Genomic DNA, 144,179 nt, shown 5'->3' with positions numbered 1-144,179 from the left:
CGTACCCCACACTGCTTGCATGCAAGCTGCCGCACCAGGAAAAAAGTGTTGAATTCGCCCAAACTTGCGCGAAACATGCATGTTTTAACATTGTCATTTTCACCCACTTCCGTAAGTCCCCGCGCTTTCGGGTCTTCAGAGCTTTTGTTCGTCTCGACCAGACGCAACTTTTCTTCTTTGACACCAACTCTCCAGGACCTTCATTTCACCCCGAAAAATCGACCCAAAGTTTTGGGGTGGTCGAGTTTGCAACGCCAAATGACTCGTTATACCCCCTAGAACAATCCCCTAGAACATCATACCCACCTCAGAAGTCGATTTCCTACCTCAAAATTCACCCCCAAAACTTACCCCAAAAACTCCGAAAAACCCCCGGAAAATGATCGCCTCACTAAAATCCGACCCCCCCAACACCACCCAAGTGACCCCCCACCCGTACCCCACACTGCTTGCATGCAAGCTGCCGCACCAGGAAAAAAGTGTTGAATTCGCCCAAACTTGCGCGAAACATGCATGTTTTAACATTGTCATTTTTCACCCACTTCCGTAAGTCCCCGCGCTTTCGGGTCTTCAGAGCTTTTGTTCGTCTCGACCAGACGCAACTTTTCTTCTTTGACACCAACTCTCCAGGACCTTCATTTCACCCCGAAAAATCGACCCAAAGTTTTGGGGGTGGTCGAGTTTGCAACGCCAAATGACTCGTTATACCCCCTAGAACAATCCCCTAGAACATCATACCCACCTCAGAAGTCGATTTCCTACCTCAAAATTCACCCCCAAAACTTACCCCAAAAACTCCGAAAAACCCCCGGAAAATGATCGCCTCACTAAAATCCGACCCCCCCAACACCACCCAAGTGACCCCCCACCCGTACCCCACACTGCTTGCATGCAAGCTGCCGCACCCAGGAAAAAAAAGTGTTGAATTCGCCCAAACTTGCGCGAAACATGCATGTTTTAACATTGTCATTTTTCACCCACTTCCGTAAGTCCCCGCGCTTTCGGGTCTTCAGAGCTTTTGTTCGTCTCGACCAGACGCAACTTTTCTTCTTTGACACCAACTCTCCAGGACCTTCATTTCACCCCGAAAAATCGACCCAAAGTTTTGGGGGTGGTCGAGTTTGCAACGCCAAATGACTCGTTATACCCCCTAGAACAATCCCCTAGAACATCATACCCACCTCAGAAGTCGATTTCCTACCTCAAAATTCACCCCCAAAACTTACCCCAAAAACTCCGAAAAACCCCCGGAAAATGATCGCCTCACTAAAATCCGACCCCCCCAACACCACCCAAGTGACCCCCCACCCGTACCCCACACTGCTTGCATGCAAGCTGCCGCACCAGGAAAAAAGTGTTGAATTCGCCCAAACTTGCGCGAAACATGCATGTTTTAACATTGTCATTTTCACCCACTTCCGTAAGTCCCCGCGCTTTCGGGTCTTCAGAGCTTTTGTTCGTCTCGACCAGACGCAACTTTTCTTCTTTGACACCAACTCTCCAGGACCTTCATTTCACCCCGAAAAATCGACCCAAAGTTTTGGGGTGGTCGAGTTTGCAACGCCAAATGACTCGTTATACCCCCTAGAACAATCCCCTAGAACATCATACCCACCTCAGAAGTCGATTTCCTACCTCAAAATTCACCCCCAAAACTTACCCCAAAAACTCCGAAAAACCCCCGGAAAATGATCGCCTCACTAAAATCCGACCCCCCCAACACCACCCAAGTGACCCCCCACCCGTACCCCACACTGCTTGCATGCAAGCTGCCGCACCCAGGAAAAAAAAGTGTTGAATTCGCCCAAACTTGCGCGAAACATGCATGTTTTAACATTGTCATTTTTCACCCACTTCCGTAAGTCCCCGCGCTTTCGGGTCTTCAGAGCTTTTGTTCGTCTCGACCAGACGCAACTTTTCTTCTTTGACACCAACTCTCCAGGACCTTCATTTCACCCCGAAAAATCGACCCAAAGTTTTGGGGGTGGTCGAGTTTGCAACGCCAAATGACTCGTTATACCCCCTAGAACAATCCCCTAGAACATCATACCCACCTCAGAAGTCGATTTCCTACCTCAAAATTCACCCCCAAAACTTACCCCAAAAACTCCGAAAAACCCCCGGAAAATGATCGCCTCACTAAAATCCGACCCCCCCAACACCACCCAAGTGACCCCCCACCCGTACCCCACACTGCTTGCATGCAAGCTGCCGCACCCAGGAAAAAAAAGTGTTGAATTCGCCCAAACTTGCGCGAAACATGCATGTTTTAACATTGTCATTTTTCACCCACTTCCGTAAGTCCCCGCGCTTTCGGGTCTTCAGAGCTTTTGTTCGTCTCGACCAGACGCAACTTTTCTTCTTTGACACCAACTCTCCAGGACCTTCATTTCACCCCGAAAAATCGACCCAAAGTTTTGGGGGTGGTCGAGTTTGCAACGCCAAATGACTCGTTATACCCCCTAGAACAATCCCCTAGAACATCATACCCACCTCAGAAGTCGATTTCCTACCTCAAAATTCACCCCCAAAACTTACCCCAAAAACTCCGAAAAACCCCCGGAAAATGATCGCCTCACTAAAATCCGACCCCCCCAACACCACCCAAGTGACCCCCCACCCGTACCCCACACTGCTTGCATGCAAGCTGCCGCACCCAGGAAAAAAAAGTGTTGAATTCGCCCAAACTTGCGCGAAACATGCATGTTTTAACATTGTCATTTTTCACCCACTTCCGTAAGTCCCCGCGCTTTCGGGTCTTCAGAGCTTTTGTTCGTCTCGACCAGACGCAACTTTTCTTCTTTGACACCAACTCTCCAGGACCTTCATTTCACCCCGAAAAATCGACCCAAAGTTTTGGGGGTGGTCGAGTTTGCAACGCCAAACTACTCGTTAGTCGATTTCCTACCCCAAAAAGTCCGAAAATCGATCACTACTCTCTCAGAACTCGATTTTCTTATTGACCCCTCTCTCCATTCCTCTTCCCAGGTGCGAGGTACAGAGAGAAAAAAAGGACAACTTTAACAAGTTGCAAGTTGGCAAGTTGAGCGCAAATGCTAGCGCATTGGGAAAAATGGTCCTATTTAATTATCACACGACATGGTGGACTAGCATTCCATATTCAATGCATTCAAATAATTTGATAATACATATGAGATTAGCGTTGCTTTCAACACATACATATACAATAATGGTCAAATCGCAATTTATAGCAAGGATACCTGAAAAGTTTCTTAAACTGTTCTATGCTGGAGCATTTTAGTATAACACTTTCAACCGCGCGAGCAGGGAGAAAGCAAAGTTCAAAGAGGAGAGAGAAAACTGCATTTTTTGTTTTCTCCCTTGTCGCGAGCGAGGCGCGTGCTTTTATGGCGGCTCTGAACTCTCACAATTCTTGCATGAAGAAACCCAACAAAACAATAAACTTAGTTAAACATATGAATCCAAACAGTGACTTGGTAATAAACTGAAGGTCAAAAATATGGAATGCATGAAAAATATAAATGCTTTAATACTTGTAGCCCCAACGGGGTAAACAAAGTTGGAAATACATTTTCACTGGCTCTTTGAACACTTGGAAAAGAAGTTGGAAATGCCTTTTACATTGTAACTTAGAGTAGACGCGTATGTTTTGGATCTACCTTGTTGTAGGTGATTCTTGACATCCTTCCGGATCGAATGCATAAAGAATAATCCAAATCGGTTGAATTTTCGCCGAGAGATAGCCGGATGAAGTTGCATTTCCAACTTTTTTGACCCCCTTAGTGCTTCGCGTAAGTTTTGACCCCGTTGCACTATGGGGTTTCAGGCGGCCATAAATCGAAAAACCGACATACTCTAATTATTTTTTTGGTATTTTTTTTCGAAAATAAACATTCTAACTAAGAAAAATCCGGAGTTTGAAAGTTGTAGGTTCAAAATTCACTGAATTGCAGACCTTCAAAGGCAAAAATGGTAAGAAAAAACATGTTTTTTGACAAAAAAATGATTATTTTTCATAGTTGTACTGTGTAGCTGTTATTGTATTTTTTCCTGCATCATTATATATATTCAGAAAGGTAATTGATTCAACTTTTCAATAACATTTTACAAAACACACTTTTACAGGCTAAAAAAATAATAAAAATCAAAAAGTTGGATTTTATTCAAAATTTAGTTTTTTTCAACTTTGTTAATGGAGTACTTTTTTTGTGTGCATTTGTGCGATCTGAAAATTTTGCAGCTTAAAATTTGAACCATGTCCTAACTTGTCTCCAAATTTTAAAGTGCACTTATGTGCACTTTTTGAGTTATGCCATTTTGAACATTTTGATTCTTGCAAGAAAAGTAATGATTTCGCGTATACGCTTGGTTCAAATCGCATTATTTACCTGCGGAGGCAGAAATGACGTACCTGCTATGTATGTTTTGAAATTGATTTGATATTCATGACTTTGTTGGTACTTAGGTACGTTTAATAAAATTAGAAATTTCTATTCAAAGTATTTTACAGTAACGATTCGTCAAATATTCATATCAGTTCGTTGTTGTGTTCTTTTGAAAGTATGGATAATAATACCGTAGTGTCCCTATACGATATAACGAAGCACTATTCTGAAAACGTGAGAACTGCTTTCGAGTATATTTGTAAGAATTACAACATTGCAGAAGTTCATATTTTAAGTAATCTAACGACAATCGCTTACGTAGTGATTTTGATTCAGAAGAATTTATCGTGGAAAACGTGAATTTTGCAAGTGGATCAACCAAAAACGTGGACGAGAATCCATACAATGTTCCATAAAATAAACCGTCTAAAATTCTAAAATACCGCAAAAATCAAATTTTAATTAGAGAGGAAGGGGGAGGGTCTTCAAAGAGAGGTGGATTTTAACTCAAGAAAAAGGGAGGGAGATTGAACGTAAATCAGAAACTTTAACATAGCATAAACCGCCATTCCGTGCATTAAATAGACAGAGCAAGAATATTAAAATTCACCACTTTAATGCATGTGGCCTCAAATATATGAAAAAATCGAAAATTAAACTTTTTTTTTGGAAAAATATCAAAATTCATTTGTTTTCATTATACTAAGTACAAAAAACACAAAAAAGTCACAAAAAAGCAAAAAAATATTTTTGGCCGCTCGTTTATATGGAAATACCCCATAGTGCGTTGGTGCTACAAGTGTTAAGAACTAAAGCTCCTTTGTTATGTAAACAGCATTTCTGATTTAATTAATTTGTTTCATTAAATCGAACCAATCTATCGAATTAAAATTATTATTATTTAACAGATTGTCCATTGCTTCCTTGTTTCCAAAAAAGTCGAGTTTAATCATTTGTTTCTCCATTGCTCCACTCTATATGTACATAGGGGGACAGCGTCTGATTCCAACGTGCCTCAATTAGTCAATTAGTCAATTAGTTGTTGAAATTGGTTGAAATAGTGAAAATCAGCTAATTGGATCGAGTTAGGAGCGAGCGCTCAACCTGCCAAACATACTAGAATTTCCTCTATATGCACTATGGTACATTGGGCGGCCAAGTTTCAAAAAAGTGACCTTCTCCAAATATTTTTTGGTATTTTTTTCTCGAAAGTAAACATTCTAACTAAGAAAAATCCAAATTTTCAAAGCTCTAAGTTTGTTCATTACGGAGATACGCTAGCTGAAAGTCAAAAAATTGAGTAAAAAACAAGCGTTTTTCGTAAAAAAAGGCTGATTGTTTAATTTTAACATAGCTCAGCCATTTTAAATATTTTATTAGGACAATTATACATCGTTGGAAAGGTAATGAGATAAGCTTTGAAACTATTAACAGATAAAATGTTGTTTCCAAACCAAAAACTGAAGTTTTCATCGAATAACTGGAGCATTTTTTTGACAAAACTTATTTTTTTGTGTTTGTTAATCGAGTACTTTTTTTGCTAACCGATGCTAAACATGAAACTAAGATACATGAAAGATTGGATCATAATCTAACATTGCTGAAATTTCAAGCCTGCGATTTTTTGCGTTTTTGGAGATATGCCATTTTGAACTTTTACGTTTTATCAAAATTTGCTGCAATCTACATATGCGCCCGTTTATTTCACTTGCTTTGCTACCTACTTCGTGGGTTCGCTTCAAAAATCAATACCTGGTTTCAAGAAGTTCGAAATGACTTTATTGGAATTTTCTGTTGCCTACATTTAAAATTGAGTACCTTAGTCAAAATAAGGTATTCGTACCGAAGTTTCTCAAGCGAAGCTGGAGAATCTCAGTTTGATACCGAAAAAAGTATTCAGCAAAATATTGGCTTAGCATGATGAATTTTTGCGATCAATCCATGAAACTGATCCACATTTAAGTTCTATGTTGGTTAGTACAAAACATCATAAAAGTACCTTTAACATATCCTGAAGCCGTCAGAAACTCTATAATCAAATGAATTTTCATGAACAAGAACATTAGGATTAGTAAGAATATGTTTTGTATTTTATCGTTTTAATTCATAATTAATATTTTAAATGAAATTAATTTTTCTGTTATTTGATTTAACAATTAAAATTTTCGCAATTTATGCCCGTAAGGGTGGAGGCGGTGGGTCTCAAGTTATATGGCATGGACTCACAAAAAGAAACACACAGCAGTAAATAATAAATATTTGACTTAAAATGGATTTATTACGCTTAACAAAATTTTGTTGGAGGGGAGGAGGGGAGGGGGGAGGGGGGTGTGAAAGAAAGTGGAGGGAGGGGTTGTGTCCTTAAAGTGGGGATGTATTAGCTTATCCATAATTTATTAATATAAACTTGCAATAAAATATAAACGCAATTCTTTTGCACTTGCAAATGTTTGAAAAGACTATTATAAACAATCCACTATTGAAAAACATGAAAAGTCATAAAAATCGACGTATTTCAATACCATACAATTACCCAAATTTGTATGAAAAACATTTAAAAAGCAAAAAAATAATTTGGCCGCCTGTTTGTATGGAGATGGCCCATAGTGATATGTAGGCAACGCTCTCTAAACTCTAACTCTAACTCTAAAAAATTGTTTAACGTTTGATTTAAAATTATAAAAAAACTCTTTTCTAACATTAAAGGCTTCATCCATAAAGTACGTCACGCTAAAATCAGCCAAAATTTACCCCCCCTCCCCCCCCCCTTTTCACGCTTTCCCTATATTTATAACACGCAATGTCACACTTACTCAGACCCCCCCTCCCTCCCTAGAGCGTGACATACTTTATAGATGACGCCAAATTGAATTTGCTATCGAAACATAGCTTTGATAAGTTTTAAAAAAGATAAAGTTATAAATTTGCAAATGATTTTTTTTTGTTATAGTAAAATTAAATCAGGAAATTATCTATGATTTTAAACTTCTGATCCTACTTTTGGTTGCTAAGATATTGCTTTCAAATATTGAAAAAAAAAAAATAAAATAAAATATCACATATAAGTTATTTTTCCAATCAACGATATCTTTGAAATTATTAACACTGGAACGTCCAACGCATGTCCAACGTGTGAACAGTATGTGAAAAAAGTATTTACACCCCTTGGGTACTATGCACATTTTGTGATGAAACATGTAACAATTTAAAGTTTGACAGAAACCTAGTGCTACGTTTTGTTCAGAAACTCAAACCAAACATTTTGCTACAAAAAGCTCATGAAAAAATGTTTTCTATAAAAAGTTATGTAACAATTCTATTACAAAAATAAAAAAAGGTGCAAAAAAGTACATCTTTCGAAAAATTAACATAAATAATGTTATTTGTTGACAAATCACCATGACGTCCAAGCCTTCCTAAAAACGTTACTTAATCCACCTTTAGGTGGTTGGTGCCTTCCTCTCATTTATAGAATGATTACAATCCCCTAAAGTGTCCACATGGTTTATGGATCTCCCCTAACGTGATCGCAGCACCTAAGAGGTCCTAATAAAAATAAGTGACGAGTAAAAAAATAGACTTCCTACAGACTTTTTGTCAAGATTATACAGACACCGCCTTTCAGGAAAATGGCATCCCTCAATAAGGCTTTTTACGTGGCGATCAGACGGGACCATTTGAGGTTATGTAAATTCAGACCATTTTTTAAACTGCTTGTTATTTAAGATAGGTAAGTCAGATCTTGAAAATTCTTACTCCACCTAAAAGGTCTTCTCATATGCTTTCTAAAAATATATAACATGTGAGGGTTTCATGAAAAAAAAACACCCTTTTTACCATAATTTAAATTTAATATGAAACAGTTTTTTTAACATAACTTTTTAAATACATGATTAAACTGCATGAATTTAAATAGCAACGTTAAGACGGATCGATTAAATCCATGTGTGTGTGTGTGTGTGTGCAACCAACCAAACGGGACCACGCGGTCGCTTCTTACAAATTGAGTTGTTTCCATGTATTTTTAGATCAACATTCTATACATGCAAATAACTCGCATAGGCATTTGGAAGGTGGTAGCTCTGCCGAGCTTCGGTGACCCATTTCTACGCTGGCTAGCCGAGCGCGAGGTACTTCAGCTTTTGTCGACAAGCCCCGCCCTGAAGAACGTTTGCACCAATCGGATTCAAACGTTATTTAGAACTTCCGAACCCTTGTCAAATGGACAAGGACCCAGCGCGTATATAGTTAGTTGATGGTGGTAACAGTATTCCTAATTCCAGTCATAGCTCACCAAGTCGCGATGGCCTAGTGGTTAGCATTTTTGCTTATCAACTCAAAGGACGGGGGATCGAACCCCGACTCGAGCGACTTTTGATTTTTCGTACATGTTCAGAGTTTTTCAAGATTTATATTTCCTATACTTTCTCGTTGGGAGCAGATGGGAATCGAACCCAGAACCCTTCGCTTACAAAGCGAACACCGTAACCAGTCAGCCACGTCCGCTCCTAAGACGGATCGATTAAATCCATCCCGGCCAAAATCGGTTAAGCCTGTGACAAGTTATTCCAGTGACATTGATTTGGTACACATGTCTACATACAGCCAAACACACAGACATTTGCTCAGCTGGTGATTCTGAGTCGATATGTACAAATGAAGGTAGGTCTAGGAGTAGAGCGTCCAATTTCCCGGGGTTACGAAATTCCCGGGAAACGGGAAATTTTCAACAAATTTCCCGGGAAATCCCGGGAATTCCCGGGAAATTTGAAATTATTTTAATCTTGTTTCTGATTAATCTTTTGCGACGAAATTATATAGCACATCAACTTTATTGGTCAAAATGAGTGTGAGGATCATTTAATGGCTTGATTGCTTGTAAAAAATCCAGCAACTTTGAGAAAATATATTTACTTTCTAATTTTTAAATCTTTCATATCGTCCCAAATGAAAGAAAATATTATTAGTATTTTTGTTGAAAAGGATTTTTTTTAATCAAAGTGTTTGGACAGTGAAAATCTATGCTCCACAACCATAAAATTGCATTTAAATTTGTCTCAGTGACCATAAAGTTAAAATAAAAAAACCAAAAAAAATCAACTTGTGAATAAATTAATAATCATTGAATTTACCTTAAAAATCTAATTTAATCTAGCGCTTTTTAACATGAAACACTATTTTTTAACTTGAAAATTTGATACGAAGTTGTTTTTTAATGGTTTTTCATGGTTTTATGATATGATTTAAGTTATATGGTATTCAGCCTAATAAATCAATTAGATTGAAATAATTTTGAATATTTAAAAGTGGCTGAAATTCAACGATATTTTTTCATATATAACCCTCTTACGCTTTTGGTAGCTCACGTGCTTCATAAATTTATAACTTCAATCTGTAATTTCTCGAGTACTTAGAAACAAATTCTTCTCACACAAACTTTTTTTACAAATTTAATTATATAAGTTCAATTTCCATCCATGTTCAAGGTAAAAAAAAGTCAAACAAATATCAATGTTGATCTTGGCCGGAAGATGTAAATATTTTATTTTTAAATGATATTACAAAAAGAAAACATTAAAAAAGGTTTTCAAAAATTAAATAGCTTATATTCATTCCATAACAACGTAAGTTTTGTTGTCCAACATTTAAGCAAACAATATTCCTAGTGGTGAATGCTTCAGAAATAAATATTACCTGAATTAAGGTAAAGCCGTTGATCATTTTCGAAGAAAATTGATCATCACTATAAAATATTTTGATTAAATTTCAATTCAACGAATATCTGCACCAAAATGAATCAGCAAGTGCCGGTTGAAGCCACTGAAGGAATTTTTGCTCTAAATCAAATGTGTTTCAAAATTTATTTAATTTTGTGGAACAATCATTGACGCCCAAGTTCGCAATCATTGAATAATGACGATTTCCATAACTTTACAAGGAATGGGATAATCGTTACCAAAATGAATCAGCATGTGTAGGGCACTATTCTAAACAACTTGTTGAAGGAATTTGGTCAAAATATTGAAAGCGACGCAAAATTTATATCTTTGAACGAAATATCATGACAATGATGGAAATCTTCACGTTAAACCTTGACAAGAAATTTGCAGACAAGCTGATTAGTTCAATATGAACAGTAGATAAAAATAAATAAAATCAAATCAGGTTCCCCGGGAAATATTTTTTTCCGGGAAATCCCGGGAATTCCCGGGAATTTTTTTCCCGGGACGGGAAATTGGACGCTCTATCTAGGAGGTCTAATTAAAAAGTTCATTTTCCGAGTGATTTTATAGGCTTTCCTCAGTAAAGTGAGGAAGGCAAAAATGAAACGGTAACTGCAACACGTAGGTTTTCGGGCTTGTCTTCGCGTAATTTTGAGCGTTTTTTTTACACGCACAAAAGAAAGTTGGATCGACGTCATGATCATCTAGTTATCTTTGCAATTCACTCAAAAAAAATGTCCCGATTGGTTAAGTTATTACCGTTCCAACTTTTTTGGGGGTTGGTAGTTGGAATCAAGTTGGAATGATAATTTATGTTGATCTTTAACGGCATTGTTTTGAAATTAGTTTCACAAATTCATAACGGCATTTGAAAATTAAATAACACTTTTACACACACATGTATTATTTTTATGTGGGTTTATATTTAAGTGGTTTTGTCTCAGGTTTGAAGTTGAAGCTATGGGACATTTTCTCAACTTAACGAAAAACTAATATTTTCAGAAAAAGGCACCTTTGGCCGCTATTTTTTTAATCTTATAATTAATTAAGAAACAATAAACTATTTTTGCTTGAAGTACGATTTATTTCAAACAATCATAAATCGGCCATGTTTCTCTTTGGCTCAAGAGATTGTATCTTCGAACATATATATAAAAAAAAAAAAAACAAAAAAATACCTACAACTTTGCCGATGGTACAAGTTTACGAGTATATACACATACAGCAAAAAGGTAGTGAGACTACTACGTGTATTTTATGTATGTTATGAAATATAACACCCCGAATTATGTAACCCATTATGTTTTTTTCATAACGTTTTTCTCTAATTTGAGTGGGAGAGAAAGCATGGACCAACGAGCCTATCTCGATTTATGCTACGTAAAGATAAATGTCTTTTCTTTTTCATGGTTTGGTTTGTTTTTATAAGGCGAGAAACTAGGGCCTCGTAGCGCGGTAGTTAGCGGCTTCGGCTGCCGATCCATATGTTGCTATTGGGCGCGGGTTCGATTCTCGCCTTATCCTCCTGGCCTTCTATCGGATGGGGAAGCCATACTATTTCAATAAATTACCAGGTAGTGAATGAAGCTGATGTAGGTAATCTCAAATACTAAAAACTTTAAAATTCGATATCTCTGGAACGAAACATTTTCATTTCTATCGATAAATGATTCTTATGTAAAATAAGCTTAAACCGATAAACTTCGTTCTGACTTTTTTCGTTTTTTGACGTTTCAGCCATTTTGCATATTCAGCCTCCTGTGATCAAAATTTGTTTTTACGTAACTTTTTCCAATTAGTTAGCGTATATACCTTTTTTTAATAAACTTCATCATCCCGTTACGAGAATGGAACTCACGACCTCTGGATTGGAAATCCAGCACGCCGCTAGTCGAAACCCATCCCCTACCGGCAGGGTTGCGAATGAGCGAGCGCTCACTCCAGCTGGAGCGTGAGTTTTTATCAGGTAGCTCGTGCTCGCTCACGTGAGCCGGTGAGCCAAAGTAGGTAGTTGTTTTTTCCTGTTGAAGCATCTGCCTGTTTGAAACAAAGTTTCTAGAACTATCTCAGCACAGGCAGCAAAAACAAACAAGAAAGTGGTCGAACAAACAAAAGTAGGCAATAAAACGGATTTGATCGATGAACCGAAATTTACGTTCTATTTAAAATCTAGACATTTTTCGAACAAGGAACAAAAAACTAAATTCATAATGTAAACATTCATTTACGTGAAGAGATGCACTGTTTGTTCACAAATCAAATCCATATTGGACCATATTGTATTGTTGTTATGTACAAAAATATTGACAATAAAATATACATAAATTTATTTTTAAATAATCTTTTAAACAGTTACAATCATCCATGTTCAAAAAATCATAAATAACTTGTAATTGAATATATACTTGTTGGAAGAAGTTTGTTTCGTGGTGAAAAATATTGACAATTTATTTGATTTGAGTCAAAAGGGTTATTTCAACTCTTAGGAATTTTGAGGCATATATTTAAAAATAGAACTGTTTCGAAAATGTTACCCTTTTTTCTAAAATGTTTGCCAAATAAAGACTAACCTTATAGAAATGATTAGCCGTTTCTAATCACTGAATCACTGAAAGATTTAATAAACGGAATAACTTTTTTTAATGGTAGCTCATTCTGACCCGCAATCTTGAAATGTAGTCAAAACACTGATTAGGTACATAAAAACAGTTTAATGTTATATTTTAATCAACCAAGCATTTATCCTTGAATCGAACTTACCAAAGCATAAATCTTCTTGAATCCATTCATTGTTTTGTAAGTTTTTCTAAGGTTTCAAAAAAAATCAAATTATTCGCTCTACAGCATTGTCTTGGCGTTCTCGATTACGAGATTCCAACTCCTACTCTAAGGTTAACAGGCCCTTTTATTTAGGCGTCTATACCCCTCCGCCCCTCTCTGCTACAATAAGGCCTTTATTTAAAAACATGATTGATGAAAATAAGCTATTCCAATTCATATATCATAAAATTTGTTCACAAAGTCATATTTCCACAGCCCTACTGCACCTTACGCAAAAAATCCATCTAGAATTAAAAAAAAAACTTTCTCAAAAACGTTAAATGATTAGCGACACGTCCAAAATGAGCGCTCCGTGAGCGAAATATGAGCGCGAGCGCGAGCGTAGAGCAAACGCGAGCTGAAAAAATCGGAGCAAACGTGAGCGCGGGCAAACGTGAGCTTGCTCGCGCAGCGCTCCTCCTCACGAATGAGTGAAAAGTGAGCGCTCATGAGCGCGTGAGCGCGTGAGGAACGCAACACTGCCTACAGGTCTGTATTCCCAGTGAGCATATTTACTCTTTGAAGGGATCTGAGCCCATCACAGGAATTGAACCCATCACCTTCCGCTTACAAGGCGAAACCGGTACCCTCTCGGCCAAGGTAGCTCGGCACCTTTCTTAAGTATTGAACTGATTCGCGTTCGAACAAAACCATCGAAATTTTTAATATATAGATTGGCTGGGGAATACGATGGTGAGGTCAAATAAAAAAAATAGTTGAGGTGTTTTGAGATACGGCCATTTAAAGATTTCAATTGCGCAAAAGGAAAAATGGCATTTTGATAAAATGAGCTTAAAAATGAGCCATAAGTCTTATTTTCGGCTTTCCAAATGTTATGAGAAAACCAGGGGGTGCTAAAGGTAGCCATCTTAAGGGTTGAGATTGATATCGCTCACAAACTGCGCACAGTAAAAACTAAAATATTTTTCTATTTATATATATATATAAATACGATTTTCAAAAAGTTCTCCGATCAAATTTTAATATGGTTCCCGGTGTAGGGCATGCCCATAGGGGCTCTCATGCCAAATATCAGCGCATTTGGTTGTAAACTGGCTGCGCGCATCAGTGTTGAAGTCCTACAGGTCTGGTAAAATCAAGCGCCAACTTCTGGTATGGTCAGGCCTAAGGGGAATGATCTGGAGAACACTTTTCTCGAATATTGGATTGGAAAACATCAAAGATATGCAACAACAAAAAAAATTAAAATGAAAAGATATAGTTTCAAACATATGAAACTAACGATTGCAAAATGAGATCAAAATTGATAACACATAACAAAAAAGGCAAAATAACAGCAACATCGAAAAGAGTCTTCAAAAAAAGTTGGTCTAGACCCCCCGACGAAATATTTCGCCGGACCCCGCAAAATGTCGAGATAGAGCCCTTCTTTCATGGTGCCAAATAAGACTTGCCGAATTTTTTATCTTAATGTTCTCCGAAAAATACAGCGTGACTGAAGTTGAGATCATTAAGAACAAATGTGGCCGGCGACCTAATTCAAGTCACATGGAACGTTTACCTTAGCTACCAATTTGACTTTTAACTACAGTTCTGGAGTTTTTTTTTGAAAAGGTCCAATAAACCAAATTTTCAGTTTTTGCTTTTTGGGTGTTTTTGAAACCGCCTTGAGTTAGGGGTATTAAAAATCACTCAAAAAGCAAAAACTGAAAATTTGGTTTATTGGACCTTTTCAAAATAATCTCAACCTCCAAGATGGCTGCCTTTAGCATCCCCCTGTTCCAAACATTGGATTGAGAATTTACCTGCGTGTCAGATAGGGAGCTGAATCATGCTGTTTCATATCCCTTGGTATGGCATTTCAAAACATCAGATATGGTGAACATTCCCATGTAAGTGATTTTGGCGTTATATTTTTTAAAAGAATAATAAAATTTTCGTGTTTGAAGCCATTACAAAACGTAATTTCATCTCAATTTAAGTATTTGTATAGTCACAAAGTATACATTTTACAATAAATGTATATCACTATGCTTTGGCATACCTTGAATGTTCAAAAGCAGAGTGCCATCAATTGACATTATTTGTAGCTGTCATCAAGTTTGATGAAAATACCATTAGTGTTGAGTTGAAAATTGTATTTTCGTTTTATAATTCATGAAAAATATATTTGGAGATTTTGGAAAGGCTTCGTCACAACACATAGAAAACGAATAAAAATTGGGAATCGTAAAATGCGTAAAGGCATTCACGTTGCGTTAGTATTTCATTACGTTCTCTGGAATTACCACCGTTCTCAAGTGAAACCTCCATTTATGTGCAAGAATAATGCGTTTTTATATGGTGTTGACGATTCTGGACTTCCGAACATTTTATGCAATAAAATTAAAAAGTTTTCTGATTTTAATAGCATCAATATGAAGGATGGTTCATTTTTGAACTTTTCTACAAATATTTTATCTAGAAGATTAATAATTTTATTTAACAGTCATTTGTCGTATTTGTTTGTCCAACTGAACTTTTCCTAATTATTTCTTTCCACAGATCCACTTAAAATGGCATCAAGCGAAAACAATAGCGATGAAGGGGGAAGTTATGATCATATGATTCAGGTTGACCAATTTAAATATCTCAAAGATAAGTATAGAGACGTGGTAGCACAGCTAAAGACAATTTCCAACGAAAAGCAAAGGTAAATAAACATAAAGCTCGAAACAAAATGTATGTTGTTTTGATAAAAGTTATCGAATTTTATTTCTGTTTTTGGATTATTTGAGCGTTTTTTGCAGAATGCATTGCTGAATTGCAAAGAGACGAGTTGTTCCTTTTAGTTCCGCTTTATATTTTAAAATATCTAGACAGATACGTATTTCGTTTACTAGTCGAGAACAGTACATTTAAGAAGTCTGAGAGTAGTAGAGGAAATGCGTGTCTGTCAAGATATTTTGAAATATAAAGTCGAACTAAAAGAATCAAATCGTCTCTTTGTATTCACAACATTATTGAAATTGGGATAGAATAATTTTGTATGCAGAATTATCAATGTTTACGGTTAAATTGTTTTGTTACAGTTTTGTTATGCATACAGACAAAATAGTTAGTTGCATAAACGTTAAAAACTATCCAGGTTTAAAAATAATACTAAAATTCACTTTCAAACTGCATAAGCAGGACAATTACACTTTCCATAGCTATTAACCATTTCAAATCCAAAAGTATGGCATATGTTGAATGAATTATTTATCCACCTTTTTTTTATTTTTTAGACTGGAACGTGATTTTCAATTGCTGAAAAAGGAATTAGAGAGTGGAAAGGGCGAATTTTTCAATACCTATCATGAATACAATATTTTAAAGCAGAAGTATGATAACCTTCGTTTGCGTTACGATGAATTTGTTAACGATCCAACACACTGCATAAAGTTGTGTGAAGAGTTAAAAAAAGAGCGAAACAAATATAAAGAGCTGTTGAAAGCAACAGAACTAGAAGTAGAAACGGTTTTATCTGAAAGAGGAACAGTTCTTAAAGAAAACCAGAAACTTTACGATAAAAATGAAAGTTTAGAACGCGAGCTTCAATCAGCTTTGCGTTGTCGGGATGAATCAATAAAAGAGTGCGTTTCATTACAAGAAAAAATAGAAACGATAAAAAGCAGAGATTTTCACCAACTTGCTTCTGAAACAAGTTGGAACCGTGAACGTACTGAGAGTAAAGATAAATTTGACATGGTTTCGGAAAATTTAGACTCTGCCAACCGAGAAATTGAAAGGCTAAAGAAGGCACTAGATAAAGCGAAAGCTGAAATAACAAAATCGGTTCAAGAGACCGAAATCGCTAAAGGACGCAGAGATTGGGCAATATCTGAACGTGAAAAAATAGTTCAAGAACGAGACAGTGTGCGCAACCTGTGTGATGAAATAAGAAAGGAAAGAGATACGGCAACATCTAAACTTTTAGCAGCTATTCGAGATAAAGATGAAGCGTTTAAGGAAATTGAGCAGCTCACAGAACGTTTAGAAGCTCAAAGTGTTTTGAAGGATAATATGAACAATAATGTAAACTCTGGCGATCTTTCTAATAACTCAGTAGAGAGCAGTTTTAGAAGTTCACATTATAGCGCTTTCAGTATGGAGTCAATATATGATATGGATGCTTTACAACAGTTTCGATTAGCCGTTGTTGAAATAGACACAACATTATTACAAAATAATGTTTCCGAATGGGGCCTGGAGATAAGTGACGATTTGGAAGATTACACGGAAAATAACACGTCGTCACATAATATTGGACCCTACGTGTTAACAGTGGAGCACGATTCAATGTTTGCTGGCCACCTGGTACCAAATGATATAATCTGTCAAATAAATAACATTGATTGCACAACATTTTCTAAACGAAAGATTTACAAAGCAATCAAAAGTAGTCTTCCAATATGTACATTAACCATTCGGCGACCAGAGAAACGGCTATTACCTGTGCAAATAAGTTTTCTTAATGGGAACAAAAATCATGGATTGCACTTGGAAATGGGAATTTACATTTCAAAAATTGATAACGGATCCTTAGGTGCGAAGGATGGAAGATTGAAACATGGAGACCGAATAATTTCTATAAATGGGAAACCTACAACTCATGTAAAAAATTTAAGTGAAACAAACACTATAATCAACGATATGAGAAACAACTGTCTAAGTCTTGTCTTAGTAAAAGATCTACTTGACTTCAGTCATGGCTTGCGATATCTAGATTCTAGAGTAAAGCATTTACACAGCACGAATAGTTGTACACAAACTGACAATATTTTAAGCAACTTTGATGCTGTTCAGCGAGATAACATCAACCGATTGAGTCTGGATCTCGACAGCAATACACATTTTCTTCCATCAGCAATGCCGTTCAGTATAACAACCTCAAGCACGCCAAACTCAATCGTTGCAAGTACTCCATCGTCATCAAAATCAACAAACTCCAAGTTTACTGGAATATTTCAAAAAATTAAGCAAAGCATTAGCAACCACAAAGACTGCCAGGAAAATGATGCGATCGCAGCACTTGATTCAGTACTCGACAGTGATGATCAAGAATTACCTAGCGTATCTGTGTATTCTAAAACACGCGATAAAAAATCAAAAAGAAAAACAAAAGATACCCAAGAAGTACCACGAGGGACATGGCCACGAGTGACGATGACAGTGCATACTGGAGATAGCCATGTTGGAACAATTGTTCATCGTCCTAAAAAAGAACGCCCAAAATTAAGTATCCCGGTTGATAATAGTGAAAGCACAAGCTATTTTAAAAGTCCTTCTCCAATTGATACCAAAACAGCCTCCTTGCAAGCTGGAACAATCAGTCAAGGTATGAACATGCCGGCATTCACGACCAACAACAAACGAAATTCAAACCCAGTAGTGCAGAAAGATGTTAATCGTGTTTTACAATCTACAAAACATAATTATGAGTACAGTGTTCCCAAATCAAATTTGTTTTCTACGATGGATAATAAAGGTTCGCAATCGAGAACTTCTACGTTCGATACTCGCGCTAATAGCAATTTAGTTAATTTAAACCGTCACAGCTTGAATTTGTCTTCGCTCAACAGACAACAACTTCAGCCGCAGCTTACACAACAGCAAAATTCTATAGACTTTTTATCATTGAAAAGCAACAATTCAATTGATTCCTGCAAAAGCCCGGTGGGGTATTTTCCAGCAAAAGCATCAAATAAAGATCGTAGTGACAGCTATGTACCATCCAAAATAAAACATCAATCAAAATATTGCAGTGATAATGAAAGCATTGATATTGACAACGCATCAATAACGATTATGAACAATATGAATACACTGCCCCATTCCCACACGAGAAAGCAGTCGATCGGTAATGCAAGTAATTCATCATCAACAAACCGAGCGACTGTAACCTCTGGCACTGGAACTTTGAGCTATCCATTGAGTTTTACATCTTCTGCGTTTCCTGGAATTTCAATGATCCAACAGAGCTCTGGTACGATGAGGCCATCGAGTAACATTTTACCTTCAGGAGAGTTTCTGAGTGTCCAGCAGGCTGCACATCATTCACATGGATCATCTATTGATTACTCGTTCAATCGATACAGTCAGATTCAGTCTTCTAAAGAGGAGGTTCCATCCGGTTTCATAGGGCACAGCTATGAGGGAGGTACTTTTCCTCGTAATAAAGTTCATCAAGGGTATCGTATACCATCTAATCAAAGTGTTACGAGCCGAGGAAGTGGAATAAAAATCAGCAATGGTTCGATTGATTACTGTAGCTCTGAAAGAGCGTCCCCAATCCCAACTTTTCGAGTACAAGTGTTGGAACCTGGAATGGTATCGGCGACAAACAAACGAAATTCATTGCAAGACTATAACATGCGAACCAAACCAAATATCGGCGAGCTCCGATACGTTCATATTGACAAAAGTGAATCAGCAATGTCTCTTGGCATTAAAATATTTTGCAGAGGAAATGGTGGTGGAGTTTTCGTTTCTAATGTTGGTGAAAATAGTCTTGCAAGTAAAGTCGGCCTACACATTGGTGACCAACTGCTTGAAGTTTGTGGAATCAATTTAAGGAAGGCAACCTACGAGCTGGCAGCGCACGTGTTACGGCAATGTGGAAACTCGATTACAATGCTCGTATTGTACAATCCAGAAGTTTACAATAATCTAACTACCAGTGAGGACAATATAGGCCATTCGAATTCTCCAACACCGCAAAATTCTCCACGAGCAATGGGAAGGTCAATCATTTCAGCCGTCAATACAACAACTGTGAATGCAATTTCGACTATTGTTCCAAGTGTGCTTTCCAGTAACGATGGCCAACAATCTCAACTAGCAAACACTTCCCAGGGTGTTCATTATAAAGAACAACCCCGACTTATCATCATGGAGACAAGAAAAAGCTCTAATCTGGGGATCAGTTTGGTCGGAGGAAACGCTCATGGAATATTTGTACATGGAGTTCAAAAAGATTCGTTAGCTGACAATGCAGGCCTAAGAATAGGAGATCAAATCTTAGAATTTAATGGTGCAGATCTGACAAGATCGACCGCTGAACACGCTGCATTAGAGATAGCGAAACCTGCTGACAATGTTGCTGTATTGGTTTTGTACAACATTCAAAGTATTTGTGCAGTGTGTTTTTTTCATTGATCAAATCATTAATAGTTTCATATTTATTGTAGAATTCAATCAAATCAAAGATAAACCAGGTGATGCATTATACATACGAGTTGGATTTGACAGAAATTGTGATCTTGGAGATTCGGAATTATCATTCAACAAGGAGGAGGTACTGTATGTGGACAATACAATGTTTGGCGGTGTTCCGGGAAGGTGGCGTGCTTGGAAACTGGACGAATACGGGCATAAATTGCAGTGTGGAATAATTCCCAATAAGCTCAAGTATTAACGCAATAAGGCAGGTTTAATGAAACGTACTCGCTAGTGAAATTTTATTTTAATTTCAGAGTCGAAGAAGAATTGAGAATGCTGGGTGATTTACAAGATGTTGAGACTACAGCACGTAGGGGATCCACATCTGCCAGGCGGTCATTTTTCAAGAGAATAAAACCTCAACGCAGCTCGTCTCGTGATTCAAAAGAGCTGGCTAGCTTCAGCAATACGCATCTCAGCTTGTACATTGACGCGGTTTCTTTGAACGATGTTGGACTATGCAGCTACCAGCGAGTTGAAAGATTGGAATGTTAGTAAATTTCAAGTAACAAATGTAATACATTCTCTAATCGTTACCTACATTGTAGATAAGTTTCGGCCCGTATTGGTGCTTGGACCTTTATCGGAATGTGTTATCGAAAAGTTGTGTATCGATTTCCCGGAACAATTTCATCGCTGTCAGCCAAGTCAAATGCGATGTACGAAAGAAGACATGGAAAATGGCGTTCAAAATAATGCAATTGCAGATTACAGACGACGTGGTAGCTTATTTGAATACACAACTATTCAGTCAATCCTTGACAATAAGGTGAGAAGTGATAACATAATTATATATTTCATTGTACCTCAAACGTATCAGCACGCGGATTCCATATTTTAAAATCAAGCTCAAATTTGGTGGGGCTGTTGGTATCATCAAACAGGCAAGAATCTCAATTTCGCAATTGTGAAAGGCCTTACAAAGTTTTAGCTCTGTGCTCTCTTGTACTAAGCTTGCTGGTTTTCCTATCTAGTTAGCATAAGGGAACACAGAGGTAGCATAATGGTGGTTTCAATTTTGTACTTTTTTGCGAAAAATAACAAAATTTGTGCTAGAACCTGGCCATTGATCTTGAAAATAATTTAAAAAAAAAAAACTATTTCTACTGGTAGAATTTTACTTAAAAAATCCATATATTTGGGATTCAGGCTCAGTTAGCCCACCGGATCAAGCCGCTGAATTTAGCAAAAAGTCAATTTTAACACATTCTAGTATGCATCTCTGTATGTACAGTAAAAAAATTAAAATGTTAATGGTGTAACTTTGGAAGGTTGAATATTATCACTTTTGTCAATTTACACTGAAAAAGTGACATTACACCAGAAAAGTGGTGAAGATACACATTTTTTACAGGTAAAATTACACATTTTGTCTGACATAAAAGATGTAGCTCTTCCCAGATGTAAAATTATAATAGATTTTTTACTGTCTGGTTGAAAAGGATATTTAAGCTGAATAAAATTGCCTTTATTTGTTTATTATTTTAAAGCAAAAGTCATGTTTCTATTTGTTTCTTTCAGCAACATCACTGCATATTGGACGTTTGTATATCAGCGGTTGAAAGGCTTCAACGTAATCAAATATACCCAATTGTTTTGTTACTTCGTTTCAAGTCTTCCAAGCAAATCAAAGAGATAAAAGACTCACGTTATTCCTCTGATAAAATCTCAGCTAAAGCGGCAAAAGAAATGTATGAGCATGCATTGAAATTGGAATCAGACTACCGACAATTCATATCAGGTGCTTATAAATTTTCTTTTATACATGCATCATAACAAAACCATAATTTTAATTGTTTTTTTTTCAGTTGTTATTTCCGGAGTAAATATTGCTCACATGTGTACTCAAATAAAGGCTGCCGTTGATAGTGAGCAGAAAAAAATACTGTGGGTTCCGGTGTCAACAAATCTCTAAAAGATGGTTTCTACGAACGTTGGCAAACGGAGACTTTTATTTAATACAGTGGCAATCGAGTTATGAACTTATAAGTTGGTGTAGTTTATTAATGATTTATTCATATTCTGTGGTTTAGTTGAAAATATATATATATACATGCATATTGCGATTAAGATGAGTATTACTTACAATAGTTTATTCGCCGGGACCCGTGGTGTAGGGGTAAGTGTGATTGCCTCTCACCCAATCGGCCTGGATTCGATCCCAAACGGTCCCGGTGGCATTTTTCGAGACGAGATTTGTCTGATCACGCCTTCCGTCGGACGGGGAAGTAAATGTTGACCCCGGTCTAACCTAGAGGTTAGGTAATCAGCTCCATCCAGGTGTAGGAGTTGTCTCCCTGGGTTCTGTCTCGGTGGAGTCATTGGTAGGCAGTTGGACTAACAATCCAAAGGTCGTCAGTTCGAAAACCGGGGTGGATGGAAGCTAAGGTGTAAAAAGAGGTTTGCAATTGCGTCAAAAATCAAGCCTTCGGACACCTAGTTTCGAGTAGGAATCTCGCAATTGAGAACGCCAAGGCAATGCTGGAGAGCGAATAATTAGATTTTTTTAGTTTATTTGGCGAAACTCTAATTAAACAACTTTAAACGTTTAAAGTTGATGTCAATTAACGCATCAGTTTTGTCAAGGTATGATAGATTTGGGCTCCCTGAACGCGCTCCAATCGACAGTTTAGAATTCTAGTAAATTCCCTGCCAATGAATAACATTGTAAATTTCAGTATTAATTTTAATAAATCATCTGAAGCAACCATGTGCACCCTCTCTGGAAGTAATATTTAAAAAAAACCGTGGGTGCGTCTAACCCTAACCGTGGGTGCGTCTCGTTGCTTAAGATGATTCCATAATAATTATACCCGAAATTAACAAAATTGCACTTAATGCACTGGAAATGTACTAAATTTAAATTTTGTCTATTGGACGTGTTCAGGGAAAAAATCTATCCTACCAGAATCGTGATGCGTTTACTGACATCAACTTCACCATTATCGAGTTGTGTTATCATGACAATGTTCTTGTAAACAAGGTTCCTGATATCCCCAAAAAGACTCATTCAATCGCCAAATGCTGAAATTTGGATGACCCAATCTCACCCCCAGACCCAATGTCACCCCTGATGACGTTACTGAACACTTTCTCCTTGCCCTCGCTCTCACTCCAAGTGGGTAGTACAGCGAATAGATTTTGAGTAGTTTTACGGATTTGGCTCAGTTAAAAGTTGATTACAATGACCAACAAAATTTCTGCGCAGACTCAACTCCAGACGAAAGTTTTAGGTCCCTAGAAACATGTGCACTAGGGTGACAAGAAAAAATGAAAATCGTAAGAGATACCCCATGGCTCTAATTTTTAGGTAAAATAAGTAACTGTGCCAATTTTGAGCCAAATCGTTGCAGTTTGTATGGCAAAAATAAAAAAATAAGGGAAAAAGCAAACATTTGAAATAAGACCAAAAGGTGGCGTTAAACGTGTCGGATCATTGTCAAGTGTAAGATTCTTATGTAAAATTTTATAATTAACAACTTTGTCGAAGACCGCAAAATGATCCGAATTAACCCTGAGAATTTATTAACGATTTAAAGAAGACGTTATTGTATGAAACGATTTTTTTTACCAACTTCAACGATAAAAAGCGACCCTCAACCCCTACCGATTTCGCTCAAAATTTTCACAGTTACTTATTTTTGCCTAAGGAATCGAATTAGGGGTATCGTTAATGTCCATTTTTTTTATTTTCACTCTACTGCGTAGTCATTTTTGTCAACTTTTGTTGGTCAGTCTTATCAACTGTTCTTTTTTAAATTACTTACAAAACAAATTAATCCAATAAAAAAGCCTTCTGGATCATCAAGAGCAAGGTCAAAGTAAGGTCATTTTGAGTTCATAGCCTCATAGTACTTCGTATTACATAAATGATGACAAATTAATGAATTTAAAACTTTTCAATTAGCCGAAAAAGTATCTGTGCGTTATTAATAAAAAAATATGAGTAAAGACAACAGTTCTCAGATAAGAAAAAATATTATTAAATAAGTGCAGTTTGAGTTCAAAATGACTGTATTTCATAATTATAAATTTACATCAAATGCATAGAAAGATTTCAGATATGATCATCGTCTTTCGGTCGATACCAATCATCAGTAGCATGACCGTAAATTGCATTTTGCAATTCATCTTCTGCATACTGTATTGTCTCTCTTGCTATTGTTCTCGGGCTTCGCGAAGTTACGCGAAAATCATACGGCAGATCGTAGCATTTACAAATGCAACATGAAGGAAACCTAAACCAATCTGAAAATATTCCTCGGCATTCATTGTGGGGATCATAAGCCAGCAAACGGTGTAATCTATACTGTTGCTCACAGCGACATCCTTCTCGGCAGTACATTTGTTTGAACTCATAAGAACACTTTTCCCAATGAACATATTGTTCAAATGGATACAGATTTAGTAAAGCCAACACTTCACCTCTTGTGTTGTTTGCCCAGAAGGGAGCGACGACTTCTTCTTTAACAGGACATGCGTTCCTAGAGTCAAAGAGACAAACATATTGAAAAGTTAATGGAACGTGGCTTTAAATGACTTTTTTGTGTAAAGTACCATCAGCAAGAGTGACATTGGGTCTAACAAATTAGCTGAAATTTGTATGACCAATCTCAACCCCCCTACCCAGTGTTACGCCTGCTGACGGTATATGCTAATTAAAATTGTAATTCACTTACACTCCTCGCATGTTTATTGTCGGTGGATCTTTTTGTGCAGCATCTTGGAAAAGCAGCCCTTCTGGAGATTTAGAAGCGTTAACTTCTGTTTTATTTTGCTCTATTTGATTAGATTTATCATCTAATTTGTCCGTGGAAATCTCGGGGATGTTATGTTCTTGTGGCTGTATCTTTTCCTCACCATCGGTTGTAGTTGTCGATATTGTACTTGCATCAATGCTGGTTTGTGCATTGATTTCTTCTTCAGCTTCTTTTGCTACCGGGATTGCCGAGCTGCCTGTTACGCCGATGGTGTAATCAATAGTTTTGACTGTTGTGGTAGAAACATTTTCAACCAACTCTATATTTGTCTCCAGATTCGCAATTGTAGATAACTTTTCAATGTCGATCTTTTCTCCTTCAACTTTAGTGGTGGTGTTGCTATTTTTATGTTGATCTTTTTTTTCTTGACCAATTTCTGTGGTAGGTTGAGAGATGTTCAAAAAATCTGGTCTTATGGTGCTCAAAGTTGTTGATTCCATATTAGCGTTGATTATGGTTGGATTTGTAGTTGAGGATGTTTTCAATTTTGACTTAAAAGCTGAGCTTTTCTGAGTGGGTCTGAAATGGGGTTCAGTTATTACATCGTTATTTTTTTCCCTTACGTATTCAAACTGTGTTGAATGCACGTGTTTCATCTTTTTGCCAGCCTTTTTCCTTGAATATCTCTCTGCAGTTCGATGAATATCTTCAATGTCGATATCGTTATTGTCGATTTCTGCTTGTAAAATTGATATGTGTCGCACATCTCCATACATTCTACGCATCAATCCTTGATTTTCATGAACGAATCTCCTTACTGCATGCCATGGATACGCAGATCCTGGTAGATTACAATATGCCTGTACGCTTAGATCGCAAGGAATGGATTGTAGTAATTGTGCGGACCTTCCTTTCCGAGAAGCATTTGGATCACATGATGAAGCTGAGTCGTACCCATAACCACCAGAAGTCAACACAGGTATAATAGTAATTAGAACTAATGGGTGAATCAGGCCCTAAAAAATAGGAATTATTATTATTCTTTTCAAAATAAAAAAGCATGTTATTTTTATTTAAAAAAAAACTTATAATTGAACAAATAGCGGCCTCGTAACCGGTGGATGCGGAGTTCAATCCCACGTTTGATCCAATACAAGTAGTGATCGTTTCCCTTCTGGAATCTATTGCTTAGAAAAGGAAAAGTAGTATATTGTCACAAACTGGACCTTATCAAGACACCTCATCATCATTAACATGCTAATCTTAGTTAATAATAAAAACGATACTTAATCCACCTTTAGGTGGTTGGTGCCTTCCTCACATTCATAAAGTCAATACATTCAGTAAAAATAGCAACATTCCCTTAACATGTTTAACAAATCAATTTTATTACTGATTTCTTTTGATAGGGTTCGCAGACCTTCAATTTTTCTGGCTCATCGGCAAGGTCTGATAAAAAAAACCTATTCAACGAAATTTCACATGGAAGATTCAGACAATATTTTTATCACAATATCTTAGATCCGGCTCCAGAAAGTATATAAATAACACTTAAGTGCCAATAACTTTTGATAGGGTTGTCAGATCCTTGATGTTTTAGGCTCATTTGAAAGGTCTTTTGATTATCTAACTAACGATGGGTCGCATGATGGACCCGGACATAAGTTTTACTGAAATATCTGAGATCCGGCCTCCAAAAAGTGTATAAATAACACTTAAGTGCTAATAACTTTTGATAGGGTTGTCAAATCCTTGATGTTTTAGGCTCATTTGAAAGGTCTTTTGATTATCTAACTAACGATGGTTTGCATGATGGACCCGGACATAATTTTTACTGAAACATCTGAGATCCGGCCTCCAAAAAGTTTATAAATAACACTTAAGTGCTAATAACTTTTGATAGGGTTGTCAGATCTTCAATGTTTTGAGCTCATTGGAAAGGTCTTTTTAATATCATCTTTCTCTGTTTTAATGTATAACATGATAGGGTTTCTTGCAAAAACCACCCTTTTTACAATCTTCCGGACATACGCCAAAATCGTTTTTTAGCATAACTTTTGAAGTACTTAACTAAACTTGCTGATTTTAAATAGAGACCTATGGAACCCCAAGACGGATCGAATGAGACTAATACGGTCAAAATCCGCTCATCCAGTCCGGAGATAATCGAGTGACAATTTTTTTGTCCACCCACCTACACACATCCACACAGACATTTGCTCAGAACATGATTCTGAGTCGATAGGTATACGGTGAGGGTGAGTCTACGAGGTCGAATTAAGAAGTTCATTTTTCGAGTGATTTTATAGCCTTTCCTCAGTAAGGTGAGGAAGGCAAAACCACAGAGTAACCCAGAGCGAACAGTCCGAAGAAATGTCTTTTTATTTTTTTGTTTCCATAAGGTTTGCTGGTTGCAGGCTTCCAATGTTCCTGCGATGTACCACAAAGTGGAACCAAAAATCAAGTGACAGTAATAACTCTGGCTTACTCTGTGTAAAACTGTCACTATATCTGCTTTGTAAATGGCCCCGATACTCTTCAAGGGTGTTCTTCCCTCAGGAAAAGAAAAGTTTTATTTTACATTTTTAAAATTTTTATAGCTGGCCTTTGAAAATTTTCATATTTAAAATAATTTATTTATTTAATCAGTGTAGTTCAAACTTTCAATATTTTCAATTTTAAGGGGGGTTTCGCTTAACCGAATCCATTGCAACGAAATAAGGACGTTTTTGTATTGTTAGCACTTAGTTAGTTTAGGAGTGCGATGCCTGTGTGGACGCTCAGTCCTGTTTTTTCGTGTTATTTTCCGTCTCTTTTGTGTCGCTGTTCGAGTGCATGGGGTGATTGGTCATTATAATTAAATAATGGCATCAGTAGTGCGATGCCTGTGTGGACGCGCAGTCCTGTTTTTTCGTGTTATTTTCCGTCTCTTTTGTGTCGCTGTTCGAGTGCATGGGGTGATTGGTCATTATAATTAAATAATGACATCAGTAGTGGTGCCTGTGTGGACGCGCAGTCCTGTTTTTCGTGTTATTTTCCGTCTCTTTTGTGTCGCTGTTCGAGTGCATGGGGTGATTGGTCATTAAAATTAAATAATGGCATCAGTAGTGCGGTGCTTGTGTGGACGCGCAGTCCTGTTTTTCGTGTTATTTTCCATCTCTTTTGTGTCGCTATTTGTGTACATGGGGTGATTGGATTTCTTCTGATTCGTGTTGTTTTCATCTCTTTTGTGTCGTTGTTTGTGTGCATGGGGTGATTGGTCTTCTTCTTCTTCTTTTTCTTTATTTTTAGTTCGCGCGTTCGTTGGCCAATGAGTTTATTTTTGTCCTCTTTACATAGTTTTCGATAGAAACGATCCGAATTCTTTTTTTCGAGACAAGCAAATCGTATTGCTGGATTAAGTCCTTTCTATATCATCGATGATCGGAAGGCACGCCGACGAATATGTTTTAAGGCTTATGCTATAAAATCATTTTAATGAATAAAGCCCTTCTTACATCACCGTTGATCGGAAGGCACGCCGACGAAGAATTTCTGGAGGATCGCGGTCGAATTAATACTATATTTAAAATTCTAGATAGCTATCTTTCGGATTCGATTGTGAGTAGCGGGACTTCGCGGTTACTATGCAACGTATTTTTGGAGTCTTTTTATATTTTAAATTTATAAGTCCTTTATTTATAAATCATCGTTGATAGGAAGGCACGCCGCCGGTTAAGTTCGTTTAAGTTATTGTTTTAATTTCATTACAATCGGTTACGTGGTGTCCTGTTTTCTTTTCGTTTATATTCGTTGATCGTAATAATTTATTCCAACTGGCAGCTTTAGTATTAACTCATCTACTATTTTTGACATTTGCTCGCGTTATCTTAATTGTACCAACAGTAAAAATATACTGATAAGTCCAGCCCATAGCACTACCGCTCGGTTGGCACGCGTTCGATTAAAACAAACTTTTTAAATAATCAATTATTTATCTTTCCGCAGCCGGCTGCCTAAGATTTAAAATTTCAACCGATAAACAAAATGCTCATGGTCACATCACTGCCACTCGTGAATCCTGACCTCATACCCATCTACTAACCCCCTCAAAACTCATGTGATACTTTGTCGGAGAAGCAGTCGATTGGGCGGTCTCTATCACTCAAGTATCGGACTAACATTCCCATCCACTTCCCCGTGACCCTACCACTGGTCGTGGCCGGCGCCGGTATTGATCAGCATGATAGGGGCCTTTGAGAAGTTGCGAAGCGAGGAAAGATAGCACCCACTTATCTTCCACGGCTCGTGGATGTAACTTCTGGAGGTCCTGGTCAATAACGGAGTAGCAACTGCGGGTGGGCACCTATGCTTATGCTTATGCTTATGCTTATGTTAGCACTTAGTTAGTTTAGATAAGCTTAGCACGACTTATTAGTCCTCTTATTATTACGACCAGGCAAGCATCGGCACTAAGAGCTCTTGTATTGGACTTATCCATATTTTTATGTGACTGTGCTTAACAGCACTCAGCTTGTTCTAGATGGCATATTCGTTAAAAGTAATATTATGCTTGTTACCCATTGTAAAAGACTTGTTTTTATCATGAATAATGTGTAGAAAACATTGGTTCTTTGGATGTATGTTTGTCATATTTTTACGCAACTGTGGTCATAAGCTCTTAAGATAAACTTCTTAAAAGTTCTTTGAGTGCACCTAACATTCTTTTCCCTATATCTCTTTTGGATTTCAATATAATCTTTCCGTGTCCTTGGAGCTCGTGGCGCAGGGGTAGCGGCTTCGGCTGCCGATCCCGATGATGCTATGAGACGCGGGTTCGATTCCCGCCTTATCCACTGAGCTTCTATCGGATGGTGAAGTAAAACGTCGGTCCCGGTTTCTCCTGTCTCGTCAGAGGCGCTGGAGCAGAAATCCCACGTTAGAGGAAGGCCATGCCCCGGGGGGCGTAGTGCCAATAGTTTCGTTTTCGTCCTTGGAGCTAAGGAGTAATTAGTCTAGTTGAATTACTGACACAACATGCTGGGAATCATCTACGCAAAATGTCAAACAAGATCTCTTAAGGCCGCAGAAGGTGTCCATTACTTTTGGGGCAATGACTGTCAATAATGGTTCTGAATTGAGGATCCACAAATAGTAAATTGAAATGAAAATATATACACTCAATCCCCGGTGGTTGGTCACTTTTTCGTTTTACACTTTTTTAGTTTATTGGTTGGTCAAAGTCAAACTAAAAAGTGACGAACTGTCACTTTTGACACGGCGCTCACGCACACCATCAAAACAAACGTTTGGTAGTGTGTGTGTGAACTCCGTGTAAAAGGGGTGTCAAACTAAAACGTGACCCCGTTAGTTTGACAACAGTTGGTGTCAAACCATCGGGGTTTGAGTGTATTTAAAAGAGGTGTTAGAGCGGATGCATGTCTGATTACCACCAATCAATGTTTATTCAGCTTATATTTGCGCAACGCATTTGATAAAAAAAAAACTAATCTTGCGATTATTGAATTAGACCCGGAGTTTCAGATTCCTCTAGATGTCCATACCATACACTTGAAAAAAAAGAATGGTCCAGGTTGGTTGGGTTATGGTCGAGAACCAGCGAGAAAAAGTTTCAATTTTTTTTTGAAGTCTCAATAATCTGTATCGATTACAAATCTTCTTTAATTTGAAATGGAATAAAAAATTGTTCAGAAATGGCCAATATTACACTCTAAAGGGAGATTGTCTTGACGAAGATTTGGTGAAGAAACTCTTTCTCGGAGTAGGGGAGCTGGGGGTAAGACGGCCAGGCGGGGTAAGACGGCCACCCCACTGTTTTAATAAGTATACTAATGAATATTACTAAAATGTTTAGCAATACTGTTCCTCATGCTAAATAATGCATATGGAGTCACCTTTGCCAGAAATATTGCTTGAAACAGTATAAAAATAGCTCAAAATAAACAAATAATTTTTGAGCTCGAAACTGGATGTAATTTTGATGAATTACAACTTAGGCATTTTTGTTAAATAACAATATGTTTTCCTGTCTTCAAATATTTTTTCACGTTAAATTGAAGTTTTCCCTAGATTATGTCCCTCGAAAAAGTTCAAAAAATGCGATGAACTGTTTACAAAACATGTTTAAAAAAATATTTTTTTTGGGGGCAAGACGGCCATCTCCTCCGGGGGTAAGACGGCCACCCATAATTTGTAGATTTTATTTGATATAGGTTATTAGGATGTAACAAAAATTACTTTTTGGCGAGCATTCAAGGGTTTGTTCCGGTGGGCATACTAAGCCTAAATCCAAAATATGAGCTTGATTGGACGTAACAGGAGCTGGCGCTCCGCCTTTCAATTTTAAATGGGATTTAACCCGTAAAAAAAGATTTTTTCAAAAATGTCACTTTTTGAGGCATTTTGGCCACTGAAGCGTTTATTTTCAACATCATTGGCGTGTAGGCCAGATCCTTGCGCATCTTTTGGTATATATAACATTGGTATATATAACATTGAAATTTGGAGCACCCTGGAGCTCGGTACAGACCTTCAAAGTTTGGCATTTTTTCGAAAAATCGGCCCCGGCAAAATCAAATAGCGTCTAGGGCGTCGCGAGGCGCGACGCATATCTTTTTTGCCGGGACCGATTTTTCGAAAAAATGCCAAACTTTGAAGGCCTGTACCGAGCTCCAGGATGCTCCAAATGTCAATGTTATATATACTAAAGATGCGCAAGGATCTGGCCTACACGCCAATGATGTTGAAAATAAACGCTTCAGTGGCCAAAATGCCTCAAAAAGTGACATTTTTGAAAAAATCTTTTATTACGGGTTAAATCCCATTTAAAATTGAAAGGCGGAGCGCCAGCTCCTGTTACGTCCAATCAAGCTCATATTTTGGATTTAGGCTTAGTATGCCCACCGGAACAAACCCTTGAATGCCCGCCAAAAAGTCATTTTTGTTACACTCTAATAGGTTATATTTTTGACGGTTTTTGACTATTAAGACATATTTGTAGATAAAGGAAAAGCATTTTCAATAAAACTATCAATTTTTAATCAAAATGCTGTTAGTTACCGTTTCGACAACATTCTTTACTGTGATATAGCAAAACTCATTGAATAGTATGACATCCTATCAAACTTTTCATAAAAATCGCTTATTTAATATTGTTTACATAATTTTGATTTACTTATTCTAATCGAAATACACAGACTAATTTTTTTGTATCACATTGTGTTTGTTTTGTAGTAAAAATTCATAGTTTTTCATAAAATGTGGTCGCAATAATAGGAAATTCACTGAGCCAAAATATGAAATCTTTTAAACAGCATTTTTCTTCACATTTGAAACCTGATTTTTTCAACCAAAATAGTTATGATGTTCAGAGAAGTCTGTTGAACCAACCATGTAGGTGTTTGGGTGGATTTAGCAAAGTTATCAAGTTAATTTATAGCACTGGTCGTCTTACCCCACATGGGTGGCCGTCTTACCCCGCGTATTTCATATATATATACGATTTCAATTATTTTTTTAAAATTGCTGAATAGTTTTGAAAATTGGTTTTTAGACCAGCTAATTTATGTCATTTCTATAATGGACTAGTAGTAGAACAATATGTACGTAATTTGAGATCAAAATAATCTGTTGTGTAAATTTTATTAGACTTCTCTCTTAGGGTGGCCGTCTTACCCCCATCTCCCCTACTTGATTACATTATAGCTGAATTTGCAAATAATTTTTGAAACAGGACCATAGCGTATGTTTATTTGTTCCTTCTAAATGATAGGCTACTGTGCGGTAAAAGTTACCTTCAGATGCATGTCAAACTTTTTGTATTCATTGTTCATCGATATTTCAAGCACGTGGTTTATCGGTTATATGCAAACAAACCTCATGAGCAAGTACATGTTAAATATACCGGGACTTAACGACACTAATTGTTTTTTCTTAAAGAAGGATTAACTTACCAAATCGTTACGAGGCTGACTTTTCATATCCTTACTAGTTTGTCTTAATCATGAGAAAAAGGGCTTCAGTTGTAAAATATGACATTCATTTCATAATAAATGCACCTGTAACCAAAGGTACACTTAGTTCACGTATAGTTCACTTTAGCAAAGGCATTAATTTACCAAAATAAGTCAGATTCGTAAGCCAAACTACTGCATCTCCCATATGAAACTGTTTACCATAAAGATGCACACTTTCAACTTTCTCCTTTTCATTTCATTTCATAAACTGCTCGCATAGCGTTGCTTTCTATTCACACCTTTTCAGTCCAATCATTTGGACGTAGAGCACAAGTATATATAGTGATTGCACAAGCGTGGGCACGTGTAGTTCTGCAATAATGATTTTGATAACAACAAATATTTTAATTCTAATATTAATGACTTGTAAATGAATAATCGGTGCATCTGTTAGATGTGTAGAAACGTTTTGCAATCTAGACACTTTGACACTAATTGATTTTTAAATCTCTACAGCATTTATATAAAATATTAACGTGTAAAATAAAACTCTACTGTAAGTAAACGTATGCTCCCCTTGGACGTTCAAAATTAACTGTTGTACAAGACAAAATGTTGATACTGACAACTTGGAACTGTGTGAGGCGGGAGAAAGACGATATACTGGAGAAGTTTTTTAGTAGGTCAGTAGTAGCGCTCTCGCTTTGCCGTCAATCTGTCGGAGCTGATCGTTGCTCGCTGCACTTTGCGAACGTAATCGCTATTTGGCGTGCGTGCTCGAATGATAGGTAGAAAAGTGAAAACGTCTGATCAATTCAGCTAGCAGCAGCTTAGAGACGAAACAATATTAATCTGTTTCAAATTAAAATAGTTTTGTTGATCGGAAGGCACGCCACCGGGTGAGTTCGCTGAGGTTTTTTTTTATTGATATTTTTTATTTTGGACAAAACAAGCCAAAATTAATCCCTCCTTCTCACTTAGTAACTCGAGCTGCAAACCAAATCGGACAGTACATCACGTTTTGTCGCATTGCTTTTGTAGCCGTACTTCTAGGTATATCATTATTATTATTATTATTTACATTTAAACATCTGCTTGTAAAAAACGAAATTTCCTGCTGCATTAAATAGAGAAAAAAATGGTCAAACCAACTCTTATATGACAGTGTTGGAATTCGAGCGAGAAGAAGGGAAGCTAGGCTCGCTCGTGAGCGAGGGAAAGAGCTTGTAGTACTTTCCTCTCCTTGTTCGCTCTCGCGTTTTCGTTTGCGTTTTCGCTCTCGCTGCGAGCGCTCGCGAGCGCCTCATGCTAGCTGTTCAATCCAAGCTAGCAATTTGTTTATCCGATTGACGCGATAATATAGAGGTGTAAATTCAATCGATGGGTTGTTTTTTTCGTTGTAAAACATACATGTAAAACATACACCTATTTTCGAGTACCGTAAACTGGGGTGGTGTTCGTGGGGGAGATCGGTTGAAAAAACGACGCGCGGGAATCCGCGAGAAAGTGCTAGAAGATTCTGAAATTCATTGAAGGAATGTGTCGCGTTGTGGCCTTGGGAGTTTGGCCCTCAGTCGTGTGGTGTTCGTAGGGGGAGATTGGTTGGAAAATCGACGCGCGAGAATCCGCGAGAAAGTAATGAAGTTTCTTGAATTTATTGATAGAAGGCTTCGCGTCGTCGTGACTTAAAACAGAGATCTTCAGGGGTTATACAGTGAGGATGATTAGCTCCCACTACTCATCTGTTGGTTCATTGTGTAACTTCAGCTGATCCGTCAATAACGGAGTAGCAGCTAATTGGCAGTCAACCATGCTCATGCTCATGCCCGTAAACTGGGGTGAGATTGATAGCCCGGGTTACATTGATAGAAATTTGATTTGGCCACTAAATTGGATACATCCAATATAACAGTCACATTTTTGCATATGAGCAATTCTCTACGAAATCGGTCTTTTTTCTTCAATTTTAATTTTTGTATTTTTTAATCCGGCTGAAACTTTTTTGGTGCCTTCGGTATGCCCAAAGAAGCCATTTTGCATCATTAGTTTGTCCATATAATTTTCCATACAAATTCGGCAGCTGTCCATACAAAAATGATGTATGAAAATTCAAAATCTGTATCTTTTGAAGGAATTTTTGATCGATTTGGTGTCTTCGGCAAAGTTGTAGGTATGGATACGGACTACACTGGAAAAATAATACACGGTAAAAAAATTTGGTGATTTTTTATTTAACTTTTATCACTAAAACTTGATTTACAAAAAACACTATTTTAATTTTTTATTTTTGATATGTTTTAGAAGACATAAAATGCCAACTTTTCAGAAATTTCAGGTTGTGCAAAAATCACTGACCGAGTTATGAATTTTTTAATCAATACTGATTTTTCAAAAATCGAAATTTTGGTCGTAAAAATTTTCAATTTCATTTTTCGATGTAAAATCAAATTTGCAATCAAAAGTACTTTACTAAAATTTTGATAAAGTGCACCGTTTTCAAGTTATAGCCATATTTAAGTGACTTTTTGAAAATAGTCGCAGTTTTCATTTTTAAATTAGTGCACATGTTTGCCCAGTTTTGAAAAATATTTTTGAAAAGCTGAGAAAATTCTCTATATTTTGCTTATTCGGACTATGTTGATACGACCTTTAGTTGCTGAGATATTGCAATGCAAAGGTTTAAAAACAGGAAAATTGATGTTTTCTAAGTTTCACCCAAACAACCCACCATTTTCTATCGTCAATATCTCAGCAACTAATGGTCCGATTTTCAATGTTAATATATGAAACAATTGTGAAATTTTCCGATCTTTTCGAAAAAAATATTTTTGGAATTTTCAAATCAAGACAAACATTTTAAAAGGGCGTAATATTGAATGTTTGGCCTTTGTGAAATGTTAGTCTTGATTTGAAAATTCCAAAAATATTTTTTTCGAAGAGATCGAAAAATTTCACAAATGTTTCATATATTAACATTGAAAATCGGACCATTAGTTGCTGAGATATTGACGATAGAAAATGGTGGGTTGTTTGGGTGAAACTTAGAAAACATCAATTTTCCTGTTTTTAAACCTTTGCATTGCAATATCTCAGCAACTAAAGGTCGTATCAACAAAGTCCAAATAAGCAAAATATAGAGAATTTTCTCAGCTTTTCAAAATATTTTTTCAAAACTGGGCAAACATGTGCACTAATTTAAAAATGAAAACTGCGACTATTTTCAAAAAGTCACTTAAATATGGCTATAACTTAAAAACGGTGCACTTTATCAAAATTTCAGTAAAGTACTTTTTGATTGCAAATTTGATTTTACATCGAAAATGAAGTTGAAAATTTTTACGACCAAAATTTCGATTTTTGAAAAATCAGTATTGATTAAAAATTCATAACTCGGTCAGTGATTTTGCACAACCTGAAATTTCTGAAAGTTGGCATTTTATGCCTTCTAAAACATATCAAAAATAAAAAAATTAAAAATAGTGTTTTTTGTAAATCAAGTTTTAGTGATAAAAGTTAAATAAAAATCACCAAATTTTTTTACCGTATTATTTTTTTCCAGTGTAGTCCGTATCCATACCTACAACTTTGCCGAAGACACCAAATCGATCAAAAATTCCTTCAAAAGATACAGATTTTTGAATTTTCATACATCATTTTTGTATGGACAGCTGCCGAATTTGTATGGAAAATTATATGGACAAACTAATGATGCAAAATGGCTTCTTTGGGCATACCGAAGGCACCAAAAAAGTTTCAGTCGGATTAAAAAATACAAAAAAAATCGAATGACCGAAATCCTAGAGAACTGCTCATATATGTTCGATAATAAGGTAGCCCTCAGTGCTAATACACTCAAAATTCTCAAAAATTTTGAGCTATGAATTTGACGAGCATTTGAAAAACCTATCAAAGTCACCTGGGGCTATCAATGTTACCCCAGTTTACGGTAGTAATCTCTCAATAGAGAACGCCAAGGTAAGGCTGTAGCGCGAACAGTTTGATTTGATGTTTCTGGGTATTAAAAATATTCTTTGCGATCCAAAAACCATACTCACATGCATTACTTATGGTTAAAACTTTATAAATTTCCATATCCGAGTTAGGGAAGCGCTTTTTCAGTTGCCAATTTTATGCATTCTGGATACTAGACCTTCCCGTTAAAATTTTTTTTAACACTTTTGAAAGTTTAATGGGTTACATATCTTCGTTTGTCGCTCTTTGACGTTTCGAGAAAAAAAAACGCATTTTAATGTTTGACCTAGAATAAACAAAAACAAGAGCACGCAATGTAGGGTACGTTATCCATTAGTGGACATTTTTACTATAGTGGACTCTCTGAAGGGTTTTTGATGAAAAATTCAATAAAATCGCAATTTCAAGCGTGTTGTTGTCTACAAATCTTTTATTTGGCATGTTCAGCATCATTTAAAACAATGTTGGCTGACATTGTCGTGTCCTTTCAGCCAAAATAAGTGTTTTGAGTTCGACATCTGAAATCAGCCATGGCCACTAGCATTTTCACAACAAAACTGCATTTATATTTTATGATTAAATCAACTATCTAATCATTTTTTGACTGATTATTCAGCTTCAGCAGGTCGAAATAATGTAAGTTTAAGGAACTTTACTAAAATAAAGCGAAGAACTGCTAATTTTCGAGCAAAAAATAGAGGGGTCCAATATAGGACAACGAAAATCCAAACTTTTCCAAAAGTGGACTCCTGTTAATTTTAATTACAAAAATAAATAAAAATGTGTATTAAAGCAAAAGTTTCTCTGAAACATACAATAAATGCTTGTTGTAATCAACATAAACGCATATTTTTTTCAATTATGAGTATAAATATAGCTGTTTTCATGTTAAAACTACAAAATATGCTGAAGCCGAAAGAATTTATAATTAATCAAAACTTTAGTTAATGGTACTTAACTGAAGCATAATAGTTGCAGTTTGGAATGATATTTTAGAATAATAAATCAATAACGAAACATTATTTTTAAATAAACATGCGTGGTTTTATCAGCAACTGTAAACAAATCTTTTGTTTAGTTTCGGTCAATCATTTATGTAATTAATATGGAAAAAAAATGCATCAAGATTACTTTTTTCGAATTATTTGTATGTTTACAGTGTTTTTTGAAACGTTTTCTCTGAACTTTTTCGGAAATAAATGTGTTTAAATGTCTGTTAGGTTGTTTTGTTGCTTGAAGCCAAATTTGTTTACAACACATATTTGTTCATGATGAAAAGTGACCAAAATCCATCCTTTATTCATTATATCTATCATTAGACCTACACCATGCATCAAAACATCAAATATCGGTTAAATTTGGTATAAAAATAACAGTTTGCCTAAAGTGGACCCAGGTCCACAATCGGATTATGGACCCGGGTCCACTATAGGAAAAGGGGGTCCATAATAGGCAAAAAATCTTTTTTTTTAAATGGCTATTTTTCAGCTCAAAAACAAAAAACTGATGAAACAAATACTCAAAATTGTTCAAAACACTCCAGATTCCATTATTTGTACAAAGGGTTATGAAAAAGTGCTTAAAATATTGAATATTTGTGAAAAATGTGCTTCGGCTCACCTAGGGGGTCCACTAATGGTTAAAATACCCTAAACAATAACAAACACGTTTTGTTTGGTTGGCCATTCTGTGCATTTTCCCAGTTTACGGTAGTCGAGCTTGTACCTGTGTCAAACGCGTTCGGACCTGAAATCCCTTGGGCCAGTTGTTGCACTTTCATCAATTTTCAGGGTGTGTCAAGTTAGGACGACACGATTGAAACTTCGTTCTTAGAAGAGCGACAACAATGCTCGGAGTTTTTGCGGTTGTTGTTAAATATCTCAGGATTGAAATCGAATTTTGGGGATCTAAGAAGGTCAACAGGTGAGGCTGCACAAAAAGCAATTTGACCCAAAATGCATGTTCGACAAGTGAGTACGACAGCGACGATACATGAGTAGTTCTTAACGTTTTTTTCCAAATCGACTTTTCATTGTTTTTTGTCTTATTTGGATGAAACTATGTCCATACAATTTTGCGGGCCGGTCATTAGAGCTCGAAAATGTGTATCTCTGAAGGGATTTATTAGCAATAAAATATATTAGTTTACTTGTTGCTGTGCCGGTTATGCCCTTTACATACAGAGCTGGGGCTCTGTTTTACCTTACAGTGCAGATGAAGAGTTTTTTAGAGGTAGTCCCGAGCACTCTGTTTCACAGATCTTATTAGGACGTTTGCTTTCTTCCATTCTATGCTACTTTGAAGTATTTTCATACAGGCAGGCATCTACAATATTTGGGTGTTTGGATCAGGTAAAATGTTGGCAGAAAATCTAAGCATTGCGTCTGTTTGTTAGACAAAGTCGCAATATTGAAAAACGCCTAGCCTTAAAGAACCCTAGATGAGTCAATATCAGATGCCTGATGGAAAAACACGCTTTTCCCCAAATTGAGAAGGTCAGTTTTCCGATTTTCAATCCCGTTGTGGGGCCTTCCCGGCAAACCGTGTCTTGAATATTACAACACCGTACAGTTATTTAGCACATAACGAAGGTTCAAGCGAGTTTTTCCCCAAACAAAATATTATTTTTACTGACTGACCATGTTTAAAGTAGAAAAATACAAATCTACATTTTGGCTGAAACTGAAACCTTTCACGACTTACAAAAAAAAATCATACGAAAACACATCATTTGAACTTTGAATCTGTGCTATCACGTTTTTGACCACGCTGGTGCCGTGTTATGGTTGTCTTGCTAAAGCCAGGGTTAATTTAAAAAATAAAGGTAAGGAGGATTATGACTTATGATGACTTATGATCCAGTTTTGCATGCCTACACATTTTCATAGGAAAATACGACGACATCTGCCTGGGAACTGGGCAGATGTAACTATTTTTTTTAAGCTGAATAATCCATGTTACCTAATACTATCGATATAAGGTGATCCAAACAAGGCTGTTCATGGCACACTACGAAAACAGCACCACAAATGCAATGTGATGTGACAGCGTGGTGAACCGAACATGCACCGGAAAAAACGAAGCTTGATCTCTTCTTTCAATTAGCTGAAAATATAGGGATTTTTTATCAGAATTTGTCAAATTGTATAGACTAACTGCTTCAACATGTTTGATCTAATATTTTTTTGTATTTTATCCTGTGTTTTATATTATAGTAAGTACATGGCAGTGCTTTTGAAGAAGGTTTTACTTAATAATTTAAAATAATGTATACATTGCCATACCAAAATGAGAGGGCATCGTAATTTAAATATTCTTTAAATATTTGTCAACTCTCAGAAGGTTGGAAATTTACTTTCCAACAAACCGCGTGGTCCATGTGCGTTGCAGTTTCAACTGTAAACAATTAAATGTCCTTTTTACCTGCAATAGTATGCCCAGCATGTTTTGCCGCCAAATTTGTAGTGAGCATCATTTACGCTTGCTTTCAGCTTTACCTCCATTTTTGTTGAAGACCTTGAAAGCGTTGATCGCAAAGGTGTCTTTTATACATTGCATGCGATTTTATGTTTACCGTGTACTGATAACAAATTTAGTTTTTTGTTCCACAACACCGGAAGAAGTTTTCGTGATAATTAACACGTATCCTTGTGGGTGGGACAAATTTGCCTATCATTTTTTATTCTCAGCTAGCTGTTTTTGCATTTTTGAAAACTGGCAACATTGCACAAGGGGTTTACCGTTTCGTTGAACATCTTAGGATTGGAATTAAGAAATTTGTGAAGGTTTTTATCGTTTTTAACACGAACAGAATCAAGGAAATTTCAGCTTTAATCATTAACATGGAAGCATACTATTCCATATTTAGGTAAATGGGACTTACATGCGATTTTACGTCCTTTTGCTTGTCTGCTTTGAACGACGCCTTCCTCTACCTGAGGGTGGTTAAACATGTTTTTGCCTTATATTAGAGTGCAACAAAACATCAATAATAATTTTGTTGATAGAATCTTTATCGGTACCGATTTCTCGAAAATTTTGCGCCTCGATTCGAGTCATGTGGAAAAATGACGAAAAAGGATTTTTTTTCCCTTGAAAATGAAATATAGCAGCACTGTACAGACGTTTTAATAGAGAATTAGTATTGTTAAGAGTCCTCTGTCCAATGCTAAAGCACCTACATTTAGTTCCGTAGACCTTTAACCTCGTGCTTCAATGAAACTTTTAACACATTTTAATGCACGGTGTTGAATGTTACACCAAAATGGTTTTGCGTTTGGTTTAGACTAGGTGACTCTACTTTATCATTGAAAGTACGCTATGAAACAGTGGGCCCTATGCATATATGACGCCCATTTTGCTGTTATTTCCTGGGCTCTTCTTTTGATGATCTAAATTTAGTGCTCAGAATGAATAAAAGTAATAAATATTACTTACAGCAAATTTGTTCGATAGAGCATACACATTTTGAGATACGAGAAAATAAGTGTTGTTACGTATTTTCCGCCAAGACTTTTACAAAAATCAGGTGTGCCATAACAGTGCGCTGACTGTTTGATGTTGCCATTTTGGAATACATCTCGATTTTGAGAAGGATTGTGCCAAACGTTATTTCAAAAGAGAGACGTTGATTCAAATTTTCTGTTATTTTGGATGCTTTAATGATTAAAATCTCTTTTTTGTTAAAAGGTATGTTATTCTCGTTTACAGAAAACGATATAATTTTATCTAATTCTACTTAAAGTATGTTAAAATTTCCTAATGATAAGATAACATTCCTAAAAAGTCAATGATCTTTTTAATAGAATTCAGAAAAATTTAACGTCAGTAACATCAAATTATTTTTGAAAAATAATCGAATCAGTTTTAAATTTATCTAACGACAGTTTACAAGCTAGTTTGAATTCAAACTATCGTGACAAAAAGTTACACAATCCAAAGAGCTTATCTTAGCATTATTTTTACTAATACACTATTTATAAAAAATCATAGTATTCAATGCAATTAGTTAATCCAATAAATACATTATAAGGAGTATTAATAACCAAAGTAATACTCATCATCAGAGTTGTATCAGTTTCATAGGCATACGGTCTTACAAACTGAAGCATGCTGAACCCTTAGCAAAAACTCATGACGGCAAATCAATTCCTAGCATCCTCATACTCATGCATCCCTCTTTTTAGGTAAACAAATCCATAACACTCATTTAAAATGATTCTAGAATTTACATGCCAACGAACAATGAATTATGGTACAGATATAAGAAATTTTTCAAATAAACTACCTAAAAATTGACGGTAGTTTCAATATTTTACCTGGCTACCAGATATAAGTGACGCCTCTTGCGAAGCCATCACCATGCTACGTTCTCTTCCCCAAAGCGAAGCAGCAGCACAGTCGTGTTCAAGAGTTCGCCGTGATCGCATCGTTGCTCCCGAGCAAAACCTGTGGATTGGCTTTTCAGCAAAGTTGCCTCTCAAATTCTTTTTAAAACAGTTTTACTTATAAGGAAATAGTTTCCTCATACAAAAATCTAATCAAGATGAGTTCGGATAACCAAAAAAGTGAAGTCGAGGTTGAGAATGTTGCCGCCGCCGACGAGAAAGCAGAGACCAAGGAAATCAAGGGAGTTAAGCGGCCCGCTGATGTAAGTATAATTCGAAAAAAATAATGAAACACATGCAAAATAGTTTATAACTGTGGGATAAATATAGTCTATAGAGCCATTTATTTTTTTTCTGTATAAAGACAAGTTTTTTTTTTCTAAACTAGTGAATGTAGAATTTACCGGCCGGTGGTTTACTTTTTTGGTCATTTATATCTATGTGTATTTAAACCAGTTTAAAAAATACGCGGTAAAATTTTCCTTCCAAGCAATCGATTGTTTCTGCAAACATTTTTAACATAGTCATTTGAACTACCACTTTTGGTGGTTAAATAATTTGCTGTAATTTTAGTTTAAAAACATAATTTAACATGGCGGACGAAAGCACGTTTTCCCCTGGCACAATTCTTTTCAAACGATTTTCTTGACAGATTGTTGTTCGTGTTTGTAGAAATAATTATGTTTTTTTTTTCATCATCGCAGATGTCTTGTTTGTAATACTTGGATATTTATGAAATATCGAAAAATCGTTTTTTTCCTGGCTTGGCGTCCTTTTCAGTAATTTCGTTTTGAGAGGAGAGTAGCGTGGTATTGGTGAAAAGATATAAGCCCTCGATATAAGTGTTAGTGAGATAGAACTTTAACACCAATACAAATGTGAAATTAGCACATGTGAGAAATCTAAGTATGATAGATCATTGGGTTGTTTATATAGGCTAATGTGAAATGAAGCAAAAACACCGGCTTCTTGTATCATTGTATTAGTTGAGCAATGAACTTTTATATTTGTGTTACACAAACACGTTTATGGCATTTTAATATTGTATTCTTTTATGAAGGGTAATTTTATGAGGCGTTTGTTCATTAACATTGTGTTTAATTTTGTGCTTATATTTTTCATTGTAAACTAAATATTCTCATTTGTTTCCTCCCAACAGGAAAAAACCACAGAATCCAAAAAGGTGAAGAAGGATGAAAATGGCGCGGGAGAAGAAGAAGAAGACGTTGATGATGAAGGCGAGGAAGTGGAAGGAGAAGATGAAGAGTACGACCTTCCCTATGGTGAAGAGGAGGATATAGAAGCTGAAGGTTAGTTTTTGAATCTGCTTTATTAATCAACCTTATTTGTCGCCGTTTTCGAAATATCCGTTGAATTGTTACTAATAATTCCAAATTTTCTTTTCTTTATTTTTCAGATGAAGAGGAAGAAGAAGGGGATGAAGTTGATGGAGAAGAGGAGGATGAAGACGCGTAATGATGAGATACTAAGTAAGAGTGAGACTAAGTAAAATAGAAATAGGTGATTTATTATTTCGATTTGCGTTAAATCTGCAAATAATAAGTATATGCAACCATGAACATTGTAAAATTTGTTTGTGTATATATTTTAAAACAACAAAGGAAATCCTACCATAGACAGCAAACATCCAGGTTTAAGTTTTCGGTTTAAATTATCAAACTTAAGGTCCCAGGTTGTCTTAAATTAGCGATATAGTCAACAGTTGCATGTGTTCCATGCGCTGTTAGGAAAAGCTAAAACCACCATCAATGTCGTCAATGGACCTGATATTCAGTTGAAAAACATTGATTTTCAGATTGCTTACTTCCACTTAATCTGTTTAATCACGTGGTTATAAATACGTTGCAACGGTCAAGCAATTCATACAAAAATCAATCTGACGGTACCGTGTTTATTGTAATGCATTCACACATTTTGGTAAGTGTTAGCATAAATATCTGCAAAACATGTATTAGCTCATAACGATAGAGAATTTTGAGCGTCAAATAAAAAGTCTAATTAGGAATCTTTGAAACTACTATGATTAATTTATTTTATTGAAGTGCTCCTTATGGGAGAGTCCATCAAGCTTCTCTATTTATTTTAGTTCTTTATTTACATCTAAATATAAAATGTGTAAAGTAACTGATAGCATAAACAAGTCATACAACATTTCATTTGCAAACAAAAATAAACATAATCAAAGCAAATATACCTGGCCATTTGTAGTGATTAAATATGCAATAATATACGGTACAAGATCCCAAACATGAATGCTTTACTGGTTTATTGCAGCGGCATACGGTTGCAAAAATGGCCAAATTTAAACCACAGAGTGCATTTCCCGTCAGCTTTTTTCAATTCAACAGAACATCCATACATTTAAGTTTCCATGTCTGTGTAGTAGATTTGTTATATTCCCAACAAAATTACAAATTACAATACATAATAGTAAGTTACAATAAACAATTGGTTTGAGACTACAGAAGAACGAATTATAAAACACAGGCGATCAATAGTAAGCATACTTTCATGTATTACAGAAATAAACAACATGTGTTTTTAAGTCTTGTTTTATTTTAACACTGCGTATATCTACTGAATATAAAAAATCTCTACAAGATCGGTTGAAAACAAGATGTTAAATTGGTATCGACTACGTTGTTTGAGACATTAATTGCCCAGAGAGTAATTCCAACTCAAAACAGGACATTTTCAGGTACTACACCATATCATTTTTGAGTATATGGAGCCAGTTGCACTCGACCTTAGAAAAGGTTGTAAGTATCTCGTAATCATTAAATTGACCTCAGGAATATATTCGCCTGATAAGGTCCAGTTTGTGACGATAAACTACTATCCCTGTACTAAGCAATCGAAGCCAGAAGGGAAAAGATCACCAGTTGTGTTGGTCCGAGCCGGGTTTTACGAGGCGGAAGCGTTAACGCTCGTGGCTACGTGACTCGGTCAAACTAGCAACAGCATAAAGTGACGCCGTTTATCGTTTTCAAGAAATTTTCAATATAAAAAAAAAAGGTTTCTGTAGCGTAGCAAGTTTGAAAATGTCATCTCATATAACGATACATTAGCTGCTGATTTACATAATTTTATTTGTTCATCATTGTGTTTGTTCAAAGTATGGCACACGTTAAATGATTATTATTTCCCTTTTCTTGCCAATTATCTTTTCCTTGAACTGCACTTGATGATCGGTGTGCACCTTTTTTCCTTTGATAGTCAAATTTTTGATCAATATTTAATCCTCCATTTGTATTTTTGAAAACTGTCTGTTCTCGCTGTAGCCTGTGGATCATTATTCGATATATTCCTATAATATCACTGCGTGGACCGTTAATGACTGATTTGTCAATCATTTCTGAAGTTATTCCAAGACTTTCTAATATTTTGCGAGTTTCATGTTCAAGAGGATGCATTATATTAAGCGTAGCGGTAGGATACATGACATGTTTTCCATGTTCTTCATCAATTATTCGTTGCAGGTGGTCTCTGAAATCTCCGGTCGATGTTTCATCACTGTTTTCTTGTTTGTTTGCAAAATCTAGTGGACTAATTCTCTTTTTTACTAAACGACTAATGGAAAACCTACGATTTCTATTGCTGTCTTTTTGGCTATAGGTATTATTATTCGAGTTATCATTGGAAAAACATGATTTTTTAAGGTGGTTTGTGCAAGATAATTCTATCTCTATTGGATGTAAAAAGTTGTCTTCTAAAACACTACCTGCGCGTTTGGTGCAACATTTAATAGTGCGTAACGATGGTTCATTTGTTTCATTTTGATTGGCAGCACTATTATTTCTGCGACTGGATGATTTAGCTGGAGAATATTGTCGACGTTGGCCTCTAGTAGAAAAAATCCAAAAATACTTTCTACGCGTCTTAGGAACTTCACTTGTATTATCATCCTCGTTTAACATTTTGGGATTCATACTTGAATCTGTTTTTCTATTGGTAACATTTTTGAATGTTTCTGCATACTCAAACCATTGGCATTTCAGTAGCTGTTCGATTGTTGGTCGACGGGAAGGTGCCATTACTAAGATGCGTTCTGAGGATGGAATGTAACAAATAAAATTTTGGTTTGTATTTATTGTTTAAAATAAAGGAGGATCGCATCAACAACAATGCATTTTTTAAAATCTATTACTACGGTGTGATTTGTGCGTTGTTCAATGTTTATAATTTTAAATGATTTTGGCGAAAGGTAGAACAAATATTAGTTTTCACAATTTGGCAACACTAAATTTGCATATGTTGAAAAACTGTCGCATTGCGCTGTTAAGCACATTAATAAAATTGGGAATCACGAAGAAATCAGTTGAATCCAATGTTACGCTATAATTAGGGGCCATCCAAAACAAAAAAAAAACACTATTTTAAACTACTATCACCATACGTAATTGACAAATTTCTTGTAAATCCCAGCTTCATGAACGCTTGTTAAATATTTTTGAATGGTCATTTAATTTTACAAAGTATTGAATACTTACGTATTACTCTACAGCAAGGAAGGCTTAAGGTAGAAGAAATTTCAAACTCTCCTCTTAGAACGGCTGTTCGGAGTAACGGCACAGTTGACGCTTTAAATGGCATTTTTGCGTGAAGCATAAAATATACCAAAACACCTAATGCCCAGATGTCAACCTAAAATTATGTTTATTTTTTCAAATAAAATGATGCAAAATAGGATCAGTACACATATTCTAGCAATACTTACTGGACCACCTATGTAATGGTCGTCACTAAACAGCTCGGGAGCGGCATATGGTGGTGAACCACAGAATGTATCCAAATGTTGCCATGGACCGTTGATGAGCTGAGTACTGAAACCAAAATCAGCTAATTTGACTCGATCATCGCTAACCATAAGGACATTTTCTGCCTTTATATCACGGTGAACATATCCCAAATTATGCTGAAAAAGTAATATTATCATATCCTCGATTAGTATAATAATCGAACTGTTACGTACTAGATGTTTCACAGCCAGTAATAATTGATGGAATATTACTGCAGCATGATACTCTTCCAACGGTCCTTCTTCAGCAATTCTGTTATATAGTTCTCCACCCTGTACCCACTCACTTATAAGATGTATCTTTCCGAGAGTTTCAATAACTTCGAATAGTCTGAAATTAACAAGAACTGGTTAACATTGAATAGGACAGCAAAAAACCAATGGAACGAAGCATATATACAACTTTTAAGCACTGAATCGCAATCGCAATTAATTTCAGCTAGAATATGACGTTAAACAACAGAAAGAAAATAAGTTAGACTATTCTAGATAGCAATGTTAGTGAAGTTTATGGAAATATTCTCTGAATGTTTTGATTGATTTTAAAAGGTAAAACTATGCGGAATTCTAAATGGCTTATTGCATCATTAACCGTACCTGAGTATAAAAGGGTGAAATACTGATTCTAGCGTTGTAACTTCCCTTGAAAGCATTCGAAGCGCTTTAGCATCTAAGCGACTGGTATCCACTACTTTAATTGCAACTTTATCTGAATTTATAATATATATATATTGATCAGTGTACATTTAAGCAATTAAAATTAAAAAAAAATGTGACTTACCTTTGGTTAATTGATGAACGGCAAGTTTGACACGTGAAAAATTACCTCTTCCGATGTCTCCACAAAACCGATAAAGTCCTATCCTCCGTCCGAGTGCCACCTGGAATGAGAATGTCCAATTACCGAAGAACATGGTTACGGCTTATAAGCAATGCCATTCGAAATAGGGAATCGGCTGTACCCAACCCTCTCTTAGATCAATGAAACTTTGTAGACATGTTATCCATGGCTCATATAAACCATTCTTGTGTAGCCATTTGCACTCGATGATGACATTTGAGAAGGGCGTATGTTATCGTATCAAAAAGTTGTCAAAGACAAACTTGTAAGAAATTTGCCGAGCTTTCTGAAAAGATTAAACTGACACCATTTATATGACATTTTAAAATTTTGGAGAATTTCTCAACTTTGAAGCTAAACGCACTTTTTTTCCGCACAGATTATTTAAAAAAATCCTAAAATGTTGAATAAATATATTTTTCTCTTAAGATTTACTCTGTAAAGTTACAAAAAACATGCTTATTTAAAAAAATGAAAATGTTGTTCTAATCTCTCTGTGTCATCGCATATTTGAAAATTGCATTAAATTTTTTATAACATGACATGTCTCTTTTTTAACAATTGCGTAACCCTTTGTGCAAAGTTTCACGCAAATCAAAGAGGGGTCGAGGCAACTTTTTCCGATTTCGTGTGAGTTGGCAGAGAATGACCCGTATATGTATCATTCTTACATAAACCACTATAATTAATTGAACTTTCATTATACCTCTTGTGAGCATCTTGGATCACTCTGCAGGGCAGCGGTAAACCTTTGGTAAATAGGTGTTTTTGGACGTGCAACAGCTTGAATTGCCAGGTTCGGTTCCACTTGAAAAAAATAAATATAAAAAATCACGTAATGATTTTTATCGACGAAAATTTAACTTACTTATTCATTATTCTGTTGAATAAAACTGAATATTTGCACTGATGAGTGTATTACGGTGGTTCATATTGATTGTCAATCACTGAAATATAAAACAGGTAAATCTTAACATATATTATTCTGATCCTGAAAAAACAATATCTAATTTGAAAAAAGTTATTGATTATTCTACAAAACAATGTCATGCAACTTGAAAAATATTTAACAGTGCTTCCCGCGAAATGAAAATGTAGCGTAAATTAGACTTTTTCAATACACTCATAAATAAATAATTTAGACATAATACAAATATTGAAACTTTATATAAGTATTGTTGTTGTTTTTTTTTTTCATTTCTAAAGTGAAGCATAATCCCGCTATGAATCGGTCAGTGTGTTTAAAACAAACCGTGACAATAGCGCAGGGGCTGTTTATTTCTTCAATGCTCTGCATATCATTAAGCTTAGGGGCAACGTTTTGTATACAACCCCGCGACCACATTGATTGACCGTGCCACAGAGGAATAAGAATACCCTCGAGAACCATTTTCTGTTCCGTTTTTGTTCAAAATCGATAATTATTCTTTGCATTGGTTCTTGGAATATAAAGAGGATACATGAAAATGAAAATGTTACAGCATGCGAGGGTTAATTATTTCATCTGTTTACTGCTGTAAAACTATTTCAATGTTTAACATTGTTTCAATTGAACAATTTGAGTACAAACCGGTTAGATATTTTGAAAAAAAAATCTTAGCTACAATTTAAGTTTTTGTTAATCGATATAAATCATACCGGATTAATAACGTCTCACAGAAAATCAAAATTTTGCTAGATTGGGTCAAATGTTTGAAATGAAATTGAAGTTTAATGTTTCACGATTGATCGCGCGATATATCAAATTCTATATTCAGATTCAATTACGCTTAATGCAATATAGGAAACATGCTGAAGTCATATGAATTCCACTCTGAATTTTTTTAAAATCGTATTGAAAATATTAAAATCTGCTCAATTAAAAAAAAAAACACTCTTTCACATAGCCTTTATCAAAGCAATTATTTTAATCCATTTTCATAATACTTCAATATATTCTTGCAGTCTCAGTCATCTCAGTTACATTTACGAAACATTATGATGAATGCTTATCAAAAAATATAACATTGAAATTAAGTACGTCTCGGACCATAACAAAAAACTTCAAATGACATTAAATTGGGTGAAAAGAAGTAACATACAGCTCCACTAAATATTTGTTTTGAGATTAACATTTTCATTCGAAACAGGTTAAGCGTATCAGAAATTTAGCTGACATTTGTGAATCACGAGTAGTTGTTTGTTGTAATAATAACTTTTCCTTCCGAATGTGTTCTCTTTGTATTGATGTGTTTAACTAATATGTCACTGACACCAGCACCGTCATCAATTTTATACACAGCTTTGCACTAGAACTCATTTTCTTCATTTCCATTGTGAAAAATGTGGTATCACTTGTTGTTTAAACCTTTAAAATAAATTTGCCCAAAAAGTTTTTATACCTTTTTGCTTAGCTAGTGAGAGAATGTTTATCTCTCACACGGGACTGACGGTGGAATGAAAACCCAGAATTTTGTGTACATAAGCCAGCCTTACTAGTGAGATTTGCGAGAATCCAACAGTGGTGCCAATGCCTGTACTAGTTTCTGTTTTACATGGCATGGCAAACATGGTATTATTTTTATGGACATAGTTATTCTCGGGTGATATTTAATTTGACGATGTGTAAATAGTTATTGTTTTATTTGAATGTTCATACAAGTGGAAAGTAGGGTTCTAAGGCATACTTTATGTGTACAGAAATAGAGCACGATTGTATTTTCAATTCTTGGCCACACACTAGCCACACTGTAAACAGCTTCTCTCCTCTCATGTTCTAGAGAAAGTATCAATCTTATTCTCTCGATTTCTCTGTTGTGATATAATGATGTTCCCGTGTTGAAATGATCAAATAAAACTTGAGTGTGGCATTTTACTTAATTTGCCATTGTGCTCTAATCATGAAAAAATGAAAAAAAAAAAAAGTGTATTCGCAAAATGTTTGCAGTCAAGTGAAAGAAATTTCCAAACAGCTAGAGCATTGTGCTTGAATCTCGATTGATGGAGAAATTTGAACTTAGAATGTGTGTATTACATATGTTTGACAGAAAGTAGACAAGGTTGTTCGTTCCGAATTGGTGATTTAATTTCTCGAAAGAACATCATAGTTTTCGGATTGGTTAACGATCGCTGTTACTGCACCAAGGGACCATCCATAAACCACGTGGACACTTTTTTGGGTATCCCCCCCCCCCTCGTGGTCTATTGTCCATACAAAAAAAAACTTTTTGTATGGATCATGGACAATCGCCATACTCCCCCTCTGAAGTGTCCACGTGGTTAATGGATGGTGGAACACATAAGATTTGGGAAAAAACGAATGTTCTACCTTCAATCAGTGTTAACTGTTTTTTCCTGGCTGAGATGTTCCGTTTCAGTAAAAGTGGACTTTGCAAAAAGATTTGCTTCAAAGGGAAACAAAATATAATTGCGAATACTAAAGAAAAGGTTTTTTTTTTTCAAAAGAGAAAGTCGATAATTTGAGTGAGTAGAATTATATATTTTGCCAAAAATATCACCACAACTTAATAATTAACATTGTTTATCAACAGCTGCAGTGGAATTTTCTTCATCATTTTGTATGTCTGGCTTCTGTCTCTGCCTAATACGTTCAAGTAAATCTTCTTTCCATTGTTCTTCTGGAACTCCAATTGCCCAATCCGGAACTGATGTTACTGGAAGCTTAAAATTAGCCATGACATCTTTTATCTAGAAATTTATTTATAAAAATTGGAAAATATATGAAAAACATTAGAATACGATAACACAACAAATTAATAAATTTAACATGATCGTGCTATTTCGTTGTTTCGCTTTTTGTTTCGTTTTAATATTTGGACTACAATCAACATAAACGCAATGTAAACAATTAAAAATCGTGTTTTTGACTGAACGTTCTGTACATTGTCTCAAAATTATAATCAAAAATGTAAACAGTAGACGTAACATGTAAAAGTGACAAAACGAAATCTGACCGAAATACTTAATAATTGAAAGCCGCACAAAATGGCGTTATTCAATCAATCGATATGTTGATAAACCCGATTCTTTAATTTTAACAGTTCTGTTACGTTAACACTTATTTTCCCAGTCTTACATTTCAACACTAGGTAAACCAAGTTGGACGAATGTTCGACTTGTGTTGAAAAAAAAAATCATATTTAAAATATTTGAAAATAGTTGTTACTTAAATCAAACATAAATTAAGAATCGTGTGTTAGTATATGTTTTATAGGGTTTACCTACCTGAGCTACTTTTGATTGATCTATTTCAATACTAAGAGCTTCTGGTCTAGGAGTGTTCCAAACATCTAAATTGAGAAACTCTTGATTGTTATATAACACATTACTAGAAATTGATCTTTCTGATCGATCCACCGTCATTTCATTTACACGAGATTCATCGTGTGAGTCTTCATTCAAGTCATGTATGCTTAATGGCTGATATCCCATATATTCATTTTCTTCTGTCGACTCATTATCACTGTCTTCGGACGTTATTTCCAAATTTATTATATTGTCCTGCTCCATACAAAAGTTTTCTTCATTTTCTGTTTGTTCGGGCAAATCAGGCAATCCCATTTTCAACAAATAATGGAAAGATCTTTAAAATCAGATACCTGAAAAAAAATTATTTGTGTTTTGATAGCATGCATGTTTGTTAAAATCACCACAGAAATACCTGTCAAACTCCTTCGAACCACAACAACTGTTTGTTGGGTGGCAACCAAACGGGAAATTGTTTATGATAACCTTTATTAATTCGTCATCAGAGTTGATTCTGAAAATGTTGAAAGACGAGAAAACTGGTATTAAAACAGGTAATTTTACATAGTTTTATTGTATGAATGGTCCTATATACTCATATTTATTTTCAAAAATTAGCAAGTACCTATATATGGAAACCAATATCAGAAAGCACGAAACAGTTTAAAGAAAAAGTAAGTTTTTTGTCAACACTTTAGAGTGTAACTGAGTACTGACATTTTTCTTATTACAGATTCCCTTAATTTTCGAGAAATCCAATCTGATTCATGCATCGAATCGAGTGCATTTTATTAAACAATCGCCATCTTTACAAAAACAAACTTTTAAAAGGCAGATTAGTAAACCTCATATATATGATGCGCTCAGTGAACATTCGTCTAAAAATAATGCGCTGTTCAGTTTCCAATGTAATGGAATTGTTTCTCCAGGAAACATTATTTCAACAAATCAATCTGGATTTTCACCACACATTGATCCATACGTCAGTATAACTACAAAAAGCTACAAACCGTGGAACTGTCCAAAGGAGCAAACCATCACATTCTGGAATTGGAATTCAACTGAAGGGAATAACTTGGTGAATCAGAAGAAACACATTCCACAAGCTGTACTTTGCATGAGAAAACAAAGTTTAACATCACAGTTTCAAAGTGAAATGTCCTCTAACTATAATCATAAATCTCTGATTGATTTGGACAAAGGTGCAAGCTTGCTCAAATCAGTTGTACTTCAACCTACGTGTAACATCGACTACAGTACTGAATATTCAAGCTATAAAAACAAATTTGACTGTTCGCGATTGTTTAAACAACGCAAATATTGAAAAAAAATCACGATAAAAAATACCTCAGGTATAAACATACGTCTTGATTCTTTGAATTTGTTGTGTAGTGGCTTCGATCTAAAAAATATACTGTCAAATAGGTATAGTCTGGTAGACTCAAACATGGGATATTTGGTTAAAGCTTTTATTTAAATTTAATTTTTCGCTTTTTAACGTGTTTTTTAAATCGCCTTAAGTAAGGGGCAATAAAAAAACCCCAGGTCAAAAAAATGGTTTGTTGGACCTATATAAAAACTGTAGACTAACCATATTCTAATTTCATAAGCACTTTTCTGCCAAACACATAGCTAGATGAGCGAATTCCGAGTGTAAGTGTTGAGTCTACCAGACTATCAACTTTGTGTCTTATTTCAGAGGGGTGATTCTTGAGTTCTTTGCAATTGTCAACTGAACGCAAGGTTTTGTAGACAACAGGTAATCATAATTGTGCTACGCTTTCTTATGATTAGAACATTCTATTTGAAACAGAAATTATCGATCCAAAAAGTGTATAGTTTCCTTGAATGCATTTCTTTGACCGATTTTAGTTTGGACTGATATAAAACTGATAAGCTTAAAAAGTGGAGTGATATTTAGAGGCTAATAATTATTAGTTACATTTTCCTCGGCCTTTGAAAGGGAAAACCTCTTTCAATTAAATCACCAAAGATGTTTTCACTTAATACATTTATTTTTATTTTTTTTAAGAATAAATCTTTTCTCTTCACATATTTGTTTATTTCGATATAATTTTCTTTTTTTTTTCTTTTTTTATTATATCTTCGAGTGGCGACTTTTTTTTAAGAATCTCTCAGTGAAATAAATATATGTAAATACAAAAAAAAATCACTTACTTGAAAACATTAACACAACAATTAACAATAATTAACGTCAATATAACTAAATACGAGGTAGGGTACTACCCTGGTCGTTCGCTGTGAGTGTTCGATTGCTGGCACTCTAATGAAGGTTCGAATATGGGTAGTATGCTTATTAACTTTTTCGACATCTCATATCCTCAATGTCGTGACGGTTAAACAAGGGAGTCTGTGTGATGTGTCACTACACCTGTTACAAATTTCCTTTGCTTTGGGGAATGGGAAATTTCTTTTAATATAAGCACTGGTATTTGTAACAACAAAATTCGTACAAAATAAAAACATATGTACGTGGGTGTACAGATTACTGAACATAAGATGACGATCTGTTTCATCAAGCGAACACCTGTGAACTGGACCAAGCTGCCGGCGGGAATGAGAATTATTCATCTTACAATAGAGACTGTCAAGAGAAGAAGCAAAGGCCAGCGATCGAAAAACGGCTTTGTTGACAACTGGCGCTTAGGACCTATTGAAAACAATCTTGAGATATTAACATTAGATGATTAAGAATGGCCACTGAATCCATCTTATAAATGAATGGTATTGAAGCACTTCAAATTGTGTCATAGACATCCCGGATTGGTTTGACTTTTTCTCTTAGCTTTCGCAAATTACTGTTAAAAATGGATTTTTTTAAAACCTTGATATCTTTTTGCAATAGCCTTCAACACCCATACTCCTATAGGTCAAAAGATAGTTAATTTTATGGACTATAAGCCTACAGTTTTATCTTTTTGGCCAATCCCAGTTTTTCTCATAGTTTTTCAATTTTTCTATAAGAAACATTTTACATCGTTAATTTTTGCCCTGTAGGAAAAGAAGACGGCACTTTTTGGTCTCAATTTTGTCATATTTAGAATCCTCGGACAATTTCACGTAAGTTAGAAGTATTGGAGTTGTAACTTTGATTTAAAAAATAATTAAATAAAGCATTTTTGAAAAAAATAAAAAGATCTTACCTTATGATCAATACGTCAAATACTGTATCAAGTAGGCGAAAACCTGTTTTACCCCTAATCCAACAAATTGTTAAAAATATTTTAATTCATTCTAAATGGAAATTTTTCCAATCAAATCTACAACTCCAATACTTTAAACTTACATAAAATTGTCCGAAGATTCCGAATATGACAAAATTGAGACCAACAAGTGCCGCTATGGCGGCTTACAGGGTAAAAACTAACGCTGTAAAATGTTTGTTATAGAAAAATCAAAAAACTATGAGAAAAACTGCAATTGGCCAAAAAGTTAATACCATAGGCTTATAGTCCATGAAATGACCTTCCTTTGACCTATAGGAATATGGATGTTGGAGGCTGTTGCAAAAAGATATTAAGGTTTAAAAAAATCCATTTTTAACAGAAATTTGCAGAAGCTATGAGAAAAATTCAAACCAATCCTGGATGTCTGTGGCACATTTTGAAGTGCTTCGAAAGCCCTTTCGAATGCACCTAAGAGAGTTGGAATTGACGAAGTTTTACGAAAATGTGAGCAATTTTAACATTTTTTAGGTTTTTTGGACCTCAAACTTCGAAGCCCGTTTTACCCCACTTCCCTTTGTCATAGAGGGCTCCTATTTGGCATGAGCTCATCTCATGTACACTGAAAGCCCGACCATGGTAGTTTTAAGAAAATTTGCTAAAAATGCTGCTTATTAAATTAACTGTGGCTTTTTGGTGAAAGTAAACGCAAATATGGTAAAATGTACCATGCTTCCACAAAATTGCATGGTAGCAAATACGAAATCATTATCATTCTCTCCATAATCGAGGGTTAAAATTACCATACCGCTCTCGACATAGTAAATCGTTAATCAGTCAATCCAAGCACGGAATGTTTTTAGCAAAAATACGTCGGTGCGTGTTCTCAATTTAACCCTACAATATGGTAGCAACTACCATGGTTGGGTTTTCAGTGTATAGACAAACAAACGCTGAAAGTTTCATCCAAATCGGAACACCTCGATACGACCTGGAGTCTGTGATTAACAGAGCAGCAAGTCAGACGTGCGTCCCTCACACACAAAAAAAAGTGCTAAAAAGTGCAAAAAATGCCTCACGGCGAGAAAAAGAGGCAGTCCTCACCAGAAGGATCCGCAGATTTGAAGAAGCTAAAGAATGCCGAAGCGCTACCTGCAAAGCCAGGCAGTTTGAGCAAGGACGCTCAAAATTCGTCTGGAAACCAGTTCGCTACCTCCCTGTGGACGTAAGCGAGAAGGAAGAATTTGAACGACGGGAAAAGGTGCCACCCATTTTTGTGAAAACATCGTCATAAAACTTGGTGCGAAAGTGGTTGACCGGATTTATCAAATCTGGAGCTTTACGAGCTTCCATTCGCTTGTGTGCTGATGGACTCAAAATTCTGCTACCTGGCAGAAAGGATTACAACTACGTTCGGGATTTCCTGAACAACACAAAGATTGAATACTACAGCCATGACGATCCAGGTAAACGCCCCATGAAACAGGTCCTCCGTGGCTTGTACGACATGGATGTGAGTATGCTGAAAGAAGAGCTCAAAACTCTTAAGTTGAATGTGATCGAAGTCTTCAAGATGACGAGACACAACAAGGACATCAAGTTTCGTGATCAACAGTACCTGGTTCGTCTCGAAAAAGGATCAACAACGCCGACTGAGCTGAAAGCAGTTCGGGCAATTTTCAACATCATCGTGACTTGAGAACGTTATCGTCCAGTGCACCGTGACGTGACACAATGTTCGAACTGATGTCAGCAAGCGACGACGAGGCACCAACCAAATCGTCGTAAGACACCACCAACTTTCATGGACGTGGATTTTCCTGCTTTGGCGTCACCAGGAGTGGTTCCAAATCTGCAGCCATTGCCGTTGAATCAGCGGCAAAAAGTTGCAGAGAATACAACACCTCCAAGCTTCAGTCATCAACCGAGGGAAAACCAACCAGCATCAATGGATGAAGGCAGTAGTGACCTGTTTTCACCACAAGAACTTCTGAATTTTTTCATCGAGATGACAACAACACTGCGTGGTTGCAAAACTCGTGCAGAACAAGTAAGAACGCTTGGAGGATTTATCTTGAAATACAGTTCGTAGTTTACTCGTTCTATTGATTTTGAATAATTCAAAGAATGTTTTATTTTAGTTTTAAGTTAGGATTAGTTGTTAAAATATTTTTTTCTTTTTTACCCAAATGTCTTCGATTCAATGCAAAAATGTAAAACAATTTGAAGTTAATAAATGAATGTGAACAGTTGATAATAAAACGAAAAATACAACAAAGATGAAGAGCATTGAGCCATACTACTTAGCATGTAAAAGAAATGTAAGGAAGTTCAATAAAGACATATTTAATTTCCAAAATTCGATACGATCTGTTACACATTGGTGAAAAACTCGCTCTTAAGGGTATTTCCCGTAGGGGAAATGGAAATACTACTTTAAAAAACATAATCTAATTGGATTCGAGTACAAAAAAAATAGATTTTTTTTTATATAATTTTATTAAAAATAGATTTTTGTTTGTGATGGTGTTTTGATTACAGGTTCAAACCTCTGTTGTAATAATATTTAAACGCGCTTTCAGTTCATCTGGCACATCTACATAAATATGATCAGTTCCAATTTCATACATGAAATTTCGAAGTTTTTCCACATCAACAGCATCATCCGAACTGGACCAAATCGTAAATGTTACATCATTAGTCGTTTTTAATGCTTCGTAAAGCTTTTTTAGCTGCGTAAAACTATTTGCTGCTATTCCAGCACGGATCGGGAATGTAATAGGTGCGCCTAGCATATCTATTTTATTTGACTTGATGGTATCGATCATGCACTGAATGTTCGTTTCCGAATAAAATCCTTCGGTAGAATGTTGGTCCCACTTAGTAGTCCATCCAATGGATAATACAACAGGCCCAAGTTGTTTTGCACACTTGAAAAATCTATCATGGTCCACTGGAATCGTTGACGTGTTGTTAACTGGGCCGGCCAATATATCTGCATTTATCCAAGTAGGGTATTCTACCGTATCGTACAATGTTTTAATCAAGTCAATCGAACTTTCTAAAGCTTCAATTGATTTGAAGTCCAATTTTATTCCTTTTACATCAGCTTTTTTTGCCTGTTGATTAAATTGGAGACATTTTTCCAGAAATTCTTTCAAAGATAGATTTGACTGTGTGGCTGGCGGATGAGCCATAATCGGAATTTTCTCTTGAGGATTCCCGTTTTCTAAATGTCCAATAAGAATATCAGCTTCTATAAAATTTGTATTCCCTGAATGAAAAAATAAATAAACAAAAAAATGTTATCTAATTGAAATAAAAACAACACTACAATTGTGTGAATGATTGCAAACAAATTTCAGTTGTGAATTGTGAAATGTTGAAAATTCTACTGCACACAATTTACAACCTATCAGTATTCGAATGCAGCTAATATAAACTTACCATTTAGCACATTTACGAGGTAATCTTTGTTGTTCACCGCATGTGCCCATGTAACATCAGTCAATTTTGAGCTATTTACATAATCCTGCATTGATAATTTCCCTGAGGTAAAAATATCGCTTGTTGACGCCATTGTTTGTGTTTAAAGTAATCAGTTGTATATTTAATTACCAGTTGAAATTAGGAGAAACAATAGGCTAAGAAAAAATACCATTTCACTTGTTCAGCCCTGATGCTTCAGAATCAGAATTTAAACTAATTCACTTATCTGTCAATGTTCAAAATATACCATCGTATAAAATGCTTTCCGAGACAAATACTTACGAAGGAGTGTCGTCAAAATTGAACACATACATGCATAGGCAAGACAAAATGGCAACGTGTATGTGATGTGTTATGGAACGTTATAAGTATCTAAATTTTGGGTTACGGTTGAATATAATAGTTTTCAACTTAATTAAACTCAATAGTTAGTATTCACTATTGACCTTAGCATTTTTATAAACTTTTTGGTAAAACGCCGACTCGAAAAATCATGAAAACATCAAATTGAGTGCGTAACGTAACGAAGCTGTGTTGACCTGCGCGCGCATTGTGACGTATTTTTACGCACAGAAGAAGTAAACTTGAAGGCAGTATCACCAACCCAACGTGCCAGTTGGTTTTAGGTTCTCGTCGGGTTAAGTCGAAAAAAGTCAGAAAGTCGTGAGTAACCGAGTGAGCGATGTGTTCTAAAAATATAATGTGCTATTTAAAGTGAAATGTGTGCTGCAGAATAAGATGAATATCTGTTGCAAAAAGCCTCCAGAGCCTAACCAAATTGAGCAATGGTTGGTAACACTGTGATTCCTACAGAAAAATGCAACTGCAACTGTAGAATAAATTGAAAGTTGAAGACGACAACGTGATTCACTTTGAAAAATGTGCTGCAGTGAAAAAATAATGTGTGGCTTTCGAGGTTATGTAATGAAAAAAGATCTACGCACGTTTATCTTCACTTTTGTTTCGTTCGAAAAGTTTTAGTGGTTAAAGAGCAGTTTTTTAGTGAAGTTGATAAATTGAAGAGTCAATTTTGAAATGATTACCAGTCAGAAGATCTGCAAAAATGGTGTATAAAACGGAATGATTGTACGAAATGTCGAAGAAAAGAAAGTTTATTTATACATCAGACCGTTCAGAACGGCATGAAACAGAAAGATACATTGCGGTCTGCTGCTGTTCCGATTTTGCGGCGCTTGTGGCACTCTTTAGATTTGGTTTGAAGTAAATATGTTCCATATTTAGAACCATGACGTATTGGTGACAACTCTTGGACAGCTGAGAAGTGATGAAATCTGAAAACGGTCTTAAATTAAACATGAAACAAAGTGTGATGAAATTTTAAAATATTCAAAGGTGTGGTGTTGGAGAAAAGAAGATCTATATAAAGAATCATAAATTGAAAACCAAGTGTGAAGATTACCGTTTATTTTATGGAAAGTTGAGGTAGAATAAGATGTGACAGTGATGTTTTTTTGTGTTATGTCATTGGAAAAGTTTCTATTTATAAATTGTGCATCATAGCTAATTGAGCTCATTTCCAGCGCATTTTGTGTTTACAAGTTGTAGTCTTATTTTTAGAACCACATTTTAGGATGTTTCTTCTTTTTTAGCCACTGGAAGCTTATAACCATTTGTAATCTATTTCTAGTGTTGAGCGTTAAAAATCAGATGTTTTCTTGAATTTGGGTAATGAGTGAGCACACAATTTGGAAAAAGGAAAATTATTAAAAGTGATTAATCAAAATGTCTGGCCCGCCGAACATCAATAAAAGTCACAATAGTGGAAGTGGTCGTGGTTGGTTACGAACTCCCCCACCCACGTACTTTCGTTCACCGTCACCATGGGTTCCACCTGGATCAACTCCAACAGCAATGCAAACATCTCCAGTTACCTTCAGTGGAAATTCGCAAATGAATCCAAACCACATCGTATCATCGATCAATGAGCAGCAATCCGCAATAAGTTCTTTAGGCACGACACGAACCGAAATTCAATACTCGCGCAGTAATGTTCGTGGAGATGGATATGAAAAACAGCAATTGTTTAACATTGCCCCTGGATCTGAGTATCAATTCAATAGACCACCATCTGTAGTATCGCAAGTCCAATCAAGCACACCTATCAACTATGGTTATGCAAACTTGAGACCAATATCTCCCGCAATTCAACGGCCTTATGGGATGAGTACTGGATTCGAAAAACCGGTACATGTGGCAATACATAGTATGGCAATGGAAGGTGCCGTTGGAGGAGCTTCTTTGAATGCCGGTACTTCGTCTCAATATATTATTTACGACTATTCCGGAGAATATGGGCCATCCACGGCGGAGATAATAGCAAACCAATCACAAGATTACGTAGATGAAAAGTTGGCTGAATATCAAGCAACCATACATTTGCTACAAGGTAAGTTTAAATCATAATACCTAGTCTAAAACACCGAAATCATCCATTCAAGCATTTTGGGCTCACATCTCCATCATCAAGTTTAAATCGTTCAACAATCGTAAAACACAAGTTGTCAAAAGTTTTGCGAACACTATTGCGCCTTGCAGCAATTTCTAGAGTTTTGTGTCAATCGTGCTAGGCCTGGATTTTTTCATCACACTGCTTTGCAGGACTGAGAACTGTCAACTTTGCGCACTTTGCACCTCAGTAGAGTGCTGCGGGAAAATTTTCATCACAGTTGGCAAACTGATTTTCCATCACACCATTAAAAAAAACAAGTGTAATGCATCGACTTCTGACCACAATCTAGTCACCATGCTGTGGTAGCCGAGGCAGTTAAGTCATTGAGATGGTTTGTTAAAGGTTCCTGGTTCGATTCTTGTTGCGAATACTTTTAGGTTTTTTTGACGCGTTAATTTTTTTAAGAGCTCGAGGGCATAATTCTTACGCCCATCTCGACCTGTGTATGCAAAGTCCGTAAGCGGTACCATTCAAACCTCTTCGGCGGCAAAGTTACGGCAGTGGATCGCTCGACACACTTGCTCATCAATAGTGTGTGTGTGACCCATTTCCCCACCTAACAGATGAAGCCTTTGTGATTCTATTAATAGAGTCGCATGTCCGCAATAGATCTAATTCCTGGTCGCAGTGGATAGTGGCATCAAACAAAAAAAAAAAAAAACAGTACCACAGACACTGTCTGGTGGAGGTACCATGGATTGGCTTATAATTTAATAGAATTCTGGCTGAACCGGAAAGAAAATATTTAAAAAAAAACTTAATTAGAAAAGACTACATGTTATTGGTACATCGGGCAATGGCATTGGTACATCGGACAAGCTCCAGGGTAGCGAAGGGTATCGACCTCTCCATCGGCGAAACTCCGAGGATCAGTCCATCTTGTATTGATCTGCATGGCTGGCAGAATCTCGGGCAGCTTTTCTCCACCGCTGTCTGTCGCATCCCCATATGAGGACCGTAAAGGACGATAACCCCCAGGCCACTGGCCTTAATCGCCATGAAGGGCCCCCTCTCGGCAGCGCAGGATCAGCGGGTTGAAGACGCCTGTCCGAAACGTAGCCAGCAACGCCCGCTGGTTGTCCACCATCCGTCCGGCAAAAAGCCAAAGATCCTTCGTTAGCCAAGATGCCTCCGCAAAACCATCCCGACACCATCCCGAGACCACGATTCCGGAACAAGCCGTCGTCTCTTGAATCACATAGCCGGTCCGTAAAACTTTCTCTGGGCTGGACGAGTTTCTGAACTTCCAAAAATAAATAAATAACATAAACAGCCTGCCATAGCAACGGATATCTTCGTCATCACTGTGAAGAAAAATCACTGTGATGAAAAAATACTGTGATGAAAATAATTGCGCAAGACTCTAGTAAAGTGCAAAATGCGCAATAAAATCAGCTGAAACATTCACTGCTTACAATTTCGAATCAAAAAACTTACGACTTACACGCAATAAAAACATGTTTATTAAACCTGCGATTTACTTTACTGAATCAGCTCTTGTGATGCCTTCATCTTTTCATCAACTCAAGGCACAAAAGTAACAAGTTGTCTTATATCATTGTGAGTGTGAAAATTCGTTGATTTAGATTTCCAAAAGCTACTGATAAGCAATGCAAACCTCTCAAACTACAGCACATACCGTGGCGGGAACAAAATATTAAAAATCGAGATTTATACGAAGAAATTTGTGTTTCACCATACTGATTAGGAATATGTTCGTTTTACCATATGAAGTACCATGCGAGGAGGCGCTTGGTGGCTCAAGTAAATTTTAACCTATACAACCCCACCCCGCCTCTAAGCGGGCTTCGATTTAAAAAATTGACAAAAATCAATTTTCAAACAATTTTTGATGCTTAAAAAGCATTGGAAATAAGAACTCATTAAAATTAACGAGATTTGAGGGTTTGAAGTTTCACTCGTGATTTTTTCTGGTGTCAACTTATTCAATGTTTTTCATTAACATTTCCTATATGTGTTGTTAAAATACGTACGCAGTAGTTTTGGTAAGACTATGCCTCTACTAATTTTCCTACCATTTAAATGACAATGGTATCGTTAGTAGGCTTAGCCGAATGGTTACACGGAAAAAAAAGTGTTCCGGAAATCATGCAAATCGTACCATGAAATCGTGAATATCGCGATTTTTGCTTTACGAATTTTTGAACTATGCATAATGGGCACGAATTATCCAGGAATCGTGAATAAATATGCATGACTTTCCATGACCGATTTCACTCGTAAACGTGAATAATGTTCATGATTTCATGAAATAGATGCATGCAGTCGTGAAAAATATTCACGATTTCATGATTAAAAATTCATGATTACGGTCAAAAAAATATACCTCGTGAATAAAAAATCATGATTTCATGCATAAAATTCATGAAATCATGAATTTTTATGCATGAATTCGTGCACAAAATTCATGAGTTCTGGAATATTTTTTATGATTATTTTTGGCAAGCGTAAATAAAATTCGTGATATCATGTATAAACTTCATGAAATCATGCATAAATTTCATGAATTCGTGATTTTTTTTTTATGAAATCATGAATTTAATTCACGTTTACGAGTGCATTCGGGCATGTCTAATCATGCATATTTATTCACGGATCCTGGTTTATTCGTGCCCAATATGCATAGTTCAAAAAATCGTAAAGTAAAAATCGTAATATTCACGATTTCATGGTACGATTTTCACAATTTCCGGATTACTTTTTCTGTACATTTACCATATCGTGCCACTGGGGGCACATATCGGAATTGACAAGGGAGCCTGTTTTGTTAAAAAAAAAACGGAGGACATTTTATGTGATGCCAATGTACTCTGGCCCCACCTGGCCACTTTGGAACCGGTCACCGGTTACCGGTGGTCACTGGGGACATTTCGGAATGTGCAAGGAACCCTGTCATGTGACGTATCAAAATTCATGAAATTCAAATCTTTGGCCATTTTATGTGATGCCAATGAAATCTGGCCCCACCTGGCCACTTTGGAACCGGTCACCGGTTACCGGTGGTCACTGGGGACATTTCGGAATGTGCAAGGAACCCTGTCTTGTGACATATCACAATTCATGAAATTTAAAACTGTGGCCATTTAATGTGATGCCAATGTAATCTGGCCCCACCTGGCCACTTTGGAACCGGTCACCGGTTACCGGTGGTCACTGGGGACATTTCGGAATGTGCAGGGAACCCTGTCATGCGACATTTCAAAATTCATGAAATTCAAATCTTTGGCCATTTTATGTGATGCCAATGAAATCTGGCCCCACCTGGCCACTTTGGAACCGGTCACCGGTTACCGGTGGTCACTGGGGACATTTCGGAGTGTGCAAGGAACCCTGTCTTGTGACATATCACAATTCATGAAATTTAAAACTGTGGCCATTTAATGTGATGCCAATGTAATCTGGCCCCACCTGGCCACTTTGGAATTGGTCACCGATTACCGGTGGTCACTGGGGACATTTCGGAATGTGCAAGGAACCCTGTCATGTGACGTATCAAAATTCATGAAATTCAAATCTTTGGCCATTTTATGTGATGCCAATGAAATCTGGCCCCACCTGGCCACTTTGGAACCGGTCATCGGTTACCGGTGGTCACTGGGGACATTTCGGAATGTGCAAGGAACCCTGTCATGTGACATATCAAAATTCATGAAATTCAAATCTTTGGCCATTTTATGTGATGCCAATGAAATCTGGCCCCACCTGGCCACTTTGGAACCGGTCACCGGTTACCGGTGGTCACTGGGGACAAGGAACCCTGTCATGTGACATATCAAAATTCATGAAATTTAAAACTGTAGCCATTGTATGTGATGCCAATGTACTCTGGCTCCATCTGGCCATCTTGGAACCGATTACCGGTCACTGCGGAAGAATTCTGAATTTACAAAGGTCCCAGGTATGTGATGTTCAAAAATGCTTTAAATAAATTAAAAATACAATCATTTATCTAGTAAAACCAACATTCAAAAACTTGACATGAGCATTTCGGAAACGTTAATTGGGTACCGATCGTTACTTTACAAAAATACAACGAAAACTTATATTAAATACAAAAAGACCTAAGGGATTTCTTGTACAGTCCAGACTCGATTGTCTGATGTATTAATAATAGAAAAATCGATAATTCGTATAATAAAGCCATAATTTTTTTGTCTCATTAATAACTTCAATTACAATAAAGTGATTAATTACAATAGAAGGATTTATTTTTGTAAATGCAGATGATCAAACACTTTAATTTGACGCAAATAGAGTCATAGAGAGTTGAATTGAAAATTAAAAAAAAAACACCGAAATTCTTAAAATACTCAACAAATTAAAAATCTTAAAAAACTTCAAAAACTCAAACTAATTAAAATACGCAAAATAAATTAAATACTTCACAAACTCAAAATATTTGAAATACGCAAAATACATAAAATAAATAAAATGCTCATAAAACATAAAATACTTGAAATACCTAAAATACTTTTTTTGTATACTTTATTATAGAGTATTAAACTCTTTACTTAAAGTAATTAAAATACTTAGAATACTTAAAATACTTAAAATACTTAAAATACTTGAAATACTTGAAATACTTGAAATACTTGAAATACTTAAAATACCTAAAATACTTAAAATACTGAAAATACTTAAAATTATTAAAATTCTTTAAATACTTTAAATATGTTTAAAACTTAAAAATACTTAAAATATTTCAAGTTCTTGAAATATTAAAATACCTATAAAAAATTAATTGCTTAAAATTATTTAAAAGCTTAACAAACTTTAAACACTTCAATTATTTCAAATACTTGAAATACTTGAAAACTTTAAAAACATTTAATATTTAAATACCTGAAGAAATGAATATACTTAAAAAAAATATTTCAAATACTAAATATATTTTTAATACTTACAATATTAAAATACCTGGAAAAAATTAAAGCTTAAAATTATTTTAACACTCAACAAACTCCTAACACTTGAAATATTTAAAATACTTGAAATACCTAAATACTTTAAAAAGTCACAATATTAGCATACCTGTTAAAATAAAAATTCCTAAATTCATTAGCATACTTAACATACCTAAAAATAATAATATTTCAAAAAACTTAAAAGTCTTTACAAAATTAAAGTACCTAAGAAAATTGAAATGCTGAAAATTATTAAAATACGTCATTAACTTCAAATACTTTAAATATGTTAAATACTTTAAAATAATATGCTTACAATATTAAAATCATTAAAATTATTAACATACTTTACCTATGTCCCCATTTCTAGCTCAAAACAAAGCACCGAAATGTCACTCAGCGCATCCACCAAAACAAACCTCACTGTCTGTCACACGCGTAGAATGCTCCGGCAATTGAGAAAAAACCGAGATCCCTACGAGTCCACGACCAAGAAACTGTCACACGCGGAGAAAAACACGGGAACTGTCTTATGGACCATGTTCCCTTGATTCGACAATCGAAACAAACTGGGAACTGTTCTGTCTCTTACCTTGTTACTCCTCCCGCGCTCGTTCCTCCTCCTGCCACTCGGTCCTACTCTTGCTGCTCGGTCCTCCTCCTGCCGCCCGGTCCTCCTCCCGCGCTCGGTTCTCCTACTGCCACTCGGTCCTCCTCCTGCAGCTCGGTCCTCTTCCTGCTAGCCCTTGGCTCCGTTGCCATTTCCAACGGAACGGCCGCAGATCTTTTCCCGGTTCCGGTGGACAGCACCTCCAAATCCCGGGTCCGCAAATCACGGTCACTTTTACCGGCAAACACAACAGGACGCGACAAGTCACAACGCGATTGACTTCGTGGCAAATAAACACGCGGCTGAACTGGCAAGCGAAAAACAAACTTGACAGTTCGAACGAAACTGTTCTTGATTGATCAAGATCACTCGTCATAAACATGGATAAAAATTCATAAACCCATGAATGTTATGCACGAATTCATGCATTTTATTCATGAAAACATGTAAACTTTCATGAAATCATGAAAAACACGATTCATAAATTCGCGAATAAAATTTTACGACGTAAAATTTACGCATGCATAAATAATCGTAAAATCATGAATATTTTTCATGAATTCATGAAGTTTAGTCATGACTTCATGAAAATCAGTCATGAAATCATGAATAGTGATATGCATGATTTCATGAAGGAAAATTCATGAATATTCGTAAAAATATTTTTGCCATGAATTAAATTCATAAATTCGTGCATTTTTATGCACGATTTCATGAATAAAATTCATGAAATCATGAAAGGTATCACGAAATCATGCACAAAATTATTCACGAATTCATGAATCGAAATTCACGATTTCTCGCACACTTTTTTTTCCGTGTACGCTGTCCACTTTGTAAGCAGATGATTCTGGGTTCGATTCCCATCTGCTCCAACCTTCTATCGGATGATGAAGTAAAACGTCGGTCCCGGCCTTGGTTGATGTTAGGCCGTTAAGTCATTCCAGGTATAGGAGTCGTCTCCATGCCATAAGTACAAACAACACACCAAACCAAGCCTGCTCCGGTGGAATCGCTGGCGGCGGTTGGACTCGCAATCCAAAGGTCGTCAGTTCAAACACTGGGGTGGAAGGTTCCTTGGAGTAGAAAGAGGTTTGGGTGCTCTCCCCATTCAAGCCTTCGGACTCCTAGGTTCGAGCAGAAACTTGCAATAGAGACCACAAAAGACTCGGGGGTCGTTAATGTGGATGGTTTGATTTTTTGATCGTTCTAGAGCAGAAAATGTGAAAAACAAGCAAAAAATGAAAAAGTAGCTGTAAAAAGATCGCAAAAGGTAATGATAGTAGGTGGTAAAATAAGCTTAATACTATCAAAAACAAACATAAACTAAACATCATAAATGCAAATAAATCCTCCACAAAAGAGCAAAATTTAAACTTGGAAATATGGACCCTCCCTGTAAAGGCTTATGAATTGATCTAAGTTGAAAGGTTCTCCAAATCTCTGAATTACAACATTCTGGAGCAGAACTGTTAAACTGTAATAAACACTAATTGAATTGAATTGAATTAAGTGCAAATAAAAGTACTGAAAATGAAACAAGAAAAGTAAAGTTTTTCGTAGAATAAAAGTTGCTGAACACGGGACAAATAATAGTTTTCGAAAATCAAAATTTTGCATTTCTTTTAACTTGTCTAAGCTTGTCTCATATAAAAACAGCAATTTACAACCTGTTGGCAGAGTATGCACAAGGTAACGAATATGCTGTCCTCCGATTTGATCGAAAAGTTTCTAAGAAAAGATGAAACATTGCCAAGGACGTCATAGACATACGTTTTGGCACTGTCTACCACTGTAAGAACGCGCTCAAAACAAAGCAGTCAAAATAAACAAAATCAAAAATTTAAAAATAAACCGGTGCTTAGCGACAAATGTAGGTCAGATGTTGTTAGAGTAGTGCTATTTTTGTGAATGAATGAGCATTGTAAACAAAAACAAGTATTGAATGTGTTACCTACGTTACTTACGATTCTGTTACGGTCGGCCATCAAACTGTCTCTCTTATTTTCTCTTCTCTTCTTTTTTTGGGAATCTGTTTACAAACGATCCGGTAGCATTGGTGATTGTATTAGTGACAACATATTTCGGGTGGTTTACATAACGCATGTTGCCATGTTTAAAAACATAAACATTGCCTTTAGTGCATTGTTTACAAATTAGGTTGCGTTATTTAGATTCGGTCATAGTCTGGTTGATGTTTTCAGTGTCATGATGTGAAAAAAGTTAGATTTTTTATTGAACTTGATCCTCAAATTGAAAAAAAAAATCATGTTGAAACCTAGTTTCAATAAAAATACTTACAATCAATTGGTTAAAAAACCAACAAACATTTAATACAGCGAATGACAATGGAAGTAAAACGCTGAATAAACAAAAATAATACACGTCACTATTTTATCAAAATTTAAGATCATTCGTATGCTACTATAAACACTATTGACACCGGTTTCAAATATCTCACCACTACAAATAGTGATGCTTGGTTTACTCTACAACCACCTCTCACTAAACATGACAGTGTTATTGCGACGTTCAGTCGAGATCTATATTCCTTGACTTTGCGCGTTTCTACTGAAACCTGTTGCTGCGTGTTATTCTACTGTCTACGTTTTCCTTTTTTTTCTTTTCTGTCTGATGTCATGTCTATTGATTTTATTCAGAATTTCGACGTTTAAGGCATACATAGCTTGCGTGAGCTAATAAAAGGAAAAAAAAAACAATTTTGGTGGTGATAAGAGAGTGTGGTGATTGTATTTGAACAACTCATTTTGTTCAGGGTCATTTTGGTCCGAATACACCATTTAGCATGTTGTCATGTGAGTGAGTGAGAAATAAAAGTGAACTGCTGTGCCTTCTAGTGAATAAAATCGTGAATTTTAAAGTTAATTACTGTTTTATGTTGGATTAATGAAGCTGCATGCTCGCTAATTCATTAAATCTATCAAAAAAAGTTGTGAAAAAGTATCAATGCAATGGGGTCCAAGTCCGGTTTTGATGGTCATGACGCAAAGCGTCCAAGAATGACATTAGTTACCAGTGAAAAAGAATGTGAGACAGAAGATACAGATGATGAAGAAATTAATGCGATGTTTAAAGCAAGCCACTATGAAGAAAAAGTTATATATGTAAAGGAAAAGCACCTGCGTACGCAGACTACCTCTAACATCGAACAAACTAGTAGTTCTTGGTATAATTCTTACCGTACACGGGTTATTAGTAAGGTGGGAGATACAAGTCGTCACTATGGGAGCACAGAATATGATTGTCATATATTGGAAAAGAGAGGTAAGATAACATGAGAAGCTACAAAACGTTGAAGGTATCATTTGCATGTTTTCAATCAATTTGAAAATGAACGTTATGCTACTTTTCTTATCATACCATCATGATTTATTTTGAATTATCACGAATCACAATATGACTGCTTTTATTGTATGTGGTGATTATTGCATTCGATCGTATTATTACGATCGTAGTTTTTCGACTTACCATCGACGTATCTCGATCTTTTTTTTTATTCTTTATTACAGAGTTTTTCAGCTGGAGGCTGGTTCAACTCTTTTGGATGATTTGACTTAAATATTGATTATAGATCGTAGTAAATTTTTGAATCTTTCAGAAATTGTATAAGTTTTTCGTCCATGTTCTTGTCGTTCGCAAGGATGTCTAGGATGTTATTAGGGAGATTATGTTTGGTCCTCATCATGTAAAAAATGGGGCAGTTAACTTAAAAGTGTTCAACAGTCGCCTTTACATCACAGGTTTGGCAGGTTCTATGAAAGTTTGTTCTGCTTTTAAAGTTATGTGTTATACGGGTGTGACCAACGCGTAATCTCGAGAGCTTTTTTTGTTCTGTTCTGTTCCCTCTGTCAGTCCAAATTGTAGTTTCCCTTTTAATTTTCCAGAGAAAGAGATCTCGTACTTTCGTCCATTCTAATTCCCAAGTTGAATGGGTCAGATTTTTGACCCACAACTTCAGGTCTTGACATGGTATGGCGTTGTGTAAGGTTTTGCTGGTTTGGCCGCGTTTCGCAAGGTTTTCTGCACGCTCGTTCCCAGGGATACCGACGTTAGCGGGTATCCACATGATGATAGTTCTTTTAGTAATGTGTTGCTGAATAGCTTGGATCCAGGGGTGGGTGGGTTTTGAGCTTCTCAGCGCATTTACGCAGCGTTGAGAGTCGGTTAAGATGAGTTTTGGTATTGTTGGTGTTGTTTTGACTACTAGTAGGATTGCTGCTGCTTCTGCCGAAAATAAAGAACATTGGTCCGGTAGCTTGAGGTGACTTTCCTTTTTGTCCAGGACAGCTCCAACTCCAACTCCAGTCGATGATTTAGATCCGTCGGTGTTATTGTGGGTATAGTTCACGTATTTTGTGGCTAGGAGATGTTCTACTTCAGGTCAAATCTTGATCAACCATTACCAATACCATTTTCAGATTTTTTTTTTTTTTTTCAAGCGGAATAGGTAGAGGACCCAGAAATCCCCACTTCATAGCGGGAATCTAGGAAATTTTACGAGAATTTAATGACAATTTATGGATTTCGGTTCTATTTGTGGTAGAACGTTGATAAACTATTTGATTTTAAGTTTCCACAAGGTTTTTATCATTTACAAGTTTATTTTTGTTAAAATTTTGTGTTTTAATAAAGTGCTTTAAAGTGCCTATTTTCGCCCCCCTAAATCCAATTTTCGCCCACGACAAAAATCAAGAAATCAAATGAAATTATGGCACAAAGCAAAGCAAATATGGTCTCCTATTGAAACACAATATGTTTCCGAAGCTCGATTTCATTGATGTTTAGCTACGGGTAATTTTTGAACGTTGATGTTTTCATTCATTACCCTAATGAATGAAATAAAATTAAATGATAAATTAACCCTTGAAAATAAACTAGAATATCTCAAATATATTTTCAAGCACATTTCACTGCGATAAGATAAGTTTTTATGGTAAACGAAAACTGGTTCTAGATGAAAACTGAAAACACAATGCTAGATTTCGCCCTGGTTGAAAATTGGATCTCATGTTTTCCATGAAATCGCCCACATTATTTTATTAAAATAATCTTTGGTAAACGTTTAAAACAGGTAAATCACTAGACTTTCGTGAAATTCACACATACAGTGAAGCAATCAAATACTCATTTACAGTATTTTCGGACAAAATGAGTTGTTTTCCCTGATTACCATTATAACCCGCTGTAGTCGAAATTGACAAAAATATAGCGGCTGTAATAAGGCTTTTTTTGAAGTGCTTATAAAAACGTGATGAACAATAGAAATTCATTAGGAAAGTTTCAATTAGTACTAGAATTAAATGAATATGTAAACCTGCACAATAAATTCAACCAAAAAATGGTATAAGTTTGCTAAATACATATTTAATTCAGTAGGTGGGCGAAAACTGGAGCAGTTCGAAAACTGGGTCCTCTACCCTAATTAATATATATATAATCAATAAATATAAATATTAGAGTGTAACAAAACTGACTTTTCGGATGGCATTCAAGGGTTTGTTCCGGTGCGCATACTGAGCTCAAATCCAAAATATGAGCTTGATTGGACGTAACAGGAGCTGGCGCTTTGCATTTGAATTTTAAATGGGATTTAACCCGTAAAAAAATATTTTTTTTCAAAAATGTCACTTTTTGAGGCATTTTGGCCACTGAAGCGTTTATTTTCAACATCATTGTCGTGTAGGCCAGATCCTTGCGCATCTTTTGGTATATAAGTTATGAGGGGGTCCCGGGAAGCGGGCCATGTTGGCTACTTCCCGGGCTCGTGGGGAGGTTCGGATGATTGACTTCACACTGGTTGAAGGATGAAACTTGACTAATTTATTATTGCAAAAAGAATACTTCGTATGACGAGTTTGTATGTGTTGGTGCAATACAACCAGGGGTGCCAAGCCGTAACTTATATAACATTGAAATTTGGAGCTTCCTGGAGCTCGGTACATACCTTCAAAAATTGACCCCAGCAAAATCAAATAGCGTCTCTAGTGTAGCGAGGCACGACGAATATCTTTATTGCCGGGGCCGATTTTTCGAAAAAAAAAACCAAACTTTGAAGGTCTGTAGCGAGCTCCAGGGTGCTCCAAATTTCAATGTTATTTGTACCAAAAGATGTGCATTGGCGTACACGCCAATGATGTTGAAAATAAACGCTTTTGTGACCAAAATGCCTCAAAAAGTCACATTTTTGAAAAAAATCTTTTTCTACGGGCTAAATCACATTTAAAATTCAAAGGCAAAGCACCAGCTCCTGGCAATTTTTTTAAAATTTTTGAAATTTTTGAAATTTTTGAAATTTTTGAAATTTTTGAAATTTTTGAAATTTTTGAAATTTTTGAAATTTTTGAAATTTGTGAAATTTTTGAAATTTTTGAAGTTTTTGAAATTTTTGAAATCTTTGAAATTTTAAAATTTTTGAAATTTTTGAAATTTTTAAAATTTTTGAAATTTTTAAAATTTTAGAAATTTTTGAAATTTTAGAAATTTTAGAAATTTTAGAAATTTTTGAAATTTTTTAAATTTTTAAAATTTTGAAATTTTAAAATTTTGAAATTTTTGATTTTTAGAAATTTTGAAATTTTTGATTTTTAGAAATTTTGAAATTTTTGAAATTTTGAAATTTTGAAATTTTAAAATTTTGAAATTTTGAAATTTTGAAATTTTGAAATTTTGAAATTTTGAAATTTTGAAATTTTGAAATTTTGAAATTTTAAAATTTTGAAATTTTGAAATTTTGAAATTTTGAAATTTTGAAATTTTGAAATTTTGAAATTTTGAAATTTTGAAATTTTGAAATTTTGAAATTTTGAAATTTTGAAATTTTGAAATTTTGAAATTTTGAAATTTTGAAATTTTGAAATTTTGAAATTTTGAAATTTTGAAATTTTGAAATTTTGAAATTTTGAAATTTTGAAATTTTGAAATTTTGAAATTTTGAAATTTTGAAATTTTGAAATTTTGAAATTTTGAAATTTTGAAATTTTGAAATTTTGAAATTTTGAAATTTTGAAATTTTGAAATTTTGAAATTTTGAAATTTTGAAATTTTGAAATTTTGAAATTTTGAAATTTTGAAAATTTTGAAATTTTGAAATTTTGAAATTTTGAAATTTTGAAATTTTGAAATTTTGAAATTTTGAAATTTTGAAATTTTGAAATTTTGAAATTTTGAAATTTTGAAATTTTGAAATTTTGAAATTTTGAAATTTTGAAATTTTGAAATTTTGAAATTTTGAAATTTTGAAATTTTGAAATTTTGAAATTTTGAAATTTTGAAATTTTGAAATTTTGAAATTTTGAAATTTTGAAATTTTGAAATTTTGAAATTTTGAAATTTTGAAATTTTGAAATTTTGAAATTTTGAAATTTTGAAATTTTGAAATTTTGAAATTTGAAACTTTGAAATTTTGAAATTTTGAAATTTTGAAATTTTGAAATTTTGAAATTTTAAAATTTTGAAATTTTAAAATTTTGAAATTTTGAAATTTTGAAATTTTGAAATTTTGAAATTTTGAAATTTTGAAATTTTGAAATTTTGAAATTTTAAATTTTAAAATTTTAAAATTTTGAAATTTTTAAATTTTGAAATTTTAAAATTTTGAAATTTTTAAATTTTGAAATTTTGAAATTTTGAAATTTTGAAATTTTGAAATTTTGAAATTTTGAAATTTTGAAATTTTGAAATTTTGAAATTTTGAAATTTTGAAATTTTGAAATTTTGAAATTTTGAAATTTTGAAATTTTGAAATTTTGAAATTTTGAAATTTTGAAATTTTGAAATTTTGAAATTTTGAAATTTTGAAATTTTGAAATTTTGAAATTTTGAAATTTTGAAATTTTGAAATTTTGAAATTTTGAAATTTTGAAATTTTGAAATTTTGAAATTTTGAAATTTTGAAATTTTGAAATTTTGAAATTTTGAAATTTTGAAATTTTGAAATTTTGAAATTTTGAAATTTTGAAATTTTGAAATTTTGAAATTTTGAAATTTTGAAATTTTGAAATTTTGAAATTTTGAAATTTTGAAATTTTGAAATTTTGAAATTTTGAAATTTTGAAATGAAATTTTGAAATTTTGAAATTTTGAAATTTTGAAATTTTGAAATTTTGAAATTTTGAAATTTTGAAATTTTGAAATTTTGAAATTTTGAAATTTTAAAATTTTGAAATTTTGAAATTTTGAAATTTTGAAATTTTGAAATTTTGAAATTTTGAAATTTTGAAATTTTGAAATTTTGAAATTTTGAAATTTTGAAATTTTGAAATTTTGAAATTTTGAAATTTTGAAATTTTGAAATTTTGAAATTTTGAAATTTTGAAATTTTGAAATTTTGAAATTTTGAAATTTTGAAATTTTGAAATTTTGAAATTTTGAAATTTTGAAATTTTGAAATTTTGAAATTTTGAAATTTTGAAATTTTGAAATTTTGAAATTTTGAAATTTTGAAATTTTGAAATTTTGAAATTTTGAAATTTTGAAATTTTGAAATTTTGAAATTTTGAAATTTTGAAATTTTGAAATTTTGAAATTTTGAAATTTTGAAATTTTGAAATTTTGAAATTTTGAAATTTTGAAATTTTGAAATTTTGAATTTTGAATTTTGAAATTTTGAAATTTTGAAATTTTGAAATTTTGAAATTTTGAAATTTTGAAATTTTGAAATTTTGAAATTTTGAAATTTTGAAATTTTGAAATTTTGAAATTTTGAAATTTTGAAATTTTGAAATTTTGAAATTTTGAAATTTTGAAATTTTGAAATTTTGAAATTTTGAAATTTTGAAATTTTGAAATTTTGAAATTTTGAAATTTTGAAATTTTGAAATTTTGAAATTTTGAAATTTTGAAATTTTGAAATTTTGAAATTTTGAAATTTTGAAATTTTGAAATTTTGAAATTTTGAAATTTTGAAATTTTGAAATTTTGAAATTTTGAAATTTTGAAATTTTGAAATTTTGAAATTTTGAAATTTTGAAATTTGAAATTTTGAAATTTTGAAATTTTGAAATTTTGAAATTTTGAAATTTTGAAATTTTGAAATTTTGAAATTTTGAAATTTTGAAATTTTGAAATTTTGAAATTTTGAAATTTTGAAATTTTGAAATTTTGAAATTTTGAAATTTTGAAATTTTGAAATTTTGAAATTTTGAAATTTTGAAATTTTTGAAATTTTTGAAATTTTTGAAATTTTTGAAATTTTTGAAATTTTTGAAATTTTTGAAATTCTTGAAATTTTTGAAATTTTTGAAATTTTTGAAATTTTAGAAATTTTAGAAATTTTAGAAATTTTAGAAATATTAAAAATTCTAGAAATTTTTGAAACTTTTGAAATTTTTGAAATTTTTGAAATTTTTGAAATTTTTGAAATTTTTGAAATTTTTGAAATTTTTGAAATTTTTGAAATTTTTGAAATTTTTGAAATTTTTGAAATTTTTGAAATTTTTGAAATTTTTGAAATTTTTGAACCGACGTTTTACTTCCCCATCCGATAGGGGAGATGGGGGTAAGACGGCCACCCTAAGGGAGAAGTCTAATAAAATTTACACAACAGATTATTTTGATCTCAAATTACGTACATATTGTTCTACTACTAGTCCATTATAGAAATGACATAAATTAGTTGGTCTAAAAACCAATTTTCAATACTTTTCAGCAATTTTAAAAAAATTGAAATCGTATATATATGAAATACGCGGGTAAGACGGCCACCCATGTGGGGTAAGACGGCCAGTGCTATAAATTAACTTAATAACTTTGCTAAATCCACCCAAACACCAACATGGTTGGTTCAACAGACTTCTCTGAACATCATAACTATTTTGGTTGGAAAAAATCAGGTTTCAAATGTGAAGAAAAATGCTGTTTAAAAAATTTCATATTTTGGCTTAGTGAATTTCATATTATTGCGACCACATTTTATGAAAAACTATGAATTTTTACTACAAAACAAACACAATTTGGTACAATAAAAATAGTTTTTGTATTTCGATTAGAATAAGTAAATCAAAATTATGTAAACTATATTAAATTAGCGATTTTTGTGAAAAGTTTGCTAGGATTTCATACTATTCAATGAGTTTTGCTATATCACAGTAAAGAATGTTGTCAAAACGGTAGTTAACAGCATTTTGATTAAAAATGGATAGTTTTATTGAAAATGCTTTTCCTTTATCTACAAATATGTCTTAATAGTCAAAAACCGTCAAAAATATAACCTATATCATATAAAATCTACAAATTACGGGTGGCCGTCTTACCCCCGGAGGAGGTGGCCGTCTTGCCCCCAAATAAATTATTTTTAAACATTTTTGTAAACAGTTCATCGCATTTTTGAACTTTTCGAGGGACATAATCTAGGGAAAACTTCAATTTAACATGAAAAATATTTGAAGACAGGAAAACATATTGTTATTTAACAAAAATGCCTAAGTTGTAATTCATGAAAATTACATCCAGTTTCAAGTTCAAAAATTATTTCTTCATTTTGAGCTATTTTTATACTATTTCAAACAATATTTTTGACAAAGGTGACTCCATATGCATTATTTAGCATGAGGAACAGTATTGCTAAACATTTTAGTAATATTCATTAGTATATTTATTAAAACAGTAGGGTGGCCGTCTTACCCCGCCTGGCCGTCTTACCCCCAGCTCCCCTACAAGGCGTGATCAGGCAAATCTCGTCTCGAAAAATGCCACTGGGTCCGCCTGGGATTGAACCCAGGCCATACTGGGGTGAGAGGCTACCACGCTAACCACTGCGCCACCGGACCCGGCTTGCAAGTGTATATAGTAGTGAAAAAGATGTTTCGCCGAATAATCAAGATGATGATTTTTTTAGATTCCTTTCACCGATGTTTCGTGCGCGATAGAGGAGAACAATGCTCCTTTCGGATTTTTTCTCTTGATGAGCATCCAAAGATTTTCTTTTGATGATGATTATTCCATCGCTGGTTAAGATTATTTTTCTTCAATACAATCAAACAGCCGTCGGTAATGACGATAATTGTCGGGCAACATTGTCATCACTGTTTGCTTGAACCTTTAAAAAAAACTTCAAAACATAGAAGCAATTTAATTGTGTGCCAACCAGTATTGACTACTATTTTTTGAATTTTACTTCCATTTTTGTATTGGAATGTGTGTCGAAAAATGCGAATTTGTCTCCTCGATGTCTGTGTCATGAAGTAGAAAATATCCTTATTTACGTGGTTGCCAAGGATTTTTATTTGGAAAGGATTCGATGTTGGCTTCGAACGAATAGAATACACACTAGTCGTAGAGAAGTCATCGGTGAAAGTGCACATCGGAAAACTGTGCTGAGCTTACTTTGAAGGTTTCAAAAAAGACATTACATAACTTTTTCTTTCAATAAACTTAATAACATAACGCTTTTTTATTTTCTTTCGACAGACGAACAAGAACGAGTGCAAAAGAAAACTTTTGTTAATTGGATCAATTCTTTTCTGTGCAAGGTAAGTTACTTTCATGGAATTTCTCATATCTGATCAGTATCGTTATTTTTGTCATTATATATATATATATATATATATATATATATATACTTTCCTGATAATAGTTTTATTCAATTTTTTAATAAGTGATTGTAAACATAAATTTGAAAATTTCTCGCATTAGCAAATTTTGCATTGAATAAAATCAATACTGTATGTTCCCATGGAAATTCCTTTTGTTTTATATGTAGTTAGCAGCACATAAAACAAATTTGCATAATAATGCGTGAAAATGTTCAAATGCTTTATCGATTAAATTTCAGCGAAATCCACCTTTAAAGATTCAAGATTTAATCCAGGATCTTAAGGATGGCACTAAACTTCTGGCACTTTTGGAAGTTCTATCGGGTGAACGACTGCCTATGGAGAAAGGAAAAGTTTTAAGAAGACCTCATTACTTGAGTAATATAAACACAGCACTGCAATTTCTAACAAGCAAACGAATTAAGCTAGTCAATATAAACCCTTCTGATATTGTTGATGGGCGACCAGCTGTGGTACTAGGTCTTATCTGGACAATCATTCTGTACTTTCAAATAGAGGAAAACAGTCGAATTTTACACTACCTAAACGAGAATATTAGTGGTTCCTTGAGCAGCTTAGATAGCGGATCAACATCTCATATTCCGAGCCCCAGCAAGTCATTCCTTCATGGAGCATCTCCTAATATTACAAACCAAGCCATGCCTAAGCAAGGACCAAAGAAAACGCTCCTCGGATGGGTGAATAATGCGCTTCCCAAGTAAGTATATGTTTAATTATCCGAAGTCGACCAAATATCACGATGGCGACGATTTGCATTTGATAATAATCATTTTATTTTTCAATAGATCTTCTGGTTTAGAAGTGCGTGATTTTGGTACAAGCTGGAGAGATGGCTTTGCTTTCCTTTCACTTATTGATGCTATTAAAACAAACGTAATCAATATAGCAGAAATGAAGAAATATAACAACCGTTACCGCTTGGATACCGCATTTAACATCGCAGAGGCAGAACTTGGTATCGCTAGGCTACTCGACGCGGAAGATGTTGACGTTGGAAGTCCTGATGAGAAGAGCATTATGACTTACGTGGCCCAATTTTTACACAAATATCCAGACGTGAAGGTGAACATTTAAATGGTTTGATTAATATACCTAGAACCAACCATAACTCTTTTTTTCCCAGAACATGAATTCGAAAAGTGAAAGTGAACAGGAGCTGCTAGATTTACTTAATTGGTTACGTAGTGCCGTTTCTTATTATGATAGATTGAATGGAGCATATCCTAACAACTATGAACTGTATGAAAATATGTTCCACGAGAAATCTGAGAAGCACAATGTATATAAAAAAGTTAAAAATATATACGCGAGCAAAATAACACCAGAAGTACAAGAGCTCAACAATCTTTGGCCACTGCTAGAAAAACAACTTCAACAATGGTTGTGGTATCTGGACTGTAATCTTCCAGATCAATTTGGTGTTATTGGTTTGTGGCTGTGCAATGGAGAGAAAATTCTCAATGATGATGATATTCCAAACAGCATGAATGAAGAGACAGCTTCTCTTATCAGTAAAAAATTGGAAGCCCATAAACAGTTTTTTGCTGCTTATTACGAGGTTCTTGAAACATTCAACGAACTAAAAACAACAAACCTAGTTAGAGCTGTTCCGGAGAATCAACTAAACAATATTCATACAAGGTTGATCCAAATTGAACCTAGAGCCAGACAACGAAGAATAAAGCTCAAGTTTCTTGAACACAAGTGTTGCTTGATTGCATTTTTGAACCTGTTGGAAAACAAAATAAACAGTGTGAAGTATAATAACGAAGATGTTGTGAAGCAATCTCTGGATCAATTGAAAAACTTTGTGACTAAAAATCAAATTATGCAAGAATTTGAAAAAGCTCTCGTAGATATGCGTCAAGTTATTGAAGAGTACAAGATGGATGGCAACATATCAAAAAAGGAAGTATACAACATTGATTTATTCCTGCGGGACATTGAAGATCGATGGAAAAATGTATCATCTCGATTGATATGTACAGAAACCATGCTTGAAGACGTTCTTACGCATTGGCAACGATGGAAATCACTCACAGTTGATGTACAAAACTGGATTGTTTCAGCACATCGTGCAATGTCAGCGGATGAGGATGACAAAATAGACTTTTTCCAAAGTCTTAACTCATATAAGGAAAAGATCGAGATGCTCTCGGACACATTTAGCATTTTAAAATCAACATGTGACATGGAAACAGTGGTCAGCATAGAAAAGCAATTTAAACATATTTTGAGCCAATGGGAGCAAATCTTTCAAAACACCAAGCAATATCTTCATGTCGGAGACATTTTGCAGCACAGACTCAAATTCAAAACGGATGCTGCTCGGCTTAACGAATGGATTCAAAAGGCAGAAAGTATTCTGGCAAAGAATAATTTGAAAGATTCTGGCGATATAAAAAGGTGTGAAGTTGAAATCAAACAAATTGCCTGTGAAATTGAATCGATGGAGGACTTGTTCAAGTCAATAAGTAAAAGTTTCCAAATACTTATCAAAGAATATTCTAGAGATGAAGTGGATAAAATGATGAACCTTATGAAGCGAGATAAAGAAGCACTGGTTTGCATCAGAGCCCAGATTCCTTTGAAATTACATTTGTTCCATCAACTGTTGACCCAACAAGATGCTTTGGAAGCAGGCCATAGAGAAATTACAGAGTGGCTAGATGAAGCAGAGAATTTGTTGATTTCGTATGCATTCAGTAACGATCCTCAACAAACGAAAGCTAATCTCGTGAATCACAAGTCATTCTTCAGCCGAGTTTTATACTACAAATCTATGTTGGAAAGCAAAAATAATGTTTATCAAAATCTGTTGAAGCTGACAAACAAGGATAAAAGTATTAATGTGAATGATTTGTCCACCAAATTCAAACAATTGAATGATCGTTTTGCTTATGTCATCAACAATGCAAATGACTGGGAGTACAAGCTGCAAGAAAACATAAAAGTGTGGGAAGGCTTTCAGAGTAGTTCGAATAAAGTCGAAAGTTTTCTACGTCAAGCCGATGCTTGGCAAAATGCGACGATACCGTTGGAGAAAAAAGCAGATGTTGAAGCGCAGTCAGCGTTTTTCACAAGTTTCGATCAATCCATTATAAATCATTTGGAATCACATACAGAACAACTTCTTAAATATTTGCCTCCAAACGAGCAGCAGCATTTAATCAAAAAAGTTGAATTGGTACAGAAGCAATGGAGTGACATAATTTCCAGAATCCCGCAACATTTATTAAAGCTAGAATTCAGATCCAATGAGATCAAATTTTACAACCTCATAAACACCATAGAGAAGGAGTTGAACACAGAGGAGCAATCCTTCAACTGTAATGATAATTTTGATGCCGTTTTAGAAAGGAATGAGGAATTTTTCAAAGATAATGATTTACAACTGGTAGAGAGTGTCCTCGCATCATTGGAAAATACAAACTATTTGTACATGGAAAAGTTTCCAAATGATCGTGCCCTGTTCCAGCCATATCAAAATGCTAATGATAAATGGGTTACTCTAAGCAAACGCATTGAGAACGTGAAAAATATACTTCATAAGATTCCTGCCCAATGGGCTGCATACCAATCAAAATTCAACGAAATGAGCGATTGGATGACACGCGTCGATGAATCTTTAAAACAAATTTTGGCGGAAAAAGAGTCAATGGAACAATTTGAGCAAGAGAAAATTGCCTTTCAGGTATGTAAACTAGGGTTTCAACATCAATTTTTACAATTGAGGGACTGTTTTGTTCCTATCTTACCACAGTTGGCATGATTGTGTTTCAGAGCAGCTTAAATTTTATTGCACTTATTAATTGTTATTCTGTTTAGTTGTTAATAATTGATCATTGCTGCAACATTTTGTTAGTGTAGGAGAAAGTTTTGCAAGACGGTCACACGAGCAGATGTTCCTCTTGCCCTACTTTCCCCTAATCTATAACTTAAAATGTAGTTGTTTGGAATTGCACATACTCATAGATTTTGTTTTTATTTTTTAACAATCTGAAAACCCATAATTACTTATACATATTTTTTCCAATTTCTTCCATTTGCATTTCGGAAGTTGAAAGAAATAATGGTAAAATGTTCAATGAACTGCACATTTTGTTTACTGATTTAATTCTTTTTATTTCACAGAAAATATGCTGCGAGGCTGATGCGAAGCGAGAAGACATGAAGTGGCTTGTAAAGACATTAGATTTTCTTTTGAGCCACACAAATGAAGATCAGGCTACCAGAGAGCAGGACAAAATTGAAAAATTAATTACCAAATACAAGACCCTGATTCCAATAATAGAGACAACCATGATAAAAACTGAAATTTTCGCAAAATGTTATACGTATCGCCGTGAAGCTCAAGAAATATGTGATCTTCTAGACCGGATAAGAATGCAAACCAATGATTTACCTGCACCAGAAAGTCTTAAACGTGTAGGAGAAATGATAGAAGAACAAAACTATTCAATTCAGGAGTTAGATAACCAACGGGCGCATATAATGAAAATGCTTCAAAGAGGAAAAGATTTGAGTAAAAATGCGAATTCTCCAAAGTTTATTGCAGCAGAAATACAAAAACTAGACCAATGCTGGAATAGTACATATAATGACACTGCAGAAAAGTTGCGAACATTAAATAGTTTGCATAAAATATGGAGTGATTATAATGTTGAAAAAGGAAAAATCGTTAGTCTTTTGAATAATGCAGAAATCGAATTGAGATCAGTTACACCTTTGCAAACCGATCCCAAGAGCGTAAGTCATGATCTGGAATCAAAAAAACAATTGGTACTAAACCTTCGACAGGCATCATCAAAATCATTGATACAGTTGAATGATCTGTGTCATGATCTAGGATTATCTCTTCCACCTATCGCCAAGCAGGCGATTGAAAAAGAAACTCATGAGCTTGAAAAACGAATTGATAATACCATGAATTATGTGGAAAAAAGAGTTGAATATTTAGAAGACTACAACGATAAATGGAATGAATACAAGCAGCGCCTTGACAGTCTCAAGAGTTGGGCTAACAATGTGTATCCAAAAATGGTCGCAGCAATTAAGCAACCACACATTACACCAGAAGATCGAGTTGTGAAAACAAATCAGTTGGAAAATGTGTTGAGTGAAAAAATTAAAATTCTCGACAAACTTTGTGCAAGTGCGTCTGATTTGGCATCAAAAGAGGGAAACCTGAGCGAGATGAAACGATTGAAAAGTGAAGTTGTTAGACTTCAAGGTACTTTTTCTGAAATGAATAAGGCCATCAGCATCGAAAAGCGTTCTGTAAATCAAGATCTTGATATGTGGCAAGAATTCAATCAAGAAATTGAAAAGATCAAAATTTGGATTTTGCAAACCAGTGAGGCATCCGAGTTAAGATGTGGCAAAGTTACACAGCTGCATGAAGCCAATAAGCTGCTAGCTAAATTGGATGGATTGAACACTGACTGTGATGCCAAATTACTTCAGGTTCAAACCATGGCAAAGAAATTTAATGCAATTAAATATGGCGCAAAGCCCACTGAAGAATTCGAAAAGTGTTATATGAATTTAAACGAAATTCACGAAAATTTGCAACATTTCATTGCAAAAATAAACAAACTGATTAACAATTGGTCAGCGTTGGAAAATGATTTGCAAAAAATTAACACGTTTCTTACAGATGCCGAAGCTCGTTACCAGAAATATTCCCAAGGCAATATTCATGACTTGCAAATAGACAAGCTGGAAGATAATATAAAAACTCTGAAATTATTCAATAATGAAATTTCTGAGCAGCAAGCTAAGTTAATCAGTCTATCACATCTGTTTGACCAAATGAACAGTAGTATTACTGACGAAGGAAATTCTATTTTGAAAAACAAACTGCTATCTTCTCGTGGAATTTTGACAAAAATTAACGACAATGTTCGAGGATTGCTCAATGATCACTATGAACAAATAGTCATTCAACAGAACTTCAATGCTCGGATGACAGACTTCAGCAACTGGATGGATCAAATTAGAGCAAGTCTGAGTGAACTTGATAAAACTGCTCTAACTGAAGTTGACCTAACACTTCAAAACGTTCAGTATTTGATCCAACAACATGCTGGTAAACGAAATTTGTTCAACGATATTTATTGTCATGTTAAACAGTACAGTCTTAGTGGATCTGTTGGTGATAATTCGGTTCTCAGTGAAACGTTTTCGTCTTTATCCAGCAATTATCAAGGGCTTGAGTCATGCTTGCAAAAATATAAAAATTATTTACAATGCTGGTCAGAATTCTTGCACTGGCATCAAACGACAAAAGAACAGGTTACATTTATAAAGGATAATTTGCTTAATTATGACCATATACTTGAAGCAGAATTACACGACTTTAAAGTTAAAATAGGGGAAATTAAAGATAAAATTAACGAATGGAGACAAACAATGATAAAACTTGAGCATCAGCCCTGTATACAATTTTATGATCAGATGAAAAATGTAGTAAACGCTGTAGAACTGATAGCCGACTTGGAAAACAAAATTGATTCGATAAAAATACAGGCTGATACAAAACTCAAAGAAATTTTTGAAGTGAAAGAAAAAGTTGAAGTATTTAAAAACACACAAAAACAAATAGTTGCCAACATGAATAATATTTCTGATCAATTTAAACTTATTCTTGGAGAAGCGAGTCTGTGCAAAATTCATGAACTTGTTGACAAATTGACAAACTTAAATGAACAAATTGCTCATGAGACTACAGTTCAAGCTCAGGCTCGGCTTGAAGGACAGTTGATCGCTAAACAAGATAAAATGCCTTCTTTTGCAATTCAAGAATCGCTTACGGTTCTCGATAAAGAGTTAGAAAATATAAAGCAGGCTACGGAGGAAATACTGGAACTTTTCTCTGTTGTTCGTAATTCTTATGTTGATTTCAATCAATACAATTTAGAATTTCACAATGAGTTGGCAAACGTTAACAGAATAAATAATGCTACTGCACTCATGTTTGATGATAAGCCATCCTTAGTTAAACAATTGGAACTTTTGAAACAGGTATCTGAGTCGATGAAAAAAATTAAGAAAACCATTGACTTATCATCAAAGAAAGGAAATGAAACTGTCAAAAATTTTAGAGCGTATAATGCTGAAGAGTGTGACAAAATCCTTGAAATAATCCGTCAAAACAATGTCGAATTTAAGAATAATTTGGAAATTTTAATTGATAACAGCAACGCTCTTGATCAAAAACTTGCTTTGTATAGACAAGTTGAAGAGCTAAGTCGTGACTTAATCAGCTGGTTGGACGTAACAAAAGATAAATTTAGCCGTGTTTTAGAAAATCCCAGTGAAATTGATTATAAAATATCGAGCTATAAATCAGAGTTACCTATTCAGGAAGCATTCAGAGAAAACTTTAACAGTCTGCTGCGTGAATTTAAAAGTTGTAATAACAATATATTACCAAAGGACCTGCTCGAGTTGAATAACAACTTGAATGAAATGTTTGAACAGCTGGACTTGACTGTTAGTAAATTGAGTAATTTACAATTAGAATGTGCTAAGGAGGAACGCAATTTGAAAGATCAAATAAAATCAATAATAGAAAAACTATACAAAACTCGCGAAGAAATATTACACTGTGAGGACTTAACATCAAACAATATAAAACAACTGCAAAATTTGGAGAAAATTCGACAGCTAAGAAAAGAACTCAATTTAATCGGAGTAGAAATTGCTGATCTGAAAAATAAATTCATGAGTGTCGAAACTAAATATGACTCTATTAAAGAAGGAACAATTTCCAAGGAAATCCAAAACCTGGATCAACGATTTGGAATTGTTATAAACAGCCTAAATGATATTGAAAACAAACTCAACAAACTTGTTGAAAAATCATTTCGCGATAAGGTGGCAATACTCAGACGAATGGTGGGCTCATTGGATGAAAAATTGAGGTGGTGCAATCCTGAGTCGTGTAGTGATAAATATAATTTGGAAACGAAAAAATCTAACTTAGATGAAATCATAAAATCAATTGATAAATGCAAGGAAAATAAAAAAGAGTTGACAGAATTGTTAAAATCTATTGAAGTGGTGTTAAACAACTCTAAAGTTGAACATTTGGGTGAGGAAAACCTGGAAGTCGAACGCGAATTAGAGCGGCTGATACAAAGCTGCAATAAAACAGCTTCTATCCTGTCCTCGAATATATGTTTGTGGCAACAATATGAAGAATCTTCAGGAGAAATTATCAAGTGGTTAAAAGAGATGGAGCAGAAAAATAAGATGGAGACTGTTATGCTTATTGATCTAAGCTCACTTTTAATCACGATTGCCGAAGTTAAAGATATCAGAACCGCTTTAGCCGAATTTGAACCAAAATTTCAAGCTTTGCATCAAATTGGCGATCAAATAAATGAAATTAATCCCGATTCAAGAGCATTGAACCTAGTCCAACATTTGCATTCACGGTATAATGCCTTCGCGAAATATTTTTCTGCGTTAATCGATCGGCTACTAGACGTTGAGTCAAAATCACAAAAGTTTACCGATAAAAGTAAAGAAGCACATGACTGCCTTCAGTCTTTGAAGCAACAATTAGTATCCGAAAAAGATTATAAGGGACTCAAAGATTTACGCACACGAATTATTGGAAGTGAGAATTTAATTAACGATACCTGCTCGTTTGGCGAGCAGTTGTATGCTGAAGTTAATTCTGATTGTCGTGAAGCTATCAGAACAGAAATTCATGCACTGCGAGCATCGTATAACTCTCTTGTTGACGAGTGCAATGCAGAACTGAAACGGAAAGAAGCAGAAATAATGAATAAAAAATCAATAGATGAAAGTTACAGTCAAATCTTGAAATGGTTATTGGAACTTGATAGAAAAATGTCAGAGTTTCCCCAGTTATATTCAACGCTTCAAGACAAACAAAGTGCATTATTCAGCTGTAAAACAATGCTAGAAGATGCTCGAGCGCATGGGTGTTCTTTGGAGCAGTTGAATAAAAAAATACAAAATTTATTTGCGTCAGACATGGTGGCAAAACTACATGCATCTCAATCTAAACTTGATACAATAACTGAAGATTTAATGAAAAGAATTGATTACTTAGAAAACAGTGTTAAAAACCATGAATATTATCACTCTATTCTTGAAAAATCCAAAGATTGGATGATGAAATTACAATCACAGACAATCGAAATATTCAATGAGAATGAGTTAAGTAAACCGAGAATAGAAGAAGATTTAATGATTCTTGAAAACACGTTGTCCGAAGAAGAAGCCGTTTTAGACAGTATCAATGAATGCTACAACCAATTCACTAAAGTGATGGGACAAACGCATGAATATGGGCATAGTGATCTCTTAAGAGTTTTCGAAAATGACAAACATAGCTGGGTAAACTTTTTTGAAAAATGTCAAGTAAACAAAGAAAGACTTTTGACTGCATTGAAAAATTTGGGGGCACTCAGTCAGAAAACAGAAGATTGTTTGCTGAAACTAGCTGCATTCAAACATAATATTAAAGAAATCTCTGGTAAAATTCCTTTAAATGCACAACAAAGCACAATGATGGAGCTCAGTGAAATAAAGAAGGATATTGAAAGCTATGGAAATTATGTCAGTAATCTGATTGAAGAGTGTCAAAACATGAAGTCAAACGGGGAGCTTTCAAATAAAGCATTCCAACTGCAGAACGAATATCGTAGCCTTACTAACCTCTGTTCAGATGCAATGCTTAAAGCAGAAGCTACTATCAATGATCACTGTGACTTTAATAAAACCTTTGATGATTTCCGAGGTGTTTTGAGTGAAAACATTGATTCTTTAGAGCAGTATAAGCAACTGGTTGGTGATTTAACTATTTTACAAGAACGCCAAGCAAGACTTAAAGAGCTATCATACAAGCGCCTGGATGACAGTAATGTCTTGGAAGAATTAATTGCTAGAGGAGAAAAGTTATGTACGCAAACATCGCCAGATGGTAGAGAACTAATCAGACATAGAATGTCTGAAATACGACAATTGTGGGACAAGTTTTCCGACGACTTGGAAGTTGTTACTCAAAAAGTAGACCATTGCATAATGCAATTTGGAGAATTTAGTCTACAACAAGAGCAGCTATCCAAGTGGTTGAAAGATATTGAGTGTTCTATGAAAGCTAATGCAGAACTCAAGTCAAACATTCAGGACAAACGCGCACAGTACCAAAATCATCGGCTTATGCATCAAGAAATTATATCACAAAATGCTTTGCTGGATGCCGTATGTAATAAAGCTCAACAATTGCTAACAATCACGAGGGATCATCATCTGGAAACCTATTTGGTATCAATAAAAGATACATATAAGAATATTGTTCAGAAATCAAATGAATTGTTGGATCACCTAAAAAATTCTGTTGAACTACACGTTCAGTACGCAAATACTTGTACCAAATTAAAAAAATGGATTTGCGAAGAAAAGGATAAAGTTGCACAGTTTGAAGATGTAACTGGCGAGAAAAGTGAAATTAATAAACGAATAGATGCTTTAAATAACTTAAAAACAAATAAGTCTCAAGGAGCCGACTTGATGAATCAACTTGTGACCAGCTTTGAAAATAATAAACCAAGCACTGCGCCTCAAGGCATATCGATTGCAGAAGAGGAGATTGAATCTACTAAAAAAGAGTTCACTGAATTATACACATTTATTGACAATCTTATCGAAAAACAAAAATTGGCTTCTGTGAATTGGGCACAGTTCGATAGAGATCTGGAAGAGCTTACCAAGTGGTGTAGGTCTATGGAGGTAATTTTCCGAGAGCAGCCATTGTTTGAATCATTGGCCAAAAAGAAGTCTCACCTTCACTTGTACAAGAACAATTCAAATTTCATAATCGAAAAACAGAAAACGTTAGACGAATTTGTAACAAATGCTCAAGCTTTATTCAGTAAAACAGGTGTAGAGAAAATAAAGTTTTACATTAATCAGTTGATCAATCGCTATCAACTTATTAATGTTCTGAGTAAAGAAGTGGTAAATCGTGCTCAGAACATTGTAAATGATCATGAGCATTACGATGACAAGTTGGAAGAATGTAACTTAAACTTTTTAACCATTAATGATATGTTGGATAAGGTTGAAAGTGAGAAGATGTCACCTATTGCACAGTCCATATTGCAAAATGTGGAAATTGAAAAAGAAAAAGTAGAAAATAGTTTGTCAAGATTGAACATGATGGGTGAAAAAGTTTTAACAGAAACAAGTACCGTTGGTCGTGACAAAATACGTGAAGATATGGGCAACGTAAAAGAACGTTGGGATCAACTAGTTTCCAGAATCAACAGTTTGAAGAAACAGTTCGATGTCAGAACCGTACAATGGTCATCGTATCAAGACATTTTGCAACAAGTTTTAGTTTGGCTTGATCAGACAGAAAAGAAAATAGATGTAAACGAATTACGAACTTGGAGTTCATCGCAAGAAATTAGATCAAAACTTTTCAAATATAAAGCATATCTACAAGAAATTATGGGTCAAAACAGAATGATTGATTCATTGAATGATAAAGCTGCACAGTTGGTCGAATGTGGAGACGAAGATGTCAATGCTAAAATGCAATCTGTGAATGAACGATTTGCTTTATTGAAAAAAACGGTTTCCAATATGATTGATAGATTGGATCAGTGTTTGGCACTTTGCAACCAATTCAATGAGCGTCAAAAATCATTCCTCGATGAGTATGATATTTTACTGAACGAATTAAAACAGCTCTCCGATGTTTCGGGCAACAAAAAAATGGTTGTGGCAAATTTTAGAAATGCAGAAAATCTTCAGGGAAAAATTCCTGAAATAACTGAAAGAATAAATAGTTTAAGAACCCTGGTTACAGATAACGATGATCTTATATCCTCTGTAGCGAAGAAAAGTATGGATCAAGACTTGATAAAAATTCAAAACGAATTCGATAAACTGGCAAGCTCTGTAGATGAAACGAAGATAGAATTGGAGAGGCGAATGAGCTTATGGGATGTTTACCAGCAAGACCTGGAACAAATTGGTAAATTTTTGACAGAAATAGAAGACTCAATGAAAGGGTACACATTGAAGAATTTTCTGGTGGAAAAGCAAGAGCAAAACGAGTACTACCAAATGTTGAATTCTAAGCTTAAGCAAAATTATTTGTTATTCGACAAATTGATGGATAAATCGTTAGAATTGCTGCAGAGCAGTGGTGATGGTAAAATTTCTCTCCACATGCAGCAAATGAAATCAAGAATGCAGTCAATAGAAACAACAGTAAAAGAAATAATGAAAAAGTGTGAGCAGGCATTTGAAGATCATAAATTATATAACATGAAATATAATGAATGTCTAAAAGATTTAGATGACATAAGAGACACTTTCGGCAATAGTAAACTTAGCCATCAGTCTAATTTGGAAAACAGCATGAATGTTGTAAAGGGCCTTATTGCAAAACAAAACTGTGTCAGCGTCAAATGCAGTTCTGTTTCTGACATGGGAGAAATGCTGTATGGCTCGACTGCTCTTAAGGGACAACAGGCCATTAGGGTTGAAATACAGGAACTTCTATTGAAATTTGAACAAATTTTTGACGAAATCAATTCATTTTTCAAAACATGTGAAACGCGTCTTGCCAAAGTTTGCGGGTTAAATGAAAAATTCCAACAATTCCGAGATTGGCTTCATACGCCCCATCTGGATTTGTCTCTTGGAATAGTTCGTAAACCGACGCTAGATGAAAAAATTACTCAGCATCAATTTTATGCTGATCTCATTGTTGAGTTGAAAAGTCATGTGCCAGAACTAAACAATCTAAAGGATTTAGTTGAGACTTTGAGTGATAGAGACAATAGTATTGATGCATGCTTCAATGAACTTAATGAAACTTTCAACTACAAACTCGAACAAGTCCAGACATTTGCCAATGCCTATGAGCAAATTGTAAGCAATCATAGACAATACTGCAAAGCTGTTTTGGAAACATCAGATTACATCGATGCGAATCACAACACTATTGAACTGTGGGGTGAAACAGATCTTGACCAAGTTTCATTAATGACAAATATGGATCGTCTAATTGAACTGAAAAAGTCAGTGTTGTTAGAAACAAACAGAATTGAACAAATTCGACAACTTGGACAAGCAACTATTCCTGATACCAGTGACGATGGTCAGTCAAATATTAGAACACAAATTGACATTTCTCAGCAGGAATGGGAAGGCCTTTTAGCTGCAGTTGATTCGACAATAGAAAAAATTCAAGCTAAGATTACCGAATGGAGTGATTTTGAAAAATTACGAACAGAATGCATGAACTGGATGCGTAATGTCGACTCTAACATTCACTCAGTTGACTTAAAGTCAACTTTAGACGAGAAGAAAAATACCTTAGATTATCTGAAAAGCCTACAAGGTGAAGTTAAGGCTAAGGAGCTTGAGATAGATTCATTTACTGAAAAAGCTCAACAGCTCTATAGGGGGTATCTTAGTAATAGAAGCTCCCAAATATCAGAGCTAACAATCAAGTATCAACAGACAGCAAGCCGCATTAAAGAACTATCGACTAGATGGCAACAGTATGTGATAAATCATCAAGAATTGGAAACTCAATTTGCTAATCACAAAGTATGGTTGAATAGTGTCAAGGAGAAACTGAACTACTGTGCTGACTTATCTACACCGTCAGAAAAAGATTTGCAGAGTAAACTCAAAGTTATCCATGACCTCATTGTCAATAAAGATGAGGGAAGTACCAGGATACAACAGATAATTGACTTATCACGACAAGTACTAGCATGTACAACATCACTTGGCCACGAAGCAATTAATCGCGTTGTGGCCGATTTACAAGATGAGTGGTCATGCTTAACTCTTAGAATGGTTGATGTAAAAAGTCAGTTGGACGATGCCATCAATCAGTGGTCAGGATTTTTGGATCAAGTAAACGACTTGAAGAAGAAAATAGAATGGATGGAAACTGAAATGAAGCTATTATCAGAATTCCAAGGCAATATGGCTGAGAAACGTGCCCAGTTGGATAAAATAAAGCATACAGAAGAAAAAATACGCATTGAACGTATTGAAATTGAACCATTGAAAAAGAAAGCTGCTGAAATGAGCAGTTCCGGTCAACAAACGCAAGCTGCGTCTACTGCCCAACAAATTCTTGGCAAATTTGACTATATAGCAGATCAAATTACGAAACTGCTCACTGAACGTGAAGATCAGTATCGTGACCATCGTTTGTACAAAGAAGCACACGATGATTTGACAAACTGGATTAACCGTGCACGAGAGAAATTGCCGTGTGCCAAGCAACAATCTCTCAGTGACAAACTAACCATCGAAAACGCCATGGCTCCTCTGGATTCACTTATGAAGAAGAGAGCTCAAGGTGAATTACTGGTCGAACATTTAGTCCATACAGGTGAAGTTGTGTTGGCTTCAACTTCTGGCAAAGGAAAAGAGACTATCAAAGCTGATATCAACCAACTCAAAAATAGTTTTGAAACACTTTTCAAGGATATCGTTAATCAAAAGCAAAAGCTCGAACAAACAATTTCATTGCTAAGAGAATACAAAGAAGAATATGAGCGTTTGTCTGAGTGGTTGCAACAAATAGATATAATAGTTAAAAATCATAAGCTTGCAACCTCATCCAACTTACAAGATAAAGAGAAACAAGTTAAGGATATGAATGAAACCATTGCTAGATTGGAAAAAGGTCAAGACGATTTAAACAAGTTTAATGCTTTTGCTGCACCATTATTGCAATCGCATTTGGATTCATACATTGGCAATCAACTACGACATCTTAACTCTCGATATCAGGTACAAGTGAATATCGCAAAAGATGTTTTGAAAAAAGTTGAATCTAATTTCGAAGCTCACAAAGAATATAAGGAACATCTTACAAAAGCTAACAATTGGATTGACAATGCCAAAGAAATTGTACGATATTCTATTGAAAATGTAGAAAATGTTAGCAAAGAAAACCTTGAAAAGCGTCTCGAGAAGGTTATCGAACTGATTCAGCAGCGCGAGCAAGGGCAACAGCTGGTGAATCATACTGTCAATACAGGTGAAAAGGTCGTCAAAACAACAAAATCCGATGGTAAAGAAGTAATCAATAATGAAATTAAGGAAGTTCAAAATGCATGGGATCGTTTGGTTAAGAAAATGTCAACCGCTAAGGTTCATTTGGAAACAAGTTTGCTTCAATGGGCTGATTATAGCTCCAGTTATAACCATCTTCAACAGTGGATACAGGATCGTGAGTCAAAGCTGCAGAGGGTGTGTGAGCAAAAAGTAGTTCGATTTAAAACTGGTAAACCATCAAGCCTAAGTATTGGGTTGAACGAAAGAAGAGCGAATTTACGGCAGGCTAATGATATTGTGCAGGATATTGTATCTTTTGAACCAATGATTCAGTCTGTAGCAAGCAAAGCTTCCGATTTACACCAAACATCCCCAGCTTCAGAAATTTCAAACAAATATGAAACACTTAGTAAACAAGCAAAGGAGCTTTTTGCTAAACAAAAAGAAACTGTCGAGTTACATCAAGCTTTCATTGATTCCAGTAATGACTTCGCCGCCTGGATTCGTAATGCCAAAGAATGTATAAACAAATGTTCTGACTATAGGGGCGATAAAGAATCGTTAATATCAAAAATGTCACAACTAAAAATTTTAGATAACGATGTATCTGTAGGGCAAAAGAAACTTGAAAAAGCTCTAGAACAGGCAGAAGTAGCATGTCGAAATGTAGAATCAGAAGAATGTGAAGCAATAGAAAAGGAAGTAGCTATTCTGCAAGATGAGTTTGATAATTATTGTATTGTATTGAAAAAAATTGCCACATCTTTGGAGAATGGTATAGTTAGATGGACAGAGTATGACGATCATTATAAAAAGGCATTAAACTGGATTGATAAATATGAACAGGTTATTCAGTCAAGCAACAAAATGCAAAACAGCTTAGAAGAGAAAAAGTTTGTTTTAGAAGAGTTTCAGGAGAAATTACAAACGCTTTTTGATTGGCAAAAGGAATTAGATAACCTCAATATTCGGGCACAGATTTTGCTGGACATTTGTGCGGATACTAGAGTGAGCAATGGAGTTACACAGCTGACGACAAAATACAACGTTTTGCTGTCAATTGCAAAGGAAATAATGCGACGTTTGGAGCTACACTATCAAGAACACCAGCAACACAATGCATTCTATGGCGAGTGTCAAGACTGGTTGGAACGTATGCGAGAAAAGCTAAACGAATGTGATGTCACTCCACATTCAATAGTTGATACTCAAGCAAAATTAAACATCATTAAAGGAATTCGCCAAAGTCTGGAACAGGGTCAAAATAAGCTGCGTTACCTATTTGAACTTAAAGAAAAAATTGTTCTCAGTACTGAATCAGAAGGTGCATCAAAATTGGCTGAGGATACAGAAAATCTAAAAACGGAATATGAATCATTGATGGTTGATATTCAAGACATACGACAAAAGCTTTTAAATCATTTGACACACCTCGAAGATGTTGGCAAGCTATCAAAAATGCTCTCCGAATGGATTGATGAGGTGCAAAATAAATTGGATGATGAACCAATCCTGATTGAATTATCTGATAAAAGGGTTGCATTAGAAAAATATCGTGCAATACATCGTGAAACTGGAAATTACAACGATATTGCCGAAAAGATAAAAACCAAAATATCAGAAAATCAAAACGTAAATTCTGAATCCATTCAAAAAATATTATCTACCTACCAGGCATTAGTTGACAAAGTTGGTTCAGAAATTGAACATCTTGAGAGCCAAGTAAGCTACTACGAAAAATTCAATCAAGGTCAACAAGCACTTTACGATTGGTTGAAGAACACTCGATCAAATACTGAGAAACTATCAGATTATCATGGAGACAAAGAACAAATTGAGTTACAAATTAATCAAATCAAAGATATTGAACTATCCTTCTCCGAAGGAAAAGTGCTGCTAGAAAATGCACAAGATTTAAGCAACAAATTACTGAACATCGTAGGTAATGACGGTCAAGACACTGTGAAACAAGACATTTTGCAATCCAAGTCTGATTGGGAGGATGTAGAAGTACTTACCAAAACTGTGCATCAAACTTTAAACGAAGTTTTGGGTTCATGGGAAAGCTTTTTCGATAAATCTGAAAACATACAAAAGTTTATTGCTGAATACAAAGAACAAATAGAATCATTATCAAACGATAAGGGAGAAGATCAAGAAAGCAGTCTGAAAAAACTAAAGGTAATTACTCAATTTAATATTATGCAAAACCAGTAACTAACTAGCATGAAATATCCTTGTCTCATTTTATTCCTCCAATCCACCAATACTTAACATCACTGAATAAAATCCTTGGAAAAACAATAGCATATCTTGGATATTGTTACTACCAAGAAAAATGAAGTAGATGAACTGAACGATGTTTGCGAAGTTTTAATGGAGAAAAGCACTTGCTGTATGGTTCGAGATCGTACAATTGATCTTCAAAAAAGTTATTCGGGTCTCTTAATGAATCTTCAAGGTAAGTGAAATGTATACGTTGCTCCAATCATTGATAAATATTCAATAAATGTTTGGGTGATTTTTTACATGATTATTTATAATTTGATTTAATATAAATAATTTGTTATTTGCAGGTTTAATTTCCCAGCTCCAAAAAAATGTTATGAGTCATACCGAATTCATTTATTATAAAGATGAATTGGATAAATGGATAAACAACGCAAATGAGGTTATCAACGGTTGTCAAAATATACCAAGTGATGACATTTCTATTATAAAACAAGAGATAATTAACATTCAAACTATCTCAAACACTATACCACAAGGGCAAAAATTGTTTGAAATGCTCCAGGATGCATTTACTAAATCATCATATTTGTATTCAGAAGCTAAGCAAACGGAAATGTTTCAAATTATATCTTCGTGTAGGGATGCTATGGACTCAGTTGTCATAAAAATCAATGCAAGTCTTGACGAATTGAACGCCAAACACAATCGTTTGGAGATATACGATGATTTAAAGAATAGAGTAACAGATTGGCTGAATCTTACAGAAGGTGTACTTGAATCTATTCCGGAAACTCACGGAGAAATGGGAGAAGTTAAATCATTGCTTGATAAAATGAAACATATAGAAACAGAAATTTCATTCAAACGAACTGATCTTGAGAATATTCAACAAGAAGCGCTAAGTTTATTTGATCCAAGCAAGAGTTCGTTAGAAATGGACCGAGTAGCAAATCTTCAACAAAGAAATATAAAATTGAATGAAAAATGCGTGTACACAATAAAAAATTTGGAATTGGAGCTTCAAGAGCAGATGCTGTACTATCAAAATTTGCAAGAAATTGAAAAATGGTTGCTGCAAATATCATTCCAATTGATGGCACATAATTCACTTTACATACATAACCGAGAACAAACTCAAGAACAGATCGCTCAGCATGAAAAACTTTTGAATGAAATCCAACGTTATCAGGTAACCATTGATGATTTCAATGTGAAAGGACAAACGCAAATTGAACGATATGTGCTGAAGGCGCCAGAAATCAAGAACCGAATTGAAAGTCAAATGAAAAACATTAAAGATAGCTATACATCTCTGTTGAATACTTCCGTGCAAATTAAGAATAGACTGTATGACTCTTTAAACAAATTCCAAGAATATGAGAATACTCTAGACGATATTGCCCGGCGGCTTGATGAGTTTGAACCAGAAATAACTCAGATGAAACAGATTAAAGTATTAAGCTACGATGTTGGAAAAGAAACTCTAGAAAAGGCGCAAAGTTATCATAACAAATTGCAGATTGAAAAAAGTCGATTGATACATGCTGTTCAAGCGTGTGAGGCAGCTACTGCTAGCATCAGCAGACCAAGCTCTCCAGTAGAAAGTGCCCATCAGGTTATTCCTGAAATTGAATTAATGGTTCGTGCGCGACTGGAGGACCTTATCGACGAGGTAAGTAAACATTTGTATGCCAATGCATATGATCCTTTAAAGAATGCAATTGATAGATCTTCGATGTATCCTGATATAAAACATATAGGTTAAATTGCGCTTTTCCTTTTTCACAGGTACAATCGTGGATTGAAGATTTGATTTCGTCTATTAACAATTGTGAACGACAATACAAACAAAGGCTTGAACTTGATCAGTGGATTACGAAACAAGATGCTTCAGTTACCGACTGGCTTTCGAAACCCTTTAAATTACGCACAGAAACTGCTGAACAAGAAATGCGTCAAATGAATGACCTGCTAAAAGAAATTTCCGCGAAAAAAGAGCTCACTGATCTAGATCCAGTGTTATTAGACAAGTTGCATAATCTACAGAACCGACTAGAGCAAGCAGTTGATAAGAAAATGTTGGACCAATTGTGCATTAACAACTATAGGAAAATCCACGAAGAAGTACAAGTTTGGTTTGATGATATCGTTAATCAAATTGATTCCCCTGAAAAAGGTTGTGGCATGAATTGTAAACAAAAGTTGGAAAACATCAATGAAATAAAGAAAAACATTGAAAACAACTGTGAAATTATGAAATTGTATAAGCAAAACGCTACTCAGGCTTCGGGAATCGTGAGTAATTTAGATGCTCAGCAAATAGCTGAACAAACAAAATCAGTCGATCGCAGGTATAATGACGTGCGCAAAAGACTTGATAGAAAAATTGATGCCGTTGATTCCACCAACAATATATACAATAAGATTCATGCTGATGTTAACACCATTAATGATTGGTTATCTGAAAAACATAAAATAATTTCACAACCATATCAATTAGACGCTGATAGCAAATCAGCTGAGTTGCAGCAACAAAGTTTCAAATCACTTTTAAAAGAAGTTGAAGAAAAGCAATCGCTGCTTGATACAATTGGAAAAAGGTTTGCAAGCATTCAGCCTGACTTAGAGTCTGACGAGAAACAGAGTTTGGCTAATGACATACTCAAGGCTAATGACTCTTCTCGAGAGCTAGTAAATTGCATATCTAAAGAAGTTGACAAAATCGTTGATGATATACTGTGCCGCAAAAATATGCAGAATAATCTTGAAATGATGAGATCATGGATTAGAACAAAACAAAATGACATTAATAAAGCGTCTGATTATGTACCATTGTTGGCATCTAACGTTAAAACAGCGTTAGAACTATGCAAGAGACACGCTCTTGGTATACAGGAATTCAGAGAAAATGCCTTTAAAGATGTAACCAAACAGGTGCATGAAATCATGAAAGAGTGTAGCACTGAAGGGCAGAATAAACTATCTCGAGAATTTGAGTTGTTGTCAGATAAATTGCAAAGTTTATCCAACAGTTGCAGCGAAAAGATATCCTTCCTCGAGCTAGAGCATAAAAAACGCATTAACTTTGAAACCCACAAAGAAAAGTTATTGGAATGGTTTAATTCAGCTGAAACAGTGATTGCTGCGGATGTACGACCCCTTAGCTTGGTTATCCTGAAAGACCAAAAAGATAAATTAGATCATATAAATGATCAGAGCGAATCAATAAAACAATGTGCAAAAGAAATTGAGGAGTACAAAAACACTATAGTTCCATCTTTAAATGAGACAGAAAATAATAGCATAACTATGCAAACCAGAACACTGACTGACAAGTGGCAAGCAATCGATAAAGCGTTGAAAACAAAACTTAAGAAAATCAACGAGCATATCCAAGAGTATGAAGAAGCTTTGCGAAAGATTAATCAATGCGCTGAGTTTGTATCCACAGTTCAAACTCGTCTGCGTGACATGAACAAACCGGTTGCAAGTAAAATTGAAAATATTCAGGATGTGTTGATGACATACGAAACAATTTTAGGGGATTTAAAAGAAAGGCGTATTGATCTTAATACCATAATGCTAACTAATATCCCTCAGCTCAGAGAAATTTCTTCAAAACTAGAAGAGATGATTTATAGTATGGAAGAACAACTAAGACGTTTGAAAACGACATTAAACATGAGAGATCAATTCGTTGGAGCGATTAATGAAGTGGTGAAAACCATTTCTATTATCAATACCGACTTTAATGAAATTGACCAGTTTTCTAAGAACGTGAATGAAAGGTTGGACAAATATAATGCCATACTGCATCAAATTGAGCAATGTCATCAACTGCTGTTATTGGCATCGGATAAGGGACACGCTATTGCAAATGAAGGAACGGATCTTGACCGTCACAATATAACGGACCAGTTAAATGCATTACGTGCACAACTTGAATCGATAAAAAAGAATGTTGAAATTGAACAAGATAAGTATCAAAAGCAGAGAATCTACCACAAAAATATCTCCAAAGACATTTTGAAGCTCTTAGAGTGGTTTAGATTGAAGAATGACATCATCAAATCTCGCCCATTATATTGCGATGACTTGAAAATATCTTCAGAGCTCATTTGTGACAATGAAAACTTGTGCGTTCAAGCCCGTAATAAAATCAGTCAAATTTGTGACCTACTAAATAAACTTAAGTATGAGTCCCAACTACCAGACGACTTAAAGGCATACATGCAAGAAGCCGACCAGCTTAACAACTCGATACCAAATGAATTAAATTCTCGTGAATTATACTTCCAAGAAAACCACAGCCATCGTATTGCATATCATGCTAAACTCTCTGAAGTCGAAGAATGGATTAAGAAGTTTGAAAATCAGTTCGTAAAGCATTTCGAATTCAAGATGGACGTTGGTATTATTGAGGCAAATCTTAGTGAGTTGTCCAAATTTGTGAAAGAAGAAGCTGACCTGAGGAACGTACTATATCATGACATTCAAGAGCAAGCGGAATTATTTTGGAATACTCTCACTGAAAGTGACCAAGACAAATGTTTGTTGTATCATGAAAATTTAAAAACGCGCATGACAGAAGCTTCACATAAGGCCGCCTTAAGACAGACCGACTTACTGGCGAATAAAGATCTGATACAGCGACATAAAGCATATGAAGAAAAGCTTGTGACATGCTTACAAAAATACAAACTAGGAGACTCAGTGCTGGCATTACCTACCTTACCCGCTCGTACAAATCACATAAATGAACTTTTGAATGCGCTTATGGTAAGTAAACATTATTTTAGTGTGGAACTCTAATTAAATTAAAGAAGATGTTTGTGAAAGGGGTGTTTGTGGGTCTCGTGGCGCAGGGGTAGCGGCTTCGGCTGCCGATCCCGATGATGCTATGAGACGCGGGTTCGATTCCCGCCTTATCCACTGAGCTTCTATCGGATGGTGAAGTAAAACGTCGGTCCCGGTTTCTCCTGTCTCGTCAGAGGCGCTGAGGAAGGCCATGCCCCGGGGGGCGTATTGCCAATAGTTTCGTTTTTCGTTTGTGAAAATGTTCGTTCAAAATATAAAGGTAATAGAGAATTATACAAAAATAATGTGGTGCAGTGCGTGGCCGAATGGTTACGCTGTCCGCTTTGTAAGCGGATGATTCTGGGTTCGATTCCCATCTGCTCCAACCTTCCATCGGATGAGGAAGTAAAATGTCAGTCCCGGCCTTGGTTGTTAGGCCGTTAAGTCATTCCAGGTGTAGGAGTCGTCTCCATGCCATAAGTACAAACAACACACCAAACCAAGCCTACTCCGGTGGAATCGCTGGCGGCGGTTGGACTCGCAATCCAAAGGTCGTCAGTTCAAACACTGGGGTGGAAGGTTCCTTGGAGTAAAAAGAGGTTTGGGTGCTCTCCCCATTCAAGCCTACGGACTCCTAGGTTCGAGCAGAAACTTGCAATAGAGACCACAAAAGACCCGGGGGTCGTTAATGTGGATGGTTTGATTTTGACAAAAATAATGTGAAATTAGGCTTCATCCATAAAGTACGTCACGCTAAAACCAGCAAAAATATACCCCGCCCCCCTTAGTCATGCTTGCTCAGAAGACTCCCCTTCACCCTAGAGTTTGACATGCTTTATGGATGACGCCTTACAGATTCATGCATTTGTTTGTTACCATGAAACCTTCAACACAAATTTGTTTTTTTTTCTCTAAAACTAATGTTTTCCAATTAAAAAAATTAAAAAAATATCGGAAAAATAACCATTTGCAATCTTTTGAAATTGAACCCAACTAATAAATAAACAATTCGCCATACGATGACATAAAGAAAGATTACTTCGTTCATTTGGACAAGATATTAATTAGTGTCTAATCAATCCGCGACTATCCAGCTAAATTTTGAGAAACATGCATTTTTACTTCATTGATGCAATATTTTAGCCATCAGGCATGTGAAATTGGGCCCAAAAACCTACCTTGAGGCTTGAAGGACGCTGGCACTTACAGACAGTTGATCAGATTTGCCGTTTTTATAACCGGTTGCTGAGGGGAACACCCGTGAAGAGTATCGGGGCCGGCATTTACAAAGCGGATTCAGTGACAGTTTATTATTCACCTTAATGTTAGCATGTTAAGGTTAACATTCCATAGGTTGTCTTCCTAAGGTGTCCTGATAAGGTCCAGTTTGTGCCGATACACTACCTTCCCTTTACTAAGCAACCGAATCCAGAAGGGAAAAGATCACCAGTTGTGTTGGTCTGAGCCGGGATTTGATCCTCGATCTACCGCTTATGAGGCGGAAGCGTTACCACTAGGTTACGTGACTCGGTCAAATCTTTCTTTAAGGGGTTACATACTGCCCCTGATCGCATAAATGTCCCATATGCATTTCCATCGATTTCGAGTTATTGATGCAGTTTGGTTCAAAATTGTGTGCTCTTTCAAAAGAGCCTATAACATCCAGTACTTTGTTCTAGAAATCAGGAGAAAATTCAGTTTTTTGGCGAAAACTTAAAACGTCGCCTTATGTATGGGACAAACTTTAAATGCCTTTTTTCTCAGCTTGCTGTTTTTGCATATGGGACATTTATGCGAACATGAGCAGCATACATGTAAATCGGCAAAAATTTCATAGGTTTGTTTGAGCACACACTAAATTTTACTTAAAATCTGTTTTCAGGGCATTTAAATATACATTTTCATCTATTAACAAAAAAAATTTGAAGACATTTAGTTGTATCATTGCCGAGATATAGCTATTTGAAGTAAGCAGTTTCAAAAAATGGGTGCCACGATATCTCAACACTGCCTTGACCAAATCGGTTCAAAATTTTGGTGAAGACTCGTTAAACCAGCCCTGTGTGCATGACGACGGTCGATTTTCAAAAAACTTAATTTAAAAATAGATAAAAAATATTTTTGCGTTTTTTTCATATAAAAAATTGTTATTTTTTGATTTTTGTATTTTTCAAAAAGCAAAATTTTAAGGTTGGGCTTCGTCATGCACACGGAATATGTCTTGAGAGTCTTCACTCCGAATTTTGGCCAATTTGGTCCATCCCATCTCGAGATATCGTGGTACCCGTGAATCAACTCGGTGTTTAGAGAAAAACGAAAAGAATGTTTGACAGTTCGTTTTGCACATTGCACAGCTTAAATCGTCTCTTGTTCATTTTTTTCAAGAAAAAATGAAACTCATCTTTTTAGTGGATTTTATAAATTTTCTGTAATATGAAATTTTGTGATATTCTACATGTATGTAACCCCTTAAGATTAAAAAAGTTCTAATTTTCATAATACATGAGCGGTTTTTTCTCTGAACTCTTTCTTTACCCAATGTCTCACTCTGCAAAAGCAAGTCAGTCAGTGTTGGTTGAAAAGGTAAACACGATATTTTTATGTGATGATGACATCAGTGATCTCATGTCGCAAAAACTGCGTCACCATGAGCAAATTTAACTCGGCGGCGCAGAGCTTGATTCGATTTTCCAAATCGCATAACCGGCTGATCTTTTACAACACTTAAAGAGCAAAATTCACACAAGGATGCATACAATATCTGCTTCAGCTTAAAATCTTCTCCTCGCCACGTGTTCGGAACCATAATATTCAAATTTTTTATGCTTGGTGTTTGTGAATGCACGGTGAGCCAGAAATAACCTTCATTTTGAGAGAATGCGCAGAAGGCGCTTGACATAAAATTAGGGATCATTCTTAAATCACGTGGTCATTTCTTGCATGAATGTGGGATGAGTAATTACCAACAGTTTCTTTGGTTACATCAGATAGTTGGTTTACCAGTATTTTTTTTTTCAAAATTCGTCAATGACATTGCTTAGGTACAGCCCCTATACAACTGCTAATCTCTCTTTAGAGTGAGCTCATCGTGGAAGTAAAAATAAAATTCATTACAGCTAAACTTCGATTTATTCGTTAAATCTATATGTTGGTTTAAAATATAACTAGATTGTACAACATCAAACTATCCGAGTGTTTATGTTGAAATTACAACTAAAACCATGTCAAACTTTTAAACATTTTCGTATGTTACAATTAGCCCAAGACATTCCTCAAAACGATATCCGTCATGATCGGTTTCCAACTGTAAATGTTCATTCAAAGAGCACGTAGCTCAATGAAGTTACAAAAAACCTTTCATTCACATTTTCGACTTGTTCGAGGTAGCACGATTGTATGAATAAAATACCCGGAGTTTTTCACCGGCTTACTATTTAGCATAAAATAATAAATTTGTTTCTTTCGTAGGCTGAGCAACAAGAACTGAACTTGTTCAACGACCTATCTAGTAAAATAATTCATCAAACTGACCCATCTGAGAGTGATAAAGTAAATAAGCTTAATTTGGAAATCAACCGTAATTGGGCAGACAATATCACTCTTTTGGAGAACGTACGAGAAAATTTAAACCAACTGCAACATCAGTGGAAACAGTTGGAGAGTATTTTGCTGGAGCTTGAAACCAAATTAAATTGTTTGCTGGAAAAAGACAACAATCTAGACTTAACCGTCCGATCAAGAGAGGAAATTGATTCTAAAAATAAAAAAATAGAGGTATGTAATGTTACTATATGCATCACGTGACAGAACTTTTCAATGAATCAAAATTTCATTAAAAATTATGCGATTTTCTAAAACATTTCAGGACCTTTTGGAAGACAAAGCTGCTCTCAATGACTTGTACTTGAAGGCCAACTCTCTGGCAAAAACATTGATTATTGCTTTGCAAGAGCAGCAATTGAAACCGTACTCATTGGAAGATAAGCTAATTCATTTGAATCAGGTTGACTCAAAGTAAGTATAATTATTGAAGCTATTTTGGTTTACACCGGTTAATGATTGATTAACCTTTTGAAAAAATTGAGTAACGTTTTTTTTTTTTAATTTATGTCAAGTATGACCTAATTATGAAAACGTATCCTTTTTTTGCAATAAAATAAAATAAAATACGAATTTACTTAAACAAACTTGGGACGAGTAAGAGATACCAGTGAGATCTTTCGAACAAATCCTCCCTCTCTCTCAATCTCTTAGTTCAGCTCGCACACTCGTGTTGGCATAGCTTTGGTGTGCCATTCATTTTAGTCGTTTGTTGTGCTTTGAGCCGCTCGGTTATCGTTCAATTCGTCATAGCGATAATAAAAATTATTGCTCTATGAGCACCATATTGTACTAGCATAGCCATAAACAATCAAATCGTACTTGGTAAACTTTGAACTAAAGAGTAAAAATAATACTAGCGATTTTTGATCAGAGAGAAGCGTAAAAGGTATTGCATCAACACTTCCGAAGAATATTGAAGCACCTGACGTCATCGGCTAAATTTAAGTTTTGTTGACCGTGAATCGGGCGGGGTGTTCATTTGCATTGAGACGTATCTTGACTGTCGGTGACTAGCAGTATTTTATTTTAGAATTTTGGAGATTATTTACCTATGATTTTTTTTCCAGATTGACAGACAACCTAAAGATAAAGCAAAAGCAGCTGCAGGATAAATCACTTGAGTTATTACTCTTCCTAGATCAAATATCCAATTTATGCACCGAAATCGAGCAAACGTCTGACAAGTTGATAAAACTAAATCCATTTGATGAAAGATTGCAACAAACAGAAAAGTCGATCACAGCGATCAAGTACAAAATTGATGAGTTTGTAGATAAAAAGGGACAATTTTGTCAAAAAATCAGTGAAAACTACCTGCCAACACAACAGTTTATTCCTACTGATTTGACCAAAAAAGTCGATTTACTACAAACATTACTAAACAATCTTATTGCTGCAATGGATAAGTGCAACATTGACTTCAGACGAGCCAAAATAGTGAGAACTGATTACTTCGTGGTTTACGATAAAATCAAAACATGGATTGAAAATGCAGAACTGACAATGACCAACCATAATATTGATCCAAGTGAATTGAAGACAAAACTTGTTGCACTTGTCAATGGCGAAAAGGATATCCAACTGGCACACGAACAACTTACAGCGTATGGAAAAGAAATCATTCAAAGCTCCCCAAACAGTGATGATAAAATCACAATGCAAGCAAATGTAGATCAAATAACATTCGAACTGAGCAAAACAATGCAACTTGTCGAAGATAAAAATCAGACAGTGGATCAAATACTTGGAAATTGGGCAAACTTTATGCGGGTTTATCAACTAGTCATTGATTGGTCCATCAAACTACGTGCACTTTTAGAACGGAAATTACAACTTAATACTCTCTATGAAGCTCAATTGGCTTGTCAAAATTACTCCGTAAGCTAACACAAAAAAAAACAAATTAAATATTTATTACTAACACAAACAACTATTTCAGAGTGCTGTTTCTAGTATAGCTGATGTTTCGCAGAATTTAAGCGAAATGAACCATGAATTCGATAAAATCAACGAAGTTTGTTCGACTGGATACTTGAAAAATAAACTACACGAAGCAGAAACTCTCAAAACCGACATTGAAACAGTACTTTTTGAGAGGGTATACATCTGTCACAATATAGATTTAGTACATTTTTTTAACCTCGACTTTTACTTTTCAGAATCTGTTTCTATATGAAACGACAGAAGAGTGGCAACAATATGAAAATAAAATAGAAAGTGTTAAATCATGGATTCAAGATTCCTACCAAACCCTAAACTCGACGGAATTAAAAAGCAAAACACTTCGAGATCAACTTAGAATTCTTGAGCAGATGCTTGCTGATATATCTGCTCAAAAAATTAAAGTTAACATGTCACTAGAAAAACTTCAGGTAAATTATATCAACGATTGTTTAATCTATTTCTTTTGTAACACTTCAATTTGTTTGATCAAAAAGGTACATTTCCACTCGGAAATCATCTACTCCGACAACTCCAACATTGTTCATATTGGTCGGACCACGATTGGTGACCTGGAAAAATTGAACAAAGACGTCTTTCAAACTACCCAAAACCTGGACAAGGCACTCACTCAAATCGAAGACTGCCAAAACGAGATGCAGGGGATTCGTCAACGCATCGTACAGGAGGAACAGCAGCTCCGGAATATTTTATCACCATTGCATCAACCAAGCGATAGTGATAAAACCGAACAGGTTAGTGGCCAAATGTGTTATCAATATGCTAGTAAATATAACGTAATTACACATGAAATTTTCTCGACATTTGAAAACTAAAGAGCAAAAAATTTAATTTGTTGTAATTTAAAAATGTTCGTTTCAAACACAAAGTAGATTTGCTTAACGGTGGCTCTGCGGAGCGTAGCTAGATTCGTACTTTCGAAAAATGATTTATTAACCATTGTTGTAGTTTGATTTTTGAAATTTGTCACTTTTTGGTTCTAATGAAAAAATGTCTTGTCTAACATCACAGTTCTACGCAAATCAGTCATTACCATTGTTAATTCGTGCATCACGTCATAAAACTTGATACCTGGCATAGTTTAATTGTTACTTTATTCATTAGTTGGTTTGGCATTTTTGAAGGGGAAAGGTGGCATATAAAAACTCATACATGCACTACCTTAAAATCAACAGATATAAGCATATCATACTTTGGTGTTAACTATCTGCACAACGACACATTTTTAGTTAAGGTCTACTGTTGGGTCAACTTTTATTTATATACTCTTTATTATTTCATTTTCCGTTCTTTCCTACTAACATTCGAACCCTACTAAACTATGCATTTTGGAATCACAATAAAAAAAATCATTTACATATCACAAAAAAACATTTCACTTCGTAAAACTCGTCTTCCATACGCTTTGGCAAATAATCATTAAACACTCTTTGGCTGTCTCATCGAATGAAAATCGGTCTGTGGGATATACAAACAAACAGGAATGTCGGGAACGCATCAGAGCTTTGCAATCACATCTTAATCAGATAAATGCTAAAATCAAACTGCTGCTGCAACGAGGCACCCCGGAATATACTTGATGTTTACGGAAAGTCTACCTTCTTTGTCGAATTAAAAATTGTATTTATAAATAAAATTGTTTAGTTTTTGAAATTTATAAGCAACATGATCGTTGCAACTATTTATTGTGATTTAATATTTACTTATATTTTTGGAAAAGTAAAGATTTTTTTGTGAAAAATGTACACAGATGATTTTTTATCCATCATTAAAAATAAAATTCCAAACAATAAATTGACAATTCCACCATCAGGGTCTGCTGTTAAACTGCACTCAACTGCTACAGTCACAGGACCAAATAAAATCTGCAATACAACGCGATGTCCCTCTGGCAGAAACGAAGGAACTTGCGGAATCGATATCACCATTATCTTCAACGCATGAAGCTGTTACTCCAGGAAACTCTGCAACCCACAAATCAAGCCCAACAAATGCTTGGAATAATTCAAATCTCACGTATGCAGAAGTTGTCGCGGGTCTTCGTCGCCAACGTCAAATGGTGTTCGAATATAGCAGCCAAGAGAAAATGCGTGTTTCCAGTCAACCAAAAAGACAAAAAGTTGATCAAAGTGTTGAGGGAACCAATCTTGAGAAAAATCCTCTTAAAATTGATGACAAAACGGAGAATAATAAGATGACCGATGCCGTGGGAAGAAAAAGAAATCCGAAAAAAAGTGTCCAGCAAAATCATCCAGGAAAGTCCGAAAGAAAGGTGGTTGATAAAACAGCTGTGGTACAACAATTATCCTCTGAGCATCATGCAACAACTTCGGAAGAGAATGCCAATAGATCATATGCAGATGTCCTCAAGGCACTCAAATCTGGTTCAACCGATCGGACCACGATTATTTCACACACTGCAACAAATAATCAAGAAAGCGGTAAATACAACGTTGAAAAAACAACGATGTTTTCGAGTCAACAAAATGTGCCTCCATCACAAATGCTTGAACAATGTGTTCATGTCGACCTTTTAACAAAAAATGGAAATCCGTTGGCCCAAAAACAAATCTCAACAAAACAAGGAAACATTTCCAAAAAAAATAAACAAAAAAATAAAGCAAACATCAAATGCCGAGAAGAAATCCTGAGTAAACCTACAATCATCAAATCTACGGAAGAATCTATGATTCAAATCACCCCAAATCAACAGTCATTTGAAGAAGTTTGTGTAACTGACCATTCTATAGACTCAAGACTCAAAGACTGTTCAGATATGAGTGTAGGAAATTCTAAAGGCGACCAGAAAAATGGAAACCGCAAAGATTGCAATGTTGAAATCACTCCCGATACGAACAATGCAACTAAGATTTTCTACCATGAGAGCAAAATCAACAAAGTTGATAAATTTATAAGTGAACCAAATTTGGTAGATATTCCAATACCAAGTGATGACATTCTACAATCAAAATCACAAGGAGGCCAGGTGTGCGTTGACAAAAAAAGTACAGTTAAAAAATACGAAAAAATAAGAAAATCTAATTCTTCCAAAATAGCAGCAATGCTGAACATAGAAAAAATGCAATTCGAGAAAGAGTTGAGCAACGACCAGTCCAACATGACGACTACTGTGCACTCGAGTGATAATTATGTAGTTGATATTATTCAACCAAGTTTCAGAGAGCATGGTCATGTTGCAACAATATGCGAAAGTCCAAACAGTTCTTTTAAGAGTAATCTTATTTTTGATGATTACGATTATATGAATGCGCCTTATAAAGAATCAATAGGAGCATTGAAAACTGATACTGTCAAGACTGTTCCTTCAGGACATGTAAATAATGGAAACTCAAGCAAAAAGGTTGAACACATCGACACTACCACTGTTGAACAGAATAACATTTCACAATCATCGTTGAACTTTGGTCAGTCAAAAGTAACAGCTACTGGAAAGGATAAAAAAGGTGCAAAAAAGACGGACGAAACCCATCTTAAAAACATTAGATGGCGTGATAACAGGCAAAAAATATCCATGATTACGCATGAAGAGCACATGTTAAAACCCATATCGTATATAAAGCTAGAGCTTCCTGCAATAACTGCAGATAAATTAATTTACGCATGCAACAACAAATCGCATCTGGAAAAACATGTTTTCCAAGATGAGTCAAATGTTCCTGAAGAAGAAACATTAAATTTAGACTCTTCATACAGAAAAGAATGCGAAGTTGCTTCAGAAATATCCATGGCAAATTTTGCATGTGATGAAAAATCATGTCACAACTCGTCTAAATACACCAAACAAATTCTGACTACAGAAAAAAGCTTCGAGAGTGACGAAATTCCACTGAACATAATGAAAACGTCCGACGGTTCAAGCCAAAATGGAGTTGAATCATTGCAAAACCAACGACAAACTCAGTTTACCACTACTATATCCTGTGTATCATATAAAACTTGTACTATACTATCAGAAGAGTCAGGTTCAAGGCATGTAATAGAAGAGTATTACACCAACCCAGATAAAACAAAGCAAACATTGAATCAATTAGAAATTTCAATGGAACTGCCAACATTTTCATCGGCGTCTGCACAACCAGAAGGTGTCAAAACGGAAGAGGAATTTTCATCAGAGGAAAGTAACATGACAATGCGAAAGGAAATATTCAAAGAACTGTCAATGGATATTAAACAACTTGTCCAACCATCAGTTGCATCAAAAATTTCGGCAGATCAAGAACATTTTAAAGTAGAAGAGAAAATTTCTGCAGAAGAAAAACTCTTGATTCAAACGAAGGAAGAATCGATTACGAGCGATGAACCCATCGATGAAACTTCCTTGACAACGGATTCTCTCCAGGTTGAAAATGTCAACACAGAAAAGGATAACTCTTCAAAGGATGTGAAGGAAGAAATGTCGACGGTTGTCGAACAACTTGATCAACCATCAGTTGTACGACCATTTTCGGCAGACCCTGTTCAAGAAGAAGAGGAAATTTCTGCAGAAGAAAAACTCTTGATTCAAACGAAGGAAGAATCGATTACGAGAGATGAACTCATCGATGAATCTTCCTTGACAACGGATTCTCTCCATGTTGAAATTGTCAACACAGAAAAGGATAACTCTTCGAAGGATGTGAAGGAAGAAATGTCGACGGTGATCGAACAACTTGATCAACCATCAGTTGTACCACCATTTTCGGCAGATCCTGTTCAAGAAGCAGAGAAAATTTCTGCAGAAGAAAAGCTCTTGATTCAAATGAAAGAAGAATCGATTACGAGCGATGAACCCATAGATGAAACTTTCTTGACAACGGATTCTCTCCAGGTTGAAAATGTCAACACAGAAAAGGATAACTCTTCGAAGGATGTGAAGGAAGAAATGTCGACGGTTGACGAACAACTTGATCAACCATCAGTTGTACGACCGATTTCGGCAGACCCTGTTCAAGAAGAAGAGGAAATTTCTGCAGAAGAAAAGCTCTTGATTCAAATGAAGGAAGAATCGTTTACGAGAGATGCACTCATCGATGAAACTTCCTTGACAACGGATTCTCTGCAGCATGAAATTGTTGACACAGAAAAGGATAACTCATCAAAGGATGTGAAGGAAGAAATGTCGACGGTGATCGAACAACTTGATCAACCATCAGTTGTACCACCATTTTCGGCAGATCCTGTTCAAGAAGGAGAGGAAATTTCTGCAGAAGAAAAGCTCTTGATTCAAATGAAAGAAGAATCGATTACGAGCGATGAACCCATCGATGAAACTTTCTTGACAACGGATTCTCTCCAGGTTAAAAATGTCAACACAGAAAAGGATAACTCTTCGAAGGATGTGAAGGAAGAAATGTCGACGGTTGACGAACAACTTGATCAACCATCAGTTGTACGACCATTTTCGGCAGACCCTGTTCAAGAAGATAAGGAAATTTCTGCAGAAGCAAAGCTCTTGATTCAAACGAAGGAAGAATTGTTTACGAGAGATGAACTCATCGATGAAACTTTCTTGACAACGGATTCTCTGCAGCATGAAATTGTTGACACAGAAAAGGATAACTCTTCAAAGGACGAGAAGGAAGAAATGTCGACGTTGATCGAACAACTTGATCAACCATCAGTTGTACCACCATTTTCGGCAGATCAAGAACCTGTCCAAGAAGTGGAGGAAATTTCTGCAGAAGAAAAACTCTTGATTCAAACGAAGAAAGAATCGATTACGAGAGATGAACTCATCGATGAATCTTCTTTGACAACGGATTCTCTGCAGCATGAAATTGTTGACACAGAAAAGGATAACTCATCGAAGGACGAGAAGGAAGAAATGTCGACGGTGATCGAACAACTTGATCAACTATCAGTTGTACCACCAATTTCGGCAGATCAAGAACCTGTCCAAGAAGTGGAGGAAATTTCTGCAGAAGAAAAACTTTTGATTCAAATGAAAGAAGAATCGATTACGAGCGATGAACCCATCGATGAAACTTCCTTGACAACGGATTCTCTCCAGGTTGAAAATGTCAACACAGAAAAGGATAACTCATCGAAGGATGTGAAGGAAGAAATGTCGACGGTGATCGAACAACTTGATCAACCATCAGTTGTACCACCAATATCGGCAGATCAAGAACCTGTTCAAGAAGAAGAGGAAATTTCTGCAGAAGAAAAACATTTGATTCAAACGAAGGAAGAATTGTTTACGAGCGATGAACTCATCGATGAATCTTCTTTGACAACGGATTCTCTCCAGGTTGAAAATGTCAACACAGAAAAGGATAACTCATCGAAGGATGTGAAGGAAGAAATGTCGACGGTGATCGAAAAACTTGATCAACCATCAGTTGTACCACCATTTCCGGCAGATCCTGTTCAAGAAGAAGAGAAAATTTCTGCAGAAGAAAAGCTCTTGATTCAAATGAAGGAAGAATCGATTACGAGCGATGAATCCATCGATGAATCTTCTTTGACAACGGATTCTCTGCAGCATGAAATTGTTGACACAGAAAATGATAACTCTTCAAAGGACGAGAAGGAAGAAATGTCGACGGTGATCGAACAACTTGATCAACCATCAGTTGTACCACCAATTTCGGCAGATCAAGAACATGTCCAAGAAGTGGAGGAAATTTCTGCAGAAGAAAAACTCTTGATTCAAATGAAAGAAGAATCGATTACGAGCGATGAACCCATCAATGAAACTTCCTTGACAACGGATTCTCTCCAGGTTGAAAATGTCAACACAGAAAAGGATAACTCATCGAAGGATGTGGAGGAAGAAATGTCGACGGTGATCAAACAACTTGATCAACCATCAGTTGTACCACCAATTTCGGCAGATCAAGAACCTGTCCAAGAAGTGGAGGAAATTTCTGCAGAAGAAAAACTCTTGATTCAAATGAAAGAAGAATCGATTACGAGCGATGAACCCATCGATGAATCTTCCTTGACAACGGATTCTCTCCAGGTTGAAAATGTCAACACAGAAAAGGATAACTCATCGAAGGATGTGGAGGAAGAAATGTCGACGGTGATCGAACAACTTGATCAACCATCAGTTGTACCACCAATTTCGGCAGATCAAGAACCTGTCCAAGAAGTGGAGGAAATTTCTGCAGAAGAAAAGCTCTTGATTCAAATGAAGGAAGAATCGATTACGAGCGATGAACCCATCGATGAAACTTTCTTGAAAACGGGTTCTCTCCAGGTTGAAAATGTCAACACAGAAAAGGATAACTCAACGAAGGATGTGAAGGAAGAAATGTCGACGGTGATCGAACAACTTGATCAACCATCAGTTGTACCACCAATTTCGGCAGATCAAGAACCTGTTCAAGAAGAAGAGGAAATTTCTGCAGAAGAAAAACTCTTGATTCAAACGAAGGAAGAATCGATTACGAGCGATGAACCCATCGATGAATCTTCTTTGACAACGGATTCTCTGCAGCATGAAATTGTTGACACAGAAAAGGATAACTCTTCAAAGGACGAGAAGGAAGAAATGTCGACGGTGATCGAACAACTTGATCAACCATCATTTGTACCACCATTTTCGGCAGATCCTGTTCAAGAAGAAGAGGAAATTTGTGCAGAAGAAAAACTTTTGATTCAAACGAAGGAAGAATCGTTTACGAGCGATGAACTCATCGATGAATCTTCTTTGACAACGGATTCTTTGCAGCATGAAATTGTTGACACAGAAAAGGATAACTCTTCAAAGGACGAGAAGGAAGAAATGTCGACGGTGATCGAACAACTTGATCAACCATCAGTTGTACCACCATTTTCGGCATATCCTGTTCAAGAAGAAGAGAAAATTTCTGCAGAAGAAAAGCTCTTGATTCAAATGAAGGAAGAATCGATTACGAGCGATGAATCCATCGATGAATCTTCTTTGACAACGGATTCTCTCCAGGTTGAAATTGTCAACACAGAAAAGGATAACTCATCAAAGGAGGCGATGGAAGAAATGTCAACAGCTATGAAACAACTTGATGAACCGTTAGATGTACCACCAATTTTGGCAGATTCCGAACCTGTCCAAGAAGAAGAGGAAATTTCTGCAGAAGAAAAGCTCTTGATTCAAATGAAGGAAGAATCGATTACGAGCGATGAACCCATCGATGAATCTTCTTTGACAACGGATTCTCTCCAGGTTGAAAATGTCAACACAGAAAAGGATAACTCATCGAAGGATGTGAAGGAAGAAATGTCGACGGTGATCGAACAACTTGATCAACCATCAGTTGTACCACCAATATCGGCAGATCAAGAACCTGTTCAAGAAGAAGAGGAAATTTCTGCAGAAGAAAAACTTTTGATTCAAACGAAGGAAGAATCGTTTACGAGCGATGAACTCATCGATGAATCTTCTTTGACAACGGATTCTCTCCAGGTTGTAATTGTCAACACAGAAAAGGATAACTCATCGTTGGATGTGAAGGAAGAAATGTCGACGGTGATCGAACAACTTGATCAACCATCAGTTGTACCACCATTTTCGGCAGATCCTGTTCAAGAAGAAGAGGAAATTTGTGCAGAAGAAAAACTCTTGATTCAAACGAAGGAAGAATCGTTTACGAGCGATGAACTCATCGATGAATCTTCTTTGACAACGGATTCTCTCCAGGTTGAAATTGTCAACACAGAAAAGGATAACTCATCAAAGGAGGCGATGGAAGAAATGTCAACAGCTATGAAACAACTTGATGAACCGTTAGATGTACCACCAATTTTGGCAGATTCAGAGCCTGTCCAAGAAGAAGAGGAAATTTCTGCAGAAGAAAAGCTCTTGATTCAAATGAAGGAAGAATCGATTACGAGCGATGAACCCATCGATGAATCTTCTTTGACAACGGATTCTCTCCAGGTTGAAAATGCCAACACAGAAAAGGATAACTCATCGAAGGATGTGAAGGAAGAAATGTCGACGGTGATCGAACAACTTGATCAACCATCAGTTGTACCACCATTTTCGGCAGATCCTGTTCAAGAAGAAGAGGAAATTTGTGCAGAAGAAAAACTTTTGATTCAAACGAAGGAAGAATCGTTTACGAGCGATGAACTCATCGATGAATCTTCTTTGACAACGGATTCTCTCCAGGTTGAAATTGTCAACACAGAAAAGGATAACTCATCAAAGGAGGTGATGGAAGAAATGTCAACAGCTATGAAACAACTTGATGAACCGTTAGATGTACCACCAATTTTGGCAGATTCAGAACCTGTCCAAGAAGTGGAGGAAATTTCTGCAGAAGAAAAGCTCTTGATTCAAATGAAGGAAGAATCGATTACGAGCGATGAACCCATCGATGAAACTTTCTTGACAACGGATTCTCTCCAGGTTGAAATTGTCAACACAGAAAAGGATAACTCATCGAAGGATGTGAAGGAAGAAATGTCGACGGTGATCGAACAACTTGATCTACCATCAGTTGTACCACCATTTTCGGCAGATCAAGAACCTGTTCAAGAAGAAGAGAAAATTTCTGCACCAGAAAAGCTCTTGATTCAAATGAAGGAAGAATCGATTACGAGCGATGAACCCATCGATGAATCTTCTTTGACAACGGATTCTCTGCAGCATGAAATTGTTGACACAGAAAAGGATAACTCTTCAAAGGACGAGAAGGAAGAAATGTCGACGGTGATCGAACAACTTGATCAACCATCAGTTGTACCACCATTTTCGGCAGATCAAGAACCTGTTCAAGAAGAAGAGAAAATTTCTGCAGCAGAAAAGCTCTTGATTCAAATGAAGGAAGAATCGATTTCGAGCGATGAACCCATCGATGAATCTTCTTTGACAACGGATTCTCTGCAGCATGAAATTGTTGACACAGAAAAGGATAACTCTTCAAAGGATGTGAAGGAAGAAATGTCGACGGTGATCGAACAACTTGATCAACCATCAGTTGTACCACCATTTTCGGCAGATCCTGTTCAAGAAGAAGAGGAAATTTCTGCAGAAGAAAAACTTTTGATTCAAACGAAGGAAGAATCGTTTACGAGCGATGAACTCATCGATGAATCTTCTTTGACAACGGATTCTTTGCAGCATGAAATTGTTGACACAGAAAAGGATAACTCATCAAAGGAGGTGATGGAAGAAACGTCAACGGTTATCGAACAACTTGATCAACCATCCGTTGAACGTCAAATTCCAGGGGATCAAGAACATGTCCAAGAAGAAAAACTATTGATTCAAATGAAAGAAGAATCGATTACGAGCGATGAACCCATCGATGAAACTTTCTTGACAACGGATTCTCTCCAGGTTGAAATTGTCAACACAGAAAAGGATAACTCATCGAAGGATGTGAAGGAAGAAATGTCGACGGTGATCGAACAACTTGATCAACCATCAGTTGTACCACCATTTTCGGCAGATCCTGTTCAAGAAGAAGAGGAAATTTCTGCAGAAGAAAAACTTTTGATTCAAACGAAGGAAGAATCGTTTACGAGCGATGAACTCATCGATGAATCTTCTTTGACAACGGATTCTTTGCAGCATGAAATTGTTGACACAGAAAAGGATAACTCATCAAAGGAGGTGATGGAAGAAACGTCAACGGTTATCGAACAACTTGTTCAACCATCCGTTGAACTACAAATTCCAGCGGATCAAGAACATGTCCAAGAAGAAGAGGAAATTTCTGCAGAAGAAAAACTCTTGATTCAAATGAAAGAAGAATCGTTTAAGAGCGATGTACCCATCGATGAAACTTTCTTGACAACAGATGCTCTCCAGCTTGAAAATGCCAACACAGAAAAGGATAACTCATCGGAGGATGTGAAGGAAGAAATGTCGACGGTGATCGAACAACTTGATCAATCATCAGTTGTACCACCAATTTCGGCAGATCAAGAACCTGTTAAAGAAGAAGAGGACATTTCTGCAGAAGAAAAACTCTTGATTCAAACTAAGGAAGAATCGTTTACGAAAGACGAACCCATCGATGAAATTTCCTTGACAACGGATTCTCTCCAGGTTGGAAATGTGAACACAGAAAAAGACAACTCATCAAAGGATATGGTACAGTACACTTGCAGCACTTATTTCAAAAGTGAACAATCGATTTCACAATACTTACCGATCTCAAACACAAAGTCCATAAATCAACTCAACGGATCTCTCGCAACAAATGAAGCTGTTTATCTTTTAAAGACTCTAGCCGTTGAAAAATTTGCCGAACTGCTGAAGCTGAATGATGCTGAAAGACAGTACTATGAACAGATTGAACAAGGAAAATCGTATAAAAATAGAGCTTCAACCACTTTTGACAGTACGTCTCCAGGAAAGGATGAAATCAAAATGGAGGATGGAAGCAGTAGATGCATTGATGAAACAAAGGAATCTGTGGAGGCTGTGGATTTATCACATTTAAATTCTTTTGCAATAACTTATCTTTCCGAGTTGCAACGTGCGGAAAAACATTATTATGAAATAAAATGTTTGGAAAACATTGAATCCCTATCATGCAGGCTGACTAAAAGCAGCGATCTGAATATGGATTGTGAACTCGAGGTATTTAGTAAAATGCAAAACACTTTACAAAGCAATGATGTGCCTGTAGAATTCGAAATAAGTGAGAAACTCCACAAGTTTGATTCTAAAGTGGAACCTTTACATAAAACAACACGTTCAAGCGAAGCTTCAGATCAGTCAGAATTAGAGAAGAGAGCTCACAACAGTAAAATAAATACTTCTTTTAATGAATCAGAAAATGTTGAATCTTTGAAACCCATTGGCTCAGGTGTGCTTTTGATGGATAGCAGCACAAATGTATCAGAAAATATTTGGAACAAAGGTCTGCTATACTCAGAAGTAGTTGCTCAAAATTTAACAAATGTTCAGGAAAACAAAAAAATAAGCGTAAAATCGGTTCAATTAAGTGAGCTAGGTGAAGATCAAACAGTACAAAGTTCATTTGATGAATCAAAAGGGACGATGTATTCATCTTATCAAAAGAGTTTAAATAAATTCAACGATGAAAGAGCAATAAGTGGTGATGAATCTGCAAGAGTAACACAAGAGAATGGACAAAATGAATATCGGGACAACACATGGAAGAATGATGATAAAGATGTTATTTTAGCATCACCTGTGATTGAGAGCTGCTCAGCAGTGGCAGAAGATTTATCGTCAAATTTAAATCAGCGTTTAAAACAACCGTTGGACACAGCTTATAACAACGGAAAAAAACACACTGAAATTGAACGTATCGAACATAGCATTGACAACAACTTTTTATCATTTTCTCAAAATGAATGTTGGTTGAACAAACCAATTTATGATAAAGCTGAATGTTTATATTACACGTTGAAGTCAAAAGAAGATGCAATAACTTCAAACGAGGTTTTGCCATGTAATCAATCTAATGAATCTGTCAGATTCCCGAGCTTGACAACACCAAACGTCATGAACAAATCAATTGACGTTAAGCAATTAGCTGAAGATGATGTAAATGAGACTAACAGACAGCCAAAGTGTGAAGCTAAAAAACTAACAACTACATCATCAGTACTAAATATTCCCATGAAACAAAGCATTTCCAATTCCGATGATCCTGATACTCCCAAACGTCCCACGGAACTACATTCGCTAGGTTCAACGAACAACGTAGCACTTAATTATTCTGAACAGAATGATCCTGAAAGCACAATAGATAAACAGGTGACGTTGTATTTTATGTCATGTATAATCAATTGAATGCTCATAGATTTTTTAACCAGCATATCTTAACACAATTATGAAACGTAACAATTCGCATTAAATCTTACACAAATTGATTATCAAAGACGTTTCATGATTGTAATATCGCATTCATCGCTCTGTTAAACAAATCTCTAATATGTTCGTTCAGTGTATGCATTTAAAAACTACATTACTTAACTATGCAATCTTGAATGTTTTTACCATTTTGTTAACACATCAACTCCCAACTCAAAAGCTGAAAGTAGTTAATTTATCTGGTCTATAAAAGTACAAGCACACAAAAATTGGGATTTTATGTGTTAATAGCATGTTGTGGTTTTATTATTGTCTACCCTGTTTATGTTTAAAATACTAATAATGTAATAACTCTAAAAAGCAAAAGTGTGGAATATTTTGTATGCATAAATATGTGGTTACGCACCTCTTAAGAGAACAAATAATTTGGGTTGAGGTGTAATCAACTTTCTTTAGTTCTTCGTATTAAAATCTGTACAACGCATTTAAATTTGTTATTCAATCGTATCGATCGGAACATTCCATATTTTATGGTAATTTTTAAATGTGAACATAGGTTAATAGCAATGATATTTATTTAAAGTAAAATTTATTAGTGTGATTTAAATAAAATCCCAATCAATCAATTAATATGTAAATAAATATAATATATTACTTATTTTCGATTAAGTGAGACCAACAATTGCGTTTTGCCAAGTTTCTGATGGGGCGTATAAGCCATTTATGGGGCTTAAGAAAGTGGGAAATGAGCAAACATAGTTTGAGAATCATTGATATCTTGATTTTATGCCCAAAATTCATTAATTTTTCATATCTTTCTGATGTTCAAGCTTTGAAAACTGTTTTTGCAAACATAGAATTTTCAAATTATACAGTTTGTGTTACTGAGAAGTTCTCTCCCTTATGTTTTACAGCTTAGTTTTCCATTATAGCTAATTAGTGTTGGCGATAAAAACAAATATTCTACAAAGCTTTGATTTAACACTTTTTAGCACTAATTAGCATTTGTTCTCATCTAATCTGGCATTATGTAAAATTGTGATGTTTAATGTTTACTGAAATCAGAGAAAGGTTTATTTTTTTATTTGGTAAATTTCTCTAGATTTTGATTTGCATGCTCTGTTGTCATATATAAATAATGTATGTTCCTAATTGTTTTTTATAATCTTCAGATATTACCCCATGATGTGGAAAATATTTTGGAGTCGTTACTATCAGCAGAGCTAAAGATGAACAACCTTCCCTATGACAACATTAATGATCTGATTAAAGGGTTACAGGTTTGTATGGCAAATTACATAAGTTCAGCTGCTTATGTTACATGGGATCTTCCTTGCAGGTGCTTATTGAAAAACTAGCAGATTATAAGCAACAAAATTACGCAATTTCTATGTCATTACCATCCAATGCTGATATGAAGATACAGGAGTCGATCCGTCAGATAGACGATCGCATTGATTTTCTACGGCAAAGAGCGCACGATGGATTGGAAAAAATACAGGTAATTTTTGTTCCATTTATTGAAATGTTCCTCTTTTAATATCTTTTCTGCTTTATTTTCTCAGCAAACATTGAAAATTAGAGAACAGCGTAAAAAAGAAGTACAAGCATATCTTTCACTATTAGAAGAGATCGAAAGTTGGTTATCGACATCATCAATACAGTTAGATGATGTCGATGATGATAGTACGGAAGATGACATAAACCAAATGTTGTATCGAAACCAAAACCTTCTTCGCAATCTAACTGTGAAGGAAACTAACGCCAGAGCAATATATGAAAAAACTGACGAGTTTTTGATGTATTCAGATGTATCTGATAGAACAAAGTTGCTAAAGGAGAACCTAAGCGCTATCATAAGGACAATGCGAGAGAAAACACTTATTGTTGAAAACAACATTCAACGACTGACACAAAAACTAAAACCGATTGAAAGCACTATGGTGAACACTGAAATGCAAACCAGTCCTCCAGTTTCACTTGATGTTTACAATAAAGCTCCTGTTGTACAACAAGATACATCATCTCAAACCCACAAAACTGGTTCCACGGACAATATACTTATTATTCAGTCTGTATCAAATGGTCAAGAAACTCTTCAAATTTCAAATGTGCGCAATACTCCGCTAATGGGTACAACAGATGATATAATTGTAGAAGCAAAGTACACTCACCCTCAAGAAGGAGAAGGTAGAAAATCATCAGAATTACTTCTGCAAAATATTCCCTCTCAGTTTGAAAGTACATTTGTCGAACCAGATGATAGTACAACAGAGATCGTGGTGGATAAAGATGGTTCTAAAAAAATCACCTTAAGAAAGACTATACAGCCAATACAATCTATTGGCCCATGTGAAATTCCAAGTACCAGTACGTTGGATGCTACAATATTACCCCCAGTAATTGAGGGAACAGTGCTGGAAGTCCAACAACCAAAACTAGTAAGCGAGGAAGTTCATGTCGCACGCAACATTGTTGGGGAGATCCTGGACAATATTCAAGAACATGTAGTTGATACGATAGTTAAAAAGGAATCCGAGCTACTGGACACCCAGGAGCAAGATTCTCAGGTATTCGAATCCGATGCACTTAAAGTAGATTTGATTGCTTCTGTTGTTGATTCACCAAGTACTAGTACCGTATTTAGTCTGCAAAGTACATCTGAGCCTTACTCAAATCTTACAGCAAAAACAGATTCAAACTTAAATGCATCAGTCGTAGAACCCGTCGGTGACATCTGGCCTCCATCAGAATCAATAACTGTAGGAGAGTTTGGAAGTGTTTGTAAACCCGATAACACAACAACAGCCCGGACTGTTCGTTTTGAAATGATGAAACCGGAAGTTATTTGTGATGAAATTTGGCCACAAAGTTTGAAAACAGGATCAAGTTACTTCGATGTTGCACCTCAGTTCCCGACATTACCATCAACAAATAACGATGATTCTACCACACCAGAGAAAGTATATCAAGATGAACAATCAATATCAATATATGGCGGAGAAACTGTTCAAGAAATTTCTTTAATATGTAAAGAATCGGAAGAAATTCAAGAAAGTGAACAGCAAGTTGTTGACGAAGCCCTTGAAGCAACAGTGCACAAAGGCATAGAACCAACGCCTGATGATGTCCATCCAAAGGAGAAATATGATAGTTTACCAGTTGCTGAATCTTTGGAAACCGACAGTAAAGACGACGGTATAAAATCACCAGCGCCAGATGTACCTTCGGAGGAAACACGTATAGGTGAAGCAATGATTGAATCTTATGAAACTAAAAGTAAGCACGAAGATGTAATAGCAGACAATGAAACATGCGGCGATGACAGAAAAGAACAGCTCACAGATATACAACAAACCAAATGTGAATCTGATGGAAAACTTAAAGTTCAGGTTGCTTCAACGAAAGAAGAACAAAGTTCTATAAAACTCACAATGAACATTGTTCCATTAGATGCAAAGAAAATTAGTGTAAGTCTGATTGAAATCGGCCATACTGATTCAAAAATAGTTCCCACAGAGGACCCTTCGAGAATCGAAGAAAGTAATCTTTCTAAAGATCTGCTGGCATCTGGAAAAATTCCAGGACTAAGCGATATCGACTTCGATAAAGGATATGATGCTGATAAAACGACAGTCGATGGGGAATCTGAAACTGATGAATCACAAAAGAAGAAAAAACGCAAGAAGAAGAAGCAACGCAATGATACTGATAAGGCTATAAACACGGAAATGTTAGAATCGCCAGTTGTACCAGTTGAATCAATTGCACTTGATTCTCGTGCTGAAGAACAAAGAATCAATGAAACACAAGAAAGCATCGTTGACGAGCCTATTGAAACGTCATCATTTATACAGGAACGATTAATCGTTTCAACTGAGGTTATAGAAGCAGTTTACGTTGAAGATGTTCAACAACAAACAACTCCCGTTGAGTTTGAACATCCAGATTTTGGATTGGATCAAGAAGTATCGAAACTTACTTCTGAAAAGTTAATTGTTCCTATCGATATAGAACAAAAATCAATGCAAACGTCTCCAGAACCCGAAATATTCAAAATGTCTCACCAAACATCGCCCATACAGACATCAGCTGTTGCATGCGAAGCAAAAGAAATTCAAACAACAATGCAAGTATGCGAAATCGAAACACAAACGCTCAACACTTCTCCAAAGCATCAAATAGAACAAGAATCTCAAACTGAAGTGAGCAAAAGTGAGTTTATGGATAAATCTGCAGAAACTCCAGTTATTGATGTAGTAAACACGGCAAATCAAACCATCATTACAAAAACCGCTGAGATGGAAATACAAACGATAGAAAACGTTGGTGAAATTGTGGAGCCTCTTGTTACAAGTATTATTAATTTGGCAGTAAAAGATGAAGTAACCTACACACACCATTCGATCCAAACAAGTCCGATAAGTTTTGAACCATCAAAACAAGATGTGCTTGTGCTTCATGAAAGTATACAGACTATACAACCTGAAATTCTTGATGCTTACGTGGAAACCGAACAGATTCTTCAAGAAAACGCTACATCACCTGTAACTCAGGAGACAAAGAGTGATGTACAAATTCAAACTAGTCCTATTCATAAAACAGCCATGGTTTTGGGGAAATGTGATACCCCAAATACATCCGGTGTGGAGAATGTCAATCAAGATACCCAAACAATTGTAATCGATGTAGTGGATAACCAAGCACAAACAAACCCTGAACCACCAACTGGCGTAAGCAAGATTGAAATTCCCTGTACCGACAACAGCAAAAACGGTAAAACTAGCTCTGAAAAAAGCAAAAAGAAAATGAAGAAAAGAAAATCCGACGGTAAACTACCTTTGCAAGTTGAAGTCACAGCACAATTTGAAATTCCTGACAGTTGTGCAGAAATTGACGCATTCACAGTTAAAAAAACTATCATATCAGAGACAAACGTTGATTCAAAAAGTGATCTCGATATTCACGTTCAGTTAGATATTGATCCTACTCCTCACCGTTCTGAGTCGTTTATAATCAATGAGGTGATATTGGATGAAAAGATTGTAACCTTAGGACTACACAATTATTTGTCCATCTTGAAATCCCAACAAAGCTATGCTGAGCACAAAAAAGTACCATGGAGTGAAATGGCCAGTATGCTGGAAAATGTGTATAGAGCTGGTAATTCTGTGCAAACATCATACCCAAATGCTCTCAGGACTACTTCGGTTGATGCTGAAAACCAAGAGCATGATTATCTGGGCTTAGGAAAAGCATTGTCTTTGTTGCAAGAAAATTCTACCGATGCAACTATGCAAAATCAAATTCTTTTCGAGATACTAGAATCAATCAGTACGCCAACAGAGGAAATAATAGCTGATATAAACAAATCGAAAAACCTGGACAAAACAGATTGCTTCAGAATCTGTGAAATGCATAGGCAGAGATTGGTGTATATACTGGAAATTATACAAAGAATAATTATTTTCATTACAAGCAACAATACACAGCCGAATAACGACGTTGTGAAATGTTTTGAATTAACAGCAAATGAATTGAGACATCTTGACAATGAAATTACCAGTTTGGAAACAGAATACCGTCGAAAACAAGTTTACACCGATGATTTGGCTGGAACATTACAGTATGTCAATGCACAATTTGATGTTATTGATGAAAAATTATCCAATGTTATAAACAATGAAACATTACCCATCAATAAAAAACTACTTCAACTGGATGAATTAGAACAGCAATATTTGGAGTGCGCAAAACGATTGCGCTCTGTACCAACTGAACTCCAAACAATAATGGATAGCACATTTGATAGTTACTTTGAAACATTACTGGAGACAGCCGGGAAAAAATCGCGAAAATTGTCACATTCTGTAATAATAGAACGCAACAAGTTAAATCAGCTGAATAGTTTGGCAGAAGAATATGAACAAACACTCCTTGAATTCCAAGATATCACAGATGCTGCAGAAAGTTTTATAAAAAATAACATCGTCACAAACAGTCTAGAAGAGCTTCAGGAAGAAATGCAACGATATCGAAAGTTTTTTGTCAATTTAAATCACTGTAAAATGATTCTCGAGTCGCTTGAATCTAATCTGGACCCAATAACGCGACTGAAACATGCAGAGCTGCATTCATCTTTATACAACCAAACAGCGTCAATATTGGAAAAAGCTGTGGATAAAGCAGCAAAGTTAGCGCAAGTAGCAAGCAAGTGGACCATACTTCAAAAGGAAATGCGTAATGAATCTCAATGGCTGCAAATAGCACAACAACGTGTTCCCGATTTACAGAATGTGTCTTCTGAAGATTTTGAACAGTTTATAACGCTGTATGAGTCACTGTACCAAGATATTGTTTATCATCATGCAAAGATGATACAGCAGAATGAAGTGGCCAAAAAAATGCAAGAACATGTTTCAGCCCCAATCTTAGAAAAAGAAAGCAATGAAGCTTTGACAGTCATTGTGCAACTAAGGGAAGAAGTTTCACTTCATTTGAACATGTTGGTCAAATACAAATTGCACTGGAATAATTACAACAATTCGGCAGACAAGCTAGGTGAATGGATATGTTCTTGCCAAAAAACGCTGCGTGAAATACACATTCCTTCAAATTTGGTTGACACTCCAGTAGAGGATATGCGTAATTTTTGGGAAATTAAAGCTCAATATGAAGTGCTCAATAACAAAGTGTACAAAAGTGCTTGTGATTCATTTGATAGAGCACTTTCGACAGTAAACGTCAGTGATGAACCTTTACAACGACAGTTGCATGGTCAGCTTCTCGAAAATTGGTTGGATGTTTCTTCTACAATATCACAAATTCAAAACAATATTTCTGAATCAATGAAAACTGACTCAACTACAGTCAGAGATAAAATCGCGTTTATAGAGCAAGAGCTACAAGAAATCACTACATTGTTCAACAACACCAAAGGAGTACTTAAATCCCAAGAAGATCTGTATGCGTACATTGAAAAAATTCAAATGCTCCGTACGCGAATTCATCTAATCGACTCAGAATTGGGTCAAATCGCCTTGGGAGCTGATTCTAATACAGAAAAAATAAGTGACATATTTGGAATTTCCCGAAACATCTCTCAGCAAATTAACGAGGAATACGAAGCAGCGGAAACATTTTTCAAATTTTTGGAAGACATTGAGAATGGTATCAAGGAAGAGGAAATTAATTTGTCTCAAATTTCCAAAATCTTGGACACAACAAATGTCAATTGCAAACGTCCGGATGTACAGAAATCTCTTGATGATTGTATTCAATGTCAACTGTTGTTGAGCGATTCGTGGAACAAACTGATGAGATTAAGGCAAATGCTTCATACATTACCAATGAATCTAAAAGTATCAGTTTCACCGTTGCAAACCGAACGGGCTTTGTCTTTGCTTCAGACTACACATAACGACCTGGAACAAAGATGTGGAAATATAATAATTCAACTGAAGCACAGGTTAACCTTGTGGAACAAATTTCATCGGCAACTGGAAATGATTCAAGAACACATTCAAGAAACTGAGTTTATGATGGAGTTGATGCAGCTACAGGAAAATGCCGACTACCAAAGATTATTGACCGCAACGGAGAGACTTGATGTAATTATTTAAATTATTCAGCATTGTACTGCAAATAACCAACTTTTTTTTATATTTTTAGGCTCTTTTAATTGAAATTGACAGTAGAAAAAATACTGTTGAAGATTTGAAATCAATAGCTCAACCATTGATAGAAACATCCGACGAAAGTGTTTCATTAGAAATCCAAGAAACAGTGCAGAAAATCACAGTTGTTTGGCAAAATACACGGGAAAGTTTAAAGGAGTTATGCCAACGATACGAAAAGGCTGTGAAATTATGGCAACACTATCATGATGTTTGCAAAAATGTAAAGCATTGGGTAGAGCACGAGGCGTCTGATACAGATACGTTGGAATACATGAACGAGATATCTCAGTTGGAAGTTTATCAAAACTTAATTGTTGATAAAAGGAAGGACTTGGAGCAACTTAAGGACCTGATAAACAATATAAACGTGCAAGTCGGGTTTAACGTGACTGGTCCATTGATATTGGAAATTGAAGACTTCAGTCATAAAATAGAAGAAATAGAAGAAAATGTTATCTCTCACAAGGCTGACATGGAATTCAACAATTTCCAGAGTAACGAGAACCGATTTGTGCTTAGTCAAGCACAGCAACTATTTGATAACTTACAACAGGTTCGTATGACAAAACTATTTTTCGAACTTTCAGAACTTTTGTTCTCATTACACTGCCCACCATTGAAAAAACGGCTAATATCCACTTTTGGCAAAATCGAGATATTAGCACCAGGTGGTAGAGGATGTTCCAACGCATCTTCTGGAACTTTAATTTTACTGAAATAGTGCTTAGACTTGGCTGCCGATGCGAAAAACCAAACGGCTTATATGCCACTCTTATGGGAAATTGCCTTGACGGAGATTTTGTCACAAACACTAAAACGCGTTTTTCTCGGAATACTTGATTTGGCATAATAGCCGAATTTTCAATTATGGGCAGTACAGTGCGTCCATATTTCAAATACGAGTGTAATTAGACGCAATAGTATATTTTAGGTTTGCATTCAAACTTAAAGTATTTTTTTTAGCAATGTCGCTATCTGAATGATAGACAACAGTCTGCTAGTTTAGTGTTTTGATATTGAATCATTTAGCTTTATTTTTCAAACATGTAGGCAACACGATGATACCATATTAGAGTATAACACAAAATTTGATCTATTGATCTCAAATATAAGAGATCCACCTTTGAATTCAAAAAGGCATTTAACCCATGAGAAGACATTTTTCAAAATGACAATTTTTGAGGAATATACTGCCCATGTTCGCATAAATGTCCCATATGCAAAAACAGCAAGCTGAGAAAAACGCATTTGAAGTTTGTCCCATACATAAGGCTACGTGTTAAGTTTTCGCGAAAAAACTGGATTTCCTCCTGATTTCTAGAATAAAGAACTGGATGTTATAGGCTTTTCAGAAAGAGCACACGATTTTGATTCAAACTGCATCATTAACTCAAAAGTGATCAAAATGCATATGGGACATTTATGCAACCAGGGGCAGTATAGGTCATCAATAGCATTGTTTTCAACATCAATAATTGACAGCTGAAAAAAAATCATTTTGAGTGTTAATTCCCACTTACAAATCATAGGCGAAGCGCCCGCTCCTGTTCAGTCCAATAATGCTCATATTTGGAATTTTGTCTCAGTTCACCCACCGGAACAAGCCCCTGAATGCCCGCAAAAAAGTAATTTGTGTTACACTCTAATACCATATCTACAGTCGTGCCTCGGTTTAGCACCGCATATGGGGGATGCAAAACCGAGGCGTGCATAACCGAGGCACAGAGCTTATGGGATTTTGGCTATATGGGAGACATTGGCTTTAATCGTACGAAAAATCATGCAAACATCAAAAAATTATAGTGTTTTGGAATCGGGATGATGTCAGCTATCCATTAAAATGATTATTTCATGAAAGTTTTTACAAAAATACGTATTTTTCCTGTGTTTCGAAAATGTATATTTTTTTTCTCTAAAGAAACCAACAATATATTGTTGTTGCAATATGGGTATCAAATGATCAGGTTTTTTTCATCCATTTTGGATGTTATAATAACATTTTTAGAAAATACTCCAAATTTTCACAAAACTACGTTTTTTTCGAAAAAATACTCAAAATTTTATTTTTTACAATATGGGTATCAAACGATCGGGATTTTTTCATACATTTCGAATGTAATAACAACAATTTTAGAAAATACTCAAAATTTTCACAAAACTACGTATTTTCGAAAAAAAAATACTCAAAATTTCAATTTCTACAATATATATATCATACATTTCGAGTGTAATAACAACATTTTTAGAAAATGCTCAAAATTTTCACAAAACTAAGTATTTTCGAAAAAAAATACTCAAAATTTCAATTTTTACAATATGGGTATCAAACTATAATAATATAATAACATAATAATAACTGCAATAACTGATTTTTTTTGAAAATACGAAGTTTTGTGATAATTTTGAGAATTAAAAAAAATGATTTTTACCCACACTGTAAAAACGGAAATTTTGAGTATTTTCTTTGAAAATACGTAGTTTTATGAAAATTTGGAGTATTTTCAAAAAATGTTGTTAATACATTCGAAATGTATGAAAAAATCCCGATCGTTTGATACCCACATTGTAAAAACGGAAATTTTGAGTATTTTTTTCGAAAATACGTAGTTTTGTGAAAATTTTGAGTATTTTCTAAAAATGTTGTTATCACATTCGAAATGTATGAAAAAATCCCGATCGTTTGATACCCATATTGCAATAACAATATATTTTTGGATTTTTTAGAGAAAAAAAAAATGCATTTTCCAAATACAGGAAAAATACGTATTTTTGTGAAAATTTTCATGAAATAATAATTTTAATGGATAACTGGGCCGTGCTTAACCGAGGCAGCTGAACGGTGCAAAACCGGGGCAGTGCAAAACCGAGGCGTGCAAAACCGAGGCATGACTGTACACAAGTTTGAAAAATGAGGCTCCAGCTAAATTAAAAATTGGCCGCGGTACATAAAAAAACATGTTTCTGAATGTTTGTACAAAGTTAATTTTGTGACACAATAATTATGAAAATTTTAATGCATATTTTTTTGTTGATTTATTTCGTTACAGAGCTATGGAGATCATGATTTTAATACCGACTTGGAATCAAAAGTAAAGCACCTCCGAGAATATATGATCAATTTATGTGCTACAGAATCCCGCTTAGAAGATATTTTAAATGGCAAGCAAAATGGAAACCTACCAGAAAGCGAGGTTAAAAACTTGCATTTAATTTCCCAATCTTTATTGCAAGATTCGTTGGAGCAGTACCAATGCTTGATGCAAAAAATAATATTGCATGGAAATGATGAAAATTTCATCAATTTTTGGGACAATTACATGACATTTGTGAAGACATTCCTTGAACAGGATACACCATGTAATGATACAGAGCTGCGTAAGCTAAGGAATCAGTATTCTTTGATTGCTCACTTACTAAAGGATTTAAGAGCACTCATCATGAAAAAATCGAGTATCAAAATGAGCCATGCAGCCAAATATAATTGCCTGAACGAACAACATAGTTACTGCATAACAACGGCTGAAAGTCGCTTAGTTGACATAGAAAGCAGATTGCGTCACTGGGACAAATACAACAGTATCAAATCCACATTGAAGCAATCTATTAGTTACATTGAACGTGAAAAGTACAGTCTTCAGCTTGTTTACATAAGTCTGAAGGAGATTTCCAAAATGCAAAACAAAGTAAATGAATTACAAATGCTGTTTCCACAAATTGAACAAGACTTGGACGATATGCAACGAGAAACTTCAGAAATTCTAAGTTTTACAAAGGATGAACATATAATGATTCAAATCCGGAGTGACCACGGAAAACTATCCCAACAAACTGCCAAGCTAAAAGAAAGTATCGAAACATGGATTGATTTTCTATCCAGGATAGCGAATCTGCACGAACACTTCCATTCGAAGTGTGATCAGATCCATTACAATTTAGTGGAGCTAACCCGTTGCCTAGAAGATGTGAAAATAGATAGTCTTGGAGCATCTCAACATCATCTGAACATGTTGAAAAATGAACAATTACGTTTGGTTGGAATAAAGGATACATTGACCACTACGAATGAAATACGGGATGAGCTGAAACAACGTATCAGTGTATTCGATGCTAAGTTAATTCATCAACGGGTCTGGCAGCTTTGGCAAATGTTCGAAAAACTGGACTATTCATTATCAGTTCTTTTGAAGCAAATGCAGGAAAGGTTACAAAACCTTAAGCTATTTTCTCAGCAATACATAATTTTAACAAACTGGATGATGGAGTTTGAAAACCGTATCAATGATTCCAACAAATATCAAACGTGTGAAGACGACGCAACGTTCATAAAATCTGTTGAGGAACTTTTGCTTCAAGAGCTGTTGCTGAAAGAAAATGAAATAGAGTGGTTTAATATAGTTGGGATTGATTTAGCTAACAATTTACAAAAGGGAGACGAACAGCTGGAGATTAAATCAAAGCTTGAACTCCTCAATTCTAACTGGAAAAGGCTAAAGACACATTGTCACAATAGGACTCAGAAAATACAGGAAGTCAATAGTACTACCATTTCCCTGCAACGCAGAATCGAAGATATTAAAACATGGATGAACATAATTGAACACGATTTGAAATCTCCGTTTTTGTTTGAAACGTTGGATGATTCTACTTTAAACATACTAATGGACCAATACGACAATTTACAACGATCAATTGAAAGCAACAGTGGAAATGTAGGCGAGGTTTTAAATCTATGTGAGATGTTGTTCACTGATGTAGAGTCATGGAACGTTCACATTGATAGAAAGCATGTACTTCATGATATAAACAATTTGGAACTAAGGTGGAAAAATATTTGCTTGGAATCAACGAAACGCAAGGCAGATTTGTTGTCAATTTGGAATATGTTGCTGGAAATTGAAAAAATCACAAATTCTCACCAAGAATGGGTTGAAAAATGCAACAGGTACTTAGATACACTGGAAAACTTTTACCAGTCATCAGTGAACATAGAAAACATAAGTGAAATATTTGAAGAACTCGCTATACGACAATCTGACATGATTGCTCAGGAACCTATATCACATATATTGAGAAAATTGTTTGTCTCTCTCAACAAACACGAGAGAGCTGATGCAGCTAATATGAGGAATGTTACTAATGTGGCCAAGAGGATTCTGTCGATATGGGAATGTCTTTTGTGGAGATCAAACAATCTTAAAAAGGAGCTAAGTGATTTACAAACTATGCACACAGTATTTATCAATGAATATGAGAATATTATAATGGCATTGACACAAATTGATGTGCAAGTAATAAACATCAAGCATTTATCAGAAGCTAAAGACGATACACCGGAAATAAAAAGAAAACGACTACGTGATCTTCATAACGAACTGCGATTTGTAATCAATCTATTTGATAAGCAGGACGAGTTAGGCACCAGTTTAATACAGAGACTATCAATGCCAAACAGTATTCATTTGAAGATACAAGAATACCATGATTTTGCAAATAACATCAAATCAAGTCTAGATGCATTATTGTCGGAAACTATTCAGGAATCGGACAAGCAAAAAAGCCAGCACAGCTCTCAAATACAAACGGAATGTTTTGAAAAAGATTCTGCTGTTCAAGTCAATACCTTGCCAGCTTTGTCTCACGGTAAATCAATTACTGCTAAGGAAGCATATCAATATCAACTTGAATCAGCTCTCGTCGAGGCAAGAGGACACTTGGAAAATCTGCATACAGCGATAAATGAAATAAACGTGAATAATTTCATGACGTCAACTCAAAAAGTATCTAAAGTGTCCGCCACTTGTGAATCATCGATTGAGCTGATAAAGCATCTCAATCTTATGGTTTTGTCTGAAACTCAGAGTGACGAGGAAGATACTATGAATAAGCTGGTAACTATTGAATGCGATAAATTCACGCAGTATCAAACAGAATGGCGATCTAAGCAACAAAAATTAGAAGAACTGAGGTATGTTAGCGTGCAAAAAAATATCAATGTTTTATATTCTCGTTACTGTCAATAACATTCTAATACATCTTTCGCAGTCATTGACATCTATGCCTAATACTTAATATGCTTTACATTTCTTACCTCTAGATCTTTCCCAATTGCTTACAATTTCATATGTGTACAGTAAGTGTTTTTTATGCTTTTTTTTAATACAAATTAATATTTAATTCTGTTTTAATTGTGATACACCAACAAATTAAAATTTATTTATGTTACAGCAATGACGATTATCTCACATGTCCTTTGTGTACAAACCGAAACTGGCAACAAATTGATAACGACCTATGGCGACTTGAGCAATGGTTACAAATGGCAGAGGCAAATCAGAAAAGTCAACACACCAATCCTCCGACGGACATCGACACGCTGGAGGATACCATTCAGGACCACCGGGAATTTCTGTTAGATCTGGATAGTCACAAAAGCATAATAAAGTCGCTCAACATTGTTGGCGAACATTTGGCGACGCACACACTGGATACGGAAAAGGCGGTCAGATTACGCGAACGTCTTCAAGCAGACAACCAACGATGGGAGAAAGTTTGTAGTCTAGCGTCACATTGGCAATCCCAGTTACACCATGCGCTGATGGACAACAAAGAATTCCATCGGACAGTTACTGAACTTTGCGCTTGGCTAGAGCAAACAGAAAACAAAATCAAAAGTTCTGAACCAATTGATTTGACTTCCGACATGAAACTCATTGAGCGAAAATATAAAACCTTTAGAGAGTTGCGCAGTGATTTAGTTCGTTGTGAGCCACGTGTCGTGAGTTTACAGGAGACAACATCTCAGCTTACAAAATATTTGGAAGCCAACAAGTCCCAGCAATTTGATGAGATATATGCAAAGTATGGAAGTTCAAGTAGTTAGTCCAATTCAACACTACAAAACATTATCTTTTTTCAGGTTAACAGATTTGAGACTAAGATTCCACTCAATACGAAGACTGGTGGAAATGTATACAATAAAAATTGCCGCTGCCTTGGGTTATGATCCAACATTTGATACAAACAGTATCGCATCGGTAGATACTCTACCAGGGGTAAGTTTTGCTACAGTTGCGATATTATTCCGCACTTAAATAATGCTTCAACAATTTGATGACATTGTTGATCAACTGGGTAAAAATAATTAGTGTAGTTTATTTTTTTACTTCACAAAATGATTTTACACGTTTACACATATGTTTTCGTTAATAGAGTAACTTTTATTTTCTTTTTATGTAGATTCAAGGCGTTAGCGGATCGCTCACTCGCGTAGCCGGACAAGAGTCCAATGCAAAGTAATTATCTAGATTTAGTATACCAAGTATAAATTAAACAACGTAGTTTTTGTTGCACTGTAGATATTATCAAAACAAAAAAAGGGTGATAAAAAACCAAATGGTGGTATTTCAGACCACGTTCCTTCATATGTCCTGAGCATTGGTGAACATGTATTTTTGACGTATGAAAAGTGTGTTTTTAGAAAATGCAAAACATATTGTTTATGCTTAATACCTGGTCATGTTTGCAGAAATTTCCGATATGCAACATGAAAAACGCAGCAAAAAGTCCGATGATAATTTGGATATCACACTAAATTTACAGTTTTTCTTGATTAGTCTAATTTAGAACTGAACTGAATAATGATGAAAAAGCATTGAAGATTTTTGTTGCGAAAAATGGAAAATTTGTATTTGTTTGTATTTTGAACTCAGTACGTTTAAGGAACAAGCATGAAACGGTCTACTTTGTATCACCCTTAAAATCGTTTTACTGTTAATGTATTAATTCAATAAACAAATTATTTCTTTCACAGTGCACAAGAGGGAGAAGACGACGAGCACATCAACACAACAGTGTTGACCAGAAGTTACCGATTCTTGGGCCGTGTTGTACGCGCTTCTTTACCAATTCAGGCAATGCTGTTATTGCTATTAGGCGTAGTTACTCTCATGCCCCACGGTGAAGACTACTCCTGTACATTAACTAATAACTTTGCACGCAGCTTAGAACCAATGCTACGATATCCAAACGGACCCCCACCTATCTGAAGGGGTTGCTTTTGACATGTATTTGAAACCATTTTTTCCAGTGAAGAATGTGCAATAAAACTAGCATTTAACATTAATATGTAGTGTAGGGATAAGTATTTTTTCTATTGTTGTACCACTCTTCTGGTGATTTTTTTTTAACTGAAACAAAAGCAAGTTACTTATGAGTTAAGTTTCCTTTATACATTTATTTTTACAAGTTACCATTATATGTATATTTTGATTTTTATGTTTACAATGTCTAATAAACAAAATTAAAAGTTCAACAAATACAAATAATTGTTTTAAACGAATTCATTAAACACCATTCTCCACATGCTCATGAACTGCCTACTAGTTGTATATTCTGCTTTTACAAGTATTCCCGATTTTTCAAGAACATAATGCGGTGAACAATTATTGTAACAAGCTGAAACAAATCACAATTTATGATTTAGAACTTGAACAAGTCAATCATCTTACTTGAATTGTGATGCTGGAAAACGTAATTGCCATACCAATTTCTATTCTGTCGGTGGCATTTTGAATAAATGACGATAAACATCCATTTTGAAACACATTGACGGTTTCAAAATCAGATATATCAACAAAACTTCCATCGTATTCGATCTTTACAGCTACAATATTGCACAAAGCCTGAGATTGGCAGCAGCTTGATGGAACTATTGTTTTGTTGTTTTTGACTAGCCTGTAGGTATAAAAGTAAGTATGTTTTGGGAGGAAAGCAACTCAAATATTCACTTACTGGGTATAAATACGCTCTTGATCCAAATTTCTCCATTTTATGTTTCTCCAATCTTTGTAAAAAGACACTCCACAGCATGAGTTTGAAAATTGAATTTGGTTCCAAAATATGTTCCAGTAAATATCAATATTGTACATTTCTATACCGTTAATTAATACACCTTCTGTCTCTAGAGTTAAGTCCTGACTCAATTGTAAACTTAGCAAAAGCTTTAATATATCAAACACTAAAGCTTCGATTGCAAGAAACAGCCAACATTTTGAAGAGAAGCTAATAGCGTTGCTGAACGGAGACACGAAGGTGCGCTTCGCACGAAGCATTCCAAAAATTTGAACAGTCAGATTGTGAAAGCTGATTAGTTGCAACATAATCAGCATTCCATCATTTTCTAATAACCGCAACTTTTTTTTCGTTGTTCGCAATTCATGCTTGATGAATTCTTCCCAGCCAATTCTTATTATTCCGAGACATATCGAAATCAGATGAAACAACACTGCTAAGTTCAACAGACTTGCCATTTGGAAGACAAGTAAAAACTGTTTAGTGTTACTTGGCAACATGCAACTAGGTAGCAACCGACTTTGTTACTTTTCACAGCAACTATTTCAAGCCAAACCGTGCTGGTAATCAGACGTACTTCTACAACGATGGCAGAAACCAACCGCGATCAAATGGCTGACAATGCTAGTGAAATATCTAGCTTTTCCGATTCCAGTGATGAAGGTATCTTTCAATAACTGTGATTAGCATAAACATGCTCAATTTTCGTGTGTTATTTTAGCAAAAAAAGAAGTTGAGATAGTGGAGGAAGCAATTGAGGAGACTGATAAGCCAGTTTACACCGAGGAAGATTTGGAAACATTAATTGGATTTATTCGGAACATGATTTTTCTGTTTGATTACGATGAAGACGATTTTAGTGAAGAGGTGGTTGAAGTTATCAAACTGTGGCTTACCGATGCAAATTGCCCTCTTTTATTTATATTTTACGATGGAGACATTTTGACGGCATCGCTAGGATTCCCATTGTGCCCTTTCAATGATCTCATGTACTTTATGAGGGAACCTGATCAATTGTTTAATGTTATTCGTTTTCACGACGATATTATGTTCGGAACATTGCAGAGCGATATCGAAGGATCGTTGTTAGTCATTTTGGAGCAAGTCTATGGACCACTGATCTTATCTACAGAGTTGTCGGAAAACGTTAAAGCAAACGTACTCAGCGGATACAACACCTTCATGACTTATTTAACTGAGTTGCATTACAAATTGTCAGGATTTACACTTTTGTACGTTCCTCGAGAAGGAAATGATATGGACGTTCAGGAAGTTGTTTTGAATCGCTCGATGATCAAACGATTGGAATCAGTTGTGATTGACTGGACCAGTCAAATTCGTTCTACACTCAGCGATACTCAACATTTTGTTCCAGACAATCTCATTTGCCCTGCTGATGAATACAGTTTTTGGCTTTACCGGCGTAAGTTTACCCCTTTCTCATGCATACCTTAAAGCTTTAATTATGAACATATTTTTCTTAGATGAGGTGCTATCTGCAATAAAAACTCAATTTGAAAACCCAAATGTAGAGCATATTCTACAGGTTCTGAACTTGGCACAGTCATTGTACACGAAGCCACTTCGAGAAGTTTTGTCGGACCTGAAAAAAGAAATCGAAGTGGCCGAATCAAACATACCGTTTCTAAAGCTTCTCGTTGATCCATGTTTTGCTATACGAACCCTTAACGATGAAGAAGATTTGTGCTCTCAGCTTATTTATGTGATGCATATCATCAGATTCATAGGAGTTGATTCGTCCCATTTGCACCGAGACGAATGCATCACCAAACTATTCCTGTACCTAAGCAATGAAATTGTGTCGTGCTGTGTACAAAGTATTGATATTAACAAAATTTTAATGGGTTCTCCATGCTATGGAATAGAAATTTGTAATCTCAAAATCAACTGCTGTGAATCATACAAAATTATCTATGAAGAAGTATGATTAGTTTCAGGATGATTTTTTTTATTATTTTAAGCTGCTAATTCGCATATTTACAGATGCTGGAGCATTTTAAAAGAGATTATGCGTGGAATCTAGACTATGCCACTATTTTTAACCAGATAAATGCATTTATTCAGCGTTTGTGTGACATTTTAGAGATTTGCGAGGCTATGCTGATCTTTGGAAGGTAAAAGTTTAATCTCATTTGTATGGTTTTATGGGTAGTTCAAATAATACCAAAACTATGTTTGCAGATACAGTGGCAGTAGTTCTTACAAAAATTTCCGTTTTCCGTGTAATAATGCTCAGGAGTACGAGCAGAAATGTGACCAAGTGATGACAATATTCACGAAAGGAATCGAAAGCATTCAATCTTCAGCTAGTGCTATATTAGACATCAACAACAAATATTGGTACAAAACGATTGCAGAGTTTCGAGATATGCTGAGAAACTTGGATGACGTAATTGAAAATCTGCTGTCAAATATTTTTTTGGTTGCGGAAAACCTAGAAGAAAAAATTGATGTCCTTGTGGCGCTTCTCAACTTTTTCAATCGCGACAGCATAAAAGAAAGTTACATGCGTAAAATTGCAGAAATTTGGAAAATATTCCATACTGAACTAACGTCAATTTCAAAGGAGGTCTCTTCAGGAATTAACATCCATCCAACATTACTACCAACAAAATCGGGACAATACACAATGTTGAAAATCAAATTTGAACGGCTTTGCCGGCTCAGAAATCTTCTGGAAAGATGCAGATTTTTTCCCACATACAATGAAAGCGAAGAAACGTTGTCCTTGTTTGAATCATGTGAAAAGCAAGTGAAATTATCCTTGAAAAAGTTCAACGATTCATGGACCAAAGCCTTGAGCCCCGATTTTGGAGCATGGTTCCATAGAAATCTTATCTGTCGGAGTCAAATTCGCCCTGGTTTATTGGAATGCCACATCGAGAGGGAAATGCTGAACATATTCAACGAAGCTCACTTTTTTAAAGTCTTGGGAGCAGCCACCCCGAGTATCATAGATTTGGAAAAAAATGACACCACGAAACAAACATTTGACAGTGTCATTCGGGTGGTTTTGTACTTCAATAGTGTTGTTTCTTCAATTTCTGAAAAGGAAAGACTATTTTTCAAACCCATGATACAACAAACGGAAAGAAAACTCGAACCGCTCAGAAGCAAGCTAACTTGGGAAGAAGATTTGAACGAATACATTGATACTTTTGTCATGAATGTCAAAGAGTTATTGGATATCATTCAAATATATAAGCGCGAAAATTTCAAAATTTCTCGATCCATGGAAACCATTTACAACCTTGAGTTGTTCAAATTGAACAAGTCACAAAATCAGCAGTTGAACGATATGTTCAAAAACATAAGCGAACAGAAAAAACATTCACTTTCGCAACTCGTTGGCGTTTATACGGACATCAGTAAAAATATATTTATTATTTATGACCATCTTGGATCGAATCTTCGAAGAATGGGTGAAAGCTGGATTCAATACGTTCGGAAGATTGATCATTTGCTGAAAGCTGCAGTTTACAATTCGTCCCTAATAACACTCAAAAACATAGAAAAGGCATTAACGGAGTCACATCATCCCATTTTGAGCATCGAAATTGTGCTGGACAGAAAAGGTGTTGTATACCAACCCACTCTCGCACATGTGGAAGTTATGCTAAAGCGTTTAACAACAGAAGTTACAACCACCATTAAAATTATTCCTACATTGTGTCAAAAGTTTCAAATAAATGCCGGAGAAAATATTTACGACGCCTTTTTGAACGACGAGCAATATATTAATGAAGAACGTAAAATAAAGACTGCAATTATCACTACTATTGAAAATCTTGTGGCATTTAAGGAAAAATGGAATGTATTTAGACCATTTTGGAGTGTAAATCGAACGTCATTCATTGAGAAGTTTAAACTTGCGAGCATGACATCTGACGCCTTCCAAAAAAATATAGAAAAATTTGACGAACTTTTAAATCAACTAACAACTCAAAACGAGCTTACCACATGTGAGTGCGTACATGTTGATGCACAAAAACTGAAATACGCCATCACAAATCACATTCATGATTGGCAGCTTAAATATATTGAATATCTAAAATGCGTATCCTATGGACTGATAATCGGTAAGTAGCACCTCGTGCGTCATATACATACTGCTATCACAATTTATACATTTTTCAGATTTTAATAATAAACTCAATCAAAACATGCAATCCATGAGTATCGTACCAAAGGAAGTTGAAGAATTGAAAGAATTAGAGGCAACATTCAATAATTGTTTCGACGACATACCCTGTATGATGCTGACAATTGAGAACATTGTAAGATATTTCGACGTCCTTGGTAAGAATCTCATTTTATCCAGCCGATGCGTTTGTATTTATTGTTGAAATATTGCAGAAAAATACGTTTCAGATATACTGCCCGAAGCCCTAAACTTGAGAAAAAAAATTCATGAGATCTGGAAGCAATACATGGCATACGTGAATAGGATTAAAGAAAAGATTGCTGACTATCAAACCCAGTTTAAACTCTCAATAACAAATGAGGCGGCTTGTTTGAAAGTTAATGCTCTAGAGATGCTGAAAATGCTGGACACAGAAATGCCTATCGATGATGATATGTAAAATAAACGAGTCTATAAATAACAAGATATTGATAGTTTATTTTTTCTATCAGATTACCTGAAGATGCCTTTTCAATTATTGAATCGCTGACGGAAAAATTAGAACTACTCAAGACTCAAGAACAAATTATAGCAGCCAAAATGCGTTTATTAGGAGTTGAATATCACCCATTAGATGTGAGTTTGTTTTGTTTGCTAGTGGGAAATTCCTAATCGACAAGAATTTATGTACAAACTGAATTTATTTATTGTTCTAGATTATTGTGGAAATTAATCGAAAAATTGAAAGCTTGAAATTAATATGGGAATATGTCGATGAATGGCAGAAAACAAAACAAGAAATACTCACTCGATCATATGAGATGGTTTTAGCTGATTCTTTAAATGAAGAAGTTTTGCGAAATCGATGGTATTTGGTATTTTATTCTCTCTGACTGGTGTTGGTGCTAATATTTTCATAAATTTATAGCAAACTTGAAGCTTTAGTAAACTGCTTACTACCAGACATGCATTATCCCATTTACATCAAAACTACAAATGATGTTGTAAATATCTGCAAAACAATGGAAATTATGATTGATATGAAGCGGTCGTATTTGCGAGATCGACATTGGAAAGATATTCAAGATATTACAAACTTGTATGACTTGCATTTTACTATAAGGCTTCATCCATAATTTACCCCCTTCCCCCTTGTCAAGCTTTTCCTATACTTATAACATGCAGTGTTACACTTGCTCAAACCCCCCTCCCCCTCCCCCCTAGAGCGTGACATACTTTATGGATGAAGCCTATAATAAGTTTTCCCTAATAAGTCGCTTATTTTCGCTAGGCCGTATGAAGATCGCCCAAATTTGTTGACAGGAGACATGGTACAATACCAGTTTTTTAAACACGAAAAGGATTTCAAAATTCTGTGCAGTGCAGCGCGTAAGGAGTTCGATATTGAAACGCAGCTAACAAGAGTAGAACGAAGTGCAACTCAACTCAGGTTCATAACTAAACAAAGTACTTCAGGTGCACACAATATTATAAACGGCGATGATGTGTTTTCAACTGCAAAGACGAATTTAATGACAATCAACAACTTGAGTGTTTCTGAGCACAGAAAACATTTTCAAGAAAACATATATTATTGGGAAGAAGCGTTGAACTACATTGTTGACCTGTTCGAAGTTTTATCTGTGATCGCTCAAAAAGCTCAGATACTGACCGAGATTTTCAACGTAACGAAATTTTCCTCGAGTATGATTGAATTCAATCACGCATTTATTGCATGCAACGCACAATGGAATGATATGATGCACACCATTGTGACATCAAATTTAAAAAATGACATTTGTCCTCAAGGAACCGATTTGCTTCAAACCCTTGATGTTATACACAACAAATTTGAAGATGTATTCCGCATGTTGAATCAAACCATGGACGACAAACGAAATTTGTGTGGTAGATTGTACTTAGTTCCAGACAATTTACTGATTAAAATGATAGCATACCCAACAAATCTAGAATATCTACAAAATGCATTAGATTACATGTTTGAAAATATCTCAAACATTTCTATAAGAAGACCAGATGGATCAGAAAAAATCAGCCATTTGGAGGTTACTGGTGTTAACACAGATGCAAATGAAACTATCACGTTCGTTCAGCCCATTATAATTGATTCCCTTGCAACTCCAGAGCATGTTATATGTTCAATTGAGCAGTCGGTACAACAAGTACTGAAAAAAGATCTGCAAAAAAGTCTTTATCAGCTCAAAGAAACTTTCTTCAAGCGTATAGAAAGCGGATGGATTGTTAACTTTAATTATCAAATATGTTTAAAAAGCATTCAGATAGACAATACACATTTGATAAAAAATGCCATTATGCAGTGTGAACTTCTGAAAAAGAATAAGCCAATGAAAATGCTAAGAATGCTGCATAACAGAGTAAGATTGAACCGACAGTTTTTTCTTAAATTGAAAAATTATATAATATCAATTATTTTCCAGCTTTTGAATGATCTAGCTAAGTCATATCAAAACAATATTGGAAAAACTGGAACATCGTGTTTTAAACAAAAGCTAAACGCTATGATTATAACGGAAATGAATACAAGAGACGTGATTAGTAAACTAACGGCTACAAATGTTAAAAATGGATTAAACAATTTTGAGTGGCTATCATTTATTCGATCATATTGGAATAACGAATCGTTAAATTGTAATATTGCTCATATAAATGGCAGATTCCACTACGGATTTGAGAGCAAGTCTTCTGATGAGCCATTGTTTATAACTCCGTATACAAATCGAATGCTAATGACAATCTCAAGTGCACTTAAATACGGGTTTGTACCGTACCTGATCGGAAAAGACGAAAAATGTTGTATCCAAATTCTAAAGCAGCTTTCTATAGAAATGGCAGTTTTGTTCGTGACATTAAGTTGTGATCCCCAGTGGAAGCCAGACTGTATACTTCGGTGTTTGGACGGAATGTTCAAACTACAATCCTGGCTATGTTTCTCAGGAATCGAAAAAATCTCTTCACACGTATTGGCACGAGTGAATGAAAAACTAGCAGACTCCTCATCAATCGAAAAGAAAAACTATGTTTTGGATTTAAAAAAGAATAAAATTTTGACAACGTTTCAATTTTTCGTCACATCTTCCGTGAAAAACAAAGGCATGGAGCTGGATCGTACAATCGTTCGGAACGTTAATGCCACAGTACCAGATCAAGAAATAATTTTCCAGAACATTCTCTGGTTGATTGGTTTTCCTAGACCCCGAAAAACTGCAAACCAATTAAACGCTTTCATACTGCATATATCAATGTACCTTCCAGATTTAAGCTATTTGTGGACTCCAGCACGAATCCAACATGCCATAACAAAGATGAATGATAAACCTACAGCACAGCAGGAGGCTCTTTTCGTGTCAAGTGCTTTGCAGGTAATGAATGATTAATAATTAAGCATTGAGTTAAATTCAACATCTTTCCTGTTTCAACAGGTTGAATTTTACCCGTGCCTATCGAGAGATAAACAGCTTATATTTGAAAAATGTTTACAAAACATTTTCAAAAATCCTGTCAAGCAAGAATTGTCCGTTTCAACTGCACATGATAAGTTGAAAACTATGTTTGATAGCTCAAAGTTGATGGTATGATGTATTTTCTTAGCTTTTAGTTATTTGTGCAATGAACAAATAATTCATTATTATTTTTTTTTTGTATAGCACTCAGAGCTGCTCGAATCAAAAGTACGCAACATAATTAAAGTTTTGTCATCGACAAATCAGTCATTGATAGTATTAGGTGATCCTTGCTGTGGAAAATCAACATTATTGGATAAAGCTTTGCAAGCAATGGCTGCAGATGGACGTCACTTGAAAAAATATTTTATAAATCCAGAAACTTTTAAAGATGATACCGATAGCGAAAAGAATGCAATCGACGAAATTATTGCGACAATTTTGGCTTCTACAGTGCACACTCGAAAATGTATTATATTTGACAGTGTTGCTCGCAGTCACTGGATTGAAAGGGTGGGCTCAATACAGCAGCATTTGAATGGCGATCTTGAAAAGATATGCTCAGAAAAAGTTGATGTAAAAATGGTGATTGAAACAAGCGATCTCAGTACAATCACACCAAAATCTCTTGCCAATTTCTCCATTATACACATTGATGCTCACAGCGTCACATGGAGTCATATGTTCCAGCCATGGTTTGAACGAAACACAATTATCCCATTGGATATCAAACCAGATCTTCAAGAACTTGCTGATAACCATTTCGAAGTATTTTTAAAATTCAGAAAAAGTTCAACTTTTATACAAAACTCTGATATTAACATTATCAAATCATTTTGTACCTTGTACGAAACGATAATGTCTGATTGGCGAAAAGACGAATCAACATTCTCCGCAGTGTACTGGAAAACTGCCTTCAAAATGCTATTCTTTTTCTGCTGTGTATGGTCTATTGGAGCTAACTTGGATACAACAGAACGTGGGAAATTTGATGTACTGATGAGAGAAAGCATTAATGATGTAATGGTTAGTTTCCCATTAAAAGGAAACATTTATCAGTATTTCATTGATGTTTCTGAAAACGCTACTTCTTGGACATTTTGGAATGATAGCAATTTAGGAAGCAGCATTGAAGGGTAATTATCCTTTAACACCAGAAATTAAAATTTCGATTTAGAAAAACATTTTTCAAATCGTTACAGATCCTTCATGAACAGTATAGATAATATTCCATACCAATATATCATAAAATGTATGATTTCAAACGAAAAACCGGTGCTCTTGACTAGTAACGATGCTGTAGGGAAGAGTGCAATGTTAAAACACATA

At 35.3% G+C, this 144,179-nt stretch overlaps 9 protein-coding genes and 1 long non-coding RNA gene across 25 annotated transcripts in view; 5 read left to right on the top strand and 5 right to left on the bottom strand.

Annotated features, from left to right (window-relative positions):
• Window positions 1-14,960: 14,960 nt before the first annotated feature.
• Window positions 14,961-22,179, top strand: LOC6048351 (disks large homolog 5). 2 transcript variants are annotated; one of them, XM_038253693.1, is made up of 8 exons: window positions 14,961-14,993; window positions 15,416-15,563; window positions 16,138-20,021; window positions 20,083-20,302; window positions 20,368-20,603; window positions 20,662-20,882; window positions 21,635-21,854; window positions 21,922-22,179. In XM_038253693.1, exons 2-8 carry the CDS (start codon window positions 15,427-15,429, stop codon window positions 22,026-22,028), a joined length of 5,025 nt encoding a protein of 1,674 aa, XP_038109621.1. In that variant the 5' UTR covers window positions 14,961-14,993; window positions 15,416-15,426; the 3' UTR covers window positions 22,029-22,179. The 2 variants fall into 2 exon arrangements, with proteins under 2 accessions (XP_038109621.1, XP_038109620.1); XM_038253692.1 differs by having other exon boundaries at window positions 14,967-15,128.
• A 1,921-nt stretch (window positions 22,180-24,100) lies between these two features.
• Window positions 24,101-33,521, bottom strand: LOC6048349 (protein spaetzle 4). Of its 5 annotated transcripts, none has more exons than XM_038251748.1 (5): window positions 33,395-33,521; window positions 32,931-33,140; window positions 32,766-32,870; window positions 24,793-25,829; window positions 24,101-24,597 (listed from the first exon to the last, which is right to left on the bottom strand). In XM_038251748.1, exons 3-5 carry the CDS (start codon window positions 32,790-32,792, stop codon window positions 24,171-24,173), a joined length of 1,491 nt encoding a protein of 496 aa, XP_038107676.1. In that variant the 5' UTR covers window positions 32,793-32,870; window positions 32,931-33,140; window positions 33,395-33,521; the 3' UTR covers window positions 24,101-24,170. The 5 variants fall into 5 exon arrangements, with proteins under 5 accessions (XP_038107676.1, XP_038107675.1, XP_038107673.1 ...); XM_038251747.1 differs by having other exon boundaries at window positions 33,324-33,463; XM_038251745.1 differs by lacking the exon at window positions 33,395-33,521 and adding an exon at window positions 33,193-33,340.
• An 8,599-nt stretch (window positions 33,522-42,120) lies between these two features.
• LOC6048344 (acidic leucine-rich nuclear phosphoprotein 32 family member B) lies at window positions 42,121-44,693 on the top strand. Its single transcript, XM_038251750.1, has 3 exons — window positions 42,121-42,390; window positions 43,287-43,437; window positions 43,545-44,693. Exons 1-3 carry the CDS (start codon window positions 42,286-42,288, stop codon window positions 43,601-43,603), a joined length of 315 nt encoding a protein of 104 aa, XP_038107678.1. The 5' UTR covers window positions 42,121-42,285; the 3' UTR covers window positions 43,604-44,693.
• A 524-nt stretch (window positions 44,694-45,217) lies between these two features.
• On the bottom strand, window positions 45,218-50,592 carry LOC6048348 (serine/threonine-protein kinase NIM1). Of its 5 annotated transcripts, none has more exons than XM_038251740.1 (9): window positions 50,169-50,563; window positions 48,656-48,734; window positions 48,494-48,594; window positions 47,728-47,827; window positions 47,544-47,655; window positions 47,121-47,277; window positions 46,866-47,063; window positions 46,639-46,792; window positions 45,218-46,196 (listed from the first exon to the last, which is right to left on the bottom strand). In XM_038251740.1, coding segments are annotated over exons 2-9 (1,761 nt in total). In that variant the 5' UTR covers window positions 48,657-48,734; window positions 50,169-50,563; the 3' UTR covers window positions 45,218-45,258. The 5 variants fall into 5 exon arrangements, with proteins under 5 accessions (XP_038107668.1, XP_038107669.1, XP_038107670.1 ...); XM_038251741.1 differs by lacking the exon at window positions 50,169-50,563 and adding an exon at window positions 49,869-50,159; XM_038251742.1 differs by lacking the exon at window positions 50,169-50,563 and adding an exon at window positions 49,944-50,159.
• Window positions 50,593-51,244: 652 nt separating this feature from the next.
• Window positions 51,245-53,451, bottom strand: LOC6048346. Its single transcript, XM_038255947.1, has 4 exons — window positions 53,380-53,451; window positions 52,448-52,546; window positions 52,012-52,385; window positions 51,245-51,474 (listed from the first exon to the last, which is right to left on the bottom strand). Exons 3-4 carry the CDS (start codon window positions 52,345-52,347, stop codon window positions 51,298-51,300), a joined length of 513 nt encoding a protein of 170 aa, XP_038111875.1. The 5' UTR covers window positions 52,348-52,385; window positions 52,448-52,546; window positions 53,380-53,451; the 3' UTR covers window positions 51,245-51,297.
• A 4,246-nt stretch (window positions 53,452-57,697) lies between these two features.
• Window positions 57,698-59,066, bottom strand: LOC6048345 (protein FAM151B). 2 transcript variants are annotated; one of them, XM_038255946.1, is made up of 3 exons: window positions 58,836-59,066; window positions 58,665-58,766; window positions 57,698-58,491 (listed from the first exon to the last, which is right to left on the bottom strand). In XM_038255946.1, exons 1-3 carry the CDS (start codon window positions 58,876-58,878, stop codon window positions 57,761-57,763), a joined length of 876 nt encoding a protein of 291 aa, XP_038111874.1. In that variant the 5' UTR covers window positions 58,879-59,066; the 3' UTR covers window positions 57,698-57,760. The 2 variants fall into 2 exon arrangements, with proteins under 2 accessions (XP_038111874.1, XP_001865279.2); XM_001865244.2 differs by lacking the exon at window positions 58,836-59,066 and having other exon boundaries at window positions 58,665-58,829.
• Window positions 59,067-69,267: 10,201 nt separating this feature from the next.
• LOC6048341 (nesprin-1) lies at window positions 69,268-134,496 on the top strand. Of its 5 annotated transcripts, none has more exons than XM_038255937.1 (28): window positions 69,333-69,996; window positions 78,139-78,200; window positions 78,503-78,981; window positions 79,070-79,346; window positions 79,408-81,978; window positions 82,345-82,359; window positions 82,419-95,552; window positions 95,679-95,832; window positions 95,948-97,275; window positions 97,392-100,382; window positions 103,869-104,174; window positions 104,266-104,414; window positions 105,071-105,881; window positions 105,943-106,101; window positions 106,163-106,375; window positions 106,442-106,699; window positions 107,779-111,051; window positions 114,856-118,638; window positions 119,868-119,975; window positions 120,035-120,196; window positions 120,261-126,305; window positions 126,367-126,927; window positions 129,422-132,339; window positions 132,469-132,504; window positions 132,600-133,232; window positions 133,291-133,426; window positions 133,611-133,666; window positions 134,185-134,496. In XM_038255937.1, the coding sequence occupies exons 1-28, from the start codon at window positions 69,684-69,686 to the stop codon at window positions 134,417-134,419; spliced, it is 41,166 nt and encodes a 13,721-aa protein (XP_038111865.1). In that variant the 5' UTR covers window positions 69,333-69,683; the 3' UTR covers window positions 134,420-134,496. The 5 variants fall into 5 exon arrangements, with proteins under 5 accessions (XP_038111868.1, XP_038111865.1, XP_038111866.1 ...); XM_038255938.1 differs by having other exon boundaries at window positions 69,336-69,996; window positions 107,779-110,958; window positions 116,170-118,638; XM_038255939.1 differs by lacking the exons at window positions 107,779-111,051; window positions 114,856-118,638 and having other exon boundaries at window positions 69,348-69,996.
• Window positions 134,497-134,676: 180 nt separating this feature from the next.
• Window positions 134,677-135,237, bottom strand: LOC119767410. Its single transcript, XR_005277500.1, has 3 exons — window positions 135,165-135,237; window positions 134,882-135,107; window positions 134,677-134,828 (listed from the first exon to the last, which is right to left on the bottom strand). It is a non-coding gene; the product is annotated as an uncharacterized LOC119767410 (long non-coding RNA).
• On the top strand, window positions 135,045-139,854 carry LOC6048340 (dynein heavy chain 2, axonemal). 2 transcript variants are annotated; one of them, XM_038255943.1, is made up of 7 exons: window positions 135,102-135,887; window positions 135,946-136,647; window positions 136,709-137,166; window positions 137,229-137,359; window positions 137,427-139,324; window positions 139,383-139,544; window positions 139,602-139,854. In XM_038255943.1, exons 1-7 carry the CDS (start codon window positions 135,812-135,814, stop codon window positions 139,826-139,828), a joined length of 3,654 nt encoding a protein of 1,217 aa, XP_038111871.1. In that variant the 5' UTR covers window positions 135,102-135,811; the 3' UTR covers window positions 139,829-139,854. The 2 variants fall into 2 exon arrangements, with proteins under 2 accessions (XP_001865275.2, XP_038111871.1); XM_001865240.2 differs by lacking the exons at window positions 137,229-137,359; window positions 137,427-139,324; window positions 139,383-139,544; window positions 139,602-139,854 and having other exon boundaries at window positions 135,045-135,887; window positions 135,946-136,790.
• A 4,269-nt stretch (window positions 139,855-144,123) lies between these two features.
• LOC119767409 (dynein heavy chain 2, axonemal-like) overlaps window positions 144,124-144,179 on the top strand; it is a 1,773-nt gene continuing 1,717 nt past the window's right edge. The window contains exon 1 of the mRNA XM_038255942.1: window positions 144,124-144,179. This exon is cut by the window's right edge and continues 836 nt beyond it. Coding sequence (XP_038111870.1) covers window positions 144,165-144,179 — 15 coding nt within the window. The 5' untranslated portion in view covers window positions 144,124-144,164.

This window comes from Culex quinquefasciatus, chromosome 2 (assembly GCF_015732765.1).
Source record: "Culex quinquefasciatus strain JHB chromosome 2, VPISU_Cqui_1.0_pri_paternal, whole genome shotgun sequence".
In the NCBI taxonomy this organism is placed as follows: domain Eukaryota; kingdom Metazoa; phylum Arthropoda; class Insecta; order Diptera; family Culicidae; genus Culex; species Culex quinquefasciatus.
The sequence above is the reverse complement of the archived record's forward strand: the minus strand, read 5'-3'. Positions and strand labels throughout refer to the sequence as shown.

Excerpts from the sequence above, each read along its gene's own strand:
- LOC6048345 (XM_038255946.1), bottom strand. The coding sequence starts at position 58,878 with ATGGTATTTTTTCTTAGCCTATTGTTTCTCCTAATTTCAACTG. Across the intron at positions 58,767-58,835 it reads GTTTCTCCTAATTTCAACTG|GGAAATTATCAATGCAGGAT; the intron begins GTAATTAAATAT and ends TTTTTACCTCAG. Across the intron at positions 58,492-58,664 it reads CCTCGTAAATGTGCTAAATG|GGAATACAAATTTTATAGAA; the intron begins GTAAGTTTATAT and ends TTTTTCATTCAG.
- LOC6048341 (XM_038255937.1), top strand. The coding sequence starts at position 69,684 with ATGGGGTCCAAGTCCGGTTTTGATGGTCATGACGCAAAGCGTCCAAGA. Across the intron at positions 104,175-104,265 it reads CTAAAAATAAAAAAATAGAG|GACCTTTTGGAAGACAAAGC; the intron begins GTATGTAATGTT and ends AAAACATTTCAG. Across the intron at positions 126,928-129,421 it reads TATTTGATAACTTACAACAG|AGCTATGGAGATCATGATTT; the intron begins GTTCGTATGACA and ends ATTTCGTTACAG.
- LOC6048340 (XM_038255943.1), top strand. The coding sequence starts at position 135,812 with ATGGCAGAAACCAACCGCGATCAAATGGCTGACAATGCTAGTGAAATA. Across the intron at positions 136,648-136,708 it reads CAGTTTTTGGCTTTACCGGC|ATGAGGTGCTATCTGCAATA; the intron begins GTAAGTTTACCC and ends TATTTTTCTTAG. Across the intron at positions 139,325-139,382 it reads ATCCTATGGACTGATAATCG|ATTTTAATAATAAACTCAAT; the intron begins GTAAGTAGCACC and ends TACATTTTTCAG.
- LOC6048346 (XM_038255947.1), bottom strand. The coding sequence starts at position 52,347 with ATGGGATTGCCTGATTTGCCCGAACAAACAGAAAATGAAGAAAACTTT. Across the intron at positions 51,475-52,011 it reads ATCAATCAAAAGTAGCTCAG|ATAAAAGATGTCATGGCTAA; the intron begins GTAGGTAAACCC and ends ATAAATTTCTAG.
- LOC6048344 (XM_038251750.1), top strand. The coding sequence starts at position 42,286 with ATGAGTTCGGATAACCAAAAAAGTGAAGTCGAGGTTGAGAATGTTGCC. Across the intron at positions 42,391-43,286 it reads GAGTTAAGCGGCCCGCTGAT|GAAAAAACCACAGAATCCAA; the intron begins GTAAGTATAATT and ends TCCTCCCAACAG. Across the intron at positions 43,438-43,544 it reads GGAGGATATAGAAGCTGAAG|ATGAAGAGGAAGAAGAAGGG; the intron begins GTTAGTTTTTGA and ends TTTATTTTTCAG.
- LOC6048349 (XM_038251748.1), bottom strand. The coding sequence starts at position 32,792 with ATGAAAAGTCAGCCTCGTAACGATTTG. Across the intron at positions 25,830-32,765 it reads GTCAGCCTCGTAACGATTTG|GGCCTGATTCACCCATTAGT; the intron begins GTAAGTTAATCC and ends CCTATTTTTTAG. Across the intron at positions 24,598-24,792 it reads ACAATAAACATGCGAGGAGT|GAACGCATGTCCTGTTAAAG; the intron begins GTAAGTGAATTA and ends CTTTGACTCTAG.
- LOC6048348 (XM_038251740.1), bottom strand. Across the intron at positions 47,828-48,493 it reads ATCCAAGATGCTCACAAGAG|GTGGCACTCGGACGGAGGAT; the intron begins GTATAATGAAAG and ends TTCTCATTCCAG. Across the intron at positions 46,197-46,638 it reads TCCTTGCTGTAGAGTAATAC|AACGCATCTTAGTAATGGCA; the intron begins GTAAGTATTCAA and ends TTCCATCCTCAG.
- LOC6048351 (XM_038253693.1), top strand. The coding sequence starts at position 15,427 with ATGGCATCAAGCGAAAACAATAGCGATGAAGGGGGAAGTTATGATCAT. Across the intron at positions 20,022-20,082 it reads GGTTTTGTACAACATTCAAA|AATTCAATCAAATCAAAGAT; the intron begins GTATTTGTGCAG and ends TATTTATTGTAG. Across the intron at positions 20,883-21,634 it reads AGTCAATCCTTGACAATAAG|CAACATCACTGCATATTGGA; the intron begins GTGAGAAGTGAT and ends TGTTTCTTTCAG.